The 144,179-nt window shown below is 44.8% G+C and overlaps 1 protein-coding gene across 1 annotated transcript; it reads left to right on the top strand.

The window, feature by feature from the left end:
• Positions 1 to 64,334: 64,334 nt before the first annotated feature.
• On the top strand, positions 64,335 to 130,852 carry C1QTNF3 (C1q and TNF related 3). Its single transcript, XM_075854994.1, has 6 exons — positions 64,335 to 64,419; positions 68,983 to 69,091; positions 73,034 to 73,188; positions 77,671 to 77,800; positions 113,125 to 113,224; positions 129,931 to 130,852. The coding sequence occupies exons 1-6, from the start codon at positions 64,336 to 64,338 to the stop codon at positions 130,088 to 130,090; spliced, it is 738 nt and encodes a 245-aa protein (XP_075711109.1). The 5' UTR covers position 64,335; the 3' UTR covers positions 130,091 to 130,852.
• Positions 130,853 to 144,179: the final 13,327 nt, after the last annotated feature.

Here is a 144,179-nt window from a genome sequence, read left to right as displayed (position 1 = left end):
AATATATGGAGAACTTATAGCGCCTTATATACCCTGCTGCCCCTTGTATACACTGCTTCCCCCTATATACCCTGCTGCCCCTATAAACCCTGCTGACCTCTATATACCCTGCTTCCCCTTATATACCATGCTGATTCTTTTATACCGTGCTGCCCCTTATATACCCTGCTGCCCCTATATACCCTGCTGCCCCTTATATACCCTGCTACTCCTTATAAATCCTGCTGTCCCTTATATACCCTGCTGCCCTTATATATATATGCCTCTGTGTGTGTGTTTATATGGGTCTGTGGGTATAGTTATCATCTACGACATTATCTGTACTCAGAGAGTTATCACTGTGTGTTATCAGTGCTGTTACATAGGACTGCAGGTAACATCTACTACATTATCTCTACTCAGAGAGTTATCACTGTGTTATCTGTGGTGTTACATAGGACTGCAGGTAACGTCTACTACATTATCTGTTCTCAGTTATTACTGTGTGTTATCTGTGGTGTTATATAGGACTGCATGTGAAATCTACTACATTATCTGTACTGGGTATATATGTGCCTGTGTGGGTATATATGGGTCTGTTTGTGAATGTGTTTTTGTGCTTGTATATATGTGCCTTTATGTATTTGTATAAGTTCCTGTCTGTGTGTTTATCTGCCGGTGTGTGTATGTGTCTGTACGTCTATATATTTACCTGTATGTATATATTCCAGAATGTGTGTATGTATATTTGCCTGTATGTCTAAATATCTGTCTTTATGTATGTACAGTATATATGTTCCAGTATGTGCATGTCTATATATGTGGTTAATTTTTGGTCTGTGAAGGGGGTGGCAATAGAGAGTCCCGCACAAGGCGCCATCCAACCTAAGGCCGGCCCTGAGTACTTCTAGATTAGTCTTTGCAAAAATGAAAATATTGTTATGACTGCTCCCCTTCCCTGTGCTGAGAGCCCTTCTTCTGATGCTCAAGGACCCATGCAGTTGGGTTCCACTATGTCCTCTCAGGAACAGAGACTTTTTTGAAAATGCAAGAGGCTGTTTTTTTATTGTTTGGACGCTGGTCATACTCTCAAGAACTGTTCCAAACGCCCTGAACGCCCTGAATGTCCAGCTCCAAAAAACTTCAGAGCCTAGATGGTCCCTGGAAATGCCATCTGGGCAGTCAGTTTTTTCCCACATTTCCTAAAAAAATCCTTTTGCCTGTGGATATATGTATTGATAATGTTTGTGTTTCTGGACTAGCTTTTGTACATTGTGATTCTGCAGCAAATTTATTAGATCTTCAGGTTGCTAAAAAAAAATTGTCTATCCCTCTTGTTCAATTGAGTACCCCAGTCAAAGTTTCCGCTATTGATAGGACTCCTCTCCCTCAGGGGTCAGTCAAGTTCTCTACTCCGCCTGTTACATTGAAAGTGGGTACTTTACATACTGAGCAAATTTTTTTCTTTATTTTAGAAAATGTGCCCTCCGAAATAATATTGAGTATTCCATAGTTACAGACACATAATCCAGTTATTGATTGGATAAAAGCAGATGTGGTTGTCATGAAGGGTCTGTGGACCCACTGGGCCGTAACGCCTTGGCGGTAAGGCAGCTGACCAACAGGGCGCAGGGGAAAGTCTATAGTTCGTATACGTACCGGTGGCAACTCAGACAGCAGCAGGGCAGGCTAGGCTAGGACTAGGCAGCAGGTATACGTCAGGCGAGGTGAAGCAGGTCAGATGTGGAATACAGCACGACACGACTTTGGCACAGCACAGTGCTCGACCAGGATAGTATGGAATGCAAGGAACAGGAACTGGAACAGGTACAGGAACAGGAACAGGAAACACACTAGTAGGCCATCACATAGACAAACTAGGAAACATCAACAACGCTCAGGCATAGAAGCATAGAAGCCATGGATCTGTGAGCGCTGGTCCCCATCTCCTTCCTAGGAGACGCCAGCGCTCACTTCCGCTCCGGTCCGCTGTGTCCCGTTGTGAAAATCGTCATCATCATCAACCCAAATGATTTCCTGGTCTATAAGAAGGCCCCAGCCTATCCTGCACTATAGGCAATGAATGGCCGGGTACATTCCGTGCCCGGCCATTCAGCGCCTTTTAACGACTCAAGAGGCACGATTACTTCTTTGCACCGCTTACGTAGTTAGAAGGCGCTGATTGAGAGGGCAAGTCATAGTGCCCTGCCAATCAGCTCCTTTCATAGACGCAAGCATCGCGATGACCTTATTGCGCCGCGTCTATGAAAGGCGCTGATTGGCCGCGCAGAATGATTTGCCCTGTCGATTAGTGCATTTCAAAGACGCAAGCGGCACGATGACGTGATGAAGCGATGCTGTTGCATTGTTCAACCACAGCAGACCTGCTCAGAAGATACCAGGTCTGCATTGCCACCGGACGGCACGGGAACGGGATTAAGGTGAGTACGTAGTGTTTTGTTTTTTTATCCTAATAAAAATGTGAGTGACATTATCTACAGGTGGGACTCTATCTATAGGGGGGGGCTATGTACAGGGGTGGGCTATATCTACAGGGGGGCTATATACTATGGTGGGCTATATATGGAACAATATAGGGGGAGCTATATGTGAGGCACTATATACAGGGGTGGGCTATATGTGGAGCACTATTTATAGGGAGAGGTATATGTAGGGCACTATCTACAGGGGGGGGGGGCTATATGTTGAGCATTATATACAGAGATGGGCTATATGTGGAGCGCTATCTACAGGGGCGCTATGTGTAAGGCACTATCTACATGGAGGGCTACATTTAGGGCACAATTTTCAGAGGGGGCTATATGTGGGGCACTATATACAGTGGGTCTATATGTGGGCACTATCTACAGGGAGCTCTATGGGGACACAAACTACAAGGGGCACAGTGTGTGTGGGACAGAGTGTATGGTGTTATTATAATTAGAGGTACAGTGTATGGCGCTATTATATTTAGGGGCACAGTGTCTGGCACCATGTTTATAGGTGTAGAAATGTTTGAAAAGTGAGAAGCTGAAGACATCTGAGTTGCAAATTGCAGAAATGGGTTGTGGCTGGGAGAAGTCGTCATAGAGGTCTGAACCAGATGGAGAAGAAAAGAGAAAAAGAACTAGAATCTGAGACTGTCACCTGTGAGTCACTTAATGTAAATGTTTATTCTGTCTTTGATCAGCACTGTAGTCACTGTATGAGCTGCAGCGACATGATGGTGGTATGATTTTTTTTGTGAAACAGCATCCCACAGCATATCCTAACCATTGTTTGGGCCATGCTGGGAGCTGTAGTTTTACGCCGTACAAACCGATATGGCAGTGGTTACACTAAATTGAGCTGTATTTGTGCTGGTGCTGTATATATGTACTGAGCTTGGTTCTGGTGGTGTAATTATGTACTGATCTTTGTTTTGGTGCTGCTTATATGTATGAGCTTTGTTCTGGTGTTGTATATATATACTTAGTTTTGTTCTGTTGCTGTATATATGTACTGAGCTTGGTTCTGGTGCGGTATATATGTAATGAGCTTTGTTCTGGTGTTATATATACAGTATGTACGGAGCTTTGTTCTGGGGCTGTATATATGTATTGAGCATTTTGCTGGTGTTGTATATATGTAATGAGCTTGATTCTGGTGCTGTATATATGTACTGATCTTGGTTCTGTTGCTGTATATATGTACTAAGCTTTGTTCTCGCACTGTATATATGTACTGAGCTTGGTTCTGGCACTGTATATATGTACTGAGCTTTGTTCTGATGCTGTATATATGCACTGAGCTTTGTTCTGGTGCTGAATATATGTATTGAGCTTTGTTCTGGTGCTGTATATATGTACTGATCTTGGTACTGGCACTTTATATATGTACTGAGCTTGGTTCTGGCACTGTATATATGCACTGAGCTTTGTTGTGGTGCTGCATATATGTATTGAACTTTGTTCTGGTGCTGTATATATGTACTGAGCTTGGTTCTGATGCTGTATATATGCACTGAGCTTTGTTTTGGTGCTGTAAGTATGTAATGAACTTGGTTCTGATGTTGTATATAGAACTATATTGCTTGTAAAATGTACAAATGGCTTTATGCTCGAGTTACATAAAAATATAATGTGGAAAAAAAATTACACCTCATTGATTGGTAGAGAAAACAAACATGGCGAGGGGAAAGGAGATGTCGGAAAAGTGGTTGGGGGGCGCCAATCTGAATCTTTACCCTGGGTGCTTGAGAACCTAGCTACGACTTTGCATCCATCTACTTCTCTGGTGGGAGCTTGGGATATTTTTGTTGAAAAAAAAGATGGCGGTTTAAGACCCTGTATCGACTATCGTGAATTGAATAAGATTGCTGTAAAGAATCAATATCCTCTTCCACTCATCGCAGACCTGTTTAATCAGATCTCAGGAGCCAGGTGGTTCTCTAAGTTAGATTTACGTGGGGGCTACAATTTGGTTCGTATGTGCAAAGGGGATGAGTGAAAGACAGAATTTAATTCTCCAGATGGACATTATGAGTACTTGGTCATGCCTTTTGGTTTAAGCAATGCTCCAGCAGTTTTTCAAAATCTGGTCAATGATATTTTCAGAAACTTTATTGGGCGCTTTGTGGTGTTGTATTTGGATGATATTCTTGTATTTTCTTCCGATTTGTCCTCTCATATCCAAAATTGAATGTACAACCTGACCTTTCTAGTCCTTTTATTGTTGAGGTTGATGCCTCAGATGTAGGTGTGGGCGCTGTGTTGTCTCAAGGATCTTCTGTATTGACTAATTTGCGTCCCTGTGCTTTTTTTTCTCGCAAATTTTCTTCCACTGAAAAAAACTATGATGTAGGTAATCGTGTGCTAAATGGGTGCCACTTTCTAGAGGGAGCCAGACATCAAATTACTGTACTGTCTGACCATAAAACCCTGACTTTTTTAGAATCAGCCAAAAGACTCAACCCCAGCTAGGTGGGCTTTGTTCTTTACCAGATTTGACTTCATTGTAACCTACAGACCTGGATCTGAAAGTGTCAGGGCCGATGCATTATTTCAAAGTTTTTGCTCCTCACAGGTCCCCGACTTTCATCCGGAACCTATTTTGTCTAAAGGGATAGTGGTTTCTGCAATATCATCTGATCTTACTACTGAAATTAAAGAATGTTAGCAACTTGCTTGGCAAACTATTCCTGCAGGGAATCTCTTTGTACCTCCTCAGTTCAGATTTTGTTTTCTCAATGAGTTACATAATTCTGTTTTGTGTGGCCATCCAGGGATAACAGATACTAAAACATTGGTCTTCCGACTCTATTGGTGGCCGTCATTGTCTCGTAATGTGAGTTCCTATGTTTCTGCTTGCGATGTCTGTGCTCGTGCTAAGTTTCCGCGAACTAATCTGGGTGAATTACTGCCATTGCCTGATCCACAGAAACCTTGGTCTCATCTGTCAATGGCTTTCATTACTGATTTACCTCCCTCCGAAGGGAAAACTGTCATTTGGGTGGTGGTGGATCGTTTTAGTAAAATGCGTCATTTTATTCTGTTACCTCAACTCCCTGATTCCAAAACTTTGTCTAAACTATTTGTTGATCAAGTGGTTTGCATGCATGGTATTCCGGAAAATATTGTCTAGATAGAGGTGTACAATTTGTGGCAAGCTTCTGGAGGACCTTCTGTAAGAAGATTGGGGTACAGTTGTCGTTCTCTTCTGCATTCCACCCTGAGACTAATGGTCAAACCGAATGTTTTAATCAAACCTTAGAACAATATCTTAGGTGTCATATCTTCCTTTAGCGGAGTTTGCTATAAATAATCACCACCATGTTGCTATTGATACCTCACCATTTTTCTGTAATTATGGTTTTCATCCTCGTTTTGGTTCATTTTCTACCACTTCTAGCGATGACCCTGAGGTTGAAGTTGAATCAAATGAACTGTGCACAGTTCAGGCTCAGGTTCAATTGAACCTGAAGAACTCCTAGGTTATTCAGAAGAAAAATGCTGACAAAAAAGTACTGTGGGTCCCGTATTTTGCGTGGGTCAAAAGGTGTGGCTTTCTACGAAAAATCTGCGACTAAAGATACTTTCTCGTAAGATTGCCCCTAGGTTTATTGGTCCTTATGAAATTTTTGTAATTATTAACCCTGTGTCATTTCGTCTTGCTCTCCCTTCATCCTTCAGGATTCATAATGTATTTCACAAATCTCTCCTGAATTTGTTTTTTTCCACCATCCACTAAAGAAACCTCCTCCTCCAGTTCTAGTAGAGGGAGATATGAGTTTGAGGTTCAGAGGATTGTGGATTATAGAAGGGTCAGGGGCAGTGGCAGATTAAGTAGACTATAGGCCCTGGATAGGCCCTGGACGGTTACCCAAACTTGGGCCCCCCTTCCGCACCACCACCCTGCCGCGCTGTAACTATTTTTAGCACTACCTTTTTGAGCAAACATTAACAAATGGGTGTTACGATTCCCCTTGTCACAGATCTGTGTCTCTACATACTGACAGGATCACTCTATGCAGGGACACATCCTCCTGACAAGGGGAATTGTCTATCAGTCCTGGACTGCAGAAAGACTTTTTGTGAAATACAAGGATTTCCTATAATAAACATGTCAGGAGAGGTGACAGATTCTCTATAAATCTAGTGACTCACAGGTGATGACGTCTCAGATTCTCGTAGTTTTTTCCCCTCTTTTCTTCTCCATCCGGTCCAGAGCTCATGACGTCTTCTCCCGGCCATGACCCATTTCTGCAGAATTTGCAGAATGTAAGATGTCTTCAGCTCCTCACTTTTCCAACATTTCCATACCTATAAACGAAAATAAAATTATCATGGCGCGACATACTGTACCCCTAAATATAATAGCACCAAACACTACGCACCTGAATATAATACCATACACTGTAAAACACCACATACACACAGCCCCTGTACATAGTGCCACATACAGCCCCCTGTATATATCACACATCCCCCTATAACTAGCAGCACATACATCCCCCCGTAGAGAGCGTTACACACAGCCCCCTATAGATAGCGCCATACAGCCCTCCCCCTCTTGTAAATAGTGCCACAGAGCCCCCCCTGTAAAGAGCGCAACACACATACTGCTGTGGATAGCGCCACAGAGCCCCCCTTGTATATAGTTCTACACAGCCCTCCCCCTTTGTACATAGTGTCACACAGCGCACCCCATAGTATATAGTGTCACACAGCTCTCCCTCTTTGTATATAGGGCCACACAGCGCTCCCCCTTTCATATAGGCCCACTTAGCGCTCCCGCTTGTATATAAGGCCACATAGCACTCCCCCTTGTATATAGGGCCACATAGCGCTCCCCCTTGTATATGGTGCACACTGCTCCCCCTTTGTATATAGTGCCACACAGAGCTCCAATCCCCACTTGTATATAGGGTCACACGGCACTCCCCCCTTGTATATAGGGCCATACAGCGCTTCCCCCTTGTATATAGGGCCAAATAACACTCCCCCTTGTATATAGTGCACACAGCGCTCCCCCTTTGTATATAGTGCACACAGCGCTCCAATCCCCCCTTGTATATAGAGTCACACAGCACTCCCCCCTTGTATATAGTGTACACAGCGCTCCCCGCTTTGTATATAGTGCACACAGCGCTCCACCTTTGTATATAGTGCACACAGCGCTCCCCCTTTGTATAGTGCACACAGCGCTCCCCCTTTGTATATAGTGCACACAGCGCTCCCCATTTGTATATAGTGCACAGAGCGCTCCCCCTTTGTATGTAGTGCACACAACTCTCCCCCTTGTATATAGTGTCACAGAGCAGCCCCCCATCTTTGTATATAGTGTCACACAGCGCTACCCTGCCCCTTGTATATAGGGCCACCAAGCACTCCCCCTTGTATATAGTGTAACGGAGCACTCCCCCCCGACTTAAATATATACACAGCACTACCCCTACCTAAAAAAAATATATATATTACTAACCTTGCTCCGTGGCTGCCGCTCCAGCTGAACGCATGTGAATCCTCTGGACTAGACGCATGCGCAGACCGGCGTGGTGCAGTACCTCACGCCGGCCTGCGCAGGGAGGCTTCCCAGCGCCTTATAGGCTGCAGGCCTTACGTGGCCTGCAGCCTATAATAATCACTTGTATCTGAGTCCTGAGGTCTCAGATACAAATGAATGTGGCTGTTGCTAGCACCGGGGCCCCCTCCGGTGCTAGCGATGCCACCAGGCATGAGGGGGTCCATGCGGTTTGCCGCCCGAACCACCCTAATGATGATCCGCCACTGGTCATGAGTATTCTACATTACTTAGTGCTCTGGAAGGGGTATGGGCCAGAAGAATGTACTTGCGTTCCTGCCCATTCTGTACACTCCAGTCATTTGCCAAGGCTTAAGGGCCCGGAGATCTCTCGTAGAAGGGAGGGTACTGTTAGGAAAACACCTGCTCCCTTAAGGTCGTTATGACGTCCTTCTTGGGGACCAACACAACACCGGCGGCCCAAGGACTGTGAGATGGTACAATGACCCCCATCTCCAGCATTTCTTCTACTTCTTTTCTCATCACGGTCAGCACTGAGGGAGCCACTCGGAACGCGGGCTGCCTCAGGGGTCGGGCTCCTCCAGTGTCGACCTCGTGAGCGACTAGGGAGGTACGTCCGGGGGACGCGGTGAACAGGGCCTCCTGGGCTGCTAACACCTCCCCCATCTCCCTACTCTGCAAGCGCGATAGCTGGACTTCAAGCTGCACATCTGCCAGCCCTGTCTGGCGTCGGGCCTCTGCCAGTAGATCAGGGATGCGGTCCACGTCAGGGTTGTCCATGGGCGGGCAGCATATCGCGACCGCTCCTACCTCCCTTACCACATAGGCCTTGAGCCGGTTTATGTGGTAGTTCCGTACCCACTTTTCTGCCTTGTCGTGGGCTACTAGGTAGTTTGTCGTCCCCTGTTGCCCCTCTACAGTATACGGTCCAGCCCAATTGGCCTGCAACTTGTTGCCTCGTACTGGTGCGAGGACCAGTACCTTCTCCCCCACCCCCAGCTCTCGGGTCGGGCGCTACGGTTGTACTCGTCCCGTTGACGGCTTCGAGCTACTTCCAATCGCTGATGGGCCAAATCCATCAGCCGTGCTAGGCGCTCCCGCATTTGGCTCACATAGTCTACTACCGGGATCTCCGGGCTTGCAAACTTCCCTTCCCAACCTTCCCAGACTAAGTCCAAGGGTCCCCGGACCCGCCTCGCGAACAGCAACTCGAATGGGGAGTGCCCGGTAGACTCCTGCGGCACCTCTCGATAGGCAAAGAGAAGCTGCTGCAAGGAGCGGTCCCAGTCTCTACCCTCCGAGTGGACGTATCGGCGTAGCAACTGCTTGAGGGTACCGTTGAACCTTTCACACAGTCCGTTCGTTTGGGGGTGGTAGGCGGTGGTTCTTAGAGAACTCACCCCGTGCCGATTCCAGAAGTCCTGCATGAGTTCTCCCTGGAATTGAGATCCCTGGTCTGTGAGTACCTCACGCGGGAACCCCTCCCGGCTGAAGATGTCCATGAGTCCCTGGGCGACGTGCTCAGCATCTATGGAGGACAGAGCCACTGCGTCCGGGTATCTGGTAGCGAAGTCTACCAGGGTTAGGATGTAACGCTTTCCCCCTCGGCTGGGGGGATTAATGGGGCCAACCAGATCTATGGCCACCCGCTGGAAGGGCTCTCGGATGAGGGGCAGCTGCCTGAGCGGCACCTTGCGCGGGGGCCCCTGCCACCCGTTGGCAGACAGGGCACAAAGCTCGGTACCGCCGCACGTCCTCAGTCAGCCCTGGCGAAAAGAAAGCCTTCGAGAGCCGGGCCCTGGTGGACCTGGTCCCAGTGTGACCCGCCGCGAGTATATCGTGGGCCAGGGCTAACAGTCGTGCACGGTAGGCTTGGGGAACAAGCAGCTGTTTGGAGGCGGTCCAGGGCGACTCGGGCTTGGTCGGGGCTTCGACCCGGTACAACAGCCCGTTGTCCCACTGGAACCCTGCCTGGGCCCCTCCACTGGGTGGTCGATCGGCCAGGCTACGGGCAGAGGACAGGGAAGGATCCGTATGCTGGGCCTCCCTAAAAGCGACCCTATCCACCTCCCCCAGGTCTGTCGGGGGGTTCGTCGGGTCGGTCAGTTGTGAGGCGTCAGGGCCTTGGGTTCTTACCACCGGCGGTTCGGGGAGCGGGGCTTACGGAAGAGGAGCCTCGGTGGTTAAACTGGTCGGTGGTGGAGGCCGGTAAAGGTTCTCCCGGGCTTGGCTGCGGGTCACGGCCCCCGCGAACTGACTTGTGAGACCGTTCCCAAAGTCGTTCCCCAATAAGACATCGGCGGGGAGATCCGGCATGAGACCGACTTCGACCTCCCCTTTTCCGGGGCCTCAGTCCAGGTAGACTCTGGCGCGGGGAATGGACCACTGCTGTCCGTCCGCGAGGGCAATCCGGGCTAATCGCTGGGGAAGAACCTTAGCCTGGGGAACCAGGTCCGCTCTTACCAGGGTGAGGGATGCCCCCGAGTCACGGAGTCCTTGGACGGTGCGGCGTCCCAGCACCACGGGCTGTCGGTGGCCCTGCATGTTGGCATCACGAGGCTCGCAAGCTCTACTTGGTAGACCACCTCCTCCACCTCTGGTGCATCTAGGAGGTGGTTACACTCATCGGGGTCGCCCGCCTCCGGGCAAAAGGCGACCCGGGTTGGGGTTGGTCTGGGAAAGGGCACCGTTGATTGAGCCAGGGGGCAGTCCCGTCGGATGTGCCCTGGCTGGTGGCACCCATAACACTGGTGGGAGTCCGTAGGGCCGCGGACCCTTGGAGGGATCGGGGCGGCCGTAGGCTGCGGCTGGGGTCTCATCAAAGTTGGCCGGGGTGGTTCCGCTATTTTGGTAGGGGCTCGGAGCTCTCGGCGTTGTTCCTGGCGCGGAAGGCTTCTCCACTGGGGTTGGTGGGCCAAGAACTCATCGGCCAAGGTGGCGGCATCTTCAGGGGTGCTGGGGTGGCGGTCCGCGACTCAGGCATGAACGGGGACCTCCATCCTGGAGAGGAGTTGCTCCAAAATGACGAGGTCCTCCAGGGCCTCCCGACTGAAGGCCTTCTTCCCCTCGGCCCACCTGGAGCAGCTTAAGCGGAGCTGGGCTGCCAGTTCCACATGGGTACCCTGGCCGGCGATCGTCAAATTACGGAACCGCTCTCTGTAAGTCTCTGGGGTGATCGCATACCTCTTCAGCAGGGCGTCCCGGAGGCAACCGTAGTCCCGTCCGTCCTCTGGACCTAGGCTCCGGTAGACTTCAAGGGCCCTCCCTTGAAGGCTGGGCCCCACGTAGCGAGCCCATTCGGTGGTGGGGATGTCATGCACCTATAGCTGTGTCTCCAGCATGGTTAGGTGCGCATCGATATCCGTGGACGAAGGATCCAACTTGGGGAGGTCGTGGTATCGTAGTTGGGGTCTTCGGGGCCCGGCAGGGATTGGGGTTGTTGGTTCTTGGGGTGCCACTGCACGGGCCACGGCCCAAACGATGATCAGGCGCTCGGCCTGGGAGCTTTGAGGCCCCAGAGCGGTCAGCAGATCCCCCATCCGCAGGGCCTGGGCTTCCGAGATGGCACTATGGCCGGTTCTCTGGCGACTGGCCGGTTCTTCGGGGCAGTAGTCAACGTCACCCTCGGCCATCTCTCCCATCTCGGCCGGGTTCGCCAGGTCCCAGGTTTGGAGCTTCTCAATCAGCCTATCCTTGATGTCGCGGGACGAGAAAGCAATACGCCGGAACCGGCACAGCTCTTGGAGTGTAATTCGGAGGTAGCTGCCCTAGGGGACATCCTCTGCTCCGCCGGGAGGAGTCAGGCTCCATGACTGGGGATTTAGGTGCCTGTGGTCCCCCTGTACTGCAGCACGTGTGGCAGTCCGCCCTTGAGGTCTGGTCGCAAAGCGCCGGATGGTACCAGGATACCTATCCCCTGCCGCTTCCCCTGGAACAGGCTGAATCTATCCCACCGCTGCCACCAAATGTGGCGAAACCGGGTCAGTGGGGGTCGGTTTACGCCAAGAGAATGTGTGCGATAGATTCAGGCGACACAGATTAACAGGGGACAAGCCACAGCGGCACGTTTATTAACAGGGACAGACACACATAGAAACAATGTACCGCTGCTTCTCCCCTCTGGGCTGGATGGGACAGGCTACCTCACTATGGGGTCTCTCCACTGTACCTTTCATCCTTTGGGGTGTCTCCACATCCTCCTTAGTTAGATGGGACTCCAGCACTTGTCCTCTATTACTGTCCCTAGGTCAGGTACCATCTCTGAGGTAGACAGCCCCTGCCTGCAGCTCACACTGCTATCTCATCCTCTCCTGGGCTGCAACTAAACTGAGAACTCATCCAGCACTACTATATCCCTCACTCACCCCTCCCTTTTTCTTATTTACATTAAACAAGTTCCCGCTCTCAGCCTGTGACTCATTCTCCTTCAGTATAAGATTAACCCTAGAGGGGGAGGACAGTGAAGCAGCACTGAATACAATACAATACAAATCAACTGGTTATCAAACATAACGTAATGCAGTTTGAGGGGACATATCCACATCTAGCACCGGGCGCCATCTAAGCTATGGCACCCGGATGGCGGGAGCGCGACGGTTTGCGGCAGGCTTAACCTGTATTTGGGTACAATGCCTGTAACCGTCACCCGTTCCGCCACAATCCCACCTTGCGGTCGGCTTTGGCGAACACCTCAGAGTAGCCTTAGACGCTGTCAATCAGAGTGGTTGTGGAATTTTGGTTGCGGTTTACATGCACGCTGTCTCCTGGCAGACTCCAGCGGCCTTGAGGTAATCGCTAACATTACACATATAGAGTGTAAATAATGGGACCATATAGAGCATAAATAATGGGGTCATATAGCGTGTAAATAATGGGACCATATATAGCATAAATAATAGGACCATATAAAGCTTAAATAATGGGATCATATGAAGCATAAATAATAGGACCATGTAGCATGTAAATAATAGGACCATATAGAGCATAAATAATGGGATCATATACGTGGTGGTAAATAATGGGATCTTATAGAGTGTAAATAATGGGAACATACAGTCGTCAAATAACAAGGCTATACAGTGCAGACATAACAGAGCTATACAGAGCGCAAATAGCACTGCCAAAGAGAGTGCAAGTAACATGGTCATAAAGACAACAATTATTAGTGCCAAAAGAGAGCATACTGTATGTGGCAGGGTCATACAATGCTAGGCATACGCTCGCTAACCTATCCAGACAGCCATTACTGTCACGATGCGGGGTGTGGACCCACTGGGCCGTACCGCGTAGCGGGGATGGCAGCTGGCCAAACCGGAAAGTACACAGTTCAATGGTTCAGCGAGAGTACCTGAGGCAATCATAGGCGGTAGCGAGGCGGACACGTCCAGAACCAGGCGGAGGGAAGTCGTTCGGTGAGGCGTAGCAGGGCAGCATAGACTGTAGGACAGCACGGTAGGTAGCACAGCACGGCAATAGCACTAGGTAGCACAGAAACAGGATACGGAATACAGGAGCAGGGTACACTGGGAGGCTGGAAGACACTGGGAGACCATAAGCAAGACGAACAACGGGAAAACTAACAACGCTCTGGCAAAGGGCAAGAGGGCAGAGCCCTTTTTATAGCCCAGGGCATCCTGGGCCAGATTGCAGTTTTTGCAAAAACGCGCGCACTGGCCCTTTAAGGCCGTGCACGCGCGGGCGCGCACACCCGCCGGAGACACTCGGAATCCGGAAGAGAGTGCCGGCGCCTGACTGGGGGACGACGCTGCAGGCAGGTAAGCTGTCCATGGCCACGGCCGTCGGGGTTAACGACCGATCGACGGGCCGTGGCCATAGACGTTACAATTACTAGGCACTCCCTGAGACCAGGGCCAGGCATATGATCACACACTCAGACAGCCAGGGACAAGCATGTGCTTACTTGTCCAAACACCCAAGGTTGGATCTTGCTCACTCAACCAAAACCTTACACACACACACACACACACACACACATGCACGCACGCACGCACGCGCACACGCACACGCACACGCACACGCACACGCACACGCACACGCACACGCACACACACACACACACACACACACACACACACACACACACACACACATACACTATATAGACTAAAGTATTGGGACATCCCCACATTACACCTACATGTGCTTTTATGACATCCCATTCTAAATCCGTGGACACTAATATGGAGTTGGTTCCCCCTTTGCAGTATAACAGTTTACACTCTTCTGGGAAAGTTTTCTACAGGATTTTGGAGTGTCTGTGGGAATTTTTGCCCCTTCATCCAGAAGAGCATTTGTGAGGTCAGACACTGATGTTGGGGGAGGGGGCCTGGCTCACAATCTCAGTTCTAGTTAATCTCAAAGTTGTTGAATGGGGTTGAGGTCAGACACTGATGTTGGGGGAGGGGGTCTGGCTTGCAACCTTTGTTCTAGTTCATCCCAAAGGTGTTGGATGTGGTTGAGTTTAGGGCTCAATACGGCCAGTCAAGTTCTTCCACACCAAACTCCCCCGACCATGTATTTATGGACCATGTGCACTGGGGCCCAGTCATGAGGAACATAAAAGAGCTGAACCCCAAACTGTTCCCACAAAGTTGAAAGCTACAATTGTCCAAAATGTCTTGTTATGCTGAAGCGTTAACCCTTCACTGGAACTAAGGGGCCGACCCCTGAAAACACCCCCAAAGCGTTATGCCTCCTGCACCAAACATTACAGCTGGCACAATGCAGTCAGGCAGGTAACGTTCTCCTGGCATTCACCAAACCCAGACCCGTCCATCAGACTGGCAGAGAGAGAAGCGCGATTCATCCCTCCACAGAACACGTTTCCCCTGCTGCAGAGTCCTGTGCCGTCGTACTTTACACCACTCCATCCGACGTTTGGCATTGTGCTTGGTGATGTAAGGCTGTCATGCAGCTGCTCAGCCCCCATACCATGAAGATCCCGGGCACCGCTTTTGTGTGTATGTTAATGACAGACGAGGTTTATACTCTGCAGTTATTGAGTCAGCAGAGCGTTGGTGACTGTTATGCACTATGCGCCTCAGCACTCGGCGCCCCCCGCTCTGTAACTTTACGTGGTCTCCACTTCGTGGCTGAGTTGCTGCGGTTTCTTCCACTTTACAATAATTCTACTCAGAGTTGATGGTGGAATATCTAGGAGGGAAGAAATGTAATGAACTGACTTGTTACAACGGTGAAGTCCTATTACAGGACCGCGCTGAAATTTAGTGATCTCTTTACAAAGATCCATTCTATCACATGTTTATAAAGACGACTGCACGGCGAGTGCTGGATGTTATACACCTGTGGGAATGGGACTGAATGAAACACCTGGATTCAATGATTAAGAAGGGTGTCCCAATACTTTTGTCCATATATATATATATATATATATATATATATATATATATATATATATATATATATATATATATACTGTAGGTGTCTCCTTTTATTATTATGTAGCCAGCGATATAGTTTTCAGCAAGAAACATAAATGTAGGGTTGTATTAACCATGCGGGAAATGCAAGAGGACACATGGCAGGTAGAATCTGTGCAGACATCTTTACGCTTGTGGTGTAAGCAGAATAGAAGCTGCTACATGAGGTTTGGAGAAGCTTTTTCTTGGGGATCTTGACGGCTCCCTGGAGTACTGAGACAGATGGTTTAGGAGAATTGAATATGTAGATAAGGGATTGATGTGCAGCCAGTGGCGTAACTACCGCGGTAGCAGCAGTAGCGGCTGCTACGGGGCCCGGGGCTTGAGGGGGCCCGGTGGCGCCGCTAGCAGCCGTTATGGCTACTACAGCGGTAGCGTCGCTACTGTGGGGCCCGCGACGCCGAGACTTACACAGGCCCTCTCATGCCTGTAGGTGTCGCTAGCACCGGAGGGGGCCCCAGTGCTAGCGGCAGCCAAACACATGTATTAGCACTGAATGGCCGGGCATGTTCCGTGCCTGACCATCCAGTGCCTTACAATGACACTGATTGGCTAGCGGCGCGATGACATCATCGCGCCGCTTCCATGCTTAGAAGGTGCTGATTGGCGGGGCAAGTCATTCTGCCCCGCCAATCAGCGTCATTGGAGGACGCTCGTTCAGCTCCTGCAGACATGCTCAGAAGAGAGCATGTCTGCATCGCCAGTGAACAGCGTGGGAACCGGAGAATGTGAGTATGTCAAGTTTTTGTTTTTTCCCCCTCATAAAAATGTGAATGGCATTATCTATAGTGGTGGGGGGGGGGGGGGTCATCTTTATGTGGGCTATTATATATAGGGTTCTATATGTGGGGCAGTAGCTACAGGGGGGTCTATATGTGGGGCAGTAGCTACAGGGGGGGTCTATATGTGGGGCAGTAGCTACAGGGGGGGTCTATATGTGGGGGTGTGGGCCACTATATACAGGGGGCTCTATATGTGGGCCACTATATACAGGGGGGGTCTATATGTTGGCCACTATATACAGGGGGCTCTATATGTGAGCCATTATATACAGGGGGCTCTATATGTGGGCCACTATATACAGGGGGGGGTCTATATGTGGGCCACTATATACAGGGGGGTCTATATGTGGGCCACTATATACAGGGGTGGGTTACCTGTGGGGCACTAGCAACAGGGTGGCTATATGTAGTGCACAGTCTACAGGGGTGGGCTATATGTGGGACACTATATACAGGGGGAGCTATATGTGAGACACTATGTACAGAGGTGGGCTATACGTGGAGCAAGAACTATAGGGGAAGCTATATGTAGGGCAGCACCGTGGCTCAGTGGTTAGCACTATTGCCTTGCAGCTCTGGAGTCCATATGTGGGCACTATCTATAGGGGCTTCTATGTAGGTCACTATCTACAGGGGGCATGGTGTGTGTGTGTGTGACAGTTATATTTAGATGTGTTGAGAATTTTAACTTTGTTTACAGGTGCAGAAATGTTTTAAAAGTGAGAAGCTGAAGACATCTGAACGGAAAACTGCAGAAATGGGTCATGGCCGGTAGAAATCCATCATAGATGTCTGAACCGGAGGGAGAAGAAAAGAACTAGAATCTGAGACGTCACCGGTGAGTCACTTAATGTAAATGTTTATTCTGCCTCTAATCAGTAATGTAGTCACTGTATGATCTGCAGCGAGATGATGGTGATAGGATTTTTTTTGTGAAACCGCATCTCCCAGCATATCCTTATCATTGTTCAGGCCATGCTGGGAGCTGTAGTTTTACGCCGTACAAACCTATACGCAGTGGCGTAACTACCGCTATAGCAGCCGTAGCGACTTCTACAGGGCCTGCAGCATGAGGGGGCCCGTGCCACCCGCCGGCACGGCCCCCTCCCATGGCAGCAGGCTCCGCTAGCAGCCGCTATGGCTGCTACAGCACGACGCCACTGAAGGGGTTGTTCCTACATAAGACATGTATCCCCTAATCACAGGATAGGGGATACATGTGTGATCGCTGGCAGCGATGAGGAGAACGGGGGACCGAAAGTCCCCCCTAAGTTCTCCATGACAAACCTCGGACTTCCGGGGTCTGTGTCGGCAGCTCCGTAGAAATGAATGGAGCGCCGGTCGCGCTTGTGCGCATGCGTGACTAGCGCTCCTTTCATTTTTATTGAACTGCGCAGACGCCGGAAGTCCGAGGTTAGTCATGGAGAACTTCGGGGGACTTTCGGTCCCCCATTCTCCTTATCGCTGCCAGCGATCACACATGTATCCCCTATCCTGTGGATAGGGGATGCATGTCTTTTGTAGGACAAACTATAGGCCGTTTTTTTTGGAGGGGGGGGTACATTGCGTTATCTACAGAGGGGTTCTGTATGGCATTTTCTAAAGGGGGGGCTGTATGGCATTCTCTATAGGGGGGACTGTATGGCGTTATCTACAGGGGGGCTGTATGGCGTTATCTACAGAGGGGGTCTGTATGGCGTTATCTACAGGGGGGCTGTATGGCGTTATCTGCAGGGGGCTGTGTATGGTGCTATCTATAGGGGGGCGCTGTGTGGTGGAATCTATAGGGAGGCACTATCTACAAAGGGGGGGGGTTGCGTGATACCCAGCAGAGGGGGGGCCCTAGTCAAAAGTTTGCTATGGGGCCCAGTCTTTCCTAGTTACGCCCCTGTGTGCAGCTCTTCTGACTGTCAGACACTGGGATATTTATTCATCAGTTCTTCTATTTTAAGAACTTAAAGTGGTAGGAAAAGTGGCATAAATAAGGACATCATTCTAAAAAGTGTCATTGTGCAAGAATGTAAAAGCTTAAAGACAATACAAAGGGATTGCCCAACAAAACACATTGATGGCATCGTTGGGATATGTCATTAAAGGGATATTCCCTTTCCCAAAAGTTTTTGGGCATATCCATTTGTCAGATCTGAGACCCGCACCTATGTGGAGACCGGTGTACTCCTGACCCAGCCTCAGTCGGGTGGAGAATGAATGGAGAGGTGGCTGCGCACCAGGTCAGGGAACCCCCGTTCTCAATATAGGTGCAAGCTCCAGTGCTAGGACCTGCATCTATCGGACATTTTTGGCATATCCTATAATTATGCCATAAATGTCTGAGATTGGGTTAACCCTTTAATGTCTGAATGTGGGACCCCTAAGATCCTGAAAATTAATGGTCCACAGTCCTTTTAGCCACTCTGTACCACAGTCCTGTTCCTGACCAGGTTTTGTGAATGGGATTTCAGTGAATGGGGCTGTGATGCAGATACACAACGCCAGGTTGGCAGTGGGGCTAACTAAAGGTGCTGCTGTCATTTACCTAGTGCTACAACACTTTTGTCCTACAACTTGGCGGGAGACCTTGCAGTAGTAACCCCACATTCAGATATATCCTAGAGATTACATCAATGCCTTCTGCTGGAGTGCCCCTTTATAGAAAGATGTGGCAGGGAGATAAAAAAAATAAATCCAACTGTCCCCCTCAAATACGGTGGTACTAAAAAAAACAATGAAAACAGAAATCAGCTTTGTACTGTCTATTAGATTTTAATTTAAGTGAAAATGTTTTAGTCTTTTACTCTACCCCAAAATGTTTTGTTTCCTTTTTGGTGGGACCAAGGGGCTTTAATATTATTTAAAATTGGAGCAGATATTAATTAAAGGCTATGTACACCTTAGAAAAGATTTTTTTTTTCTTGTTTTTAAAAAAATGTGCATTAGGGTGTTTGGTGCAACTTTCTAATTACATTTTATTAAACATTTTTTTTACTTTTTCAGATACAGCTGCTTTGTATCCTGTATACAGAGCAGCGGCATCTTGCGCTGAGACCTCAATCCATCAGATCAGCGGCACTGACCAGTTCAGAGACAGTGGGTCCATCTGTAATCTATCACATCTGAGTTGTGAACTTACATGTGATCTAAAGCAGCTCGAACTTGCGTGTCAGAGACACCTAAAACCCGCTGTCACTGAGCCCGTCAGTCCCGCTGACCTGATGGATTCAGGTCTCAGCGCTAGATACAGCTGCTCTGTATACAGGATACAAAGCTGCTGTATCTGAAAATGTAAAAAAGTACAGGATCGGGCTGCCAGTGTGAGTGCATGAGAGTAGAGTGCATGAAAGACAGCATGTTAAATAACGGGCTAATAGCACAGGGACCGTGCCATTAGCCCGTTAATTTACATGGGGAGGATGGAAAGGGGTTAAATTTGCATGGCCACACAGTATTCAATTTTTCCAGTTATATGCTCTAACAATGGTGTATATATATATATGCCAAACCAGACCGTTAGTATTTGTAACGTACAGAAACTAGGAGCAGAATATTTTTGAAAATCCCCAAATTTTGAGGAATATTTCAGTGTTGGAGTGTTCACCTCACTTTGAGAGTTATTGTTACAGTAACAACAACTCCTATGGGTGAACATTACCTGTTACCTGAATATTCTCTATATTAATCCATAATAAATGCATACCTGACATTTAGAAAAAAAAAAATGTAAACTCTGCATTTGCATAAATCCCCCAACAAAAGATTGAACGTCAGGTTATTTGCTGCATGGCATGATGTGTGTAATGGGACAGTGCAATCCCTGAGGTACTCCGCAAACCTTAATGTCAAGTCGAAATCACAAACAGGGTCCCTGGTGCTAACTGGGAAACGTCAGTATAATAATGGAAAGGTTAGAGCGACACGGGGGGGCTCCATCAATGTTATCAGCGCTCCATTCTAATGTGAATTTACTATATTATACGTGTCACTCACATATATTACTGCCCACACACATGGGTGTGACTGCTAAGTGTCTGTTAGCAGCTTGTCTCCCTATACCCAATTAAAGAAACATGTATGCTGAGCCAACCCAACCATATACACCCACAGACGTGCTCCTGTAGCACAAAGTGTTGAAAAATGGCTATGCTAGGAAGATGTCAGAACACGCAGAGCATCACAGCTTGCTGTATATGGGGCTGCGTAGCCACAGACCGGTCATAGTGCCCATGCTGACCCCTGTCCACCGCCGAAAGCGGCCACAATGTGCACGTGAGTATCAGAACTGGACTATAGAGCAATGGTTTGTGTGCGTCGCTTACCTGGGGAATAGTTGGTACCAGGATGCACTATGGGAAGAAGACAAGCCGGCAGAGGCAGTGTGATGCGTTCGGAAAAGTTCTGCTGGGAAACATTGGGTCCTGTCATTCATGTGGATGTGACACGTACCCCCCTACCTAAACATTCCTGCAGACCAAGTACACCCCTTCATGGTATTGGTATTCCCTATCTGTACTATATATACTGTACTGCTCTCTACCTGTACCACATGTACTGTACTGCTCTCTACCTGTACTACATGTACTCTACTGCTCTCTACCTGTACTACATGTACTGTACTGCTCTCTACCTGTACTACATGTCAGAAGAGTAGCTAGGTTCTCCAGCACACGGGGCAAAGATTCCGTTTGGCGCCCCCCCCCATGCTTTTTCCCGACATCTCCTTCCCCCTCGCCATGTTTGTTTTCTCTACCAATCAATGACGTGTCATTTCTTTTCCACATTTCTTTTTATGTAACTCGAGCATAAAAACATTTGTACATTTTACAAGCAATATAGTTCTATACACAACACCAGAACCAAGCTCAGTACATATACACAGCACCGGAACCAAGCTCAGTACATAAATACAACACCAGAATAGTTCTCAGTACATAAATACAACACCAGCACAAATACAACTCAATTTAGTGCAACCCCTGCCATATAAGTTTGCACTAATTTGTTTCCAGCTCCCAGCATGGCCCGAATAATGGTAAGGATATGCTGGGAGATGCTGTTTCACAAAAAATAAATCATATTATAATCATACCACCCATCATCTCGCTGCACATCATACAGTGACTACAATACTGATTAGAGGCAGAATAAACATTTACATTAAGTGACTCACCGGTGACGTCTCAGATTTTAGTCCTTTTTCTCCATCCGATCCAGACCTCTATGATGACTTCTCCCGGTCACAGCCCATTTCTGCAGTTTGCTGCTCAGATGTCTTCAGCTTCTCACTTTTCCAACATTTCTACACCTATAAACAAAGATAAAGCTCTCATTATACCACACACTACGCCCCTAAATATAATAGCGCCATACACTGCACCTCTAATTATAATAGCACTATACACTGTGACCCAACACACACCGTACCCCCTGTAGATAGTGCCTGCCATAGAGACCCCTGTAGATTGTGCCCCCATAGAGCCCCTTGTAGATAGTGCCCCCATATAGCCCAACCCTGTATATAGTGTCCCACAAATATCTCCCCATATAGTGCTCCACAGATAGCCCATCCCTGTATATAGCCCCCCTGTAGATATAGCCCACCCCTGTATATAGTGCTCCACACATAGCCCACCCTGTATATAGCCCCCTGTAGATATAGCCCACCCCTGTATATAGTGCTCCACATATAGTCCACCCCTGTATATAGCCCCCCTGTAGATATAGCCCACCCCTGTATATAGTGCTCCACACATAGCCCACCATGTATATAGCCCCCTGTATATAGCCCACCTCTGTATATAGTGCTCCACACATAGCCCACCATGTATATAGCCCCCTGTATATAGCCCACCCCTGTATATAGCCCCCTGTAGATATAGCCCACCCCTGTATCTAGTGCTCCACAAATAGCCCACCCCTGTATATAGCCCACCCTTGTATATAGTACTCCATAGATAGCCCACCCCTGTATATAGCCCCCTGTAGATATAGCCCACCCCTGTATATAGTGCTCCATAGATAGCCCACCCCTGTATATAGCCCCCCTATAGATATAGCCCACCCCTGTATATAGCCCCCTGTAGATATAGCCCACCCCTCTATATAGTGCTCCATAGATAGCCCACCCCTGTATATAGCCCCCCTGTAGATATAGCCCACCCCTGTATATAGTGCTACACAGATAGTCCTCCCCTAAATATAGCCCCCTGTAGATATAGCTCCCCCATAGATAACCCCCCCGTAGATAAAGCCCCCCCGTAGATAAAGCCCCCCCAGTAGATAAAGCCCCCCCTGTAGATAAAGCCCCCCCCCCCGTAGATAATGCCACACACTTTTTTATTACGATAAAATAACAAACTATTCAAACTCACCTTAATCCCGTTCCCACGCCGTCCGGCAGCAATGAAGACCAGCTCTCTTCTGCGCAGATCTCCTGGGGTTGAACGAAGCGTCTATGAAAGGCGCTGATGGCAGGGCAGAATGACTTTCCCTGTCATTCAGCACCTTTCAATGACGCAAACGGCGCAAAGTATTGCGCCGCTTCACTTGTACAGTAGAAAGGCTGAATGGCCGGGCACGGAAAGTACCCGGCTATTCATTGCTTCTAATTGTACCTGTGTCCTATATACGCAGGTACCATAATAGTGCAGGAGGGGTTGGCGCTGGCGTCCCCCTCTAAGTTGCGCCCAGGGCACATGCCCTGCCTGCCCCCCCTAGCTACACACTGTACATGTACTGTACTGCTCCCTGCCTGTACTACATGTTCTGTACTGCTCTCTACCTATACTACATGTACTGTACTGCTCTCTACCTGTACTACATGTACCGTACTGCTCTCTACCTGTACTACATGTACAGTACTGCTCCCTGCCTGTACTACATGTACTGTACTGCTCTCTACCTGTACTACATGTACCATACTGCTCTCTACCAGTACTACATGTACTGTACTGCTCTCTACCTGTACTACATGTCCTGTACTGCTCTCTACCTGTACTACATGTACTGTACTGCTCTCTACCTGTACAACATGTACTGTATTGCTCCCTACCTGTACTACATGTCCTCTACTGCTCTCTTCCTGTACTACATGTACTGTACTTCTCCCTACCTGTACTACATGTATGGTACTGCTCTCTACCTGTACTACATGTACAGTACTGCTCTATGCCTGTACTACATGTACTGTACTGCTCTCTACCTGTACTACATGTACTGTACTGCTCTCTACCTGTACTACATGTCCTGTTCTGCTCTCTACCTGTAGTACATGTACTCTACTGCTCTCTACCTGTACAACATGTACTCTACTGCTCTCTACCTGTACTACATGTACAGTACTGCTCCATGCCTGTACCACATGTACTGTACTGCTCTCTACCTGTACTACATGTACTGTACTGCTCTCTACCTGTACTACATGTCCTGTACTGCTCTCTACCTGTAGTACATGTACTGTACTGCTCTCTACCTGTAATACATGTACCATACTGCTCTCTACCAGTACTACATGTACTGTACTGCTCTCTACCTGTACTACATGTTCTTTACAGCTCTCCACCTGTACAACATGTCCTGTAATGCTCTCTACCTGTACTACATGTACAGTACTGCTCTCTACCTATACTACATGTACTGTACTGTTCTCTACTTGTACTCCATGTACAAAAAAACAGAGGATTGGAGCAGCACTGTGATTATAAGCCTAACTAGGCTGGTGCTGTGCTTCAAATAAAGGAGTGACCTCTCCTTGTATGCTGATGTATACACGTATGTACTACGTGTACTGTACTGCTCTCTACCTGTACTCCATGTACTGTACTGCTCTCTACATGTACTACATGTACTGTACTGCTCTCTACCTGTACTACATGTACTATACTACTCTCTTCCTATAGTACATGTACTGTACTGCTCTCTACCTGTACTACATGTACTGTACTGCTCTCTACCTGTACTACATGTACTATACTACTATCTTACTATAGTACATGTACTGTACTGCTCTCTACCTGTACTACATGTACTGTACTGCTCTCTACCTGTACTACAGGTACTATACTGCTCTCTTCCTATAGTACATGTACTGTACTGCTCTCTACCTGAACTTCATGTACTGTACTGTTGTCTGCCCGTAGTACAAGTGCAGTACTGCTCTCTATCTGTACTACATGTTCTTTACTCCTCTCTACCTATACTACAATTATAGCATTGCACCCTATGTGTATTACATGTACTGCACTCTGAGGTCACAATATTTCCTCTACCGGCGTTATTGATGACCGCCTGTAAAAACTCCTGAACGCCTTGGAATCAGTCTCATGCGTATTTTTACGCATGAGACTGAATTGAAGTCTGATTGGAGGACAATGCTGGTGGCTCTGTATGAGAGATAAAACAAATACATAAGAGTTAATTGGGAATGCTGTGTGAAAGCTGGTCGCCCTCATGACACTCAGAGGCAAAATTGCACCTGTGCTTGATGGTTTTGTGAGCATAACGTGCAACCCATCTCGATGGGTACACCCACATGATCGACATCTCCCATTCATGGGATATACTGCTCAAAGGATAATGTTTATGTACAGAAAGAAACAGTGTTTTATAAAGTTTAGTAAAGAGTTTTTCTTCTTCAACACAAGCCAAAGCGTGGTTGTCTGTTCCTTTTGCCCCTGTTATATTTGGCGTCGTCGGCATGATACTCAACCATGTTGCAATCTAACAGGGATGCCCAAGCAGCAGTGCTAGCGTCATCGGAGGGACAGCCACAATACCAATTATTATTCTGATTAGGGTCAATGTGCCTAAATATGATAAGAAGAACATACTCAATAAAGCGGATCCAAGCCGCATCACGATTACAACAGGTCCCTGCGGCACATCTAGTTGATTTGGCTTTAAATGCACTAGAGGAAGATGCTCGCAAAGCCTTCATAATGCTGCCTTTCGAGCAGAATTCGTACACTGAGGATGTCTTCCAAATTCTACACCCAAAACCAGCGTGGTAGAGAAAACAGCTACTTACAACAATTATCGTGGGACTACAGAACTTGTGGTAAAGGCTGGCCTACAAGGATCCAGAGAGGTGTGTTCATTTCAGATGCATATCAAGTAATAAGTGACCAGTTTGTGATGGGTTTAAAGAGCCGAAGACTGAGGCAGGCATTAAGAGACTTCATCAGGGCAGGTGAAATGAGCACCTGTGCAGAGACAATAGAAATACGAGAAGAACCTAACCGTAGCTGCCCAAGGAGCACATCCTTTGTCCCCTGAGTTGAATGGAGAGACAGCGAGCACATTGTGTAATGGATCTGCCAGGCACAGCTTCGGGGTTAACGCCCATAGATAATCAGTCTGCACCTGCTTCTATGTCTGTGAGACTGACTCCATCTTCCACCACTCAGGGTGGCAGGCTTAGGAGTGGGAGAACCTATCACAGCCTGGCCAGACGGAGCTAGCTCCCGCCCTCTGTCTATTTATACCTGCCTTTCCTGTTCCTCCTTTGCTTGTGATTCTTCTCGTTTGGTTTCCTGGCCCTGCTGCAGCTTCTTGTACCATTGTCCTTGCTTCATATTGACCACGGCATGCTGACTACTCTCCTGCTCTGCGTTTGGTACCTCGTACACTCCTGGTTTGACTCGGCTTGTTTACTACTCTTCTGCTCTGCGTTTGGCACCTCGTACTCTCCTGGTTTGACTCGGCTTGTTCACTTCTCTTGTTGCTCACAGTTTTGCCGTGGACAACTGCCCCTTTCTCCCCCTAGCTCTGTGTACCCTTGTCTGTTTGTCTGTCGTGCACTTATTGAGTGTAGGGACCGTCGCCCAGTTGTACCCCGTCGCTTGGGCGGGTCGTTGCAAGTAGGCAGGGACTGAGTGGTGGGTAGATTAGGGCTCACTTGTCTGTCTCCCCACCCCGTCATTACACATTGCAGTTATTTTCCAAGGAGATGAAACATTACTTACCGCATAGCTCAGAGACAAACTAGCACATCTTAGGGCAACCCAGCCAAGGTGGGTCTAGCAACCATCTAGTGAGAACCTTTAGTTATACAAGGTGCTGGCGCCGTGACCAACAGGACACTTGGCTCAGGAATGCACCGCATCTCGGCCGCAGTCAAACGAGGAAAGTCCGCTGCTAGGGGTCAAGCTTCAGAAAACTGTACCAGAACTCCTCAAAAACTTATGAAATAATTTTCAGGCCCTGCTTGGTGGTACAGGCAGTTCTGCAGACATTACGGTAGTGTAGTCAACAGTGGCGGATTAAGTAGACCATAGGCCCTGGGCTGTTCCACAAGCTTGGGACCCCTTCTCCACCACCGCTCTGCCACACCGTGTCTATATTAAACACCACCTTTCTGTGCGAGCGTTGACAAATTAGTATTATGATTCCCGTTGTCAAAGGGCTGTGTCCCTACATACTGACAGTCTCCAACCATCGCTGACAGTATCACGCTGTAGGGACACATCCTCTTGACCATGGGAATGGTAACACGCATTTGTCTATTAGTCCTAGGTACACAAAGACTTTTTATAGAATACAAGTATTTCCTATAACAGACATGTCAGGAGAGGGTACAGCTCTATAAATCCAGTTACTCACAAGTGATTTCTTCTCTGATAGGAGTCGGTCTCTTTTCTTCTCTTCTCCATCTGACACAGACCGTTATGGCGACTTCTCCTGATGACTGCAGACTTTCCTGATAAGAAATCTTTGCCCCTCGATTCTGCAGCCATTTTCAGCGTCTATAGCAACACAAAAATTCAGAAACGAAACACCCTAAATTGTTTTATACCCCAGAGCAAACCCCTAAGCAAATTAAGACCCCAGGTCCATACATTAACTAAGGGGTAACTAAACGTTTAAAAAACTTTTGGCGTGTCATAGTGATATGTCAGAAGTTTTGATCGATGGGGGCCCGAGCATTGAGTCCCCCACCGTTCACTAAAACAAAGCGGCAGAAGTGCTCAGGTGAGCGCTGTTCCACTTAATTTCTGATCGTATTTCCTCGGAGCGGTGTACGGACTCATAGACTTTCTATTGAGCCCATACACCACTTGCTTGGCTATCAGAGGAAAGACGATCAGAAACAAAGTGGCACAGCACTCACCTGAGCGCTGCTGCCTCTTTGTTTTAGCGATTGGTGGGGTCTCAGATCCCGGGCCCCCACCGATCAAAAATGTTGACATGTCACTATGACATATCAATTTAAAAAAAAAAAGTTTAGTTACCCTTTAAGCAGTCAGACACCCCTCCCCTTGCAGTAAAATAACTCCTGAGGGCTATATGGGGGGATTATACTGCAAGGGGGGATAAGTGAATCTGACTGACTGTTGAGTGCTCTATGGGAGGGTCTGAGTGTCTGACTCCTATCGCTCTGGGGGGAGGAGTTATCCCCCCCATAGATACCTCAGCAGACATTCACATGCTCTGAGCCCCCCCTTGCAGTATAATAACTACTGAGGGCTCTATGAGGGAGATTATACTGCAAGGGGGGGGGGGGGTTCTGAGCATCTGACTGACTGCAGAGGGCTCTATGGGTGGGAAACAATTTCACACACAAAAATTTAGAAACTAAACACAATATATACACTTCACACTAACACCACACACTATATATTCAAACCACACACACTATATACACACATTGCACACACACTTAAAGAGGCTCTGTCACCAGATTTTGCAGCCCCTATCTGCTATTGCAGCAGATAGGCGCTGCAATGTAGATAAGAGTAACGTTTTTATTTTTAAAAAATGAGCATTTTTGGCCAAGTTATGACCATTTTCGTATTTATGCAAATGAGGCTTGCAAAAGTACAACTGGGCGTGTTGAAATGTAAAAGTACAACTGGGCGTGTATTATGTGCGTACATCGGGGCGTGTTTACTACTTTTACTAGCTGGGCGTTCTGATGAGAAGTATCATCCACTTCTCTTCAGAATGCCCAGCTTCTGGCAGTGCAGATCTGTGACGTCACTCACAGGTCCTGCATCGTGTCGGCACCAGAGGCTACAGTTGATTCTGCAGCAGCATCAGCATTTGCAGGTAAGTAGCTACATCGACTTACCTTCAAATGCCGATGCTGCTGCAGAAGCATCTGTAGCCTCTGGTGCCGATGTATCCTCGCTCGTCTGACACGATGCAGGACCTGTGAGTGACGACACAGCGTGATCTCTGGAGAACACGGCTGTGTCTGCACTGCCAGAAGCTGGGCGTTGTGAAGAGAAGTGGATGATACTTCTATACACAACGCCCAGCTAGTAAAAGTAGTAAACACGCCCCGATGTACGCACATAATACACGCCCAGTTGTACTTTTACTTTTCAACATGCCCAGTTGTACTTTTGCAAGCCTCATTTGCATAAATACGAAAATGGTCATAACTTGGCCAAAAATGCCCTTTTTTAAAAAACAAAAACGTTACTGTAATCTACATTGCAGCGCCTATCTGCTGCAATAGCAGATAGGGGTTGCAAAATCTGGTGACAGAGCCTCTTTAAACTATATAGACTTACATTATACACACTTTAAACTCTATACACACAACACACACTATATAGATTTACACTATAAACACCACACACACACACACACACACACACACACACACACACACACACACACACACACACACACACACACACACACACACACACACACACACACACACACACACACACACACACTATATAGACTTAGACTATATACACTATATACACACTATATAGACTGACTATATACACTACACACACACTATATAGACTTAGACTATATATACACTATACACACACTATATAAACGTAGACTATATACACTATACAAACACACACTATATAGACTTAGACTATATACATTATACACACACACACACACTACACACTATGTAGACTTATACTATATACACTATGCACACACACTATATAGACTTAGACTATATATACTATACACACACACTATATAGACTTAGACTATATATACTATACACACACACTATATAGACTTACACTTTATAGACTTACATTATACACACAGCACACACTATTTACACACTATACAATATATACACTATACACATATATATGCAATATACACACACTTACACTATATACACTTACATTTAACACACTTTAAACCCTATACACACAGCACACACTATATAGACTTAGATTATACACACTATAAACACACTATATACACTTGCATTATACACACAGCACACACTATATAGACTTACACTATGTTCACTATACACACACACACACACACACACACACACCCTAGTTGCAGTCTTGCCGTTATCAAGCAGCTGCTGGAGATTTAGACAGACGGGACAGTGCACAGCAGCACAGAGGAGTAGACTGTCAGGGAGAGAGACTCCAGCACCTGCCCATCACAATCTCTAACAGTCTGCTCTGTACAGCTGATATGCCGTGCCACTGGCCCCCTGTTCCCTGGCCGCAATTGACTCCCCCTGAACATGCCCCACCCCCTTCATCAGCAGATGGGACTGATGACCGCGAGAATGCGGCCAGCAGCAGCCCTGGATAGTTTTTTTTAAACTTCTGTGCGGTTTGGGCGGCCATGGGCCCCCTGGAAGTCTTGGGCCCCAGGTAGCCGACCGAAACTGCCCATATGAAAATCTGCCACTGCTAGTCAAGCGGATAAGAAAGGGCTCAACACCCAGATGAACATTTGAATTTTTTGCCTTATTTTTCCCATTTTCCCCTACATGAAACTTTAAAAAAATGAAAAGATTCTGGTTTTGCTTTGGCACTACATTACAGCCCTATCTGTGCCCCAAAAAAATATATATAAAATTGCCCAAAGTATAATAAAATGTTTTTTTTAAATCCCTCTGTAATGATAGGGGTAGGGAAACGGACAAGTGAGCCCTAATCTACCCGCCACTCTGTCCCTGCCTACTTGCAACGACCCACCCTAGGCGACGGGGTACAACTGGGCGGCGGTCCCTACGCTCAGTAAGTGCACGAAACAGACAAGGGTACACAAAGCTAAGGGAAATGGGACAGTTGCCCACGGCAACACCGTGAGCAACAAGAGAGGTGAACGAGCCGAGTCAAACCAGGAGTGTACGAGGTACCAAGCGCAGAGCAGAAGAGTAGTCAGTAAGCCAGGGTCAGTATGGAGCAGGATCAAATAGTCAGGAGCTGTAGCTGGGCCAGGAAAACACACACGACATGAATCACAAGCACTGGAGGAACAGGAAAGGCAGGTATAAATAGACAGAGGGCGGGAGCTAGCTGAGTCTTGCCAGGCTGCGATAGGCTCTCCCACTCCTAAGCCTGCCAGCCTGAGTGGTGGAAGCTGGAGTCAGTCTCAGACACATAGACTCAGGTGCAGACTGATTACCTATGGGCGTTAACCCCGCTGTGCCTGGAAGATCCTTTACAGTACCCCCCCTTTTATGAGGGGCCACCAGACCCTTTCTAAGTGGACCCGGTTTATTGGGGAAACAAAGGTGGAACTTCCTGACCAATACCCCAGCGTGAACATCCCGGGCGGGTACCCAAGTCCTTTCCTCGGGCCCGTATCCTCTCCAATGGACCAGGTACTGGAGGGAGCCTTGGACCATCTTGCTGTCCACAATCTTGGCCACCTCGAATTCCACCCCCTCAGGGGTGAGAACGGGAACAGGAGGTCTCCTCGAGGGAGCCAAGGACGGGGAGCAGCGTTTAAGGAGAGAGGCATGAAACACGTCGTGTATTCGAAAAGATGGGGGCAACTCCAGCCGGAAGGAGACAGGATTGAGGACTTCAATGACCTTATACGGCCCAATAAACCGGGGAGCAAATTTCTTGGACGGGACCCTAAGGCACAAGTTCCTAGACGATAACCACACCAGATCCCCGACCATAAACAAGGGGATTAGCAGAACGTCTTCTATCAGCCTGAGTTTTTTGTACGCTCTGGGAAGCCTCTAGGTTCTTCTGAACCTGGGCCCAGACTGTGCACAGTTCCTGATGAACGACCTCTATCTCGGGATTGTTGGAACTACCAGGTGAAACGGAGGAGAACCGTGGATTAAACCCAAAATTACAGAAAAAGGGGGAGACCCCTGACGAGTTACTGAGCCGGTTATTGAGGGAAAATTCGGCGAGGGGAATGAATGAGACCCAATCATATTGACAGTCAGAGATAAAACACCTTAAATATTGTTCTAGAGATTGATTAGTACTCTCAGTTTGGCCATTAGTTTCAGAATGGAAGGCAGAGGAGAAGGACAGATCAATCTCCAACTTTTTACAGAAGGCTCTCCAAAACAATGAAACAAATTGTACCCCTCTGTCCGAAACAATATTGACAGGGACCCCATGGAGACGCAGGATGTGTTTGACAAACAAGGTAGCTAACGTCTTGGCATTGGTAGTTTCTTGAGGGGCACAAAGTGGCACATCTTACTGATGCGGTCTACTACAACCCACACCACCGACTTGCCTTGAGATGGAGGCAAATCGGTGATAAAATTCATGGAGATATGGGTCCAAGGTCTCTGGGGAATGGGCAAAGAACGTAGTAAGCCCGCTGGTCGGGACCTGGGAGTCTTGGACCTAGCACAAACCTCACAAGCGGCGACGTAGGCCTTAACGTCTTTAGGCAACCCAGGCCACCAATAGTTTCTGGCAATGAGGTGTTTGGTACCCAGGACGCCTGGATGACCAGATAGTGCGGAGTCACGGTTTTCCCTAAATACCCTTAGCCGGAATTGCAGGGGAACAAACAGCTTGTCCTCAGGAAGGTTCCCGGGAGCTGAACCTTGATCAGCCGCGATTTCTGACGCTAAATCAGAATCAATAGAAGAAATTATTATACCAGGAGGCAGAATACAAGCAGGATCTTCCTCCGAAGGGGGGTTGGCCATGAAGCTACGCGACAGTGCATCGGCCTTAATATTTTTAGACCCAGCCCTATAGGTAACCAAAAAGTTGAATCTGGTAAAAAATAGCGCCCATCGAGCTTGTCTCGGGTTTAGCCTCCGAGCAGATTCTAGGAAAACCAGATTCTTGTGGTCGGTAAGGACCGTTACCTGGTGCCTAGCCCCCTCCAGGAAGTGGCGCCACTCTTCAAATGCCCATTAAATGGCTAAGAGTTCGCGGTTGCCAATATCATAGTTACTCTCAGTGGGCGAAAACTTCCTGGAGAAGTAGGCACAGGGACGGAGATGGGTGAGGGACCTGGTACCCTGGGACAAGACAGCCCCCACTCCCACCTCGGATGCGTCAACTTCCACGATAAATGGCTCCATTTGGTTGGGCTGAACCAGCAGCGGGGCCGAGATAAAGCACTTCTTAACCCCTTCCCGCTCCTTGACGTACTATTACGTCATGGCAGCTGTATAGTTCGCGCTCCATGCCGTAATAGTACGTCACGGGAGTAACGGCCGTTTCGGCCGTCCTCCCGACACATACAGGAGCTGTGACAGCTGCTGTCTCGTACAGCAGCTGTCACAGCTCCTACAGCGGGGACCGATCGCTGTGTCTCCGCTGATTAACCCCTTAAAAGCCGCGTTCTATAGAGATCGCAGCTTTTTAGGGGTTAAGCTGCCATCGCCGGCCTGCTACGCGATAGCGGCCGGCGATGGTGACTATGGGAACCGGACACCAAACAATGGCGTCCGGCTATGCCATAGACGGAAGCCTAGTCGGTCCTGACAACGTCAGGACCCACTATGCTTGCTGTCAGTGAGTAGCTGACAGTTCTAATACACTGCACTACGCATGTAGTGCAGTGTATTAGAATAGCGATCAGGGCCTCCTGCCCTCAAGTCCCCTAGTGGGACAAAGTAATAAAGTTAAAAAAAAGTTAAAAAAAGATGTGTAAAAATAAGAAAATAAAAGATTTAAAAGTAATAAAAGTAAAAATACCCCTTTTCCCTTATCAGTCCTTTATTATTAATAAAAATATATAAACAAACAAATAAACTATACATAATTGGTATCGCCGCGTCCGTAACGGCCTGAACTACAAAATTATTTCATTATTTATCCCGCACGATGAACGCCGTAAAATAAAATAATAATAAACCGTACCACAATCACAATTCTTTGGTCACTTCACCTCCTAAAAAATGGAATAAAAAGAGATCAAATAGCCGCATGTACCGAAAAATGGTCCTGATCGAAACTGCAGTTCAATAAGCAAAAAACAAGTCCTCGCACGGCTTTATTGATTGAAAAATAAAAACGTTCTGGCTCTTAGAATAAGGTAACACAAAAAGTGAATGATTGTTTACAAAACGTATTTTATTGTGCAAACGCCATAAAAAAAAACTATAAACATATGGTATCGCCGTAATCGTATCGCCCCGCAGAATAAAGTGAATGTGTCATTTATAGCGCACGGTGAACGCTGTAAAAAAAATAGAATAAAAAAACAATAGTAGAATTGCTGTTTTTTAGTCACCACGCCACCTAAAAATAGAATAAAAACTGATCAAAAAGCCGCATGCACCCCAAGAAAACTACAATGGATTCCTCAAGGGGTCTAGTTTCCAAATTGGGGTCACTTTTGGGGGGTTCCCAATGTTTTGGCACCACAAGACCTCTTCAAACCGGACATGGTGCCTAATAAAAAAGAGGCCTCAAAATCCACTAGGTGCGCCTTTGCTTCGGAGGCCGGTGCTTCAGTCCATTACCGCCCGAGGGCCACATATGGGATATTTCTCAAAACTGCAGAATCTGGGCAATAAGTATTAAGTTGCGTTTCTCTGATAAATCCTTTTGTGTTATAAAAAAAATGGTATAAAGAGGATTTTGTGACAAAAAAAAAAATGTAAATTTCACCTCTACTTTGCTCTAAATTTTTGTGAAACACCTAAAGGGTTCATAAACTTTCTAAATGCTGTTGTGAATACTTTGAGGGGTCTAGTTTCTAAAATGGGGTATTTCATAGGGGTTTCTAATATATGGGCCCTTCAAAGCAACTTCAGAACTGAACTGGAACCTAAAAAAATAAATAAATGAGGCAATACTTCGCTTCTTACATTATACTGATAATGAGCCGTGCCCACCCCGAGATGACCCCAGTTTTGACCGTTTGTATAAACGGAGACCCCTATTAGACCGTTCCAGTGCCCGGTTTTCCCCAGCATACACCCCGAGAAGTGTATTTCTATTGATGAGTCCCTGGTACATTTTAAAGGGAGGGTTCAATTCCGCCAGTACCTGCCGGGTAAGAGGGCAAGGTATGGCGTGAAGATATATAAGCTGCGAGAGTGCATCAGGGTATACCTACAGGTTTAGAATATATGAAGGAAAGGCCACCCCCAAACCAGACTGCATCCTGGACTACAATAGGTACATGGGAGGGATGGACTTGTAAGATCAAGCCCTGAAGCCCTACAGCGCCATGCGGTGTGGTATAAGAAGCTGGCCGTGCACATCATACAGATGGCTTTGTACAATGCGTACGTGCTACGTCGATGTGCAGGCCAGACGGGAACTTTCCTGGAATTTCAAGAGGTCATTGTCAAGAACCTAATCTTTAGGGACCAAGAAGGGGGGGCACCCAGTACTTCTGGAAGCGGGGCCACACGCATCGTACCAGGGCGGCAACACTTTCCAGGGGAAGTTCCCCAAACTGGCAAGAAGGGAAAAAGTCAAAAGAGGTGCAAAGTCTGCTATAAGAGGGCGATAAGGGATGACACAATATATCAATGTGACACGTGTCCCGAATAACCAGAGCTCTGTATGAAAGAGTGTTTTAAAATTTATCATACATCCCTTGGTTTATAATTTACCCCAATTTTACTTACCCTGATGCACTCCACACAGCTTATCCCCGCTCGTCTTTCCCCTCTGAGCCCTGCTGTGTGCCCAGGCAGCTGATAACAGCCACATGTAGGGTATTGCCATACCCGGGAGAACCCACATTACAGTTTATGGGGTGTAGGTCTCTGGTCAAAATGCTCACTACACCTCTAGATGAATGCCTTAAGGGTGTAGTTTTTAAAACGGGGTGACTTCTTGCGGGTTTCAACTGTACTGGTACCTCAGGTGCATCTGCATACATGACTTCACACTAGAAAATCCCCAGTAGGCCAAATGGTGGTCCTTTCCTTCTGAGCCCTCCCATGGGCCCAAACGGCAGTTTATCACAACAAATGGGGTATTGCGGCACTCAGAACAAATTGCGCAACAGAATGGGGTATTTTGTTTCTTGTGAAAATAAGAATTTTTGAGCTAAAATGACATATTATTGGAAAAAATATATATTTATTTAATTCCCAGCCCAATTCAAATAAGTTCTATGAAGAAACTATGGGGTCTAAATGGTCACATTATCCATAAATGAATTCCTTGAGGGGTGTAGTTTCCAAAATGGGGTCATTTGTGATTGGTTTCTATTGCTTTGATAGCTCTGGGGCTCTGCAAATGCGACATGGCATCCGAAAACCAATCCAGCAAAATCTGGACTCCAAAGAACACACAGCGCTCCTTTCCTTCTGAGCCCTCCCATGGGCCCAAACGGCAGTTTATCATCACAAATGGGGTATTGCCGCACTCAGGACAAATTGGGCAACAAAATGGAGTATTTTATTTCTTGTGAAAATAAGAATTTTTGAGCTAAAATGACATATTATTGGAAAAAATATATATTTATTTAATTCCCAGCCCAATTCAAATAAGTTCTGTGAAGAAACTATGGGATCTAAATGGTCACATTAACCATAAATGAATTCCTTGAGGGGTGTAGTTTCCAAAATGGGGTCACTTCTGGTGGGTTTCCATTGCTTTGATACCTCTGGGGCTCTGCAAATGCGACATGGCAGCCGAAAACCAATCCAGCAAAATCTGGACTCCAAAGAACACACAGCGCTCCTTCCCTTCTGAGGCCTTCCATGGGCCCAAACGGCAGTTTATTGCCACAAATGGGGTATTGCTGCACTCAGGAGAAATTGGGCAACAAAATTGAGCATTTTGTTGCCTGTGAAAATAAGAAAATTTGATAAAAAATTACATCTTATTGGAAAAAATGTCATTTTTTTAATGTCACAGCCCAATTGAAATAGGTGCTGTGAAAAAAACTGTGTGCTCAAAATGCTAACAACAACCATAAATGAATTCCTTGAGGGGTGTAGTTTCCAAAATGGGGTCACTTTTGGTGGGTTTCCATTGCTTTGATACCCCTGAGGCTCTGCAAATGCGACATGGCACCCGAAAACCAATACAGCAAAATCTGGACTCCAACAAACATATAGCGCTCCTTTCCTTCTGAGCCCTCCCATGGGCCCAAACGGCAGTTTATCACCACAAATGGGGTATTGCCACACTAAGGACAAATTGGGCAACCAAATGGGGTATTTTGTTCCCTATGAAAATAAGAAATTTTGATCACAAATGACATTTTATTGGAAAAAAATGAAATTTTTTCATTTCACAGCCCAATTCAAATACGTGCTGTGAAAAAACTGTGCAGTCAAAATGGTAACAACAACCATAAATTAATTCCTTGAGGGGTGTAGTTTCCAAAATGGGGTCACTATTGGGGGATTCCTACTGTTTTGGCACCTCAACACCTCTTCAAACCTGGCATGCTGCCTAAAATATATTCTAATAAAAAAGAGGACTCAAAATGCACTAGGTGCTTCTTTGCTTCTAGGGCTTGTGTTTTAGTCCACGAGCGCAGTAGGGACACATGTGGGACATTTCTAAAAACTGCAGAATCTGGACAATACATATTTAGTAGTGTTTCTCTGGTAAAAGCTTCTGTGTTACAGAAAAAAAAATGAATAAAATTGAAATTCCGCAAGAAAAATGAAATTTGCAAAGTTCACCTCCACTTTGCTTTAATTCCTGTGAAATGCCTGAAGGGTTAAAAAAACTTTCTAAATGCTGTTTTGAATACTTTGAGGGGTCTAGTTTTTAAAATGGGGTGTTTTATCAGGGTTTATAATACATAGGCCCCTCAAAGCCACTTCAGAACTGAACAGGTACCTTAAATAAAAGGCTTTTGACATTTTCTTAAAAATATGAGAAATTGCTGTTTATGTTCTAAGCCTTGTAACATCCAAGAAAAATAAAAGAATGTTCAAAAAACGATGCCAATCTAAAGTAGACATATGGGAAATGTGAACTAGTGACTATTGTGGGTGGTATAACCGTCTGTTTTACAAGCAGATGCATTTAAGTTCTGAAAAATGAAATTTTTTCAAAATTTTCTCTAAATTTTGCAATTTTTCACCAATAAACACTGAATATATCAACCAAATTTTACCATGAACATGAAGCCCAATGTGTCACGAGAAAACAATCTCAGAATCGCTTGGGTAGGTTTAAGCATTCCCACGTTATTACCACATAAAGTGAAATATGTCAGATTTGAAAAATGGGCTCTGAGCCTTAAGGCCAAAACTAGGCTGCGTCCTTAAGGGGTTAAGGACCTCAAAAGCCTGGACAGCCTCAGGAGGCCAGTGGAGGAGATCAGCACCTTTGCGAGTGAGGTCCGTAAGAGGCTTAGCGATGACCGAGAAGTTAGCAATAAATCTCCTGTAATAATTAGCGAACCCCAAGAAACACTGTAACGCCTTCAGGGAGGCAGGTTGGACCCATTCCGCCACAGCCTGGACCTTGGCGGGGTCCATGCGGAATTCATGAGGAGTGAGGATTTGACCCAAAAATGGTATCTCCTGTACCCCAAACACACATTTTTCGGTTTTTGCAAACAGTTTGTTTTCCCGAAGGATCTGGAGCACCTTCCTAACATGCTCAATGTGGGAGGACAAGTCCTTGGAAAACACCAGTATGTCATCAAGGTACACTACAAGAAATACCCCCAGGTAATCCCTTAAAATTTCGTTTATGAAATTCTGGAAGACCGCAGGAGCATTACACAACCCAAAGGGCATGACGAGGTATTCGAAATGACCTTCGGGCGTGTTAAACGCAGTCTTCCACTCATCCCCCTCTTTGATGCGGATAAGGTTATACGCCCCCCGTAGATCAAACTTAGAGAACCATTGGGCCCCCTGAACCTGATTAAAGAGATCAGGAAGCAAAGGAAGGGGATACTGGTTCCTTACAGTGACCTTATTCAAGTTACGGTAGTCAATGCATGGCCTAAGACCACCATCCTTCTTCCCTACGAAGAAGAAGCCAGCACCTACCGGAGAAGTAGAGGGGCGAATGTAACCCTTGGCCAGGCATTCCTGGATATACTCTCTCATGGCTTCACTTTCGGGACAAGAAAGATTAAATATCCTACCCTTAGGGAGCTTAGCTCCTGGTACCAATTCAATAGCGCAATCGTATTCTCTATGAGGAGGTAACACTTCGGAGGCCTCCTTAGAGAAAACATCAGCGAAGTCCTGCACAAACTCAGGTAGCGTGTTCACCACCTCAGGGGGAGAAATAGAATTAACAGCAAAACATGACGTCAAGCATTCATTACCCCATTTGGTAAGCTCCCCAGTATTCCAGTCAAACGTGGGATTATGCAACTGCAACCAGGGAAGGCCTAAAACCAAATCGGACGATAATCCCTGCATCAACAGTACAGAGCACTGCTCCAAATGCATGGAGCCAACAAGGAGTTCAAAAACAGGGGTATGCTGTGTAAAATAACCATTAGCAAGAGGAGTGGAGTCGATACCAACTACCGGAACAGGTTTAGGCAAATCAATCAAAGGCATAGCTAGAGACATAGCAAATTCCACAGACATGATATTAGTAGAAGACCCTGAATCCACGAAGGCACTGCCGGTAGCAGACCTACCACCAAAAGAGACCTGAAAGGGAAGCAAGATTTTATTACGTTTCATATTTACGGTAAATACGATGATCACTTAGGCGCGGAAGTTTTCCGGCTGCTTATTCTTACGCCTAGGACAGGTGTTCACTTGATGCTTGTCATCCCCACAATAGAAGCAGAGACCATTCTTCCTGCGGGACTCTCTACGTTGTCGGGGGGACACGGAGGCCCCGAGTTGCATAGGTACCTCCGAGTCTTCCGTGGAAGAGCGAAGCAACGGGACCTCGGGAGGCATCATGGGGGAGTCAGAGGGGAAAACACAAAAACTTTCAAGTTGTCGTTCCCTGAGACGTCGGTCAAGTCGTACCGCTAAAGCCATAACCTGGTCTAGGGAGTCAGAAGAGGGATAGCTAACTAGCAGGTCCTTCAGGGCGTTCGACAGACCCAACCTAAACTGGCACCTTAAGGCAGGGTCATTCCACCGAGAAGCTACGCACCACTTCCTAAAGTCAGAACAATACTCCTCAACAGGTCTCTTACCCTGACGTAAGGTCACCAGCTGACTCTCGGCAAAGGCAGTCCTGTCAGTCTCGTCATAAATGAGTCCGAGAGCAGAAAAGAAACGATCAATGGAGGAAAGTTCAGGGGCGTCAGGAGCCAAGGAGAAGGCCCACTCTTGGGGCCCTTCCTGGAGTCGGGACATAATTATACCCACCCGCTGGCTCTCAGAACCTGAGCAGTGAGGCTTTAAGCGAAAGTAAAGCCTACAACTCTCCCGAAAGGAGAGAAAAGTCCTCCGGTCCCCTGAGAACCGATCAGGCAACTTGAGGTGGGGTTCAAGGGGTGAGGTGAGGGGCACTACCATGGTAGTGTCAGGCTGGTTGACCCTCTGAGCCAGGGCCTGGACCTGTAGGGAGAGACCCTGCATTTGCTGGGCCAGGGTCTCAAGGGGTCCATAGTAGACACAGGGACCAGGGTAGACTAGGTAACGGGCTTGTGATTATGTAATGATAGGGGTAGGGAAACGGACAAGTGAGCCCTAATCTACCCGCCACTCTGTCCCTGCCTACTTGCAACGACCCGCCCTAGGCGACGGGGTACAACTGGGCGGCGGTCCCTACGCTCAGTAAGTGCACGAAACAGACAAGGGTACACAAAGCTAAGGGAAATGGGACAGTTGCCCACGGCAACACCGTGAGCAACAAGAGAGGTGAACGAGCCGAGTCAAACCAGGAGTGTACGAGGTACCAAGCGCAGAGCAGAAGAGTAGTCAGTAAGCCAGGGTCAGTATGGAGCAGGATCAAATAGTAAGAAGCTGTAGCTGGGCCAGGAAACCACACGAGAAGAATCACAAGCACTGGAGGAACAGGAAAGGCAGGTATAAATAGACAGAGGGCGGGAGCTAGCTGAGTCTTGCCAGGCTGCGATAGGCTCTCCCACTCCTAAGCCTGCCAGCCTGAGTGGTGGAAGCTGGAGTCAGTCTCAGACACATAGACTCAGGTGCCGACTGATTACCTATGGGCGTTAACCCCGCTGTGCCTGGCAGATCCTTTACACCCTCTTAGAATGTTTCATTCCAAGAGGTGAAATTTTATTGTGGACATGCAGGCATCGAAAGCCCTTGGTCCTTAAAGGGTTAAAGGGAATGTATCACCTATCTTTTGTTCCTAATTCAAACCAAATAGTGAAAAAAAAGCTTCAAATATATTTTATTCTATTTTCTGTATATGAATATGGAGACAGCCATCTTGCCTGATCTGCTGGTAGCAGCATTAAGAGATATGCTTTACAGCATCCAAATGGCCTACTGCCTACAGGAAACAATAGTCTTGAGCTGACCCATTGACTATGAGAGAATTTACTAGGCATGCTGTGTAAACTTTGCAGAGGTCATTGTGCAGGGAAAGGGAGGAGGCGGGCTGTGTCCATCACCTATTGTCAATGGTGGATCCTGTGCTATATGAATAGAGGCATTACCTTTCATTGTAATCCTGCCTGTGATAATAACCAGATGGCTGGTGATAAGTGATCTCTACAGAACTCGAAGAGTCAGTCTATCATGAAAGGTGGATCCTGTGTTATGTGATCCTTTCCTTAATGATAATAAGATGACTGCTGAGAAGTGATCTCTACAGAATAGGAAGTGTCAGTGTATTATAAATGGCGGATTCTGTGTCTTGTATATATAGGGGCTACCTGTCATTGTAATCCTGCCTATGACTGCTGAGAAGTGATCTCTACAAAACAGGAAGAGTTGGTCTATTATTAATGGTGGATCCTGTGTTATCTATATATAGTTGTTACCTCTCGTTGTATTCCTGCCTGTGATGATAATGAGATGACTGCTGAGAAGTGATCTTTACAGAACAGGACGAGTCAGTCTATTATGAATGGTGGATCCTTTGTTTTCTATATATAGGTGTTACCTGTCAGTGTAATCCTGCCTGTGATGATAATGAGATGACTGCTGAAAGGTGTTCTCTACAGAAAAGTAAATGTCAGTCTATTGTGAATGGTGTATCCTGTGTTATCTATATATTGGTGATACCTGTCAGTGTAATCCTGCCAGTGATGATAATGAGATGACTGCTGAGAAGTGATCTCTGCAGAACAGGAAGGATCAGTCTATTATGAAGTGGATCCTGTGTTATCTATATATAGGTGTTACCTGTCATTGTAATCCTGCCTGTGATGATAATGAGATGACTGCTGAGAAGTGAACTCTACAGAACATGAAGAGTCAGTCTATTATAAATGGTGGATCCTGTGTTATCTACATATAGGTATTACCTGTCAGTGTAATCCTGCTAGTGCTAATAATGAGATGACTGCTGAGAAGTGATCTCTACAGAACAGGAAGTTTCAGTGTATTATGAATGGTGGATTCTGTGTCATCTATATATAGGTGTTACCTGTCATTATAATCCTGCCTGTGATCATAATGGATCCTGAGAAATGATCTCTACAGGACAGGATGGGTCAGTCTATTGTAAAGGCTTAGTGACCAGAGTGAAAGCTGCAAGATTTTAGGATTATTTTTTAATATTGATAATAACATAGAAAATGAAAAAAAAAATATAAATCACCAAAAATTCTTAAAAAATGTGTTTAACATATCTTGATTTAAACAACAGGTAGTTTTCTGATGATACATTATAGAAAAAAAAGGAGGATTTTCTGGTCACCGTGGTGAAGTAAAGATTTAGCAAAATGTATTGAGAAATTCACTGTTTTTGTATTATAAATATAAATTAATATTGGAGAAATAGGCTACATTTTAGCAAAAGTATACTTCACTCCAGCCTTGTCTTGATTTAATCTGAGCCATTGACACAACAGTTTGGTTTTGTTTAAATTCATTGAAGTTCAATACATCCCGGAACTTTGGATTTAGAACAGTAATTCCTCTTATCCTCCATGAACATGCACACCCAACGGCAATGTGACAGAAGAGGATCTTCAGCATTAAGAGACCTTGAGAAGAATGTAATCTGATGTCAGGGAACTTCATGAGCTTCAGACATAGTATCACCCCTACTCACACATGGTTATAAAGGTTGACATTGGATTGGTAGAAATGAGCAATTTGACCTGATTTTTGTGACTGGCAAGACAGAGAGACTGAATTATAGCAAACCCTCTGCTCTGAGAAATATTATATATGTACAGATTTCTAGCTGGCGAATGTAAACTTTAATGATCAGATTCACTGACATCAAGCAAAGATCTTTAAAATAGTAAAGAATTTAAATAAAAGCAACTTTTTAATTATACAGTGATTAAAGGAGATTTCCTTCACTAAGACATTGATGGCCTATCCTTGGGTCAGGATATCATTTTTTGGGATTGCCGCAACCCCTTCAATGTTTACCCAGGATGACTTGCCTGTAGGCGTGGCTGTGATTTTTACTGCAGCCCAGATGCCCAGGGGTTGGACTTACACCAATCAAACATTGACAGTCTATTCTAAAAATAAGCCATCAATATATTACTTCTGGAAATTTTGTGTAAATTTACATAAAAGTGGAAAAACCCTTTAACCCCCTTCCCGCCGCAGCCATTTATTTGATTTTAATTGTCGCTTTTTCCTCCCCACATTACAAAAGCCATAACTTTTTTTATTTGTCCCTCTGTGCGAGGGCTTGTTTTTTTTGTGGGCTAAGTTGTAGTTTTTCATGGCTCCATTTATTGTCATATATAATATACTGTAAAATTGAAAAAATATGATTTGTGGGGTACATGGGAAAAAAAATGCGTGATTCCTCCATTGTTTTTTGGGTTTCGTTTTTACGGCGTTCACCGTTCAGTTAAAATTATATGTTATCTTTATTCTGCGGGTCAATACCATTATGATGATACCAAATGTATATAGTTTGTTTTTTTTACTACATTTACAAGGAAAAAAATGTATTGCTAAAAATAAAATTTGTTTTGTGTCGCCATATTCTGAGAGACAGAAGTTTTTTTTATTTTTGTCATAAATTGAGTGATGTGAGGGCTTATTTTTTGCAGGGCACGCTGTAGTTTTTATTGGTACCATTTTGAGGTACATAAGTATTTTTATGTTCACTTTTTAGTTATTTTATGTGGCAGATGAGGTAACTGAAAAACATAGATTCTAGCGTATGCTTTTTTTTTTATATATGAACAGTGAAGTCAGAGTCTCAACCTGGGGATTCCACTCCTAGAGGGGGCCCCAAAGGCAATATCTACAGGGAGGGGTGTTTGCGGCTATCTATATGGTGGGGTGTATGTGGCAGTATCTACAGAGGGAGTATGGTGCTATCTACAGGGTGTGTGTGTGGCACTATCTACAAAGTGGTATGGCACTATTTACAGGGAGCTGCGTGGCACTATCTACAGAGGGCACTGTGACATTATATGCTGAGGGAACTAAGGCATTATCTACAGGGGTGTGTGGCACTATCTACAGAGGGTACTGTGGCACTATCTACAGAGGGTACTGTGGCACTATCTACAGAGGGTACTGTGGCACTATCTACAGAGGGGCACTGTGGCATTATCTGCTGAGGGAATTATGGCATTATCTACGGGGGGGGGGGGTGTGTGTGGCACTATCTACAGAGGGTACTGTGGCACTATCTACAGAGGGTACTATGGCATTATCTACAGAGGGCAAGGTGTCATTATCTACAGTGACCACAGTGGCATTATCTACAGGGGGTGTGTGGAAAGATCTACAGAGGGCACTGTGGCATCTTCAGAGGGCACTGTGGCATTATCTAAAGAGGACACTGTGGCACTATCTACAGAGGGCTGTGTGGCATTATCTAAAAAGTTGGACGTGGCACTATCTACGGAGGGCACTGTGGCACTATCTACAGAAGGGTGTGTAGCACTATCTACAGGGGGTATGTGGCACTATCTGCAAGTGGTATGTGGCATTACCGACGGCAAGCAGTGTGTGGCAATATGTACAGGGAGCATTGTGTGGCACTATCTACTGGGGGCTGTTTGGGGCACCATCTACAAGGGGCACTTAGTGTGGCATGATCTACGTTGGTTTTACACTACCAGTAGTGGTCAGCACATATTACCTAGCCCTACTGATAAAGTGAGACATCACCTGCCTGTAAACAACCAGATAACCAGAGACATACCGGCCACCATAGTAGTTGTCAAACTAGTGCAGCCATTTTCGTTAGTTTATTTGTAAGCAGAAATTCTGGGAAGAAAGCCACGCTCATTGACCCCACCCACCAAATAAGCCACTCCCCATAAGACACACCCACCAAAGACGACATACCCTAAGGCCCTGTTCACACGGAGTTTTTTGCAGGAGGAAAATTCCTCCTGTAAAAACTGACCCTGGAGGTTTTCATGTTTGATGTGGTTTTTGACGTGGTTTTTGACGTGGTTTTTGACGTGGTTTTTGAGGCGGTTTTCCAGGCGGTTTTTGCCGAGGTTTTCACACGCATGAGGCTGGGTTCACTCAACCATGTTACGTACATAATGTACGGAACGTATTTCGGCCGGAAGACCCGGACCGAAGACAGTGCAGGGAGCCGGGCTCCTAGCATCATAGTGATGTACGACGCTAGGAGTCCCTGCCTCTGCGTGGAACTACTGTCCCGTACTGTAATCATGATTACAGTACGGGACAGTCGTCCTGCAGCGAGGCAGGGACTCCTAGCGTCGTACATCACTATGATGCTAGGAGCCCGGCTCCCTGCACTGTCTTCGGTCCGGGTCTTCCGGCTGAAATACGTTCCGTACATTACGGACGTAACATGGTCGTGTGAACCCAGCCTGACATCCTTCTGTCAACGGATCTGTCACCATTGAAATGAATGGTGATGCAAACGGAACTTACTTCACACTTGCCTTTCCGTTGAGGGGTTCCCCTGACTGAAAGCACCGACGGAACCCCTCAGCGGAAACCACGCTGATGTGAACAGGCCCACATTAAAAAAAACATTGTTTTCTGTTTGCATCATCATTGACTTCAATGCTGATGGATCCGTTGCTAATGGGATTCCCTACACTGCGGTATTGGTTCAGTCGAAACGACAGAACCCTTTGCACAACGGGGACAAACAGAAACCATTAGCAACGGATCTGTCACCACTTCACACTTGCCTTTCCGTTGAGGGGTTCCCCTGACTGAAAGCACCGACGGAACCCCTCAGCGGAAACCACGCTGATGTGAACAGGCCCACATTAAAAAAAAAAAGTATACTTACTTCTTGAATCAATTTCCCAACATCAATGTCCATTCGGTGGTACACCTCTGCTGTCGTCATTTCTGTTCCTGAAATGTTAAAAAAAAATAAAAAAGAGATGACATACATGAACAACTGCATAACAAAATTAAAAAATTGAAAAAAAAAAAATTGAAAAAAAAAAATGTAAAAAAAAAATCTAAAAAAAAAATGTAAAAAAAAAATTCTAAAAAAAAAAATGCACAGCTCCATACATGTATAGCATGTATGGAACATAGGAGCAATTGCACTTACTTGTATTCGATTTGGATGCAGGACTTCGGTTTTCTGTATCCCTGAGTTCTGTCCACGATGTTTTTCAGGCTCCACGAGCAGACAGGAAATGACAGCCCCTTGCTGTGCTGGACTAGCAGCAGGAGACGACTCCTGCAAAACACTCGGCAATATACTCGTCAGAAAACACCTCACTAGTTCGAGGTGTTTTTTGACGTGTCCCCATTGCTTTCAATGCGGTTTTGGACGCGGAAACCGCATCAAGAAGGGTCATGTCCCTTCTTTTTGCCGCAAGGCGTTTTTTTTACTCGCGGTAAAAAAACGCCTCCGTCTCCCATTGAAATCAATGGGAGTCATTTTGGGTAGTTTTTGGCGCGTTTTCCGACGCGTTTTCCGCGTCAAAAAACGTGTCAAAAAACTCCGTGTGAACAGGGCCTTAGTGTCCTTTGAAAAAAAAAATCAAATGTTGGCAACTATAACAGGGGGCAGATGTGTGAGTACAGTATATGGGCTACCTGATTTCCAACTGCTAAATTTAGGACAGCAGGTGCTAGCCATAGACCACTTAATCTATCAAAGTAATTGTAAGACATGAATAGGAAGGATTGTAGCCCATTACATTTAATCTAATAGACAGTAAGGAGCACTATTATTTTTAAGGTAGCAGTGGGCCCCTTTGCCTGTATGGCCAATGTGAAGCTGCACAGGTTGCACATACTCTGTGACCGGCCTGGAATTTATGATACATGGTGAGCATTGTGACAGCTTATGTGAAAATGTCATTCAAAGAATATATACTGCTGTAAATGTAAATTCTGCTGATGCTATCTGAAAGGAAATGGCAGTAAATTTTATTTCCGCTTCACTGCTTTGCTCTATTATTGAAATATTTCCCAGTTGTAAAATAAAGAAATTCCAAAGACAACATGATATCCCTGATTCTTGGGCTCCAAGGTTGGCGATTGACAATTTCAATTGTCCTTGGGTACTGTTATCGAGGACATGTGTGAAAAAGACTTCATGGCGAACTGAGCTAGATGGAAAAGACCAGGAAAGCGAACGACTACAATCAGAGAATCTAGGAATTAATTTATCCACCACAGGATCGAGATACAGTTTAGAAGTACTAATTTAGCACAATGCTATATGTATAGTGTGTCACATACTATCTGACAGCGACACAGGACTGTATAGTCAGGAGGAGGAGAGATCACACAGGCTGTGAAGAGAGAGAGAGGAGCAAGAACCCATAGAAGAGTACACAGGGGGGAGGGAGGAGAGATCACACATACAGGCCGTGGCGATAGTGTCTGTGTATGCACAGTAGACAGGAGATCTGTCATGGGTTGTAGAAGAAGAAAGCAGTACAAGGATGAAGTTGTGCTAATACATGAGAGCTAGGGAAGGCAGCAGCATCCTGGACACACAGACCTCACATCCAGCACGTATTACTTGGAGGTACATGTCCACATATGAAAAGTCTGAAATGTGAGAAGGTTGCAAACGGAATATCTGGGGGTCTGAAAATGAACGCAGGAAAGACTGTTGCAGCTTCAAACTTAGTCTAACTTTTTTAACTCCAGGTAAATGCTCACATATGTAAAAATATTTTTTTTATAAACCCTACCATATATGTATCCAAAAATGTCACCTAAAAATATACGACTTACCCTGCAAAAAAACAAGGCCTCAAATAGCTACGTAGCATTAAAAATAAAAACAGTTCTTGTTAATGAAATGTGAGGAGGAAAAAAATAATAATTCTCTTGGTCCTTAAAGAGGTAGTCCCATCTTGGAAATGATGTGCCATAAATAACTGATAGATGCAGGGTTCCACCCAAGGGACCCGCAACTATTTCTAGAACTGGAGCCCTTAATCACGTTTTACCTTCTGCAGCTGTATCCGTAACTCCCATTCACTTCTTTGGGCGTTCCGGAAACAGCGTAAGACAGTAGTCAAGATATGTCATAAAAGTCAGAGATGGGAATACCCCTCAACTATGATTTTTTTTACTTTGTTAATTTGACAAGTCATAAAAGTATGATCGGAAATCCGACCATCCCCTTCACCAGCTCTGCTACATCTGTGTGTCCGGCCCTGACATGAATGCTGAACTCTAATGTAACTGAGCATATATATGTATTACAGTTTAGAAAAGGCATCATAAAAATGTTGACCTTTATACTCATTATAGATTGATTCATTGGAATATATGTATCAATATAGTAACCTTTCATTTGAGCGCAATAGTGACATTTCTTATTCTGACCTATAATAAGCATTGGTTCGGGAATAGTTGAGTGACATTAATGCACTTCTTATGCCACCAGCGTCTTTAAAGAGCTTTCTACTGATCGCGTATTTGATGATGTAAGAGTGTGGAGCAGCTTCTCCTTAGTAAAGATGTTACTGTTGCTTTAAATGCATGGTTTTAGGTTGGTTTTACTGCTTTTCTTCCTCTCGTCTGGATCCTGGAGTAGGATTATTGCTATGTTGTATGTGTATATACTTGGGACTGTTTTATTACATTGTAATGTGCTCTCTATTGCAGGCAAATGTGGTTCACTAGGACTTCGAAAGTGGTGCCGGGAGAAACGGCCCAGATGCTATCTTGGAGTACATTTTTTGTGTTTGAGGACGCAACCAGCATAGCGACGCTGCATGCCTTACACTGAGCGGTGCTTGAGTAATATCAGCCCGTTGTTCCTGTCTTTCAGGTTCAGTGCGCCAGCTCTGACCCTGTCAACTGTAGGATTCTGTAGTGCGGGCAAGCGCACGATGTAACAGAAGCCCCCGAAGCTAGAGTGGGTCCAATGATGATGGGTCAAATTGCTAGGAAGACTTTCCGCAAAGAGAGAGAGCAAATGGCCTGGAAATAAGTGTCCAGCGTTTGGGTGGATGAATGTGTGGTATGTGTCCAACGTGTGGATAATAAGTGGGTGGCATGCGTCCACAGTGTGGGTGGTTCACGTGTGGCATGTATCTGCCGTAAGGATGGTGAGTGTGTGGCATGTGTCTCTACCTTATAGCTGGTGAGTGTTCGGTATGCATCCAGAGTGTTTGGCATTTGTCCACTGCGAGGGTGGTGCGTATGTAGCACCATGTGGGTGGTGGGTGTACGACATGTGTCCAATTGATGGATGGTGAGTGTGTGGCATGCATCCAGCGTGTTTGGCATATGTAGACATTATGGGTGGTGTGTCTGTGTGTGGCATGTGTCCACCATATGGGTGGTGAGTGTGTGGCATGTGTCCACTATGTGGGTGGTGAGTGAGTGGCATCAGTGCACTGTGTGGGTGATGGGTGTATGACATGTGTCCAATTTGTGGATGTCAGCGTGCGGCATGCATCCAGCATGTTTGGCATATGTCCACCATATGGGCGGTGTGGATGTGTGTGGAATGTGTCCACCATGTGTCTGGTGAGTGTGTGGCATGTGTCTACCGTGTGTCTGGTGAGTGTGTGGCATGTGTCTACCGTGTGTCTGGTGAGTGTGTGGCATGTGTCTACCGTGTGTCTGGTGAGTGTGTGGCATGTGTCTACCGTGTGTCTGGTGAGTGTGTCGCATGTGTCTACCGTGTGTCTGGTGAGTGTCTGTCATGTGTCTACCGTGTGGATGGTGAGTGTGTGGCATGTGTCTACCGTGTGAATGGTGAATGTGCTGCATGGGTCCACCATGTAGGTGATGCGTGTGTGGCATGTGTCCATTGTGGATAGTGAGTGTGTGTGACACATGTATTGTTGTGGGTGACGCATCTTCCATTTTTTTATATTCATATATATTTTTTTATCATTATTATTTTATATATGAATAATATATTATCCCTGTTTTTTTGGCATTGAGGGGAAAGGAGTTAAAACAAATCTTTTGCACAGGGTCCCGATGGTGTCAGTGTCCACCCTTGTAAACAACAGTGTCCTCATTCATTGACAGCAATCAAATAACTTGAAAATGGTGAGGAAATCAAACATAAAGTATATTAGAAAATTACAACTTCATTATAGAGTCTAATGCCTTAATTTATATAAAACTAGAAAAGTAACTTGAGAAGATTTGACTGAAATGACAATGTGTTACATTCTGCACAATATGTTGCAAGTATAAAATATCCTATTGAGGTTTCTGGTATCCAGTTCTTGCTCAGTAACTTCACCATCTGTTGGATCTGCTTCTTTTTTGCCCACAGTGACTCAGATTTCTGCTACAGTCCAAACATATACTGGCAGCTCTGTAAATTGGCTGGCGTGGGTGTTCGACTGAGGCAGGAATTATGAATGAATATATTTTCTACAAGGCATGAAGGAAAATGATTAGACTCATCATCATAGATTACATTAATGTTATACTGAAACTGTGAACTTCAGAATTTCTTAAAGCATAGGTTGACCTGTGCAGGGGTGTAGTTGTGAAGGGTGCAGAGCTAGCAGTTGCACCCGGGCCATGGTGCCTGTGGGGGCCCAAATGACCCTTTGCCACATAAGAAGACACCAGTATTATAAATGGCACACTGTAGGTGGGGGGCTCTGTTACAGATTTTGGATTGGGGCCTAAGAGCTTCTAGTTTTGCCTCTGAACCTCAGGTCACCATTTTCTAGTTCACATTCTCTAGATATGATCTAAATATAACGTTCAGTACCTTTACTTATCTTCTACTGATCTTGAGTTACATTTCTTATAGCCCATCAATATTATTTTTTATATTCTGCTGGGTTCTGTCAACAGTCTGCTGACAGACACACCCCTTACATTAAGTTTAGATTCCAAAATACAATGCAATTTGCTGCTCTGCATTTTAGGAGAAATAGTTTTTGCTATATTACAATTTTGTATAGTTGTTGGTGTAAAACAGTGTTCCAAACCTGTGGGCTCACAGCTTTGGCAAAACTACAACTGTCATCATGCCCTGACAGCCACACAATATGCTAATCAGCAGAACTTACTCTGGACAGACATTGTACTAGCAGGAGGTGCTGAAAAACGTGAGTCAATAGATGTCTGAATTCAGGTCTTGATGAGAACGGGGTATAATACATTATGTTACTCAACAGAAGTACAACATAAGTCAATATTTGCACTATAGTCCACCATAAGTCCATCAGCACTATATTAGGACACATACTCTCCTGTAGGTACCACCCCTGAGTAAACAATGTGCCCCATGGCAAAGCTTTAACCTCTAATGTTGTCCAGAAGCTCCCATTATAGTGTGTGCTAGACGCAGATACCCCCATAAGAGTCTCTGCCACAGTTGGGTCCCATAAGTTCATGGGGCAACAGGTGCCTCTTTTAGTGCTTGCCATAAGTGTTCCATTTATTGCTGCTGTAGGTGCCTCCCTTAGTGCCTGCCATAGGTGTCCCCCTTAGTGCCTGCCATAAGTGCCCCTTTAGTGTTTTCCATAGGTGCCTCTTTTGGTGCTTGTCCTAGGTTCCCGATTAAATGCCTGCCACAAGTGTGTTTACCAAATAGCCCCAAATAAGTGATTACCATAGGTGCCAGATACGACAGATCAGCACTCAGATGGGTGTACCTCGTGATGTCACAACGCTGTCTAACTCAGGGAGGTCTTTGCTTCTGGTGTTAAGGATTGTGGCCTCCTGAACATCAGATCCGTTGGTTCGCCTCTGGGAGGGTTTCGAAGCGCATTGGTGCCTAAGGTGGAGACAGCAAAATGTCCCTCTCAATTTTACAGACAGTACAGGGATTTAAAAACAACTGGCATCCCTGGATTAAATGGTGAAGGGGTTAATAGACGTGGCCAGGACGGGAACAGGTACCTTTAATTTATTTTTATTTACTCTAAATAGGACCAAAATTCTTTATAGGGGTCAGTGTATAGTTTTTATTATACAGATCTTCAATCCTCCGCTTCCCCTCACACAGTCATAGAGTTACATGATCAAATTCTGTCTGCCCGAAGCCACCACTAAGGGGAGCTCACTGCATAATGATTTATCAAACTCTATAATAAACCCATATGAGCTCCCCCTAGTGGTGGCAGAAATAATCTTATAATTCAACTCCACTTCCCATGAATAGAGGGAGTGTCAAGGTACTAGGAAACTCCTCCAAAGTGCACCCTTGGGCTACAGTGAAAAAAAGGCAATTCTGGTGGTACAGATGTCACCTTACAACCAGAATCAGGGAACTTAGAGGGTCTATACATGTAACCTGTAAAATGGTGTTTATATTGAAGTAAAATACGAGGAAAATGTCGTGTTTGTGGTTGGAACCAGGCACCGTGGTAGGTAATAAAGAAGAAATGCTGGAAAGATATTCGGTCTGTCTTCACACAAGGCTCCCCATGGCTTTTGGGATACCTGCTAAGTAAATACAGTTAGTGTAACAGTCAGGGGCAGGTGGATTTTCTGTGGGTCATTAATGTGTTTGATAAATTTCTGTAGATTTCTAATAAAGCTGAACTGTAGTTAGTTGGAGCCGGCAGATGTCCAATTTCCAGGTCTTGATGTTCCTGCTTCATGTTCCCCAGGAGGTGAAATTGTAGTTTAGCCCACCAGGAATTGCATATATATATATATATATATATATATATATATATATATATATATATATAGTGAAAAAATATATACACTACCGTTCAAAAGTTTAGGGTCACCCAGACAATTTTGTGTTTTTCATGAAAACTCACACTTATATTTATCAAATGAGTTGCAAAATGACTAGAAAATATAGTCAAGACATTGACAAGGTTAGAAATAATGATTTTTATTTCAAATAATAATTTTCTCCTTCAAACTTTGCTTTCGTCTTGGAATGCTCCATTTGCAGCAATTACAGCATTGCAGACCTTTGGCATTCTAGCTGTTAATTTGCTGAGGTAATCGGGAGAAATTTCACCCCATGCTTCCAGAAGCCCCTCCCACAAGTTGGATTGGCTTGATGGGCACTTCTTGCGTACCATACGGTCAAGCTGCTCCCACAACAGCTCTATGGGGTTGAGATCTGGTGACTGTGCTGGCCACTCCATTACAGATAGAATACCAGCTGCCTGCTTCTTCCCTAAATAGTTCTTGCATAATTTGGAGGTGTGCTTTGGGTCATTGTCCTGTTGTAGGATGAAATTGGCTCCAATCAAGCGCTGTCCACAGGGTATGGCATGGCGTTGTAAAATGGAGTGATAGCCTTCCTTATTCAAAATCCCTTTTACCTTGTACAAATCTCCCACTTTACCAGCACCAAAGCAACCCCAGACCATCACATTACCTCCACCATGCTTGACAGATGGCGTCAGGCACTCTTCCAGCATCTTTTCAGTTGTTCTGCGTCACACAAATGTTCTTCTGTGTGATCCAAACACCTCAAACTTCGATTTGTCTGTCCATAACACTTTTTTCCAATCTTCCTCTGTTCAATGTCTGTGTGCTTTTGCCCATATTAATCTTTTCCTTTTAGTAGCCAGTCTCAGATATGGCTTTTTCTTTGCCACTCTGCCCTGAAGGCCAGCACCCCAGAGTCGCCTCTTCACTGTAGACGTTGACACTGGCGTTTTGCGGGTACTATTTAATGAAGCTGCCAGTTGAGGACCTGTGAGGCATCTATTTCTCAAACTAGAGACTCTAATGTACTTGTCTTGTTGCTCAGTTGTGCAGCGGGGCCTCCCACTTCTCTTTCTACTCTGGTTAGAGCCTGTTTGTGCTGTCCTCTGAAGGGAGTAGTACACACCGCTGTAGGAAATCTTCAGTTTCATGGCAATTTCTCGCATGGAATAGCCTTCATTTCTAAGAACAAGAATAGACTGTCGAGTTTCACATGAAAGCTCTCTTTTTCTAGCCATTTTGAGAGTTTAATCAAACCCATAAATGTAATGCTCCAGATTCTCAACTAGCTCAAAGGAAGGTCAGTTTTATAGCTCCTCTAAACAGCAAAACTGTTTACAGCGGTGCTAACATAATTGCACAAGGGTTTTCAATTGTTTTCTAATCATCCATTAGCCTTCTAACACAGTTAGCAAACACAATGTACCATTAGAACACTGGAGTGATGGTTGCTGGAAATGGGCCTCTATACACCTATGTAGATATTGCATTAAAAACCAGACGTTTGCAGCTAGAATAGTCATTTAGCACATTAACAATGTATAGAGTGTATTTCTGATTAATTTAATGGTATCTTCACTGAAAAATACTGTGCTTTTCTTTCAAAAATAAGGAAATTTCTAAGTGATCCTAAACTTTTGAACGGTAGTGTATATATCTGCAGTTAGGTCCAGAATAATTTGGACAATGACACAATCTTCATGATTTGGGCTCTGCTGCCACCGCATTGGATTTGAAATGAAACAACTGAGATACAATTGAAGTGTAGACTTTCAGGTTTAATTCCAGGGGTTGAACAAAAATACCCTGTCAAACGTTCAGGAATTGCCACCATTTTTCAACACACCCTCCTCATTTCAGGGGCTCAAAAGTGTTTGGATAAATTAACATTACCATAAATAAAATGTTTTTTTTAAAAACTTCGTAGAGAATCCTTTGCAGGCAATGACTGCCTGAAGTCTAGAGCCCATGGACATCACCACACGCTGGGTTTCCTCCTTTGTGGTGCTTTGCCCGGCCTTTACTGCAGACGTCTACAGTTGTTGCTTGTTTGTGGGTCTTTCTGCCTTAAAGGCATGGTGTTCGCAGAAAAACATGTTTTTTTTTTAAAAATTAAACATTTAGTGTGTGGGTGATTAAACATGGTTCAAATTTTTTTTATTTTTTTCACGAGTCAGGAAATAGTCAGGAAATATTATAAATTAATTCTAATTTATAATACTACCCATTTTTGGTCACTAGATGGAGCTAGTTCCCAAAATTGCAGCATTGCAACATTGGGTTAAAAGCCCTCGCTCTAGTGAGCTCTCAGCATCCCCCCCTCCTTTATCCTGGCTAGTGCCGGGATAAACGAGGGGTTTGAAAGGTTTAACCTCCTACACTGTGTGTCGCCATTTTTTGAGGTAACCCACAGTGTAGTAGGTTTACATACAGTAGTAAACACACACAAACACTAACATACATTGAAATGTCTTACCTGCTCCTGCCGCCGCGGCTCCCTCCGGCCCGTCCGCTCCCTTTGCTGCCGCTGTTCCATGTGCACAAGTCCGGAAGCCGCGACCGGAAGTAGTAATATTACAGTCCGGCCGCGACTTCCGGTCCACAGGAAAATGGCGCCGGACGGCGCCAATTTCGAATAGGACTGTGTGGGAGCGGCGCATGCGCAGTTCCCACACAGACGCCGTACACGGACGTGAATGGGACGGGAGCCGTTCACAGTCCCTATGGGACTGTGGCTGCCGTACTCCATGTCTGTGTGTGTCGTTAATCGACACACACAGAAATGGAACAAAAAATGGCAGCCCCCATAGGGAAGAAAAAGTGTAAAAATAAGAAAAAGTAAAACACAAACACACAAATGAATAAAAACGTTTTTATTAAAGCACTAACATCTTTAACATATAAAAAAAATTATTTGCCATGACACTGTTCCTTTAAGTTTAAGCAAGTGAAATGCAGCTCGATCGGGTTGAGATCTGGTGACTTGGCCATTGCAGAATATTCCACTTCTTTGCCTTATAAACTACTGGGTTGCTTTCGCAGTATGTTTTGGGTCATTGTCCATCTGTACTGTGAAGCGACGTCCAATCAACCTTGCTGCAATTGGTTGAATCTGAGCAGAAAGTAAATCCCTAAACACTTCAGAATTCATCCAGCTGCTTCTGTCTTCAGTCACATCATCAATAAACACTAGTGACCCAGTGTCTTTGGCAACCATGCATGCCCATGCCATCACACCGCCTCCACCATGCCATCACACCGCCTCCACCATGCCATCACACTGCCTCCTCCATGCCATCACACCGCCCCCACCATGCCATCACACCGCCCCCACCATGCCATCACACTGCCTCCTCCATGCCACCACACTGCCCCCACCATGCCATCACACTGCCCCCACCATGTTTTACAGAGGATGTGGTGTGCTTTGGATCATGAGCAGTTCCAAGCTTTCTCCATACTTTCTTCCTCCCATCATTCTGGTACAGGTTGATCTTAGTTTCATGCTGTTCCAAAACTGGGCAACTTCTTTACATGTTGTTTGGCAATGTCTAATCTGGCCTTTCTATTTTTGTGGCTGATTAATGGTCTGCACCTTGTGGTGAACCCTCTGTATTTTCTCTCATGAAGTCTTCTCTTTATGGTAGACTTAGATACTGATACACCTACTTCCAGGAGAGTGTTCTTCACTTGGGTAGATGTTGTGAAGGGGTTTTTCTTCACCATGGAAAGGATTCTGCGATCATCCACCACTGTTGTTCTCCGTGGACGTCCAGGCCTTTTGGAGTTTAAGAGATCACCAGTGAGCTCTTTTTTTTTTTCAAGAATGTACCAAACTGTTGATTTGGCCACTCCTAACATTTCTGCTCTCTCCCTGATGGATTTCTTAATTTTTTTCAGCCTGTGATGGTCTGTTTCACTTGCATTGAGAGCCCCTTCGACCTCATGTTGTGGGTTCACAGCAACGGCTTGCAAATGCAAATGCCGCACCTGGAATCAACTCCAGACCTTTTACCTGCTTAATGGATGATGGATTAACGAGGGAATAACCCATGCAGCCCATTAAATAGCTTTTCAGATAATTGTCCAATTACCTTTGGTCCCTTGAAAAAGAGGCAGCTACATATTAAAGAGCTGTAATTCCTAAACCCTTCCTCCAATTAGGATGTGAATACCCTCAATTAAAGCTGAGAGTCTGCACTTTAAGCATATATTGATTATATAACTGTGATTTCCATATGTTTTGGTAAACATCTAAAATGCCAAAACTTGTGTCACTGTCCAAATAATTTTAGCCTTAACTATATATAAAATAGACCCCAGAAATTTCTTGTCTTACCTAGTGTGCAGCAGTTGACGATCCATTATATTATTTCATGTACATGGAAAGTAAGCCCCTGAGTGGATCGGGTTGTGGTGGTGGGGGGGGGGGGGTAACGCAGGGAGCACATGACAAGAGGAGGATTTAGAGCGGGAAGGAAGTATGTTAAGTGGTATAGAAAGGGTTAAAGCAGACAGGACAATATGTGAGAGTAAATAAAAGCCATAAAATGTGGGCTCGGTTAGGGAGGGTCTCTTTCTAAGCGGGAGACTAAGAAGCAAGACGTTTTCTCGTCTGCCCTAAGTCTGGAGTATCGGTTTAATCAACTAGATGTCACAGCGGCAGGGGTAGGAGGTGTTTTTGAAGGCACTTGTGAATATGCAGTTAAATTTAGCAATAATAGGAGCGTAAGACCCTCCCGTTTTGTATCGGCATTTGGGGCTGGTGTGGTTACCTAAATGGATTTGTGAAATCCTCAGGAAGGGTTATAGGTCTCCCTTGGGTCAGGTGTACTACGGCTGAGGGTAAAACCAGGAGATCTATTAATGTGGCCTTTTACACCAAATTCCGGAGTCAGTACCTTCATGGTTAATTGTTGGCACATGGTATCTAGAATTTCCCTCAGTCATGGTCGATGACCCAATATTACAATTGAGATGTTTTTTTTGCCGACCCTCAGAACAGCAGCGACATTACTCCCAGCTGGAAGACATATATAGGGCAGCACAGAGGCTCTGGGGGTTATCACTATTGACTTGCAGGACTGGGATTCTGGGTTCAAATCCAACAAGTACAATATATGCATGGAGTTTGTATGTTCTTCCTGTGTCCTTGTGGGTTTTCTCCTGGTTCTTCAGTTTTAGTCTAAAAACATTCTGATAGGATAATTCGCTCGCTATGAAATTGACGACAGAAAATGGGATCAAATTGACATTAAATCATAGAAAAAGGCCATATTAGTGATACAAGGGCAGGTCACATACAGATCCCACTAGAATGCAGACAATCCACAATGTTATATGGGAGAGGTAGCACAAGTGCATGACACTGATGAACAGCCACTAACACACCTATCATCCATGGTGGGGCTGCTTAGTAATATAACTGCACACAGATAAGGCTTCTATGGGGTGCCAGTAACACGGTTACATGCAGCGCACCATGCTTGCTTACAGCCTATGACCTTGTTCACACAGTGCAAATTTTGCATGTATTTTTTAAGCCAAAAACAAGAACAGACCCCAAACAGAAAAATAATATAAAGTAAGGCCTTAAAGTGTCTCCTCTCCTGGATCCAATTCTGGTTTTGGCTTGAAAAAATACATGCAAAATCTGCATCAAATCTGCACTGAGTGAACAAAACATATTACCAAGTAACAAAATTATGCCGTAAATGCCTTAAAGATGGAAGTCCCTCCTCTGGAACTACCTCCACCACCTGTATAGAGAACTGAAGTCCCCTGACGCCATTTACCAATCCAAAATTGCATTTTCCTGCGGGTTTCTCTCTCTGTTGGTTTCTATTGGGTCAAGCAGCGATCGTCTCTTTCTGCCACTCCCAAATTATTCAATTAACCCCTTCCCGCAATTTCACGTACAGTTACGTAATGGGAGATGGTGTTTTCCCGCAACTCCACGTAACTGTACGTGAAACAGATGGAGCAGGCTTAGGAGCTGAGCCAGCGACATCACCGCCGGGTGACAGCTGTATGTTACAGCTGGCACCCTGAGGTATCGGCCAGGACCGGTGCTAGACTCCGATCCGACCGATTAACCCCTCACATGCTGCGTTCAATAGAGATCGCAGCATGTGAGGAGTTTATAGCCACCGGCACCCCAGCAACATGATCGCTGGGTTGCCGGTGGCTGCAAAGGCGATCAGAGGGCTAATACTTACCTCCCGGTCTGCCAGTAACGGAATCCTCCTATGCCCCGTCGTCGGCGGGGCCCAGGAGGCTTCCGGTACCATCGGCAAGATGGCGCCGGCTCAGCTTCCGGCTCAGGAGCTGAGCCGGCGTCATTAGCAGTGGGTGTCCGCTGTATGTTACAGCGGACACCCCGATCTATCGGCAGGAACCGGAGCTAGCACTGATTCCTGCCATTAACCCCTTCAATGCAGCGATTCAATGCAATCGCTGCATCAAAGTGGTTTCTATGAAATCGGCAGCCCTGCCATGCGATGGCAATGCTGGTGACTGTTACTATGGCAACAGGATGCCTAACAATGGCTTCCTATCTGCCATTACGGAAGCCGATTAGGCCCCGCCCATAGGCAGAGCCTGATCGGCTTGCTGTCAGTGAACAACTGATAGTTCTAATACATTGTACTACATAGGTAGTGCAATGTACTAGAACATCAAACAAACAGTTGGACCTTCAAGTCCCCTAGTGGGACTAAAGAAAAGTGTAAAAAAAAAAAGTGTAAAAAAAAAAGTAAAAATAAAAGTTGTAAAAAATACAATAAAAGTTTCAAATAATAACACAAAACACAACCGCCCTTTTACTCTTATCAAGTCATTTATTATTGAAAAAAATAATAAAGCCATACATATTTGGTATCGCTGCGACCGTAACGACCTGAACTATAAAGATATTATGTTATTTATTCCGCACAGTGAACGCCGTAAAAAAAAACAACTAAAAAATACTGACATAATTGCTATTTTATGGTCACTTTGTCTTCCAAAAATTGAAATAAAAAGTGATCAAAAAGTCGCATGTACCCAAAAATGGTACCTATAAAAACTATAACTCGTCTCGCTAAAAACAAGCCCTCACACAGCTCCGTCGACGAAAAAATTAAAACCGTTATGGCTCTCACAACTTGACAACAGAAAAAATCCATTCTCTTTACAAAAGTTATTTTATTGTGCAAAAAGTTGTAAAACGTAAAAAGTCCTATAAATTAGGTATCGCCGGAATCGTACTGACCTTCAGAATAAAGGTAACATGTAATTTATAACACATTGTGAACGCTGTATAAAAATAATTAAAAAAATATGCCAGAATTGCTGTTTTTTGGTCACCTGGCCTCCCAAAAAAAAGGATAACAAGTGATCAAAAAGTCGCATGCACCCCAAAATGGTACCAATAAAAACTACAGCTCGTCCCGCAAAAATAACAGCCGTCATACCACTACATCTATGAAAAAATAAAATTAGTTAAGGCTCCAATAAGCCAGTAAATAAAAATTTGCAGTTGTGCCAGCCCGAGGGGAACGTTTCTTCTGTTTCAAGTGGCGAATTATCAAGGCCCCTAAAATTAGGGAACCAGGAAGGGGAGGGCCCAAACATATCTGCTGGAAGGGTGCCCGTATTATACCAGGACAACACTTCCTAGCAAAATTCCTCAAACTGCAAAGATCCCGAGTGTGGACCAAAAGGGGAATAAGTAAGGACCATTTATTAGTGCGACACCGGCCTGTGCAGAAAGGATTGTGTCACAGCACAACAAATATCTATGGATTATTTTATTGTTTTTTTTACCCCATTATTATACCACCTGACTATGCCCCTTATATACTCCGCCCGGCTTACATGTACCCCCACATTATAAACGGAAACACCAGTAAGACTCCAAACAAAACTACTACAAGCAAAATCCACGCTCCAAAAGCCAAATGGCGCTACATCCCTTCTGAACCCTACAGTGTGCCCAAACAGCAGTTTACTTCAACATATATGGCATCACCATACCTGGGAGAACCCTTTTAACAATTTTTTGGGTGTGTGTCTCCAGTGGCACAAGCTGGGCGCCACATATTGGTATATCTATGGAAAAAATCCCATTTTCACTCTGCAACATCGAGTGCACACCAATTTCTGCCAATCACCTGTGGGGTTAATATGCTCACTACACCCCTAGGTGAATACCTTGAGGGGTGTAGTTTCCAAAATGGGGTCACTTCTGGGGGGATCCACTGTTTTGGTCCCACAGGGACTTTGCAAATGAGACATAGTGCCCAGAAACCAATCCAGCAAAATCTGTACTCCAAAAGCCAAATAGCGCTCCTTCCCTTCTGAGCCCTACTCTGTGCCCAAACAGCAGTTTATGACCACATATGTGGTATTGCCGTACACAGGAGAAGTTGCTTTACAAGTGTTGGGGTGCTTTTTTTCATTTATTTGTTGAGAAAATTAAACATTTTCAGCTAAAACTACGTCTTATTGAAGAAAAAGGATTTTTTTTATTTTCACTGCCCAATTCTAATAAAATCTATGAAACATCTGTGGGGTCAAAATGCTCACTACACCCCTAGATGAATTCCTCAAGGGGTGTAGTTTCGTGAATCGAGTCACTTTGGAGAGTTTCCACTGTACTGGTACCTTGCAAAAGTGACATGGTGTCAAGAAACCAATCCAGCAAAATCTGTGCTCCAAAAGCCAAATGGCGCTCCTTCTGCTCTGATCCTTGCCGTGTGCCCAAACAGCAGTTTATGACCACAAATGGGGCATTGCCGTACTCCAGAGAAGTTGCTTTACAAATGTTCGGGTTCTTTTATTAATTTATTTGTTGAGAAAATGAAAAATTTTGAGCTAAAGCTACGTCTTATTGGAAAAAAAGGAGTTTTTTTTATCTTCACTGCCCAATTCTAATAAAATCTATGAAACCCCTGTGGGTTCAAAATGCTCACTATACCCCTAGATGGATTCTTCAAGGGGTGTAGTTTCCTAAATGGAGTAACTTTTTTGGTGTTTTCACTGTTTTGGTCCCTTAGGGGCTTTGCAAATGCGACATGGTCTCCGCAAACCATTCCTGCTAAATTTGAGCTCCAAAAGCCAAATGGCGCTCTTTCCCTTCTAAGCCCTGCCGTGTGTCCAAACAGCCTTTTATGACCACATGTGGGGTATTGTTTTACTCGGGAGAAATTGCTTTACAAAAGTAGTGGTGCATTTTCTCCTTTTAGTCCTTGGGGAAATTAGAAAAAATTAGCTAAACCTACATTTTCTTTGAAAGAATGTAGATTTTCATTTTCACGGCCTACTTCCAATAATTTCTGCAAAAAACCTGCGGGGTCAAAATGCTCACTATACCCCTAGATAATTTCCTCAAGGGGTCTAGTTTCCAAAATGGGGTCACTTTTGGAGGATTTCCACTGTTTTGGCACCGCAAGAGCCTTTCAGACCCGACATGGAGCCTAAAATATTTTCTAATAAAAAGGAGGCCCCAAAATCCTCTAGGTGCTCCTTTGTTTCTGAGGCCTGTGCTTCAGTCAATAAGTGCACTAGGGCCACATGTGGGGTATTTCTAAAAACTGCAGAATCTGGGCAATAGATATTGAGTTGCGTTTCTATGGTAAAACTTTCTGTGTTACAAAAAAAATAGATAAAATATTAATTTCTGCAAAAAAAATTTGAAAAACTTCACATCTACTTTGCCTTAATTCCTGTGAAACATCTAAAGGGTTAAGAAACTTTCTAAATGCTGTTTTGAATACTTTGAGGGGTGAAGTTTTTAAAATGGGGTGACTTATCGAGGGTTTCTAATATATAAGGCCCTAAAATCCACTTCACAACTGAACTGGTCCCTGTAAAAATAGCCTTTTGAAATTTTCTTGAAAATGTGAGAAATCGCTGCTAAAGTTCTAAGCCTTGTGATGTCATAGAAAAATAAAAGGATGTTCAAAAAACAATGCCAATCTAAAGTAGACATATGGGTGATGATAATTAGCAACAATATTGTGTGGTATTACTATCTGTCTTACAAGCAGATACATATAAATTTAGAAAAATGAAAATTTTTGCAATTTTTCACTAAATATTGGTGTTTTTCACAATTAAATACTTAATGTATCGAGCAAATTTTGCCAGTAACATAAAGTCCAATGTGTCACGAGAAAACAATCCCAGAATCGCTTGGATAGGTAAAAGCATTCCGAAGTTATTACCACATAAAGTGAAACATGTCAGATTTGAAAAAATTGGCTGTGTCCTTAAGGGGTTAAAGAAACATAATAACTTAAACTTAATTAATAATATAATATCTGAGAATTTGTGTTCTTGTTTTTTTTTTTTAGGTACAAATGAGTCAGAGGGGGCTTACTTTTCTCTCAATGAGTCTGTGTGGTGGAGCTTGTAGACTTGTTCAACGTGTGTTTTCTCCAATCATGTTAAGGGTATGTGCACACACACTAATTACGTCCGTAATTGACGGACGTATTTCGGCCGCAAGTACCGGACCGAACACAGTGCAGGGAGCCGGGCTCCTAGCATCATACTTATGTACGATGCTAGGAGTCCCTGCCTGCTGCAGGACAACTGTCCCGTACTGTAATCCTGTTTTCAGTATGAGACAGTTGTCCCGCAGCGAGGCAGGGACTCCTAGCGTCGTACATAACTATGATGCTAGGAGCCCGGCTCCCTGCACTGTGTTCGGTCCGGGACTTGCGGCCGAAATACGTCCGTCAATTACGGACGTAATTAGTGTGTGTGCACATACCCTTACTGTTGCTCAGTAGTGAGGGTGAGGTTACATGACAAGTCAGTCATCTGTTAGCATGCAGTTAAAGGAGTTGCCACTTTGAACAATGTCCTCCACGATCGCCTTTAATCTGTATGGGAACCGTGTAGCAAGTGTTTAGTTCTTCTGTAGTGCCACCACAGGAGAAACAAAGAATTACACTGGTCAGATTAATGTTGGTGGGGATCCCTTTCCCACTTCTGGGACTGGACCCCACCTAACCCCCTATCTCAGTCACAAAGAGGAGAGGTGTCCTTGCATGTGTGTGGCCTCTCCATTGAAGTCCATGGGGGTTATGGAAAAAGCGGAGCTAGCAACTCCCTTAGACTTCAAATGGATAGACACACACAGGTGCCTCCACGTGTTCTCGGCTGAATAGAATCAACAAGCAACCATCAGGGAAGGTTGGTAGTGTCAGCCCCCTCGGTCTGCAAGGTGATGTAGGGTACCATGGTCCTATAAACCTCATAATTGGATGCTGGTTGCCATTGAAATCAATGACCTCACTGATTGATCATAATCCCAATCTGAACAGGAAAAAGTGGAGAATGTAACACGAAACCAGCTTAAAATTGTACAAAATAAATAACAATTTATAATCAAAATTATAATAAAAAAATTAAAAAATCAACAGTTAAACTTTATGACATTTAAAAAACATAAAACTTCACAGTGGTTTTGTACTTAGGCTATTTTGGGAAACCTTGGCTGAAATTCTTGGCCAGCATAGGACCGGCCTTGTTCCAAGCTACAGATGTTAAATCCATAGAATTTCTGTGTCTAATGAGGGGCAAAAACCCATTAGTTCCATGGTCACAATTTCCCATCATATTAGTATTTCATTTAGAACTAAATAACGAGAGACGAAAAGAACTCGGGAAGGTGTGACCCTCATAAATGTCCCGAATTATAACCGTGATAGTATGTTAAACCAGCATTGAAATCCATTTCTTCGGTCACAGTGGAAGGATGACTAATACTTTCCTTCAGGCTTGGTTTAGTTCCCTCCAGCTGCCTCCAGTATATAACTTGGTCGAGGCTCATTTTTTAGGATATTTTTGACCCAGCTTGATGCCTCTGCCTGGATTCTCTACCTGAATGGCTCCAAAGTGTCTTAGCATCTGGTGGCTTCTGGCTGTTTTTGCTTTGCCGTATTGCCTTGGTCAAGATGAACAAATGGAGGTGAGGAGAAGATCTAATAAACCATTGGCCAAAGTAGTTGGGAGTCATCATCAACGGACGGGCTTTCTATCCAGCAGGGAAGTGGTAGGAGAGCGGAATCTCCACATTGAGACATTTACCATTAATACTGCTACAGAAAAAGAGTTGGGGAACCCCGATGTAGATGTAGATCAAACCTCACACAGAGTCCAGGTACTCTGCATTCATCTTCTTCACCTATTTCTGTCTTAGCTTCTCTAGTGCAGTTAACTGGTTGATTGTCATTTGGAAATTCTTGTTTTATCTTATGTATTTGTACAGATGTAGCAGAGCTGAACTTGTCCTTAAGACTGGAATCACACATGCAGTTTCTTTAGCCAAACACAAGAATGGATATAAATGAGAGGAGATGTATATGTCTTTCCTGTATACTTTTCCTTCCATTTGGATACACTTCTGGATTTGACAAAAAAAACAACTGCATTGAAAACTGCATGTGTGATTCCAGCCTTCAACAGTTGGGGCTGCATCATTTGAACATAGTGATAACTCTTTACCTGCAGTCCTATGTAAAATCGCAGTTAACACATTGGGATTTCTAATCTGTGGAAAGAAAAGAGTTAAAACAACAGGCAAGTTAGGTCAGCAAGTCGTATAAGGCTTTCTTCATAGTTTTTTTGTGGCATTTACAAGCATTTTTTGGGGGGTGTTTTTTTTTAATAAGACAATTTTTAACGTGTGTATTTTTCAGGTGTTTTTTAAGTCCTACAGAGAAGTCTATGGGATAATGGCTAAAAAAAAGATATACCTAGAGTACGCTGAATTTTGGAAAAAAACAAAAATGCCATGGACCTAATAAAAACAACACCAAAAAATGCCACTAAAAACAATTCAATGTTTGTGGATTTAATATTTTCCCCCTGGACTTACAGCTAACATCTGACCACATTGTGTTTTGTCCCCAAAAAATTCTCAAAAATAGGAAAAATGCTGCAAAAAAAACTGCTGATTTTTTTCTGAAAGCGCTATGTGATCGGCTGGGCTCACACGTTAAGTACATGTTGTTTACCTGTAAAAACCATGCGACCAATAACCGCATCACAAAACCACTGTAAAATACATGATGTTTTGCCGTGCCACACAATATCGCAACGTGTGAACCCAGCCTAACAATTCTAACTTTCTGCAGAGTATAGAATTTTTAACTCTATCATTTCCAGAGCGCATAGCTGAGAGGAAACAGTGATTAGGATAATATCACAATTGTACCATATGACAAACTCGGCTCTGCTACATCTGTAACTCATTATATGTGGTAATTTTCTCACACTGTTATTGATACATTTCTTTATTATGACGATGATGTTTGGACAGGGTTCAATTTTTCTTACTGTATTGGGTTTAAAGATGGAAATTTCTCAGATTTGTGGTGATGATGGATTAACACCTTCTTCAGAAGAGCAGCGCTTCTGATTTTTGTTACATTTGGCTAGATAAAGTATAATGCAGCCTTCATGTATTTTTATAGCTGGTCTCAGAAGCAGACGCTTGAGTATGAGAAGCCGTTCAGCCCCATGCTGCCATACATTACCATGAAAGGATTTGGATTTCTATTGATAACTGTAGGATTGTGCATGAAGCCACTATTGAAAGATTTGCCATGGAAGTGATTGGGAAACATATTTGACAACGACGATCAAGGCAGAGGGCATAAGAGGCGGTAGCTGCCCATGGGTCTCCACCACCCAATCCTTCCCCCAGTTCTTTACCAGCCGGGGCAGACACAGACAACTTAGAGCCCCTGTGCAAGAAAAGTGTGTGTGCCCCCTTCTGCCAACATGCCCGCAACTCACATCTTATATTTAAAATAATGGCTGTGAAAAAATATTTTTTACTGTTATCTCTCAGGAAAATGACCAGATAGCCTTAATTTCTCCTGCAGCGATGGTGGACTAGGGCAGTGAAGGGGTTAATAATAACAGCATCCCTAGTGGGCTTGGGCAGTAAAAGGGTTAATATTAACAACAACATCCCTGGTTGGCTATGACAGTGATGAGGTTCATGTTGAAATATCTGCTGGTTTAAGGTAGTGAAGGGATTGATGATAACATCCCTGGTAAGCTAGGGCAGTGTAGTGAAGGGGTTAACTCCCTGTACTGAAGTCTGGAGCAATGGGTAACATCCCTGGTGGACCAGTGCAGTGGAGGGGTTAATAATAGTAACTTGACTGGTGGGCAGAAGGGGTAGATGATACCATCCCTGGTGGGCTAGGGCAGTGTAATATACTACAGGCTGCAGAACTACTTCTTGTTCCTCCATCTGTGGTTGGAGACTGCGTAGACACATATACTGCATCGTCAGCTATCAACCAATCACAGAACAGCTCAAAGAATTATAGAGGCTCTGGGATTGGCTGACTGGGATGATGTCTGAGTGATCTATAAGAGACCAGTAGAGATGGGGCAGGCCAGGCATAACACTAGTTTTAAAACCCCTTGAGGCCAATGTGGGTCATCTCTCCCCTTATAGGCCCTCGGTACAGATTTCCCATTCTGGGGTCTTACTTGCTCTATATGAGATGATGGGGGCTAAAATATGGATCTGTGTCCAAATAAAGGAGGATAATAACCTTTAAGGAGCCTCACACACGAGCAGGTCCGGTCCATGATATACAGTCCGTACGTCGGCCACATTTTCCGGACCAAACGATATTGGTACTTTGAACAAGGCTTTATGGCTGAACATTATATTCTTATCTTGTACCGATCCTGAATTACAGCCAGTATTACATGCCAGAGCTGCATTCACAATTCTGAAGGCTTCAGAGCTGAAATCGTCTACCACTGCCTGTTTGATCAGTTTCTGAACAGAGCTAATTCTGGTAATTTACATTCTAGGAAGTGTAGTCTTGACACTGTACAGTCAACAGATGTAGGAAAAACCAACTGCCTGCTGCATCATAGAAGCTCAGCTAGGCTGTTAGGGCTGTGTCTGATGACAAGCCTGCTGACAGTTTCCAAGAACAACCTGGAGAATAGTGAGTGCAGCTCTGGGGTATAATACAGTCTGCAACTCAGGATCAGTATCCAAGAGTGTGGTGGAGAAATCCCAACTCTCAAACAGGACTTTACCACCTATTTTGTGTATTTGTACATATGCCAAAAATATGGTATTTGTGCGCTGTGTTTTTGATGTGTTTTGTGTGTGTTGATTTTTACCCCCTAGATGGCGTCACATAGGAGGAATGGCCTGTTCAGTCTGTTGCATTTATGTGGCCAGTAATTGCATGTATTTATGTTGTGCTATTGTTCCAGTTATTGCACTGTACCAATATGAATGTTTATGGTGTCGGGATATACGTCTGGGACTCCATCTTTGCCATAACAGTGCAGGGATATCACATCGAGTCCTATTTTGTAAAATGGCGGTCTTCCCTCTAAGCTATGTTCATTGTTCAGGTGGATGAGAAGAAACCTGGCTTTAGAGAGTGAGAAAGAGAGCTGTTGTGAGAGAAGCTGGAGAGAAAGTTGTGGAGTTGCTGTGTGAGAAAAGCTCTGGAGTATAGTACAGAATGTAACTCAGCATCAGTACAGGATAAGTAATTTAATGCATGTACACAGTGACTCCACCAGCAGATTTGTGAGTGCAGCTCTGGAGTATAATACAGAATGTAACTCAGCATCAGTACAGGATAAGTAATGTAATGTATGTACACAGTGACTCCACCAGCAGACTAGTGACTGCAGCTCTAGAGTATGATACAGGTTGTAACTCAGCATCAGTACAGGATAAGTAATGTATGTACACAGTGACTACACCAGCAGAATAGTGAGTGCAGCTCTGGAGTATAATACAGGCTGTAACTTCGGATCAGTGCAGGATAAGTAATGTAATGTATGTACACAATGACTCCACCAGCAGAATAGTGAGTGCAGCTCTGGAGTATAATACAGGATGTAACTCAGGATCACTACAGGAGAAGTAATGTAATGTATGTACACAGAGACTACACCAGCAGAATAGTGAGTGCAGCTCTGGAGTATAATACAGGATGTAACTCAGCAATTATACAGGATAAGTAATGTAATGTATGTACACAGTGACTCCATCAGCAGATTAGTGAGTGAAGCTCTGAAGTATAATACAGGATGTAACTCAGGACCAGTACAGGATAAGTAATGTATGTACACAGTGACTACACCAGCACAATAGTGAGTGCAGCTCTGGAGTATAATACAAGATGTAACTCAGCAATTATACAGGATAAGTAATGTAATGTATGTACACAGTGACTCCATCAGCAGATTAGTGAGTGAAGCTCTGAAGTATAATGCAGGTTGTAACTCAGGATCTGTAGAAGATACTGTTTGTAATGTCACATTTGTTTACTTTTCTATTGATGAATTTCCTATGTAAACTGGTAAATATCCTTTAAAGCTGTTGCTCCAAAATAAACTAAAAAGTAGCAGTTTTTGTTGCAGTGATCTGTGGCTGGGACACTGTTTCCAATGTATAAAATACTTAATGTACTTAATACTTAATAATGTTGTAGTTTTGGTTTGTAACAATATTTATGTTCTTTAGACCCCACAGCAACCAGATTGTAGTAGCTGCTGTCGGGGAGACTTTGGATATAGATTTCAGCAACCAGCTGCGGGACCACCTGGACTAACTGGACCACCGGGTATCCCAGGTAATTGTGACGCAATACATTTGAATCTCAAAATCAATTCTGTAACAACGCTGGACTATAACACTAAATAAACTGCAGGATGAAATAGGTAAATGTTTACATGAAGCCCTATAAGGAGAGTCTCTACCGTTCTCTACAGGTAATATCACATCTTGCTGACATGAACAGCTCCATTTTCAGATGATATATCGTGCAGTGAATGTCCCCTTTAAAGGGTATTTTCACTTTTGAACATAATTCTACAGAATATTCGCTACTTGTTTCCGGGAGGCAGACATTAATAGCCTATCCTTAGGATGGGCTATTAAAGGGGTATTACATCTTGGACACCTCTGGGACCTATGCCTATCTCTAGAATGGGGCCCCTTGACTCCCATTCTACATTCTGCCACTGTCTCTGGGCTCTGGCCATAAGGTAGCCGATGTTTACGGAACTCCCATAGAAGTGAATGGAGGTAACAGAAATAGCGTAGCACAGGAAGCTCCACTGTTTATGGAAAACCCATTCACCTCGTCAGTCAGTGGCTGCAGCCCAGAGACAGCGGCAGAAGGTAGGACAGTGGTCAGGCCCCATTGTAGAGATAGTTGCGAGTTACAGATGTGGAAACCGCATCTATCGGACATTTAAGGCACATGCTGTGAATATGCCATAAATGTCTGAGATTCGAATACCCCTTTAATGCTTGATCAGTGGGGGTCCCAGTAAAATGAAGAGGCCACATGCTTTAAAATAGGACTGAGTCTCAGTACCTGAGTCGCTATTTGCATAACGGCCTTTTCTTTATGCTGAATAATTGGGGGTCCTGGGGATCAGACCCTTACCAATCAAAGATTGATGGTCTAACCCAAGGCATATATCTCTCTTACACTTATTGCCAACGCCACATATTTAACTGTCTACTTTTCTCCGATTAACACACGGTATGAATCAATGTATAATAAAATATAACATATATATTTTCAGAAAATAAGGGACAATATCCCTTTAACTGTAGAGACTCCAGATATCCATTGTCAATTAAAGTCTCAGGCACTACATATTTAAAGGGGTTATCCGGTTCTTTCAAATTGATGGGGAGGGTAGGGTCCGACTCTCAACATCCCTGCCGAAATACTGTTCTCATAAATAATACCTCTAAGTATGATATACACAGATAATTTCACCATACTGCATATGTTGTACAAATGAAAACCGCCATATATACTGTACAAACTAGCAATGCCATCATATATATGGTACACAGTACCATATTGTATATACTGTCCACATGAATAATGCTGCAATAGATACTGTGAATATAAATAATACACCCATATAATTTAAACATGAATGTATATTGTGCACAGATAATACAACCATACTGCATATTTTAAACACATGAATAACTCCATATATACTGTACACATAAAAAATACAACTAAATACTCTACACACTAACTATGCAGTCATATATATTGTACATCTAAATAATACCCCCATATACTGTATATATAACAAAACATTTCCAAATACTTCACATATGAATAATGTTACCATAAGCTTTACACATACATGATACCTCCATATATACTGTACACATAAATAATGCAACTAAATACTCTACACACTAACTATGCAGTCATATATATCGTACATATAAATAATACAACCACATACTGTACATAAATAATACCACCACATATAACAATATACCTCCAAATACTTCACGTATGAATATTGTTACCATAAACTATACACATACATAATACCTCCACATGCTGCACATATAAATAAGATGTCCATATATTGTACATACTGTATGAAAAAAACACACCATAAACTATACATATAAATAATAACTCCATATGCTGTACATATACAGTAGATATCCGCATCTAAATCTTCATCTCATCCCGAATGTGTGACCATGGCCTAATACTGACATAAATAGATCTTGAATTATATCATTATACAATGCTAAAATATCACCATACTGTAACTAAATAATAGTATGATTCCAAAAATCATGCTCAACCTTATATCCGAGCACACACTAACTCACACCTAGGACACATGCCACACGCACACCACTTACATCTATGACATTTGCCACATGCAGACCACTCAAACCTAGACATATGCTGGATGCAAGGACACATGCCATACATACAGCACTCACCCCTAGGACATATGCCATACAATCGCCACTCACACTTGGGACAAATAGCGCACACATGCCCCTCACATATAGAACACATGTTACACACACACCCCTCACACATAGGATACATTCCGCATGCACACCACTCACACCTAGGACACATGTTGCATGCATACCACTTACACACTAGACACAAACCACACAGCACTCACACACTAGACACATACCACACACATCAGTCTCACATTGGACACATGATCTACACCAATGCTCCTAATACATGAGATGCACACACATAGCTCACACAAACTGCATATTGCACTCATACAATGGACATACACTGTTAACCCTACACCAATCACTCACGCAAAAAAAAAAACAATCATACACAGCACACCACTAGCATTTCTACTGTATATTTACCTGCTTTCTTCTGCGGAGTGCTATTTCCTGGGCACTGGCAAGCAAGATGCTTACAGGCAATAGGCATTTTATATTTGAGACACCTCCACCAGTACTAAGCCTGTCCATGTGCCCGCTAATTCATACCACTTTTGATAATCAAAAACAAGGGAAGGAGTAGGATCCAGCGCTGAGTCAATGTTTAAAATGGATTTTCTGTTCCAAGTTTAATGGCATATTGTTAAAAGGAAGTCCAGTTGTGGATAGTCCTGGGTAGGTAAGAAGTGTAGGTAATGTCCTCGGGGCCTACGCGTTTCGGACGACTGCCGCGTCCTTAAACTTGGCTGTAATGCCAAGTTTACAGCCAAGTTTAAGGACGCGGCAGTCGTCCGAAACGCGTAGGCCCCGAGGACATTACCTACACTTCTTACCTACCCAGGACTATCCACAACTGGACTTCCTTTTAACAATATGCCATTAAACTTGGAACAGAAAATCCATTTTAAACATTGACTCAGCGCTGGATCCTACTCCTTCCCTTGTTTTTGCTAATCTACCGTGTGCCGACACGAGAATCCGAGCGCTATCCACAACACACCGGAGTGTGTCAGGTGAGCCGGAGGTTTCCTCCCCTGGTTCTATTGTACCACTTTTGATAATCTTTGCCTATCTTTGATTCAAATAAGCCTAAAACCCCCCAGCCTAAAACTCCTCTCCAGCTCCTGCTGTCTAGCTTGACCCCCTCTCCTCCAGGCAGCCCCCCTTCACTTATGCGGACTATTGACTATTACCAATGCGCACCACCCATTACCAATACACTGACTGATGCACCTTATTTAAGTGCATTCATTTTTAAATTCAATATTATTGGCTGATTAATTTTTTAATTTAACTTTATAGTGGTCGGAGCTTACTTTTTCTGATACAGAGCTCCAAGTCCCTAATAGTCAGCCTGCAGTCACCACTAGAGGGAGCTTAGGAGCTGGCTGCATACAGATTAATTATCAAGTTCAATGAGAGCTGTAGAAATATGTATGCAGTGTTCTCCCTCTACTGGTAACTGCAGGCAGAATTTTATTATTATACTCTATGGTTGTGTGAGGGGAGGCAGGACATTTGTAGCTGTGTCACAAGAAACTCTATAAATGATGTCAATGAAGTGTGACTTACTGAAACTTTGAAAAAACTTTCATGAAACGTAGTCACACTTCAACAGAACTGAATAGGAATCATGACAGACTTGGAACTTTTCCCATTCACTTCAGCTAAACTGTGACTCATGGAAGAAACCGGGCCATTTCAGTCCACGTGACCCATCTGCGGGCCGGATCGCATATTCTTGTTATCTAGCCTTGGCTAAAATTCTGTCTCACAATAGACTTTTGTTTACAATGTTCAGGAAATCATGGAAATAATGGAAACAATGGGGCAACCGGGCAAGAAGGAGTAAAGGGTGAGAAGGGCGATAAAGGAGACTTAGGCCCAAGAGGAGAACGAGGTAACTCAGGCCTCAAAGGTGAAAAAGGATATCCAGGTATTCCTCCAGAGCTTCAGGTAAGAGTATTTCATATGACTGAACTTTGTATATTCCATATTTTTCTGAATATAAGACGCAGTTTTTAGCAAGAATAAATCTTGCTAAAAAGTCCCTGCATCTTATAGTCGGCAGTCAAGGGATCCGGTAGTGCCAGGCCCCCTGACCGCTTCATTACTTAACCCCTTCCCGACCCATGATGTGCCGGGACATCATGGAGCGGGGAGGTGATGATTTTGGAGCTGGCTCAAGCGCTAAGCCCGCTCCATACACTGCTGGTGTCAACTGTGTTTTACAGCTGACACACTGCTCTAAAGGCCAGGAACAGAGATGGCGCTGTTCCTGGCCGTTTAACCAGTTAAATGCCGCAGTGAATGGTGACCGCGGCATTTATAGGGGTCTTCCCATAAATGTCAGATAGATGTGGATCCCACCTCTGGGACCCGCACCTATCTCCAGAACAGGGCCTCCTAAACCCCGTTCTATCTTACCCGGCTACACTGTCTTCCGGCCACTTCCTGGTTAGGTGGTCGGGAGTTATGGAAACAGCCGAGTTCTCGTTGAGCTACGCTGTTTCTGTAACTCCTATAGAAGTGAATGGGAGCTACGCTGTTTCCGTAACTCTTAAAGAAGTGAATGGGAGCTACGCTGTTTCTGTAACTCGGTAGCTACGAAAACAGCATACATGGTCGAGCTACGGAAACAGCGTAACTCGCTGAGCTACGCTATTTCTGTAACTCTCATAGAACTGAATAGTAGTTATGGAAACAGCATAGCATGCTACGCTGCTTCTGTAACTGCCATGCACTACTATGGGAGTTACGGAAACAGCATAGCTCAGCGAGTTACGCTGTTTCCGAAACTCATCCATGTATTGCAGTGTATTGTCAAGTCCCTAAGCGGAACTAGTAAAATGTGTAAAAAAACTAAAAGTTACATAAATTTTCAGGAGTGTAAAAAAATATTAAAAGTAAAAAAAAAAAACCCTTTTCCCATTTTCCCCAAGCACAATGTAAAAATAAAAAAAATTGGTATCTCTGGGTCCGTAAAAGTCTGAAACTATTACAATATAGCATTATTTGACTTTCACAGTGAACGGCGTAAAAAAAATAAATTGAACACCCCAGAATCTTTGTTTTCTGGACACCTTAGCGCTAAAAAGAATGAAATAAAAAGTGATAAAAAAATCTTATGTACCAAAAAATGGTGCTAATAAAAACTACACCTCGTCCTGCAAAAAATAAGCCCTCACACCGCTCAAACGATGAACAAATATAAACGTTATGGCTCTCAGAATGTGGTGAAATCAATATTTTAACCAATAGTTTTTTCTTTGTAATAGTAGTAAAATACGTATGACATTTTTTCCTATTTTCTGTTGTCTAAAACATGGATGCGTCTTAAAGTCTGAAAAATACGGTACTTAAAATGACTAAGCTGTAAAGTCCTACTTCCTGACACATGAAGAACAAATGTTGTACACTTACTCTTCATGTATATGGCCTTATTTCAGTCCTATACAGTTGTATGGAGCTGTAATATGGCACTTATAGACATCTATGGACCCATACTGTACATCCGCATGCCTGTTACCGTTCTATTTGTACAATACCCAGATAAAGAACCAACCAGATGGCACAATTCCTCTATAGCACCCCTCCTTCCCACGACTTCGGTTAGGGTGGAAGGTAATCGGCTGACCCCAGCACTAGGTGCTTCTAGCTAGTCCGTTGGTAAATAATTGGGAGGTTGAAGATACTGTAGTGATAACAATACAATAAAAAATTCCCGCACAAGAGAAATATTTCTAGACTAGAAAAACCTTTGATTGGCTGTTCTATCTTAAAGTGGTTATGAGGGGACCAAAAATGATTAGCAGTGTACTCAATGCAGTATGTGAGTACAATCGGTAATATACATTCCGAACCCCGTTGCGCTGATTCTGAGATTTTCCTAGATTTTTTCATAGATTCTATAAAAATCTATGAAAATTTCAGAATCAGCGTGAAGGGGGGACTGGAATGTATATTAACGAGTGTACTCACATACTGCAGGGAGTACCCTGCTAATACTTTATGGTCTTCGCATAACCCCTTTAAATTAAATCAAGATGACTCTCGGTCTTTATCTTAAAAACCGTATGTACAAAATGTAAAAACATTATCACTGGTAAGCTTAAAAAATGCAAAGTTGCAGGTTGGCGTTTGCTTTACCGAAAGGCTGATCTACATGCGGCCTGACGTTTCGAGCAGATGGCTGCTACATTCTATCTGTGTATGTGTCGCGCAGCAGAAGATTTCCGGGCAGTTTTTTCCGAGATTAAGAAAACATAACATTGGTTCATCCCGACAATTTCTTAAGGAAGTAAAAGATCGCTGTTTAAAATGACATTTGCTTGTTGTATTCCATGAAAGTCCTAAACGTTCATGTTATCTCTGTACCCGTAATTACTTTAACAACATGCACACAAGTTACTCAAAAATCTGAAGGTTCTCTAGTCCCGATAATTAAGTATGTACGGGGGAAGTGCGTTTCCATGGTGACACCTCCGGTTTTCTTTATTCAGTTTAACATATTCACGTCTTCTGTATCCAGTCGACTCGGCTTCGTCTGGTGCGAAACGCGTGTTGGGGTGTTGGACAGTGTATTGGCAGTAGATATGGCTTAAAGGGAACCTGTCACCAGCATTTCACCTATTAAACTTTACTTATCCACCACTGGCCGCTACTATCAAAAGTTCATTGCCATTATCCCCTCTCCTAAACTCCTCCTCTGACTGTAAATAACGATCTGTAAACATTTTGCACCTTTTATCATAATAACCCGGTGTCCCGTTGTACGTACATACTAGAATAGGACATCAATGCGCAAGCTCAGGATTTTGTGTGCTGGGGGAAGGCGAGGAGCTGTCAATCAAAAGTAAGGAGGCGGGGTAAACTCGGAAAGACTTGAGGAATGAAGATATGACTCTTCTCAAACGAAGATTTGACTCTTTTCTGCTCATTAGCATACGGTGTGGGAACACTAAAAAGCTGAATACTAAATCTACAGAGCCGACTAAGAAGACAATTATAGGTTATAAAGAAACGATTTTTCACCCACTACCACCGGGTATTGCTGGTTTAATAGGTGAAATGCTGGTGACAGGTTCCCTTTAAGGTGGGTGAGCTATCATGTGCTATGGGGTCCTATGGTTCTTTGATTAATATTGCTATTGACGTTGTCTTGGTGTAAACCATGGTCCTAGAATGGGAATTATTGTCGTGCATCTAGTTGGTGTATATATAGTATGGTCTTTATCAATTGAATTTTAACTTGTGCTATCACCAAACTTTGCTCTGCCCTACTATATACACTGTCCTTTTATGTACTAATTGTACATTTGTTTTTATGGGTGTGTTCTTTTAAACAGTATGTACAACTGTTCATGTGTCTTCAATAAAGATTTTTGTGTTTTTCTATGCAATGATGGATATGGTCTTATTATATCATTTAAGGGAAGTTTTTCTCGGTATCAATGAAGATAAAACCTGTAAACTGGAGAATAATGACTGCAGGGAAATCTCTAAATCATCTATAGTGCACAACATGGCTGAAAAGACACCAAATTATGAAAGGGGGGGTCTACATATACCTCGTAATGTGAGAGTTTATAGCATACCCCGCAACATATTTTAATTCCCATTAATGGGACACATAAGCGCCGACCCTGATGCACTCAGGATGCCAACAAAACTTTAGAAATGCCCATTTTGGGGAACATTTACATAAGCACCCCTTTGAGGTACATTTTGTGGGACAAAAAAAAGATGTTGGAAGGTAAAAGTGTTTTTCCTATAAAGACTAGATATTCCATAAATGGGTGAATGGATACAATAACTAGAACCACACCAAGGTGCTCAGCCCTATACCTTCTGGAGAAATGGCCACACATGCAAGGTCCCTCCCCATTAAAGGGGTTGTTCCGGATTAAAAAAAACATAACAGATTTTTTCCAAAAACAGTGCCACACCTGTCCACAGGCTGTGTGTGGTATTGCATTCACTTTAATGAAGCCGAGCTGCAATACCAGACACCACCCATGGACAAGTGTAGAACTGTTTTTAAAAAGAAGTCAAGTTTTTCTAATCCTGGACAACCCTCTTTAGGAGATACAGGAATAGTCCATAGGAATGGTAGGGACTAATGTATTATCAGAATAGTTCCCTCCCTTTTTTTTTTTTTTTTAGCTATAATGGGTGCAGAGGTAACAGTTCTACCTGGGCCCTGGTGCCCGAAGGGGCCCAAAGGTTCCTCTACCACATAAGAAGACACTAGTATTATAAATGACAAATGGTAAGTGCGGGACACCATTACAGATTTTCCAATGGGGCCCAGGAGTCTTCGTTTCGGGCCAATAGTTTCTTTATGTCTTTGTTACTTTCTTCAATAGTTATTGATTATTGTTATACTCTTTATCTATTTTATGGTGAATAACCCAAAGATTGCCTCTTCTTTCATAGGTAGCCTTCATGGCCTCCATGGCAACTCACTTCAGCAATATTAATAGTGGAATCATTTTCAGCAGTGTGGAAACAAATGTCGGAAACTTTTTTGATGTCATGACGGGAAGATTTTCAGCTCCAGTAGCAGGTATGTAGTTAGGAAAATGAAATATAACACTGTTTACTCTGTAATTAGACACAATGATAGTAATCAAGAATACGCACGTAGATGGTCCTTACACATTTATTCATTTAGCTGAGCCTCAGAATTGCAATTCATATTCTAAAATTAGCACAAGCCTATAAAAAATGAACCCAGCTTTTCTACTTTTAGTGGAAATGTTGGTGGTTTTGCATATTGCGACAAGAAAGCAGTAAAAAAAAAAATAGCTTAATATCTAATAGCTCCATCTTATAACAGGGCTGTTCTTATAAAGGGACAAGTGGGCATTTGGTTTTGGCCAACCATGACAGACGCCCACTTCAAGTTTTTCTAGAAACAAAGAAACTAAGTTATTATTCAAGAATAACTATAAAAGCATTTTCACCCAAAAAATGCTCTTGCTTTCTCTTTTTTTTTTTTTTTATGGCCCCCGGAGTATGGAAGCTGAGTGACAACTAGAAATATGCGAATTACTCAAAATTCGTTACGGGTCCGATTAGATTCGGTCCCAATAAATTTGTTACGAATAGAAAGTGCCGCGATTGCCCTGAAAAGTCATGACAAACTGAGGTCTCTTAGGATGATATCAAACCCCTTTCAAGCTCTTAAATGCCAAGTCAGCATTGGTAATGTCAAAGTGACAGCTACATATATGGCTAGTGGTAAACGGATGGTAGCCAGTGGTAACAAACAGCATGTTTAAAATCACACTGCACTGTCAGATTTTTTATGCTTTTAAAAATTAAAAAAACGATCCAAAAATGATAACTTTTTGGGGAGTAGCAACAGGTCATGTCCTTTCTGGTTGTAGAAGTTCACTTTCCCTTTTCTTCTTCATCTGGCCCAGACCGTCATGACAACTTCTCCCAACCACAACTCGTCCACGACCACGACTCGTCTAGAATTTGACACACAGACATCTTTTAGTCGATTCCTCAGCACACTCCAAACGTCTACAAAAACTCACCATCCATAGTGCCCCAGATGGTAATAGTTCCCCATACAGTAGTAATGTCACCCTTTATGCCCTCACACAATGGCAGTCCTCTTCTGTGCCCCCATATGTTAGTTAGGCTCCTTATATAGTAGTTAGGTGCCCCCCATATAGTTGTAAGGTGCCCCATATAGTAGTTAGGCCACCCCTTATACTGGTTAGACCCCCATATAGTGGTTAGACACCCATATAGTGGTTAAACCCCCGTATAGTGTTTAGCCACCCATATAGTGGTTCCTGCTGGTAGAGAGACAAAGACAGCTTCTTCATTCACAGTCTAGAATGTTCACATAGTTACTGAAGAAAAACTTGACAATTAATACAGTAGTACAATTCCAAGCTTTTTACCAGTAATAATAATATCCCCAAAATATACCCTAATATGTAACATTTTACACCACAACATAAGTCACTGGTTGAGTCTCGAGTCTAAATTCGGAGAACTCTATTCCTCTGGAATAGCTCCTTACATTAGGGTTGTGAACTAAAGATTGTTCTGTTATTTTTTAAAGAGATTAACCCCTTCCCGACATTTGACGTACATGTACGTCATGGAAAGTACTGACTTCCCGCATCTTGCCGTACATGTACGTCAAACGTTTGGCACCGGCTCAGAAGCTGAGCCGGTCCCATCATCACCGGATCTCAGCTGTATCTTACAGCTGACATCCGACTGTAACGGCGGGGACCGAAATTAGCTTCGATCCCCGCCATTAACCCCTTAAGTGCAGCGCTCAAACGCGATCGCTGCACTTAAGGTGTTTGCAGCTCATCGGAACCCCAGTAATGAAATTGCCGGGGTTCCGGTGGCTGCAATGGCAACCGGAGGCCTAATACTGGCCTCCCGGTCTGCCTAGCACCGAAGCCGGTCAAGATCCGCCCGGCGGCGGAGCCTGATCGGCTTCCGTAGCTGCCGGCAAGATGGCGCCGGGTCAGGAGCTGATCCGGCGTCATCAGCGGTGGAAGTCAGCTGTACTGTACAGCTGACATCCACCTGTAACGGCAGGAACCGGAGCTAGCTCCGATCCCTGCCATTAACCCCTTCGATGCAGCAATTGAAAGCGATTGCTGCATCGTAGCGGTTACAAGCAGATCGCCAGCCCTGACAGGCAATCGGGACTGGCGACTGCTGTTATGGCAACAGGAGACACAATGGTCTCCTGCTCTGCCATTACGGAAGCCGATTTAGGCCCCGCCGGGAGGCGAAGCCTAAACGGCTTGCTGTCAGTGAATGACTGACAGATCTAATACATTGCACTACATAGGTAGTGCAATGTATTAGAAAAAAAAAAATCTGACCGTTGGACCTTCAAGTCCCCTAGTGGGACTTGAGAAAAAGTGTAAAAAAAGTATAAAAAAGTGTAAAAAAAAGTGCAAAAAATAAAAGTTTGAAAACAATAAAAGTTTCAAGTAATCAAATAACACACAATCCCCCTTTTACTCTTATCAAGTCCTTTATTATTGAAAAATAATAATAAACCATATGTATTTGGTATCGCCACGACCGTAACGACCGGAGGTATCAAAATATGATATTATTTATTGCACGCGGTGAACAGCGTAAAAAAAACCCGTAAAAAACGTTACCAGAGTTTCTGTTTTTTAGTCACTTTGCCCTACAAATATTACAATAAAAAGTGATCAAAAAGTCGCACGTATCCAAAAATGGTACCTATAAAAACTATAGCTCATCCCGCAAAAAACAAGCCCTCATACAACTCCGTCGACAAAAAAATTAAAACGTTATGGTTCTCACAACTTGGCGACAGAAAAAATACATTCTTTTTACAAAAGTAATTTTATTGTGCAAAAAGTTGTAAAACATAAAAAAGTTCTATAAATGAGGTATCGCCGGAATCGTACTGACCCGCAGAATAAAGGTAACATGTAGTTTATAATGCGTGGTGAACTCTGTATAAAAAAAAAACAAAAAAAGCTGTGCCAGAATTGCGTTTTTTGGTTTACCTGGCATCCCAAAAAATAGGATAAAAGGTGATCAAAAAGTCACATGTACCCCAAAATGGTACCAATAATAACTACAGCTCGTCCCGCAACAAACCAGCCCTCATACCGCTACGTCTATGAAAAATAAAATTAGTTATGGCTCCAATAAGTCAGGAAATAAAAAAATATGCAGTTGTGCCCGAGGAGAACATTTCTTCTGTTTCAAGAGGCGATTTATCAAGGACCTAAAATTAGGGAACCAGGAAGGGAGGGCCCAATCATATCCGATGGAAGCGACGGTGCCCGTATTATACCAGGATAATACTTTCCCAGCAAAATTCCCCAAACTACAAAGGCGCGGAGTGTGGACCAAAAGGGGGATAAGAAATGACACCATTTATCAGTGCGACACCGGCCTGTGCAGAAAGGATTGCTTCACAGCGTAACACACATCTATGGATTATTTTTATTTTTTTATACCACCTGACTATGCCCCTTATATACTCCGCCCCGCTTACATGTACCCCCACATTATAAAACACCAGCAATACTCAAACAAATATAGTACCAAGCAAAATCCGCTCTCCAAAAGCCAAATGGTGCTCCCTCGGCCCTGAACCCTACAGCGTGCCCAAACAGCAGTTTCCTTCAACATATATGGCACCGTCATACCCGTGAGAACCCTTTTAACAATTTTTGTGGTGTGTGTCTCCAGCGTCATAAGCTGGGCATGACATATTTGCCACTGAATGGCATATCTAGGGAAAAATATAAATTTTTAATTTGCACCATCCGCAGCGCATTCATTTATGGAAAAGACCTGTGGGGTGAAAATGCTCACTACACCCCTTAATAAATGCCTTGAGGGGTGCAGTTCCATAATGGGGTCACTTATCAGGGGTTTCTTTTTATTATTTCACATCTGAGCCTCTGCAGTTGTGAACCAATACTTTGTAAATCGCCAAATTAGGCCTCCACTCCGCATGGTACTCTTCACTTCTGAGCCCTGTCATATGTCCAGACAAAAGATTAGGGCCACATGTAGGGTGTTTCTAAAACCGGGAAACACCGCATAATAATTAGAGAGCTGTCTTGTTATGGTGGCACAAGCCGGGCACCACATATTGGCATATCTATGGAAAAAAATCCCATTTTCACTCTGCAACATTGAGCGCACACTAATTTCTACAAAACACCTGCAGGGTTAAAATGCTTACTACACCCCTTGGTAAATGCATTGAGGGGTGTAGTTTACAAAATGGGGTCACTTCAGGGGGGTTTCCACTGTTTTGGGCCCACAGGTGCCCAGAAACCAATCCAGCAACATCTGCACTCCAAATGGCGGTCCTTCCCTTCTGAGCCCTGCCGTTTGCCCAAACAGCAGTTTATGACCACATATGGGGTATTGCCGTACTCGGGAGAAATAGCTTTACAAATGTTGGGTTCTTTTTTTCCTTTATTTGTTGAGAAAATGAAAAAATTTGCGCTAAAGCTACGTCTTATTGAAGAAAAAGGACTGTTTTTATTTTCACTGCCTAATTCTAATAAATTCTATGAAACATCTGTGGGGTCAAAATGCTCACTACACCCCTAGATGCATTCTTCAAGAGGTGTAGTTTCCTAAATGGAGTCCCTTTTTGGGCGTTTTCATTGTTTTGTCCCCTCAGGGGCTTTGCAAATGTGACCTGGCCTCCGCAAATCATTCCTGCTAAATGTGATCTCAAAAAGTCAAATAGTGCTCTTTCCCTTCTAAGCCCTGCCGTGTGTCCAAACAGCCGTTTATTACCACATGTGGGGTATTGTTTTACTCGGGAGAAATTGCTTTACAAATTTTGTGGTGCTTTTTCTCCTTTAGTCCTTCTGGAAATGAGAAAAAATTAGCTAAACCTACATTTTCTTTGAAAAAATGTAGATTATTATTTTCAGGGCCTACTTCCAATAATTTCTGCAAAAAAACTGTGGTGTCAAATCGCTCACTATACCCCTAGATAATTTCCTCAATGGGTGTAGTCTCCAAAATGGGGTCACTTGTGGGGGGTTTCCACTGTTTTGTCCCCTCAGGGGCTTTGTAAATGTAACATGGCCTCCGCAAACCATTCCTGCTAAATTTGAGTTCCAAAAGCCAAATGGCGCTCTTTCCCTTCTCAGCCTCGCCGTGTGTCCAAACAGCCGTTTATTACCACATGTGGGGTACTGTTTTACTCGGGAGAAATTTCTTTACAAATTTTATGGTGATTTTTCTCCTTTAGTCCTTGTGGAAATGAAAAAAAATTAGCTAAACCTACATTTTATTTGAAAAAATGTAGATTTTCATTTTCACAGCCTACTTGCAAAAATTTCTGCAAAAAACCTGTGGGGTCAAAATGCTCACTATACCCCTAGATAATTTCCTCAAGGGGTATAGTTTCCAAAATGGGGTCACTTGTTTGGGGTTTTCACTGTTTTGTCCCCTCAGGGGCTTTGTAAATGTGACATGGCCTCCGCAAACCATTCCTGCTAAATGTGAACTCCAAAAGCCAAATGGCGCTCTTTCCCTTCTCAGCCACGCCGTGTCTCCAAACAACCGTTTATTACCACATGTGAGGTATTGTTTTACTCGGGAGAAATTGCTTTACAAATTTTGCGGTGCTTTTTCTCCTTTAGTCCTTGTGGAAATGAGAAAAAAAATCGCTAAACCTACATTTTCTTTGAAGAAATGTTGATTTTAATTTTCACGGCCTACTTCCAATAATTTCTGTAAAAAACCTGTGCGGTGAAAATGCTCACTAAACCCCTAGATAATTTCCTTGAGGTGTCTAGTTTCCCAGATGGGGTCACTTTTGGGGGATTTTGACTGTTTTGGCACCGCAAGAGCCCTTCAAACCTGACATGGTGCCTAAAATATATTCTAACAAAAATAAGGCCCCAAAATCCACTAGGTGCTCCTTTGCTTCTGAGGCCGGTGTTTCAGTCCAGTAGCACGCTACGGCCACATGTGGGATATTTCCTAAAACTGCAAAAACTGGGCAACAAATATTGAGTTGCATTTCTCTGGTAAAACCTTCTGTGTTATAAAAAAAATTGTATTAAAAATGTATTTCTGCAGAAAAATATGAAATTTGTAAATTTCACCTCTACTTTGCTTTAATTCCTGTGAAATGTTTAAAGGGTTAAGACATTTTCTAAATGCTGTTTTGAATACTTTGAGGGGTGAAGTTTTTAAAATGGGGTGACTTTTTTGGGGTTTCTAATATATAAGGCCCTCAAAACCACTTCACAACTGAACTGGCCCCTGTAAAAATAGCCTTTTGAAATTTTCTTGAAAATGTGAGAAATTGCTGCTAAAGTTCTAAGCCTTGTGAGGTCATAGAAAAATAAAAGGATGTTCAAAAAACGATGCCAATCTAAAGTAGACATATGGGGGATGTTAATTAGCAACAATTTTGTGTATTATAACTGCCTGTCTTACAAGCAGATACATTTAAATTGAGAAAAATGCTAATTTTTGCAATTTTTCGCTAAATTTTGGTGTTTTTCACAATTAAATACTGAACATATCGAGCAAATTTTGCCAGTAACATAAAGTCCAATGTGTCACGAGAAAACAATCTCAGAATCGCTTGGATAGGTGAAAGCATTCCGGAGTTATTACCACATAAAGTGACACATGTCAGATTTGAAAAATGAGGCTCTGTCAGGAAGGTCAAAAGTGGCTAAAGAGGGAAGGGGTTAAAAATGTAAGATTTAATGCTATTACCATGTACGCAGAGTTGCAATAGAATTTGGGGATGAAGAGTAGCCCATTGTTGTAGGGTTATGTTATGGGAACATGCAGCAACCACGAGGAAGAGCTTCCCAGGAGGATGGGAGCAGTAGTGAAGTGCACGGTGTATGGCCTGAGGTATCTGTAGGAATCTCTACCTCTCCTCCCTCGCTCCTTCTCGGGCTGGCACAGTGACAGGGGGGCTGCACTATGGATGATGGTGGTGATAGTCTTTTCCCCCGTAGCAACTCCCGTGATGGTGGTAGTAGTATGTGTGCGCCTGGCAAGGTGGTATGTGGGGTGCCCTTGATGTTATGCAGTGCAGGGACCAGACGACACAGGGGATTTGAATAACTCACGTTTACTGAAGAACTTTATACAGTCTTCCAAAATGGAGGCACGTTATCTTCTGTCCACTTCAACAGTTGAGGGGAAGAAGGGACCAGTGGGTGACCAATGAGGGTTTCAATTGTCCAGCTATATCTAGAAATCATTCACTTTTCCAGCAGCGTGTGTAATAAATGAACTCACTTTTCTCAGTGATGAGGGTTGTAGTTGAGTGACTTGATAGACACTTCTTATATTAATTGTGGCGTGCGGCAGAACCGGTAACAGCGCCAGCAGGAGTTCTGAGGCCCAATATTATATAGACTTCTCCTCAGAAACAGACAGACAGCTTTTCAGCTAAATAATACGTGCTGTGGTGATGATAGAGATGATATGCTGGTTACAATCTCCTTACTGTTACTCCTCTTGCATTGGGCTGCAGGTTCTGAGACCTGTTGCCAGTTGAAAGGATTGTATTAATCTGCTGTGTCAGAGCAGCTAGCAGACATGTCTGTCTCCTCACAGACACGACCCGACTCCTCTGTGTAGACTGTGAGACAGAGTCAGAGTGAGGCTCTAGGGCTGTAGCCAGGCTCCACCCCCTTTTCAAACAATGCTAGATGTACAATGCACTCTCTAGTGGCTCCCCACTGATACCTTCATCCTTCTCTTCAGCTGGTGAACAGCACACTGTGTGAAAAATAATAAAGACATGTAAAACACATACAATGCATGACATACAAATAACAGGGAACCAGAAGGGTATCTTCTGGGATGCTGCATACTCCCGGACTTAAGACAAGACGTCCTCGTCGTTTTCTTGGATATGAACAGCCTAAAAGATGTAAAAAGGGTTAACATGAAATGCAAACATCTTAATAACATTGTATTCCTGTATTCTTGACTCTCGAAGGGGGAATAGGGGCGAAGATTTCTTCTGTAACAGTTGGAAGATGAGGGGCAGAAGTCTCAAGTCAAGATGAGCGGCAGTGTCCAACAGTTTATGGCACTTAGGATATGAGGGGCTCTGGTACGTCAGAGTCTATGGGGATATTCCCTCTTGAACGTAACAAGGGTTGGTAGGCTTCGGCCTAACTTGGATAGGAATAAATGAAGAAATGAAGAAGGGGCTCTAGAACATAAGAGTCTTTCTTGTTCCCTACTTGCAATTATATTCAATCCCTATAGCGAACTGGTTTCACTCCTTTAGTGGTTCTCTCTGATCTCCTGACAGGTTCAGGTACAACAACAGCAGGTACATGATGTGATCTGTCCTCTGTGTGAGTTGTAGACACTGTAGGTGTAGGATCAGGTACAAGGAATGACAAAATTGGGGTAAACCACCAACTCAGTGGGTTCTTTATGTCCAAGTGTTGCTCTTGAGTTGAGGACTCAGTAGTTGTTGCTTCAATAGCTTCAGTTACTTCTGGTAGATCAATTGCAACTGGTTCTTCAATTGATATTTCCTGTTCAATGGTAGGCAACTGTTGATCTTGTAGGCACAGTTTAAGCCTGTTACGGTGGACAATTTGCGGTTGTTTACCATCTCTTTGGATCTCATAGATATCTGTTCCTTGGTATGGGACAGCCTTGATGGTATAAGGGATTCTTTCCCACTTAGTGTCCAATTTGCTGGTTCTTTGAAAGTTTTTCAACCAGACAAGGTCTCCAACTTGAAAGGGTTTAGCATTAGCATGTTGGTCATAATCCTGTTGTTGCTTCTTTCTCGCTTCTTCCATCCTAGCTTCAACAATTTCATTTGCATCAGCCATGCGTCTTTGGTGTTCACTCACCCACTCTGTGGTTGGTAGAGGGTTCAAGTCATCTGGAACGGACACATTCAATGAAATGTCTGAAGGCAGCTTTCCTTGTCTTCCGAACAATAGGAAGTATGGGGTGTAACCTGTGGAGGCTTGCATAGTGTTGTTGTAGATGTACACCAACTCAGGCAAATGATTTGGCCAGACAGCTCTCTGATGAGGCGGTAAAGTTCTGAGCATCTCAATCAGAATCTGGTTCATCTTCTCACACAACCCATTTCCTTGGGGATGGTAAGCGGTTGTTCTTAGTTTCTTACAGTTGTACAGCTGACAAAGTTCCTGAAATAGTTGGGATTCAAATGCAGAACCTCTATCTGTCAAGATCTTCTCAGGACAGCCATAGGGTAGAAGGAAAGTTTTTAGGAAGACTGCAGCGGTGGTCTTTGCTGTCAAGTCCTTTACTGGTACTGCGACTGTGAATTTGGTGTAATGGTCGATGATGGTCATGGCATAGGTGTATCCTGTTCTACTTGGCTCCATTTTCACATGGTCGATGGCCACGATCTCCAGCGGTCGATGACTCACGATAGGATGCAGAGGGGCCTTTTGGTTTGGCTTCTCTCCTCTTGCTAAGGCACAAGCAGTACATTCTTGACACCATTTCTCGACATCATCTCTAATTCCGATCCAATAGAATCTTCTGCGAATTGTAGCTTCTGTCTTTTGAACTCCAAAGTGTCCAGACTTGTTGTGGTATGCCTCAAGGACAACTTTGGCATCTCTCCTTGGGATGACAATTTGGTGCAGCCGATTACTGGTGATGGGATCCAGCACTCTCCTCAGCAGCAGACCATTCTCTTCAAAGAGACGTTTCCTTTGTCTCCAAAGGCGAAGTAGTTCTGGGTCTGTGTTGCCTCGGCGGATTCTAATGGGTATTTTTTTGGTATCCAGGTAGTCTAGGATATCTCCAATCACTCTGCTCTCAGCTTGCAACAGGGCCCATTGTTCTTGTTCTGGTGACTGCTTCTTGGCCTGTTGGGAAGAACAATGTACCTGGGTTTTGTTGTTGATAGCATCAGGATCTGCAAAGCGGTTGTAGAATGCAGGCATCTCTACTTCCTCTTTGTGGTTGTCATCATCAGGATTCTCCGGGTCTTCTCCTGTAGGCAGGCGGGACAAGGCATCCGCATTGATGTTGGACTTGCCTGTTCTGTATTTGACCACGAAGTTGTAATTTGCTAATCGTGAAGCCCATCTCTGTTCTAAGGCTCCCAGCCTTGCGGTGTTCAGGTGTGCTAGCGGGTTGTTATCTGTGAAGACAGTGAAGGAAGAAGCGGCAAGGTAGTCCTTAAACTTCTCTGTGACGGCCCAGACCAATGCAAGGAACTCCAGCTTGAAGGAACTATAGTTCTGATCGTTTCTTTCAGCTCCTTTGAGTGCTCTACTTGCATAGGCGATCACTCTTTCTTTGTCTCCTTGTTGTTGGGCCAGCACTGCACCAAGTCCTTGGTTGCTTGCATCTGTGTAAAGATGGAAGGGCAGGCTGTAATCTGGGTAGCCCAGAATGGGTGGTTCAGTCAATAATCTTTTTAGTAACTGGAAGGCAATTTCTTGTTCTTCTTTCCAGTTAATGGGAATTCTCCTCTTCAAGTGTTCTTTAGGGTGCCCCCTCAAGAGTTCTTGTAGCGGTTCAGCGATGCGGGCAAAATGAGGAATGAATCTCCGGTAGTACCCGGCAAATCCGAGAAAGCTTCTTACTTCCTTCACAGTGGTAGGTGTAGGCCAACTGTGGACAGCAGCTATCTTCTCATGATCTGGCTTTATGCCTTCTGCGCTCACTATATGTCCCAAGTACTGGACTTGAGGTTGGAGGAGGTGACACTTGGAGGGTTTGATTTTTAAGCCATTTTTGGTTAGGACCTGGAACACTTCAGCTAGATGCTTGAGATGATCTTCATAGGACTTGGAGTAGACTATGACGTCATCCAGGTATAGGAGCACAGTCTCAAAGTTCCTGTGACCTAGGCATCTTTCCATCAGCCTTTGGAATGTTCCAGGAGCATTGCACAGTCCGAAGGGCATGCAATTGAACTCGAATAAGCCCATTGAGGTGGTGAAGGCTGTCTTCTCCCTATCAGCTGGAGACATTGGTACTTGCCAGTAACCACTTGTGAGATCCAGTGTAGAGAAGTAGGCAGCTGATCCCAGGGCTGTCAGAGATTCTTCAATCCTTGGAAGAGGATAGGCATCCTTGTGGGTAATGTTATTAATTTTTCTGTAATCCACACAGAAGCGAAGGTTGCCATCTTTCTTCCTGACAAGAACTAGTGGTGCAGCCCAGGGGCTGTGACTTTCTTGGATGACTTTGGCCTCTTTCATGTCGTGGACCATTTGTTTCACGTCTTGGTATAGGGCAGGTGGTATAGGCCTGTGTCTTTCCTTAATGGGAGGATGAGTACCAGTGGGAATAGTGTGCTCAATGTCTTTTGCTCTCCCATAGTCCAGAGGATGCTTACTGAAGGCTTCATGGCTATCCTGAGCCACTTCAAGTACTCCTTGGATCTGGTAGGCAGGTGTTGTTGCAGTTCCCACATGGATTTCTCCCCACCAGGGTGTTACTGGTGCTTCTTCTGACGTCTTTAGTTGCTGTGCAGCCTGTTTAGCGGTGACAGTTGGAATGTCCACCAGGTCTTGCACACTGAGTTGGGACAGCTGTGCTACAGGGTAGTACTTCCTCAGGGTTACTGAATGGTCTCCTAAGTTGAGAAGACGGATGGGTACTTTCCCTTCGACCACAGTCACTAAACTTTGGGCAGCCATAACCATTGGATGTTCATCTAGTGGTATTGGTTCCACTAGGGCTTGGTAGTCAAGTCCTTGTAGGCCTGAACGGGCCCGACACCATAGCAGTGTTTCCGTGCCAGGTTTTAGGGTTACTGGATGGTGGTCCTTGATGCGAGCTCTGCAGATCTCTCCTCTGGCGTTGGTGAATCGCTGTTGGGCAGCCAGTACACGGATGGTCTTGTGTATTACCTTCTGGGCAGCCTGGGAAGCCGTGGGGACGGATTGTCGTAGGGCCTCTAGCATTTCTCCATAGCAGTGCTTTAGGATGTTCATTCCCAGAATTACTGTGGGTTGTCCTTGATCTTTAACTTTGATCACGAGGACTCCTTGCTGAGGTAAGTGCACTCCTCCCACTTGGACAGTAGGCTCCCAGTACCCGTGCAGAGGTAGGGACTGGCCGTTGGTAGCGATGACGTCTAACCAGGCTTCTGGAGGTTGCATCAGGATCTCGCTACTCCAGTGTTGTTCAAAGGCGGCCTGCTGGATGGTTGTCACTTGGGATCCCGTATCCAGGAGGGCAGCAAATGGTACTCCATTGATGCGGATGGTAACTTCTGGACGAGGTCCGACAAACCGTGGCAGCCATTTTGGATCTTTGGGACCTATTATTTCTCCTCCCGAGGAATGGTCCTCTGCCTCGGGAGACGTCCGTTTAACGCCCAGCATTGACGTTCTTGGTGACCTATCTTATGGCAGTGTCTGCAGGCAGGTCTCCCATGTTCATCAAAGCGATCTGTCGACGTTTTGTTGGGACTATTGCGGTAGCCCTTGCTAGGACTATTTGGATAGCAAATTGGAGAGCTGGCTTCTAGATTCTCCAGTCGTTGGCAGACTTGCTCCAGGCTTTTGGCAATGAGTTTCAGTTGATCTTGGTACTGATCTCCTCCAGCTGTGATTTGAGCCTGTGTAGCCTGGTAGGTGATGGGCTTGCAAGGTGTTGGATGTGGTGCTACTGGGGCAGGTTCCTCTTCTGCCTCTTTAAGAGGGGTGGTAGCCCTGACTGTTCTTCTTCTGGGCCTTCTTTCTAGTACCTCTATGGCCAGTTCTTTAAACTCATGGAAGGTGCTGTCAGGGTTCTGGACGGACATCATTTGTAGTTGATGACTCATGGAATCTGAGGCGACTCCTTCAATGAACTGCTCCCTCAGGATTCTGTCTGCTTTTTCAGCCTCATGGGGGTCGGCTTGTATCATGGCCCTCATGGTCTCCTGTAAGGAAAGAGCAAAATTTCGGAGTGTCTCACCTGGTTGCTGAACTCTGTCCATGAACCTCATCCTGAGCTCAGAGATGGATTTGGGCTCAAAGGTGGTACGTAGCTGGACCAGGATCTGATCCACAGCCTTCTTTTGGATACGTGGCCAGGACTCCACTTCTTTTAGGGCCACATCTTGTAGTTGTCCCATTAAGATCTCTACCTTCTGTTCTTCTGGAATGGGGTAGAGGCGGAACATGGCAAGCATCTTTTTTCTAAAGTCTTTTAAGGTGTGTGGTTCACCTTTGTAGTGGGGCAGCCATGGGGCCCCTGCATAGTAGGGCATGGACAGCGGCATGATGCAGGGTGCTGCAGCAGGTGTTGTTCTTTCTGTCATGGCCGGTGTAGTGACCGTGCTGAGACCGGGCTCTTCCGTGTCACTTGAGTCCGACATTGTTACTGTCCCTTTAAATTTTTCCAATGTCTATTATTGGCGCTCCCGGACTTTTAACTGAGTCGGGGGTCTTGTTAAAGGTGCTCCCGGACTTTTTATTGGGTCCGGAGTGATGTCCAGGATGCTCCCGGGCTTTTTATTGGGCACCGGTGGTGGTACAGCAGGGGTTAACTTGATGGCCAATTGAATCGGGACTCACCGATGGTATGCTGTTGCTTCCCTCTGGGCTGTACTTTGTTACCGGGCTGTTCCGTTGCTCTCCTGTGATGTTTTTGGGAGAGTTGCTGGTTGCAGGGGATCCGCGGTGGAGGTGCCGTGCAGAGGCTTCACTCATCCAAGATGGCGGCGCCTAGCAGTTTTCGGCCGTTCCCTCTTGCCTGTGCTGGATATTGTGAGTTCCTATAATCATCCAGATGGTGGCGCTAGACTGGCGCCGCAGGTTAACCTGTCTGGAGCGGGTAAATGGAACTGTGACGCAGCAGTTTGTGAGGTAAAATGGCGGATTAACCCCTTTTGGGCTGGAACTGCCGGGAAACAGTGATTTTAACCCCTTTTGGGGCTGAAATAGTCTCTTGCAGCTGCGATTGCAGCTTTGTACGGTGGGGACCAGGGCTTTGGGACAAAGTCTCTCTGGTTTGGGGCCCACATGAGATTTAAACGTATCCTGTTCGTGACGCCAAAGTTTATATGCAGCAACCACGAGGAAGAGCTTCCCAGGAGGATGGGAGCAGTAGTGAAGTGCACGGTGTATGGCCTGAGGTATCTGTAGGAATCTCTACCTCTCCTCCCTCGCTCCTTCTCGGGCTGGCACAGTGACAGGGGGGCTGCACTATGGATGATGGTGGTGATAGTCTTTTCCCCCGTAGCAACTCCCGTGATGATGGTGGTAGTAGTGTGATCGCAATGAGGTCACGTTACGCCTTGATCTCCATGCAGGTTCAAATCAGGTGGGGGGGGTGCGAGCTCGGAGAAGCAACAGATACACTGAGACGTTTCTCAAAGTAAAAATCCTTCTGCCTTTATTTGACCGCAGTGCTCGTATTTATAGCATCAGAACAAAGAACATTCCATAACATATGAGTCATCTGTATATTCAATCCTTACATCCTTCTTTCCCATAAAGCCCATTTGTGGAGCACCAGGTATTCCCTTAGGTTTCCTTTTATGCTTAGGGGGGTTGGTCAAGTGATTGACCACCATCTGTTCGCAATTTCAAGGGACGGCAGAGCAGCTGCAAACTATTTCCTCTCTTAACCTTTCTAAAATATTCATTCTATTTTTAACACATGTTCTCATGTATAATCTTTTACTCCTTGGGGCCCCAGATACATTATACATATATTTATACCATAACAATCCCTCCTTTTGTGATTTTACCAACACCTAAATTCCAATGCTACTTCTATCTCCTGATAGCAAGGCTTCGATCCATTTCTTCACTTGATTCACACAGGTATGTAGGTGGGGTAATCTCACAACATTCTTTCATCATAATGTATAGGCCTCTGATTGAATGCTTCCCTTATTTTGCAAAATGTATAACAATTAAAACATGTAAGCAATATAAACAATATTATGAAACATATCAAGGGTTGGAATAACACATGCAGTATCTTAGTGGCAGTGGGGGAAAATCCTGTAAATATGTCATACCAGTGATGGGCACTAGCATCTTTTATTGCTGACGATAAATTTATTACTTCCTTAGCTGCTATTGTAGCCAATACTTTCACTTTACTTAGAGTTACATTATGGGCTGCTATCAATTTCTTTACGTCTTTAGACTTTTGTAACACTTGTTTTAACTCTTCCAGTGGCAAACTAAAATTTCCATAGGGCAAAGGTTCAGGTACCCATACAGTGGACATTATTTCTTCTAAAGTAGGCAGGAACACTATAGTTTGGTTCCCCCAAGTCAAATGCGTCACATTGTATAGACATCCTGAAAATGGTCCTATGAGATTAAACTGGCTAAGGGTCTGCTTGTCGTTAGTTATTAAACATACATGCTGTGGACCTACTTCAATATAAACCTGTAGGTTAGCTTCTGGGATTATAGTGAGTGCGCATACATTATCCTGGTGCTGCATTAGACAGGGTTCATATATCCCTGACTGTTGATTACATACATATCCTTGCTCTGTTAACTGGCACAAATCTATATTCCTTGTCTTATTTTGAGAATCTATGTGTGTTCCTTTTATTTCTGGCATCCAATATTGTCCTAATAATGTCACCGGATCAATCATTACCATTGGCATAACAATAAATTTGCATAATAGAGTAGGATTTTTCACATTAAATGCTATTAGTCTTCCTGCGCACCATTTAGGTGTACACTCAGTATACTCAGGCTGGAACAATAACCACGTATCATTTCTCTTTCCTATGGGCAGAATGTCTGTCCATTGCCTAACATGACTACTAAACAATTTATTCTTAAAATTATTCATCTGTTCTTGTTGCCACATCGTTTTAAGCGTACATACTGTCCAATTTACAAAAGTTAATACATTCTGTAATGTTCTATATTCGGTTAGCATACTTTCATTAAAAACATTTAGGAACAGTTGATCTATAGCTAACCCTTTCTGTTGTATGGCAAAGGTAGTAGGTAACCATGAGGCACCTCTCCTTAATGCAGTAGATGTGTCATCTCACACTGAGTTTCATTTGTTCATAACTGTTTCTAACTGTATCCCATTCAATACTCCTAATCCCGTTCCTACCCCTCCTAATAGCGTGTCATACCATTCTCTTTTTTGTCTATGACAGCTGGGGGATTCAGGGAAGGAAATATTGAAGTGTACATTCTTTTTCTGCTGTTGGGTTACAGCGCTCTTACAAGTGTGTGGGATTCTTTCCAGACTTTGTACTGTTATATGTGGCTTAAAACTATCTCTTAAAATTGTTATCAAGAATACAAAATATATTCTATTTCTTATTTGGCTATTATTCATACATAATATCATCCCATCAGTTTCTTTTATTACAATCGTAGAGTTGAGCCTCTCCTTGTTGCATCTTTCATAAGTCTTATTTATCATTTCATTTCTATTTTTACTGGTTGTATATTTCTATAGATACTGTAAATCTGGTTCATAACAACAAAACAACAGCCGTCTCTTCTTGTATGCTAATGTTGGCTGTTTTGTCTATGTGAAGGTACACAGTCCCTCCATGTGGTCCTTTTCTCCAAGTCCCTTCGGTTGTAGTCACATTTGTAGTATAACACGGGGCATTGGCCTTACAGGTGTAGTTACCCTGCTTTCTATCCACTGTGGCATTCGCCCACCCTGTCCTGAACTGTTCCAGTGATTCTGTACTGATTACGTGTACAGGAGTAGCAGTTCTGCCTTTTTGTATAAGAGCACACGCAACAACCGCCGCAACAACCGCAAAGATCTTCATTCTTCTGGCTGAAGAACCTTTTTACAATGACTGGCGTGAATCCAGCTTGCCTTTCCTTCGAGCTTCACTGAGGTGCTTGTAACGAGTAGGACTTGAAAAGGTCCGTCAAATCTTGGGTCTAGACTTTTCCTCACGTGTCTTTTGACAACGACCCAATCTCCTGGTTCTAGCTTATGCGTCCCTTCAACTGAATCAGGATCTGGAATGGAAGCAAAGACATGTGCATGCACCTTAGTCACTTGTTTGTTCAGCGTTGATACATAATCTGTTAGTCTACCATACTGCATTTGGAGCACCTGTGGAAAATAACATCCTAATCTGGGAGCCGACCCAAATAAGATCTCATATGGGCTGAGACCTGTTCTTTTTGTGGGCGTGTATCTTACTGAGAACAAGGCTAATGGTAGACACTCGGTCCATGGTTTCCCGGTTTCTACCATTGCTTTTTGGATTTTCAATTTGAGAGTCCCATTTAGTCTCTCAACCTTCCCACTGCTTTGTGGATGGTATGGTGTATGTAGGGCTTAACTTATGCCTAGAGCTGACAACACATAGTTCATGATTTCACCCGTAAAATGAGTTCCTCTGTCGCTCTTGATCACCTCTGGAACTCCATATCTGCACACCACCTCGTTGATCAGTTTCTTTGCTGTGGCTACGGCTGTAGCTTTGGTTACTGGAAAAGCTTCTGGCCATCCTGAAAAGAGATCAATACAAACAAGCACATACTCATAGGTACCAACTTTTGGTAATTGAATATAGTCTATCTGTAGTCTCTGGAACGGATATATAGGTCTGGGTGTGTGCTTCTGTGGTACTTTTACAGTTCTTCCAATATTATGTGTTGCACAGATCATGCATCCTTGTGTAAAACTGCTGGCCATCACACTAAACCCTGGGGCATACCACACCTTGTTTACCAAGTCCATCATTGCCGTTTTTGATTGGTGAGTCGCTCCATGTGTTATTTGGGCCATCATTGGGAACATTGTCTTAGGCAGGCACAGTTTATTCTGGCATTGCCAGAGGCCATCTTTTCGTAGCGTTGCTCCTTGGGCCGTCCACTTGTCTTTTTCTTCTTCTGTTGCTTGTCCTTGAAGTTTTTGCAGTAGTTCCGGGCTTACAGCTGGTCTTGTTTCCTCTGGATCTTTTATCTGACATACGGCTGCTAACACGGGTAGCTTCTGTGCTGCTTGCTTTGCTGCTTCGTCTGCCAGGGCATTTCCCCTTTTGTCTCTGGTGAACTCACCTTAGTGTGAGCTTTAATTTTTACTACTGCTACTTCTGTGGGTAACATCAGGGTCTCCATCAAGTATTTTACAAAGTCTGCATTCTTTACAGGTGTACCTGCAGAGGTCAAAAACTGTCTAGCCTTCCATATGGGGCCATAATCGTGTGCAATCCCAAGAGCATATCGAGAGTCAGTGTATATATTTGCTGTCTTTCCTTCTGCATGTTGGCATGCTACTGCCAGGGCCTTAAGCTCCGCTTCTTGTGCTGAGCGGGACGCTGGTAAGGAGGCTGCTTCTAGGACTACATCTTCGGTGGTTACTGCATATCCTGTAAGAAAAGATCCTTCTACACAATACCTTGAACCATCCACAAAGAGCATTAGGTCTGGGTTTTGGAGTGGGGTATCTTTTACATGTGCAAAGCCCACTGTTTCCTGGGCCATAAGGGCCATACAATCATGTTCATCAGTTTCAGGCAAAAATTGTGACCATACTTTACCTACGTCTTCTCCCCCTTGCTCCAAAGGCAGTAAGGTAGCTGCGTTCAATGTAGTACAGCGGTGTAAAGTAACCTGCTCAGGAAGAAGAAGAGCACAGGTTAATCTCAAATGTCTTGCTGTGGACAAATGCTTAGGTTGTACTTGAGTAAGAATAGCAGTAATATCATGTGGTGCAAAAACTTGGACTGGAAATGCCAGGACCAAATCTGAGGCCTTGTTTAACATTGAATTTACAGCAATGATAGCTCTCACACATGATGGGGAACCTCGGGCCACAGGGTCTAGTCTAGCTGAATAATATGCTACCGGGCGCTGCTGTGGTCCATGACTTTGTGTGAGAACTGCAGTGGCATGTCCATTTTGTTCAGTACAGTACAAAGTATATGCTTGCGTAGAGGTACTCCATGGATTGGTGTCACAAGCCGCTACCAAACACAACTCCTCCTCATTCAGCTGATAATCCACAATACTTTGAGAATCTCACTTTTATCAGGTTCTGCAAATACTTGATTAATACAAAAACAAATAAAAATAAAACATTCCCAAAAACTTTACATCAAATCAACAATGTCCAGACAAGTTTTGTTTTGCCTTCTCCCTCATCTAAATCCATAAAGACTCGTGTGAGTGACGTCACATCGCCTCCTGTGTAACTTTGCTGGAGGGGGATGGTCTCTTACACATAAACCAAAATTGTACCTGATCAGTTCCTTCACCCTTCCCCCCTTTGTGGACTCTGCGAGAGTGATGTAGCAGAGTTCAAAACTACATCTCAACATAACACTAATTTAACCCCCTGTAATGTACAACAGCCTGAAACAAAAATGACTTTTTCCTGACAAACATTTGATCTTTACAATGACATAACTCATGTGTGAAATCAAAAATAAAACAATTGTAGTTAGTTATTCAATAAAAACAGAAAATATTATCTCTGATAACATTAATTACTGCAAACCAATAAACAGTATAACGGTGGGGGCACATACATTTTCAAAACCCCCGTGTCTCACAGTATCTGTAGTTTAATACATCTGAATTATCAAAACACATGAAATCTGATCACATCATAACACATAAATATCGTAACTTTTATAACCAACAGCGCTTGCGCAAAAGAGAAGAAATTTATTTCGGTTTGTAGACATTACTGATATATATATATATATATATATATATCTCAGCAGTGCATATTGAGATCCCTTTGTCTCATCAGCCCTGCAGACTGCACCCAGTCAGCCCCCCTCCTCCTCCTCCCAAACACAGCACACTTTAGGGGGGAGGGAGGGGGGTCACACACTCTCAGCTTCTCACAACTTGCCTGCAAAACAACATACGTATCTGCAATCATTCATCACACCATTGTATAGGAATTATCTACGTTAATGTTTAACCGTACAATCTGTCGGCCACCATCTCTATATTATGATTATGTGTTGTTTCATCAGTGAACTAGACTGGAACTTCTGTAAATAGAAAAAAAACACTACAAATGACAAAATTAACAAGGTGATTATTTCATACTGATTTGGTTGGGCCGGGCGTGGCCACATCAGGGGCAGGGGGGGCAGCCTCTCCCATTGGAAACAGTGCACAGGGGGTTTCCCACCAACAATGAGGACACACTCAACATGCATTTAATGTTGTGTCCATTCATTTCAAGAACAAGATTACATTTCTTATCTCACTAGCAGCTGTTCTCCACCTCCCCCTTCTCTTGTCACACTAGTTGATTCTAAATTATACCATATGGGAATTTACTATAAGGTCATTTGCAACATTAAAACAACTACTACTTCTATAACTTCCTTTGCTTTAAACTTTACTTTATAAAATATGAATTTCCTCTGACAATTTCCTGCACTTTTACTTCAGTGTATTAACATTACATACATTTGTAGGCTCTTTGTTGCTTTCTAAAAGATGCTACAATCCATCTACTCCAATCTGCTTTGTCATTTGACTCTGTGATTCTGGATTTACAATCCCCTAGTAAACTTACACCATTTTCAACAGGTGCTTGCTCACCCATATGCCATACCTCAAAATTCATCTTCTCCTGTGGGGTCAGAGAAGCCTGAATCTGGTGATCGGCCAGACTCTCGTTTGCCGTGACTGTTTCCCATAGCCCTGCTATGATGGAGGGGACTCTTACCCTTCTCTCTCAGTTTTTATCTTCACTAACAAACACTATGGCTATTGGCTGTTAGGGAAAGTCCCACACTACCTACGTACACTCTGTATACACTATCCAACTGAGCCAAATTACAACCAACTAAACAATAATCCCACAAATGATCTGCTCATTATATCATCTATATTTTTCCAGATCTAATCTTCCCGCTTTTCCCATTCCACATGCCTTCATTAATTATTATTTTTTTTTTTATTTTATTTTATTTTATTTTTTATTTTTTTTTGTTTGTTCCCTGCGTTGCCTTTTTACCTTCTCTTTCTGCTACTACCTGTTTGGCGGTTTGTCCTTTGGGGTGCTCATCTCGTACTCTTGTTACAGATTCTAGCTACTGACAGATGAATTCCATTCTCATCTGTTTTAGACAGTTTCTAGTTTCCGTACTTACTCCTGTTACGGATTTTAGCTACTGATAGATGAATTCCATTCTCATCTATTTTAGACAGTTTCTAGCTTCCGTACTTACTCTTGTTACAGATTTTAGCTACTGACAGATGAATTCCATTCTCATCTGTTTTAGACAGTTTCTAATTTCCGTACTTAATAGGGACACCAGTTCCCCATTGTCTAGTTATAAGTGGTCGCCTATAGGCAGACCCTAAGTTATGTAGGGGGTAATTTTCCTGATAGGTGAATTCCTTCCTCACCTATTTTAGACAGTTACTTATCCCCTCAAAACTCTTTTTAAACCTTCTTCTACTCTGGCCAGAGAATTAAATTCCTTTTATAACTAGCTTACTTTCTTCTAACAGTAGTATGTGTGCGCCTGGCAAGGTGGTATGTGGGGTGCCCTTGATGTTATGCAGTGCAGGGACCAGACGACACAGGGGATTTGAATAACTCACGTTTACTGAAGAACTTTATACAGTCTTCCAAAATGGAGGCACGTTATCTTCTGTCCACTTCAACAGTTGAGGGGAAGAAGGGACCAGTGGGTGACCAATGAGGGTTTCAATTGTCCAGCTATATCTAGAAATCATTCACTTTTCCAGCAGCGTGTGTAATAAATGAACTCACTTTTCTCAGTGATGAGGGTTGTAGTTGAGTGACTTGATAGACACTTCTTATATTAATTGTGGCGTGCGGCAGAACCGGTAACAGCGCCAGCAGGAGTTCTGAGGCCCAATATTATATAGACTTCTCCTCAGAAACAGACAGACAGCTTTTCAGCTAAATAATACTTGCTGTGGTGATGATAGAGATGATATGCTGGTTACAATCTCCTTACTGTTCCTCCTCTTGCATTGGGCTGCAGGTGCTGAGACCTGTTGCCAGTTGAAAGGATTGTATTAATCTGCTGTGTCAGAGCAGCTAGCAGACATGTCTGTCTCCTCACAGACACGACCCGACTCCTCTGTGTAGACTGTGAGACAGAGTCAGAGTGAGGCTCTAGGGCTGTAGCCAGGCTCCACCCCCTTTTCAAACAATGCTAGATGTACAATGCACTCTCTAGTGGCTCCCCACTGATACCTTCATCCTTCTCTTCAGCTGGTGAACAGCACACTGTGTGAAAAATAATAAAGACATGTAAAACACATACAATGCATGACATACAAATAACAGGGAACCAGAAGGGTATCTTCTGGGATGCTGCAAACACACACATAAAGCATATCTAACTTTTCAGAATAAGCTGTCATATGAGTGTACAGGAGGAATAACACTATTTCTAGCAATTATATGACTTGTATTTTGCATTAGCAGTTTTCCCCTCTGCAGGCTCTTTCGCTAATTCTCAGTTTTCTCTGAGCTAGTGGGCGGACCCTATCCGCTATCATGTCTTCTATGTACTGCACACAGAGAAAAGGAGAATCCTGCTCTCCTATCTTTATCTGTCATATATAGATTATATATCACATGGAGGCGATTATACACCAGTAATGAGTAGTGTAGCTGAGAATCCAGCACTGTGGTGACATAGAAATCTTACTAGCAGCCTATGTCTTTCTCGCTCTGCTCCTACGCCCTCCTCATGCTCCCCCCACTATAGACCAGTATGTGCAGCATGTCTCTTGCTGACTCCCCCTCTCCATAGACATGTAGAGGCAGGCAGTGAAGAGACATACCACCACCTTCTGCAGTAATCAATTCTGCTCTGTAATCAGGGATGGACGTTGCTTGACAACAGGTGGTGGAAAGCAGATTACAGGAAGGGGGACACCTAGTGGCAGTAACTTTACACAAACTTTGCATGGATAAAACAAAAGGCCCTTTAACACCGGCCGACACTCGGCCGGTGCAGCGAGCGCCGCTCAACGAGACATCGTTGATCGGCGCTCGCTTGCTCCTGTTTCATGGAGCTATGGATGGGGACGAGAGGTCGTTACTCCGATCGCTCGTCCCCATACATTATTATCATGTCGGCAGCACGTCTTCCTGTTTACACAGGGAGATGTGCTGCCGATAACGATAATATTTACTTTTTAAAACGATACGACCAGCAGATGATTGAGCGTTTGCTCGTTCATCTGATGATCGCGTCTGCCCGATAATCGTCCTGTGTAAAACCCAATTAAGTAAATTACAAAGTTGATTTATATCAGGTATACTATTAGATTAGCATAAATTGTTTGAAAAGTTAGTGTCCATTTCATATTAAGAAATTATACAATTACTTGTAGTTATCTCCAATCTTGGTCGGCTTTGAGAGAGTGACTGTACACGATTCCACAACCACGTACATGTTTGTGGCAATGCAGGAAGGGGCTAAAGGGGTTGTCTGGTTTAGAAAACCCATTTTCAAATACCTTGAAAGATAATAAAGGGGTTTGTTTGGGACCCTCATCTATTATACAGATCATAGAGCAGCTACAAAGAGCGTGGAGTGAGCGTGATATTTTATTATGCACATTTTATAAACCCTACTATATAAATCCTACAGAAAGTTCTATATTAAAAAAATTATTGTTTCTAAAAGCCAGAGGCGTTACCTTAAGATCCTGGATCCTAGTGAAAAATCTGTAACAGGACCCTCTAATACCATTTATCGTACTGGTGTCTTCTTATGTGGCACAGGGGCCTTTGGGCCCATTTAGGTACCAGGGTCTGAGTGCAACTGTTATCTCTGCACCCTCTAAAGCTAGATTTAAAAGAACTGATAGCCACCGGGATGCGATTGGCAGATAATATGTTAAATTGTGTTTTCCCGGTAGGCAGTGATTTCAGAATTGAAACTTTATAATTACCGTTATCGAGTATAATATATTCTGATATGAACATATACTGTAATTATTTATTTTTAGTTTAGGTTTTGAGCACTAATTTAGCGCTTCAGGCATTTTCAGTTTCTTTAGCTCTATGCTAATTGGTTGACCCAATTCTGCTCTCACAACAGCAGAAACATCTGGTGCTGTAACCTCCTCTCCCATCCTGCCCTGACATCTCATGTCTCACTGTCAACGATTAAAAATTTTTTTTTTAATGAAATAGTTTATCAGTTTGTTTGGTGCAACTTTAAATGACTTTTTATTAAAAATTATTTTTACTTTTTGAGAAACAGCTCAACGTCAAATCCCTTGGAGACACAGTGGTTTCACACCATCCTCTGCAGGTCCTGTGATAAAGGTGAATGTCTATTAATAAATTTAAAGGCTATGTACACCTTTGAAATGTTTGTTTTTTTTAAAGTTTTTTTTTATACAAAACGGTGTGTTTGGTGCAATTTTCTAATTACATTTTATTTAAAAAATCTTTTTACTTTTTGAGATATAGCGGCTTTGTATTCTGTATGTAGAGCAGCTGTATCTAGCGCTGAAAGCTGTATCTGATACGCAGGATCGAGCTGTTATCGATTACATTTAGGCCGGATTTACACGAGCGTGTGCGTTTTGCGCGCGCAAAAAACGCTGCGTTTTGAGCGCGCAAAAGGTACTTAACAGCTCCGTGTGTCAGCAGCGTATGATGCGTGGCTGCGTGATTTTCGTGCAGCCGCCATTATTATGACACTCTGTTTGTATGTTTGTAAACAGAAAAGCACGTGGTGCTTTTCTGTTTTCATTCATACTTTTTACTGCAGTTGCACAAATCACGCGCGTCACACGGAAGTGCTTCCATGTGGTGCGCGTGATTTTCACGCACCCATTGACTTCAATGGGTGCGTGATGCGCGAAAAACACGCAAATATAGGACATGTCGTGAGTTTGCACGGCCCCATAGACTAACATAGGTCCGTGCGAGGCTCGTTGCACGGACGTATATCACGTTCGTCTAAATAAGCCCTTAAGTTCATAAATTAGATGTGATTGATTACAGGTGCATCCTGCATGTCAGAGACACTCAGAACCCACTGACACTGAACCCGTCAGTGCTGCTGACCTGACGGATTCAGGTCTCAGCGCACAATACAGCTGCTCTGTATACAAGATCAAATGCAGTTGTATCTTAAAAAGTAAAAATAATTTTTAATAAAAAGTAATTATAAAGTTGCACCAAACACACGGATACACATTTTTCTTAAAAAAACAACTCATTTCAAAGATGTACATAGCCTTTAAATTTATTAATAGACATTCACCTTTATCACAGGACCTGCAGAGGATGGTGTGAACCCACTGTGTCACCAACGGATTCTTCTTGGGAACTCCAGGTCGCTTCCCTCTGAGTAGTCTCTTTTGGCGACAGCAGACGTAAACAAGTGTAGTACAAAAACAGCAGCCAATATGCAATATGAGGTTTTACAAAAGTCAGGGCAGGCGGCAGACAGGCACTCACAGTTGGTAGAGCAAATGGTCAGGGCAGGCATCAGGCTAGGTTAGTCAAAAGTACAAGCTGAGGTCAATCACAGGAAATCTACAAAGTATAACGCAGGGTATCACTGCATAGTTCCCAACCATCCCGCTGTCCCGCCATCCTGGGCGGTCTTAAAAATGTCCCGCTGGGCACTGCAGTGACCCGGGCGCAACTCGGAAATAGAGAAGAGGGGGGGGCGCAGAGCAGCTGACTCTGATCGCTGCTGACAGGCGCCCTGAATGCTGGACGAGCAATCAGCGTCAGGAGGCAGGGGGTCTTGCAGCGGATTTCTGACTAGGGTCGATTTAGGCCCGAGAGTGGACCAGTCCAGTCACCTGACCTTCATCTGACCTCACCGGTCAGTTGACAGGTCAGGTGAATGGACTTGTCTACTCCCGGGCCAGCATTGACCCCAGTCAGAACGCCGCTGCAAGACCTCCTGCCTTCTCCTAATGGTGAGTGACGTCAGTAAGAGTGGAGAGTGGTAGCAGTAGGCTACCTCTACCGCTCCCCCAGGGGCGTAGCTAAAGGCTCATGGGCCCCGATGCAAAAGTTCTTATTGGGCCCCCCCCGCCCCCCGCAAACTTCTCATGGCCGACGGTCCGCAGCTTTCAGCTGCATCGCTGGGTCTCCTAAGTGACCCAACAATGCAGCACTAGCAGCCAGGGGCGTCACTAAGGGCTTAAAATGTCTGGGGAAATGTATCTGAAAAAAAATGTGTGTGTAGGAGACAGCATAGCATATCTACAGCACTACGACCCTATAAGCTATAGATAGGATTAGGGTATGTTCACACGGCCAAATTTCAGACGTATACGAGGCGTATTATGCCTCGTTTTACGTCTGAAAATACGGCTCCAATACGTCGGCAAACATCTGCCCATTCATTTGAATGGGTTTGCCGACGTACTGTGCAGACGACCTGTTATTTACGCGTCGTCGTTTGACAGCTGTCAAACGACGACGCGTAAAAATACAGCCTCGTCAAAAGAAGTGCAGGACACTTCTTTGGACGTTTTTGGAGCTGTTTTCTCATAGACTCCAATGAAAACAGCTCCAAAAACAGACGTAAAAAACGCTGCGAAAACGGCGTGAAAACGCCGCGAAAAATGCGAGTTGGTCAAAAAACGTCTGAAAAGCAGTGTCTGTTTTCCCTTGAAAACAGCTCTGGATTTTCAGACGTTTTTGTTGACTACGTGTGAACATACCCTAAGATACATTGGCTCAGCAGACAGTATCACACATGATAGGATTAGATACAGTGGCTGAGCAGACAGTATCGCACATCATAGGATTAGATACAGTGGCTGAGCAGACAGTATCACACATGATAGGATTAGATACAGTGGCTCAGCAGACAGTATCACACATGATAGGATTAGATACAGTGGCTCAGCAGACAGTATCACACATGATAGGATTAGATACAGTTGCTCAGCAGACAGTATCACACATGATAGGATTAGATACAGTGGCTCAGAAGGCAGTATCACACATGATAGGATTAGATACAGTGGCTCAGCAGACAGTATCACACATGATCGGATTAGATACAGGACTCAGCTCGCTGACATTGCGGCTCCAGCGCTGGACCCAGGAAAGGTAAGAATAATAATTTTGCTTCTTTATGTGTTACTGATTATTTTTGTGTGTTTGTGTTATTTTACAGGTTCGGTTGTTGGACTTCGGATTCGAGGACGACTTCAATGAAGGCGTTTTTTTATTCTCAATAAAATGGTTAATGAGGGTTGTGTTTTTTTATTTCAATAAAATATTTTTTCTATGTGCTTGTATCTTTTTAAACTTTATTATCACCGTCTTAGTAATGGCCGCTGGCTGATTGACAACCTCCATTACTAAGGCGGGGCTTAATGTTAGCCGATGCAGAGGCTAACACTAACCCCCTTTATTACCCCGGTACCCACCACCACCAGGGGTACTGGGAAGAGCCGGGTACGAACCAGTACCCGACCATCTGTAGTGACGGGCAGGCATCGGGGCGGCCGCAGGCTGGTAGTACTAGGCTGGGGAAGGCCAAAAACAGTGGCACCTACCACCCTGGTAATGCTGCATGCTGCTGCTGTGTTGTATCTGGCTGGTTATGAAAATTGGGGGGGGGACCCGACATCGTTCTTTCCAATTATTTTTTATTTAATTTTTTTAAAACGACGTGGGGTCCCCCCATTTTTCATAACCAGCCAGATACAATAAAGCAGCAGCAGCCTAGCATTACTAGGGTGGGAAGGGCCACTGTTTTTGGCCTTTCCCCTCCTGGTAATACCAGCCTGCGGCCACCCTAGTGGCCGACTATCACTACAGATGGTCAAGTACTGGATGGTACCCGGCTCTTCCCAGCACCCCTGGTGGCGGTGGGTACCGGGGTAATAAAGGGGGTTAGTGTTAGCCTCTGCACCGGCTAACACTAAGCCCCGCCTTAGCAATGGATGCTGTCAATCAGCCGGCGACCATTACTAAGGCAGTAGTAATATAGTTAAAAAAAAACAACAAAGACATAGAAAAAATATTTTATTGAAATAAAAAAAAAACACACAACCCTCATTAACCATTTTATTGCTAAAAAAAAAAAGCCGTCATCGAAGTAGTCCTGGAATCCGACGTAGTCCAATGACCGAACCTGTAAAAAAACACACAAAAAAAAACGATTAGTAACACGTGTTAGGCTTAGATACAGGGCCCATGTGTAATACTGTCTGTGGGACCCTGTATCTAAGCCTACCACAAGGTAGGCTTAGATACAGGGTCCAGCAGACAGTAATCTTATACAGTATAATATTACTGTGTGCTGGGGCCCTGTATCTAAACCTACAGTGTGGTAGGCTTATATACAGGGCCCATCAGACAGGATCACACATGGGCCATGTATCTAATCCTACCATGTGATTGGCTTAGATACAGGGCCCAACAGATAGGATCACACAATCTGTGATCCTGTCTAATGGGCCCTCTAAGCCTGCTACATCGTAGGCTTGAAGGGGTTGTCTAGTCCCTAAACATTGATGGCCTATCCTTAGGCCATCAATAGCTGATGTGTCGGGGTCCGTCTCCCGGGACCCGCCAATCAGCTGTTTTGAAGGGGCCGCAGCAGCACTCGTACGAGAGCTGCTTCCCCTTCATTTCACTACTCGCTCACACTGTGAATCGCCGACACCGATTCACAGTGTGACCGGAATGAAGGGGAAGCAGCTCTCGTATGAGTGCTGCGGCCCCTTCAAAACAGCTGATTGGCGGGTCCCGGGAGTCGGACTCCGCCAGTCAGGGCTACAAATCTTACCTTCCTCTTCAGCCGTGGCGGAAGTTCTGTCCTCTCGATGTTGTGCGCGGCGCATAGCGCTGAGACGTCATGCGCTGCGCACAGCGCTTGACATCAGGACCTCCGCTGCGATCCGGAACCAGGAAGGTAAGCACAGTCTGTTACTATATATGTAGAAGAATGATCGAGGCACTCACCGAAGCTGGCAAAAAATTCGTTCTTTATTACAAAAGAGGATCTAGGTCAGGATGTGGAAATGCCTACGGCCATTTCACGTGCTGGTACACGCTTTCTCAAGGCCCTGTGCGGTTTTGGTAGTGCCAGCCTCTTTCCTTCTTCCCATTGATTGTATACAGTCTGTTACTATAGTAACAGGGGCCTGCGGCCCGAGTTACTATAGTAACTTTTTATTGATGTGGTGCTGGGGGCTGTGGGTCCCCCCTGGCTTCGGGGCCCGGTCACAATTGCGACCGCTGCGACCCCTATAGCTACGCCAGTGCGCTCCCTGCTCTGGCAGCAGATTGGCACAAAGTACAAGGGGGAGGCCTCAGGGGGGTTGTGTGGCACTATGTACAAGGGGGAGGGGGGTTATGGGGCACTATGTACAAGGGGGAAGGGGGGTTATGTGGCACTATGTACAAGGGGGAGGGGGGTTGTATTACACTATGTACAAGGGGGAGGGGGATTGTGTGGCACTATGTACAAGGGGGAGAGGTGTTGTGTGGCACTATGTACAAGGTGGTGAGTGGGTTGTGTGGCACCATTTACAAGGGGGGCTGTGTGTGACGCTATCTACAGGTGGTGTGTGGCCCTATTTACAAGGGGGCTGTGTGTGGCGCTATTTACAAGTGGGGCTGTGTGGTGCTATTTACAAGTGGGGCTGTGTGGCGCTATTTACAAGGGGGGCTGTGTGTCGTCATTTACAAGGGGGCCTGTGTGTTGCTATTTACAAGGGGGGCTGTGTGGTGCTATTTACAAGAGGTGCTGTGTGGCGCTATTTACAAGGAGGCTGTGTGTGGTGTTATTTACATAGGGGGTTGTGTGGCGCTATTTACAAGTGGGGCTGTGTGTGGAGCTATCTACAGGGGGGCTGTGTGTGGCGCTATTTACAAGGGGGGCTGTGTGTGGAGCAATCTACAGGGGGCTGTGTCTGGCGCTATCTACAGGGGGGGCTCTGTGTGGCGCGATCTACAAGGGGGGCTGTGTGTGGAGCTATCTACAGGGGGGCTGTGTGTGGAGCGATCTACAGGGGGGCTGTGTCTGGCTCTATCTACACACAGCCCCCCCCTTGTAAATATTACTAACTTCATTTTTTTGTTTTGCAGGTTCCGCTGGATTGTTTGGACTATGTCGTAGGTTCGTTGGACTACTTCGATGATCTACGTTTTAAAAAAAAAAAAAAAAATGGTTAGCGAGGATAGTGTGGGGGAGTTCTTATTTCAATGAAAAAATATTTTCTTATGTGTCTGTGTTTTTTTAATACTTTATTAGAGCCTGGATAATGGCATTTGTCTGATTGACAGCGTCCATTACTAAGGCCGGGCTTGGTGTTAGCCAGTAAAAAGGCTGCAACTAACCCCCATTATTACCCCGGTACCCACCGCCACCAGGGGTGCTGGGAAGAGCCAGGTTTGATCCAGTACCTGACCATCTGCAGTGATGGGTGGGCACTGGAGCGGCAGCTTGTATTATGAGGCTGGAAAGGGCTAAAAACCGTGGCCCCTACCACCCTGGTATAGCTAGGCTGCTGCTATGTTGCATCGGGCTGGTTATGAAAAATGGGGGCGACCTCACGTTGTTTTTTTGTTTTTAAATGAAGAAAATTACATTGCGTCCCCTCATTTTCATAACCAGCTAGATACAACACAGCAGCAGCCTAGCATTACCAGGGTAGGAAGGGCCACTATTTTTGGACTTTCCCAGCCTAATAATACCAGCCTGCAGCCGCCCCAGTGACTGTCCATCACTACAGATGGTCGAGAACTGGATCGTACCCAGTTCTTCCCAGCACCCCTTGTGGCGCTGGGTACATGGGTAACAATGGGGGGTTAGTTGCAGCCTTTTTACCGGCTCACACTAAGCTCCACCTTAGTAATGGACGCTGTCAATCAGACAAATGCCATTACCAAGGCGCTAATAAAGTATTAAAAAAAACACAGACATAAGAAAATATTTTTTATTGAAATAAAAACTCCCCCACACAATCCTCGCTAACCATTTTATTTAAATAAAAACCATAGATCATGGCAGTAGTCCAATGAATCTACAACGTATAACACCAAAAATAAGAACCCACGGAGTCTATAACAATCCAGCGGAACTTGCAAAACAACAAAAAAATAAAGTTAGTAAAGTGAAGAATAAAAAAACTTCTCCTCATCTCCAGCGACTTGTGTCGAAAAATTATTCGCCTTCATGTAACTCTGCTACCTGTCAGCTGAAAAGTCATCCACCACAGGGAAAAATGTTTCCCCCTCATGTCTGATTCCCAGGTGTTTCTCTGTGGTTCTCCGCCATAGGGTAACATTTTTCACTCTGGCGGATGATTTTTCCCATGACCGGTAGCAGAGTTACACAACTGGAAAAAAAAATCCCCATCATGTAACTCTGCTACCTGTCAATTGAAAAGTCATCAATCACAGGGTCTCCCTCTTGACTTTCATTGTTCTCAGCCTTTTGGATGAACCTAATTGCTCACGCAATAGTGGACAGGGGAAGGTTCCTTTTACAGCCCAGGAAAGCTGGGTAGTAGGATTGCTGTGGCCCGTTAAGACCAGGGGAGTGCGCACATGTGAACTAGGACGTGCACTAGAAACAAGACAGTAGCGGCGAAAGGTTGTCGTGAACAGCAGAGAAAGGGCACATACGCAGTGTGGAATAAAGGCCAGAGTTTGCCGTAAAGAGGTAAGTATACGGCCGCGGTGAGCAGCGAGAGCGTCGGCGGCCGTTACAACCTTCGTCGTGCATTATAATTTTGTTAAATGGTTTTCAAACTGTTTTTGTCTGAGTGTAAAAATATGCATCTACATATACTGTATGTATCATGTAGTAACGCTGCAAATATAAAAATGTAGAATTTTGAGGTGCTCAAAGAATTGAGGGGGTTTGTTTGGTTTTCAACGCATCTTGAAATGCCCTATTAGTGAATAATTTGGAGATAATGAGGGGGTAAATATTCAGTACCACTATCAATTAACTAGAGCAGAAAGGGCTACAAATAGTCTCTCTCCTAGAGGACCAAGTATGTCCATTCTCCACAAAGACAGACAATTGATATTAATAGCCAACATGTAATACTTCATTTTCCCTGTGGTGGCGCTGCGGGGGAATTGGACACTTGCTGCAGGATTTCCCTGCAGATTATTACTGATTACTGGGGGTCACAGCAGTGGGACAAGTGGAGATCAGCTTATTTTTAGGAGATCTTTCTAACAAAACAGGTTTGTAAAAAAGTGGAAACCCCTTTAAGCTTTATACTGTAAATGTTAAATAACGATATAGATGCTAGATGTTTCTCAGTGGTTCTTGTTTAAATACGCCAACATGTTTAAAAGGATTGACTTTACTCCCCCAATAATTCCTCTTGGGTCACATGGATTCAATAGTTTTCATATCAACCTGTTCAATCCTGCTGTTTGTCGTGATGAGGTATCAGAGGTGTCTGACAACTGCTAACGGAGTCTCAGCTTTATGTTCTGGTTATTACGTTTGGCAAATATGGATGTTCGTGTCCTTCCAACCAGAGCAGATTCTTTAGGAGCCAAATAATTTTTTTGGGGTCGCTAAATTAAAAATCAACATTATTACATGTAAAAAAATCAAAGTGTTTGCACTATACTGTGGACTGACCGATTCAATCATTTACACTAGACTATGGACTGACCGATTCAAGCATTTACACTAGACTATGGACTGACCGATTCAAGCATTTACACAGGACTATGGACTGACCGGAGACAGCGTTTACACTGGACTGTGGACTGACCAATTCAGGCGTTAACAATAGACTGTGGACTAAACGGCGGCAGCGTTTACACTGGACTGTGGAATGATCTGCGGCCGAGTTTACTCTAGACTGTAGACTGACCTGCGGCAGCATTTACACTAGACTGTGTTCGGCAGCGTTTACACTAGACTGTAGACTGACTAACATTAGCATTTACACGAGACTATGAACTGACTGATGGCAGCGTTTACACTAGAGTGTGAATTGACCGGTGACAGCATTTATACTCGACTGTGGACTGACTGGTGGTGGAGTTTACACTAGATTGTGGACTGACCTACAGCAGTATTTACAATAGACTGTGCACTGACCAGTGGCAGCATTTACACTAGACTGTGGACTGACCGGCGGCAGCGTTTACACTAGAGTGCGGACTGACCGGCAACAGCATTTACACTCGACTTTGGACTGACTGGTGGCAGCATTTACACTAGACTGTGGAATGACCGGCGGCAGCATTTACACTAGAGTGCGGACTGACCGGCAACGGCATTTACACTCGACTTTGGACTTACTGATGGCGGAGTTTATACTAGATTGTGGATTAACCAGCAGCAGCATTTACACTAGACTGTGGACTGACTGGCGGCAGTGTTTACACTAGAGTGCGGACTGACCGGCAACGGCATTTACACTCGACTTTGGACTTACTGATGGAGGAGTTTATACTAGATTGTGGATTAACCGGCAGCAGCATTTACACTAGACTGTGGACTGACCGGTGGCAGCGATTACACTGGAGTGTGGACTGACCGGCAACAGCATTTACACTCGACTTTGGACTTACTGATGGCAGAGTTTATACTAGATTGTGGATTAACCGGCAGCAGCATTTACGCTAGACTGTGGACTGACTGGTGGCAGCGATTACACTGGAGTGTGGACTGACCGGCAACAGCATTTACACTCAACTTTGGACTTACTGGTGGCGGAGTTTGCACTAGATTGTGGATTAACTTGCGGCAGCATTTACACTAGACTGTGGACTGACTGGTGGCAGCGATTTCGGTTGAATCAGCCATCTGATTTGATTCGGTCCAAACAAATTCGCAGCGAATCAAAAGAGTTTAGATTACCCTGAAAACTCGAGCCTGGCTCTCTGAGGTCTCTTAGGACTCTATCCAACCCCTTTTAATCTCTTTAATGCCAAGCCGCATTATTAATGTTATCCACATATACACCTCATTATTGGCTGTGCTAGAGGAAGGTATAACCATAGTGCTTCTTGGGAAGGCTGCCTACAAGGCATTATGGGGCATGGCAAAGGTCATGTGATCCTTTTTACAATCTTCAAAACGGTGGCCGTCAATTTTCCCCAAATCCAAATTTTGGGGAAAATTTGAATCAAATTCGATTAGTGTAGAATCGATTCGCTCATCTCTAACATTAAAGTCAATAATAACACAGTTTGCAGTAAGTTTCTAAGCTCCCTTTACGGCAATTTTAGTCGTTACCTGGAGCCATGAAAGAAGTTAAAGTACAATCTGTTGCCTTTGCTTGGCTGAAGGAAGACGAATGGGAGGATAGTTGCCTCTATAACAACCAGACTTATCGTTTTTGGTGAGGTGGGGCTATTGGGAACGACCTGTTATTCTAGCTATGGCTTGGCTGGTGCCTAAAGCGCTTAACAATCCATATGCCCCTGAAAGGGTGAAAATAATTAAGGAGAACGAGATAGCTGAGAGTCTAAAGGGGAAAATCAAACGGCCCTAGTTATGCCAATAAATAATAAAAAAGGGATAGGTCCAGACAAGCATAGTGGTTTTTTTTTTACAAGTTGGGTAGGATAAATGTTTATTTTATTGTTGCACCACCTGTTTTAGTATAAGTGGCGGGCAACTGTCCTGAATAAAAAGTTACCAGGGCCTAAGTAACAATAATAATCCAAAACATTCACTTATCATTGCTGCTAGTAGCATGAATGGTGGGTGGCAGTACCATCAGTGCTGGGTGAAGTGGGGTTGGGGGCACAAGTCAGCAGAGCTGGAAGACAGACAGTCTTGGAGGAGCTGTAAGGCCCCCGACACATGACCGTGCCCATAATCAGGGTCCGTGATTACATGCACAGCTGGCCTCTGACAGGCACCCGCATTTGCGGACCGTGCTCCTATATAAAGTATGGGAAAAAGGCCCGTAAAAATAAAAAAATAGGACATGTATTATCTTTTGCGGAGCCTTTCTACGGCACGGACTCCTTCCTGTAAATATACAGCAAGGTGTCCGTGGGCAATAGAAATGGGTCCGTAATTGCGGTCCGTAATTATGGATAAATTCTACAGTCGTGTGCATGGGGCCTTAGTCAGTCATTGTTTTTAACAGACTAATGCACAATATCAGTCATGAGAGGTGAAGTCACTGTGAGTGTTGTTTGCCCCAGAGATACTGTAGAAACGCCGACCCATGCCTCTACAGAAACCTGTGGTAAAATTAAAAGTTGGCCATTAGAGTCTCAGGATTGTCATTTTCCATGCTCCTTCTGAAAATAAAAACGGTGATGAATTATATTGCATGTTCTACAATTCCATATACTATGAAGGATTTCCACCTAAAATGTATTTTGGCCATATACTAGTACATAGACATGATTGTGAACTTGACACACAGGAAATTTTGTGTTGCAGTCTAGCCTAAAATATGCCTAAAGATCCTGTGAAGCGATTTACTCTGTTATTCTTATAATAATAATCCCAATCCCGATCCTTTTTTTCAGGTGTATACTTTTTTACTTTTAGTATGCTGAAGCATGAAGAAGTGGAAGATGTATACGTGTACCTCATGCATAATGGCAATACCATAGTCAGCATGTACAGGTAAGTGGCCCTGATATTGATGGATGGGTCCAACTCTGTTATCATTGAAACACAATGTATAATATTTGGTCAAAAGTATGTGGACACCCCTCCTAATTATTGAGTTCAGGTGTTTCAGCCATTGTAAACAGGTGCATAAAATCAAGCACACAGCCATGTAATTTCCATAGCTAAACATTAAACAGTGTCAGTCTTTGTAAGGACACCCTTCCCACAACTGAGGGTTTATTTATTCATAAATTGTTTCATACATTTCTAGGAGTAATAACAGAGGAACGGCACAACATAGACTTCTAAGACAAGATGCTCTACAATTGTTATTTAATGAGGAATGCAATTATATACTAAAACAGACATGTCAGGAGAGGTGACAAGGCATACTGTTGGAGAGGGATGGGGGACCCCGTTCTTGCAATTAGTGGCAGTCCCAGTGGTTGTCTCTTATTTTTGGAGACTGCCAGAAGGATAAACCTTCCTGGTCCTGATCTTCCCTAATCAAAATAGATTAAAGTGGAGGAGGGGGAGTTAGTGGAATGACCCCCATCCTTGTGTTTCCATAGTGAGTGTTTGTCTCATCATTGTCACTGTCCTGACGGATAGTATGAAACATCTCTATAGAATCTTATCAGCAGTGCACAGAGAAGTGCGCGGCCTCTTATCTTAATGCTACAAATATAGTTATAGACAGATGTCAATTACAGACACTCACAGTCGCCAATCAATTTATCTCAAGAAGCCCAGTAACTGTCTAATCCCACACACCGCCAGCCGCCTGCAATACAAATCGATTTCCCGTGGGCTTCCTGAAGGTTTAGACAGTAGCAGTAAATTAAATACTAGAGACCATAAAGATTATATCATTTGGAGATAAATATTTGTCAGTTCAAAGCCCCACATCCCCATGTTCTCCACCAGAATTATGTATGGTGGATGTATAATAGGTCAATGGCTGTTTACTCACTTGGTAATAAACCAAGATAAAGAGGTTTTCCAGGACTTTAATATTGATAACTTATGCCTAGGCTATAAATATCTGATTAGCAGGGGTCCAACTCCCAACATACCCGCCGATCAGCTACATGGACGGTTTGCAGAACTCCAGGAAGCACCACCCTCTTTCCTTCACTGTTTATTTAGAAAGAGCGTCGTATATTTGCCTGTGGCTATACCTGGTACTGCAGCACAATTCCACTCAATTGAATGGGATTGACCTGCTTGGGCTGCAGTACCAGGCACGGACATAACTAAATTTATAGCGCTGTGTCTGGGTTAACAATGAAGGGAGCACTTACTGAAGACAAATTAATTAATAATTTCATTGGGAGCTGTATACCCTTTTCAGGTAATGGCAGGTACACTTGAATTAATTTAAATGATCAGTGGTCGATTAATATAATCTTGGGCTCTGGGCTATACCCAGGCTATGGGGTCCTACCCCACACATGAGTCTCATCTACATGTCAAGGTACATCATGTGGCATGCTACGAACTATATAAGGAGCAAATATTATCATATTACATCATACTGTTACTAAACAAAACCCAGTATACCAAGACCAACATTATGAACAATACCACTGTATAAGGGCCAAATAATACCGCCATACCATGACCACATATTACCACTGCATAGTGACTGACTAATACCACCATATTGTTACTGAATTATACCTCCACATTATGACCGCATATTAGCACTTCACAGTGACTGAACAATACCCCCATACTGTTACTGAATAATACCACCACACCATGAGCACATATTACCATGGCAGAATGACTGAATAACACCACCATATTGTTACTGAATTATACCTCCACATAATGACCTCATAGTGACTGAATAATACCACCATATTTTTTGTCACGGTTACAGGGTATGTGTACTCACTAGGCCGCTCTGCCGTAGCGGAGAGGCAGCTGACCAGGTCTCAGTCTATACAAAAGTCTATAGCAGTTCATAACACTCGGGTACCTGAACTAGTCCAGACAGTGTCTGTGGCTTCAGCACGGATGGAGGTCGGTGCAGCAGGTTGCACCAGACGTGGCAGACAGTACAAGATGTGGCAGAAGACACTGGACGTGGCAGAAGACACTGGACGTGGCAGAAGACACTGGACGTGGCAGAAGACACTGAACGTGGCCGAAGACACTGGACATGGCAAACAACAGCAGATGCAGTAGGACACGACTCCAACACTAGTAGGCACAGGAACAAGAACACATCACGGGATACAGGAACAGGTAACGGCACGGGTAACAACTGGAACGGGAAACACTAAGGGACCATTTGCAAGACAGACTTGTGATATACTAACAATGCTCAGGCAAGGATCAGAAGGGCTGGGGCCTTCTTATAGTCCAGGAAATCATGCGAGTTCATGATGATGATTGTTTACATGTGCGCACGCTGGCCCATTAAGAGCACGCACGAGCATGCGCGCGCACCCTACGGGACACAGTGGACCGGAGCGGAAGTGAGCACTGGTGTCTCCTAGGAAGGAGACTGGGACCGGCACTCACAGATCCATGGCTGCGGGCGTCGGGAGGTGAGTAAACCTGACGGCCCGCGGCCATGGACGCTACAATATCTCCCCTCTTACGCCCCCTCTTCTTGGTCCCAGAACAAGAGAGGAATTTCTTAATGAGAGCAGGAGCACTGTGGTTCTCTTCCGGCTCCCAGGATCTCTCCTCAGGAGAAAACTCTCTCTAGTCCACCAAATAGAAAGTCCTTCCCCTTACCCTTTTGAAGTCCAGGATCTCCCTCACCTCGAACAGATCAAAAATAGAAGTCTTGCTGTAGTGGTTCAGGACCACTGGTTTCAGGAGGGACACGTGAAAGGAGTTGGGGAGTAGGAGGCAGCCGCAGCTTATAGGAGACAGGGTTTATCTGTTGCAGGTTCTCAAAAGACCAAGGAACCTGGGAGAAAACTTGTATGAAGGCACCTTCAAACAAATGTTCCGTGAGGACAGCCAGACTTTGGTACCCGGAAGATCCTGAGGCAGCTCCCTTCTTTTTGTATCCGCTTTTCGCTTCATGCAATTGACTGCCAGCAAAATAGAGGACCGGATCTGTTGCCATATTTGCAGAAAGTCCCCAAATGCAGAGTCAGCAGCGTGTACCTGAGATGTAGTTGACACAGGAAGGGGACCCTAGGATGTTGACTGTACACAATGTAAAACGGAGTGGAAGTGGTGGACTCACTTGTGTGGTTGTTGTATGAGAACTCGGCCCATGGAAGAAGCTGTACCCAGTTATCGTGCTGTAAAGAGATGAAGAGGCGGAGATAATTCTCCATGATCTGGTTAATCCTCTCGACTTGCCCATTGGGCTGGGGGTGATAAGCTGAGGAAAAGTCCAATCTCACATCCAGGAGTTTACAGAGCGCTCTCCAGAACTTTGAGGTAAATCGAACCCCCTCAAAAATGTGCCGAATGAAGAGAGTCGCCAGTCGGGGAGCAGAAGGTAGGCCGGTCAGCGGGATAAAATGTGCCATCTTCGAGAACCGGTCCGCCCCCACACAGACAGTTCTGCATCCTGCTGAGGGAGGAAGGTCAGTGACAAAGTTCATCGCAATGTGCTGCCAGGGGGCATTGGGTACAGGCAGAGGTTGAAGCAGGCCAGCAGGCTTGGAGTGAGTAACTTTGTTAGAAGCACACACCGTGCAGGAAGAGACAAAGTCCAGAACATCTTTAGGTAGCGTGGGCCACCAGAAGTGACGAGCAATCAGGTCTCAGGTTTTACGAACACCAGCGTGCCCAGCTAGTTTAGAACTGTGTCCCCAGTGGAGAATTCTTCTCCTGTCTGCCAACCAAACAAAAGTCCTCCCCGGAGGGATGTCTCTAACCTGCAAAGGATTAGCAGTGACAATGCAGGACGGGTCTATGATAGTTTGGAGGGACTCCACCGTGTCATCCATCTCAAATGACCTGGACAGGGCATCGGCCCTCACATTCTTGTCAGCGGGACGGTAGTGGAGCTCAAATTGGAAACGGGTGAAGATCTGCGACCAGCTGGCTTGACAGGGATTTAGTCGTTGAGCGAACTGAAGATAGGTAAGGCTCTTGTGGTCGGTGTAGACCAAGATGGGGTGAGCGTGCCCTCTAGAAGATGTCTCCACTCCTCCAGAGCCAATTTGATGGCCAGTAGCTCTCGATCCCCATTAGAGTAATTGCGCTCTGCAGAAGAAAAAAGTCTCGCGTAATAGCCACATACTACTGCCTTTCCTCTGGAACAGAAGTGCACCTGCACCAACAGAGGAAGCGTCCACCTCCAATGAGAACTGCCGAAATACGTCAGGATGATGGAGGATCGACGCTGAAGTGAAGGCTTTCTTGAGGCTAATAAATGCGGACTCTGCCTCTGGAGTCCACACCTTAGTGTTCACACCCTTCTTGGTAAGGGTAGAGATGGGAGCCGTCAGAGATGAGAAGTTTGGAATAAACTGCCGATAGAAATTGGCGAATCCCAGGAACCGCTGTATGGCCCTCAGGCCTTGAGGACGTGGCCATTCCAGGACAGACTTTAGTTTCTAAGGATCCATCTTAAGACCTTGATCCGAGATGATGTAGCCCAGAAAGGGCAAAGCATATAAGCGATTCTCCCTTAGTCGCAGAAGAACCTGACGGACATGCCTCCGATGGGTCATCAGATCTGGGGAGAAAATCAAAATATCATCGAGATAAACGACAATACACATATAGAGGAGATCTCATAAGATATGATTGACAAATTCCTGAAAGACTGCGGGAGTGTTACACAGTCGGAAGGGCATCACTAGGTATTCAGAGTGCCCGTCACGGGTGTTAAATGCCATCTTATATTCATCACCCCGGCGAATCCAGATTAGGTTATAAGCACCCCGCAGGTCTAGCTTAGAAAATGTTTTGGCTCCTCGTATGCGATCAAACAGCTCGGATATAAGTGGCAACGGGTATTTGTTCTTGACCGTGATCTGGTTGAGACCACAGTAGTCAATGCAGTGTTGAAGAGATTTGTCTCTCTTCCTAACGAAGAAGAAGCCGGCCCCAGCCGGGGAGGAAGATTTTCGTATAAAACCCCTCTCCAAATTCTGCTTGATATAGGCTGACATGGATAAAGTCTCTGGCAAGGAGAAAGGATATACCCGTCCACGGGGAAGAGAAGCATTTGGAACCAGTTCAATGGGACAGTCATAATTCCGATGTGGAGGCAACGTCTCAGCCTCTCGCTTGCAGAAGACATCCGCAAAACTGGCATACTGAGATGGTAGATCGGAGAGTGACTGAGGCAGAGGGAGCATAACAGGATGAACTTGTGACAGGCAATGGCTATGGCATCTGGAACCCCATTGAAGAATCTCTCTAAAACGCCAGTCAAGAACTGGGCGTGTAGTCGAAGCCATCAGACCCAGCAGGATAGGATTGATAGCCTTAGGTAGTACAAGGAAGCCGATCTGCTCCGTGTGAAGAGGTCCGACCCGTAGTGTCAACGGCTCCGTGATGAACACAATCGGATTGGGCAATGGTAGACCATTCACAGAGGCAATAGCCAGGGGTCTCTCCAGAAGAATTGTGGGTAGATGTAAACGATCCACAAGATCCTTCTGGATGAAATTAGCAGCTGCTGCGGAGTCAAGATAGGCAGAGGAGGGATGTGACGTCTCTCCGGAGATGATGGCCACAGGAATCGATATTTGGAAGAGGTTTTAAAGTTTGGAGATGTCCCACCTAGAGTTGCCTCTCCAACCAACGCTAGGTACTGGAGTTTCCCGGTTTCTGTGGGCATTGGCGCACAAAATGACCCTAAAGGCCACAATACATACATAGTCCACTCTAGCGTCTGCGCTACTTCTCTTGTTCAGACACCCGGACTCGGTCTACCTGCATGCGTTCTTCAGGTAGCGCACTAGGGGAAGGCAATAGTGGTCCCTGGACTGAGGGTGCTGGTCTGTGGCCCCGGCTCTTGTGTTGAACCTCTTGAGTGTGCTCCCGGATTCTCATGTCAACCCGAGTGGCTAACAGGATGAGGGCATCCAAGGTAGAAAGAAGGTCGCGGGCCGCGAGTTCGTCCTTCATGTGAGAGGACAGTCCCTGCCAGAAGGTCGCCACCAGTGCCTCATTGTTCCTTGCCAGCTCTGCTGCCAGGGTATGGAAGGAGATAGCATACTCCCCTACTGTGGAACCCTCTTGCTTGAGGGTCAACAGAGTGGCTGCGGCAGAGGATGTTCGACGCGGCTCCTCGAACACGGCACGAAAGGACTGCAGGAACAAGGCTAGGTCCGAGGATACAGGTCCTTGTTGCTCCAAGATTGGGTTTGCGCATGCGAGGGCCTTGCCAGCAAGAAGGGAGATGATAAATGCAACTTTGGCCTCCTCGGAGGGGAAGAGATGAGTCCGTAGCCTAAAATGAACCGTGCATTGGTTAATAAATCCTCTACATGCTCTGGGATCACCGTCATAGTGAGGAGGAAACAGCAGAGGAACTGTGGATCCAGAACAAACAGGCGGAGCAACGGGCAGTGGTACATCAACAACCTATGGAGGAAGAACCGGAGTGAGTTGATCCAGACGGACCATGATAGAATTTACAGCCTCAAGGAGTTGATCCTGACGTGTGCGTAGGTCATGCATCTCCGTCTGTATCTTCTGGACTGCGGTCTTGGGCTGGCCAGCGGGTTCCATGGCCTGAGCGTACTGTCACGGTCACAGGGTTTGTGGACCCACTAGGCCGCTCCGCCGTAGCGGAGGCAGCAGACCAGGTCTCAGTCTATACAAAAGTCTATATCAGTTCGTAACACTCGGGTACCTGAACTAGTCCAGACAGCACGGATGGAGGTCGGTGCAGCAGATTGTGCCAGACGTGGCGGACAGTACAAGATGTGGCAGAAGACACTGGACGTGGCAAACAATAGCAGGTGCAGTAGGACACGACTCCAACACTAGTAGGCACAGGAACAAGAACACAGCACGGGATACAGGAACAGGAAACACTGGAACAGGAAACACTAAGGGACCATTTGCAAGACAGACTTGGGATATACTAACAACGCTCAGGCAAAGATCAGAAGGCCTGGGGCCTTCTTATAGTCCAGGAAATCATGTGAGTTGATTATGATGATTACTTACATGTGTGCGCTGGCCCTTTAAGAGCGGGCACGTGCATGCATGCTCACCCTACGGGACACAGCGGACCAGTGTGGAAGTGAGCACTGGCATCTCCTAGGAAGGAGACGGGGACCAGCGCTCACAGATCCATGACTGCGGGCGTCGGGAGGTGAGTAAACCCGATGGCCCGCGGCCATGGACACTACACAGTTACTAAATAATACCGCCACACCATAACCCCATAGTGACTGAATATTAGCCCCATACTTTTACTGAATAATACTGCCACACTATAACCACATATTACCACTACATAGTGACTGAATAATACCACCATACTGCTACTGACTAATACTGCCACACCATGACCACATATTACCACTGCAAAATGACTGAATAATACCACCATATTATTACTGAATTATACCTCCACATAATGACCACATAGTGACTGAATAATTCACCCATACTGTTACTGAATAATATTGCCACACCATAACCACATAGTGACTGAATAATGCCACCATACTCATACTAAATAATATGGCCACACCATGACCACATAGTACCACTGCATAATGACTGCATAATCCCACCATACATTTACTGAATAATATCACCACACCATAACCACATATTCCCACCACTTTTTGACTGATTAATACCAAACCTATTGATACTGAATAATACTACCGCACTACAACCACATATTACCACCACAAAGTTACTGAGTAATATCACCATACTGTTATTGAATAATACCACCACACCATGACCACATAGTGACTGAATAATTCACCCATTCTGTTACTGAATAATACTGCCACACCATAACCACATAGTGACTGAATAATGCCACCATACTCATACTAAATAATATGGCCACACCATGACCACATAGTACCACTGCATAATGACTGCATAATGCCACCATACTTTTACTGAATAATATCACCACACCATAACCACATATTTCCACCACTTTTTGACTCATTAATACCAAACCTATTGATACTGAATAATACTACCACACTACAACCACATATTACCACCACAAAGTTACTGAGTAATATCACCATACTGTTATTGAATAATACCACCACACCATGACCACATAGTGACTGAATAATTCACCCATTCTGTTACTGAATAATACTGCCACACCATAACCACATAGTGACTGACTAATGCCACCACACTCATACTAAATAATATGGCCACACCATGACCACATAGTACCACTGCATAATGACTGCATAATGCCACCATACATTTACTGAATAATATCACCACACCATAACCACATATTCTCACCACTTTTTGACTGATTAATACCAAACCTATTGATACTGAATAATACTACCACACTACAACCACATATTACCACCACAAAGTTACTGAATAATATCACCATACTGTTATTGAATAATACCACCACACCATGAATACATAGTGACTGAATAATTCCCCCATGCTGTTACTGAATAATACCGCCACACCATAACCACATAGTGACTGAATAATACCCCATACTGTTACTGAACAATACCTCCACACCATAACCACATAGTGACTGAATAATACCACCAGACTGTTACTGAATAATACCTCCACACCATGACCACATATTAACTACATAGTTACTGAATAATACCCCCATACTGTTATTGAATAATACCTCCACACCATAACCACAGAGTGACTGAATAATACCCCCATACTGTTACTGAATAATACCCCCATACTGTTACTAAATAATACCTCCACACCATGACCACATATTAACCACATAGTTACTGAATACCCCCATACTGTTACTAAATAATACCTCCACAGCATGACCACGTATTAACCACATAGTTACTGAATAATACCACCATACTATTACTGAATAATACCTTTACATCATGACCTTATATTACCACCATATAGTGACTGAATAATACCACCATACAGTTACTGAATTAAACACATTATACAAAGACCAATATTACCACCATACAGTGACTAAATAGAGGTAGATACTCTGCAGACCATGTAAGTGAATAGAGTACAGTTATATCCAGCGACTCACAGGTGATGTCTTTGATTGGAGTCATTCACTTTACCTTTTCTTCTTTATCCGGCCTAGACCGCCATGATGTCTTCTCCTGGTCATGATTAGTCTTTGCAGAATTTAACATACAGACATCTTTGACTCCTTGCTATTACCAAATCTTCATAACCTCTCTATTCATAGTGCGCCAGATGGTAATAATGCCATCCTTGGTGCCCCCACACAATAATAGTACCACCATTTTTGTGCCCCCCTGGGCTACACACAGAATCCTGACACTTCTGAATCTTTTTTGTGAGATTCCGGAAAGTGAAACGAAATCTCGCAAGATTACGGAGCTAAACGAGATTTCGTTTCACTTGCCGGAATCTCACAAAAAAGATTCAGAAGTGTCAGGATTCTGAGTACACATGACGTCCAGGCTGGATTTCATGTGTATTCATTATCAGGACACTGTAGTAATGTTAGGGTTTGTGTATGTAGCTGCACATAGCGATATATCTATATCGCTAGTGCAGTGTAAATGAATGGAGAGGAGTGCATGATGCCGATTGGTCAGCGTCATGCACTCCTCTGTACAACGCCCACTTGGTCGAAAGTAAAAGTACGCCCACTTGGGCATTAAGAAAGCTCATTAGCATAAACCAAAATCGCTCCTAACGTTGTGAAAATAGATCGTTTTTTTTAAATAAAAAGCATTACTGTCACCTACATTACAGCGCCCATCTCCTTATGTAGGAGACAGGGCACTTATAATGTGGTGACAGAGCCTCTTTAAATCTGTAGAGACAATATACAATATAATTCATACCTCTGAATTCACATATACATAAGGATCGATTGCATATAAAAAAAAACAACAATTTAATACATGCATTACACATCTGACCTTTTAAAAATGCAGCTTTACACTTGATATGCATATTTCTGATATTTGATATGTTAGAGCGTTTTTTTTTTTTAAATGGCACTATGGTAAAAGAGACTGAAATTCAATTAATATGCACATAGATTCCCTGTAATGTGCACCTGTCATGAGAGACACATTTGAAACAGGGGCATTTGCTAGATTAACCCGTTGGACCCTAAAAGTACTCTCAATACAGCCTGAAAACCACGGGTTCATGAAGATCCTGGGGGATACTTAGGGGGTTGCCAGTTTCTAGGAACCCCCTCCCCCCGTCAGCCATTCAGTACAAGCCAAATAGTTAAAGAGAATCAATCAATTCTCCTAACATGAAAATGTTTTAGTAAATACTTCAAATCCCAATGAAATAACATTTCTGGAGCATCTTTTCCTAGGGTCCTGGATTGTGCCATTGCTCTATTATTCCTCCTGGAAATGTATGAATAAATTGACATCTGGGTGTTACCATTTTCCTTGTCAAAGGGGTGTGTCTCAACAGATTCTGATACTGTTTTTTTTTTTAAACTTGTTTTTTTTGAAAAGTGAGTTTGTTTTATCACATTATGTATACAAAAAAAAAAAAAAATGTATAGGACAACAGCGTCCCAATCAATACATCTAAGCACTCGCAGGTGCTGTACAAATCTCAACAATATTGGCATCCTGTTTACTTCACTACCCAAAAAGAGGCATAATAAAAATTCACAGATATTACATCCATTCACTTACATTTTCACAACTGTATAATGTTCGTACAATATGTTTATATGTGAGAGGTCCGGGAGATCCACTACTTTATCCGTCTCATCCCTACCTGTCTATCGTCTCCTCCCTCCCCTCCTCGCATCCACTGCCATCTCTAGTTCCCTCGGGGTGTACGTTGTCTCAGTGCTGTTGCACCATATGTCCCATATTTTATGGAAGTTGTCCGGCCGATCTCTATGTTTAAAAATGATACGTTCATATGCTATAGTGGAATTAACCATCTGCTTCCATGCTGCAACCTTAGGAGGTCGGCGATCCATCCATCTCATAGAGATGCCTTTGCGGGCCAAGAAAAGGGTCTCCTGCAGAAATATTTTGGTATGACGGGACCATATGTCTTCCTCCAGTATTCCAAATAGACACAATTCTGGAGTCCCTTCAACAGGAAAAGGTAGCATTAAGTTGAGGAAACCAATAATCTCTGACCAGTAAGAGCGGAGGTGTGGGCACATCCATACCATATGCCAGAAGTCAGCTGGGGCATGTGAACATTTCGGGCAAGCCGGTTCTGGTATGTATTTCATTTGAAATAGGCGCTGAGGCGTCAGATACGCCTGATGGATATAGTACAGCTGGATGAGCTTATTATTAGCAGCAGGTGACACATGTAAGTGTGATTGTAGTAGGTCTTCAATGGAGTCCTCCGTCAAAGAAGGGATTAGTTGAGACCACCTGGAAATAATCGGCAGTGGAGTCGCATTAGCCTTCTGTTCAATTAAGTGAGCGTAAATAGTAGAGATCAGACCTCTGGGGCCCTGTGACCGGACCACCCCGATGAGTGGGTAGGAGGAGATGGGTTGACGCTGTCTCGGGAACTGCTCAGCAAGGAGGTGACGCATCTGCAGATATTTGAAGAAATGTTGTCGAGGAACCCGAAATTTTTCTTGCATTTGTTCGAAAGACAGAAGGATATTATTTTCATACACGTCTCCGAGCACTGTGACACCTGCATCAATCCAGTATGCGGCATCTGGGAACTTTACCAAGGATTCCAACACCGTGTTATTCCACAGAGGAGTTTCCGCGGGGATGTCTGAAGAACTCGAGATAGTCATAGCCACTTTCCAGACTTCCCTTGCCACTCGACAGACGGGCAGTAAAGAGGATCTTGGCACGTCCTGATGAAACAACACCGGCCACAATGACTTATGTGCAGAATAGTCCAGTAACATACCCTCAAGGCCCGGGGGGCGTTTGGCTTGCGTCCAGGTGCCTAGGTATTTGAGTTGGCCGGCCAGATAGTATAGATAAATTTCTGGGAGAGCAATACCAGCCATCTCCTTCGGTCTTTGTAGCTTCTGTAAGGCCAGTTTTGACCTAGACCTTCCCCAAATAAAGGAAATGATGAGGGACTCCAGTTGCCGAAAGAAGGACTTTGGTATAGGAGTGAATATATGTTGTAGAATATAAAGACTCTTAGGAAGTATCACCATTTTAATCAGATTAATTCGTCCCATGACCGACAATGGGAGGGCCGCCCATATCTTAAACTTTTCTCTGGCAATGGATAATAGAGGATACACATTGAGTTGTAGGGAGAGTGCCGCCTTTCTGGTAATAAGTATACCCAGGTATTTAAATTGGTCAACTACAGCAAGTCCTTCTCTCGTGGAGCCCGCCGACTGTGTTTCCCCTGGCTGTAAAAACAAGATGGTCGATTTGGACCAGTTAATGCGAAGTCCAGAGTAATCTCCAAAGGTGTTGATAAGATGCATCATTCTCGGGAGGGAAGACTGTATCTGTGAAACAAATAACATAATATCATCTGCGTACAGTGCAATACGGTCCTCACCCGTCTTGTTTGGGACCCCTTTTACTTCCGGGTCTGATCTGATGAGTATTGCCAATGGTTCCATTGCCAGTGCAAAGAGCAGGGGTGACAGGGGGCAGCCCTGCCTAGTTCCCCTACCTAGGTCAAAGGAGGTAGATGTGAGGCCATTCAACGCTATATTAGCCCTGGGATGCTTGTAAATTATCTGTATCCATGACACAAATGCAGGGCCAAATCCAAAACTAGACAGAACACTGGCTAAGTAGGTCCATTCCACAGAGTCGAAAGCCTTAGCCGCATCCAAGGAGGCCAGGGCCCAGTCATTTTTGTTACGTTCGCCTATCTGCGCCACCGTCTGGACTCTCCTCAGGTTATCAGACATACTCCTCCCAGGAATGAACCCAGATTGATCCGGGTGAATAATATCAGAGATGACGGAGTTTAGTCTAAGTGCCAGTACTTTAGTCAGCAGTTTGTAATCTGTGTTGAGCAGAGAGATGGGCCTGTAAGATCCGCAATCCATTGGTGTTTTATCCGGCTTCAGAAGTACAATTATAGTCGCATCATACATTGAGGCTGGCAGAGTCCCTTTTCCAAAGGAGGCATTCAGTATTTCTAGTAATTGTGGTAGGAGTTGCTCCTGATATTTGGTGTATACCTCCAGGGGAAGTCCATCAGGGCCCGAGGCCTTGCTCTTTGCCATGGTGGTCAAAGCTTCCGATAGTTCAGGTAGCGTAATAGGGGCTTCCATATACTCCCTCTGTGACTCCGTTAGTTGTGGAATATCCATGTCCAACAGGTAATCCCTGATGTTCTGTGGAGACACCTGTATTTTAGATTCGTAGAGTTCTTTGTAGAATTCAGCGAAACGAGACATAATCCGCTCATTGTCGTGTACCACTTCCCCTGTCGCGGAGTGAATACGCAATATTGTTGGCGAGGTCGAATTACTATGAATCATGTGTGCCAGCAGACTGCTGGATTGATTACCCAGTTCAAAGTATTTCTGGTTGGAGAAGAATATGCGACGCTTCGTTTTTTCCTGAAGGAGATGAACATATTCCCTGCCTCTCTGTAGCCACGTCTGTTGGTTTAACGGAGTGGGGTCCTCTATGAATGCGGCTTCCAAAGTTGTACATTTCAGCTGCCAGTCGCTGTTCCACCCCAGAGGCCTGCCTTTTGTGGTAGGAGATCGAGGACTGCAAACACCCAAGCAGGTATGCTTTCAGTGCGTCCCATAAGGCTGAGTGGTTGTCAAAGGGAAGATTTTCTGCAAAGAACACTGTCAGTTGATCCGGGATGCGGTCCTGATCCCCAAATACTTTAAGCCAGAATGGATGAACCTTCCTAGGCCCTCTATATAGGTGATGGGGTCGTAGATTGAGCTTTACTATTATAGGCGAGTGATCTGACATTGCTCTGGGTAAATGAGAGATAAGTTCTAGCATGCCGTAAGTTTTGGCGTTACTGCACACATAATCAATCCTGGATAGCGATTTTCTCCCAGGTGTGAAGCATGTGTATTCGCGGTCATTGGGATGGCGCTGTCTCCACATATCTATCCAACCCATCTCCCCCAAGAATCCAGCCAGCGGAGTAGACCCGGGTAGATGCCCAGGGACCGGTCCAGGATAAAACTTGTCTGTGGAAGGATCTAGAAGAAGGTTGAAGTCTCCCATACATATCACCCCAGCTGCCGGAAACTGGGATGCAAATTTAGCCGCCTCATATAACACATTCATGGAGGCCGGAGGAGGAAGATAAAGCCCAATCAGTACGAACTGCTGACCTTCAATCCATGCATGCACGAAAATTGACCTGCCCTCCTTGTCCGTCTGCACCACACCCGGTTCCCATCTGAGCGATCTATGTATCAAAATGGAAACCCCTCTAGAATATGTACTGTGCGTAGAATGGGCCGACCACTGAATCCATGTTCTATTTAAGCAGCTGGCGGTAGATTGTATAAGATGTGTTTCTTGAAGGCATATTATCTGCGGACCTTGCTGCCGGATAAATGAAAAAGTCAGGTTCCTCTTATGGGAGTCTCCCAGACCCCTCACATTCACAGAAAGAATAGATAATGTCATAATACTTCAATTGCTAAGAATATACCAGTAAGAGAACAATGATAAATGCTTTCAGTTGAGATATGCAGTAAAACAGTCAGGTTATCAACAATAACAAATATAGAACAACCAATGCTACGCACTGATTGTTACGCTTTTTTATTATCACAAAAGTGATAATTAAGGCAAAAACGGGGGATCACCTATATATCAGATGACTAATACAGGTGAGCAAGAACAAAGGAAAAAGAAGGAAGCACAATTGAGGTAAAAGGAACCGGCGTTGTGATTCCCAATTTCGCGGGTAATTGTCCGCTAACTACAAACATTGCATACTGTTTTTCTAGAGAAGATAAGCCAGCTTCCACCCGCCCATTATGCAAATTATCCACTTAACTTGAGAGGTCATGTATACAGAGAATAATACCCTTTATAGTCATCTGCTTTACGGCGCCCATTACATCAATATAATAATAAACAACGGTATTACTACATGTTCCGCAATTCTTCTCTCAGAACTTTGCATATAAGAAATTACAAGAATGTTATAAGGCAGAACTTGCATGAGAACACCATTTCAGGATAAGATAGACTAATACTCATCTGGATATCCAAAACGAGATCCCGTGCAGGAAGACCGGTGTAACAGAGTGTTCACGGTGAACAGTTCCATATGTTGTTGCAGTCTCCAGTTCTATCTTTGAGGAGAGCGTCCCAGGGAAGACAGCCATTCATCCGCTTCCAACGGTGTGTTGAAGAAAACCGTCTTGTCTTGGTGTATAACTCGCAATCGCGCTGGAAACGCCATTGAATAAAGAATTTGATGATCTCGCAACCGTTTCTTGACTTGTATAAATGAAGCCCTCGTTTTCTGTAATGCCGCAGAAAAATCCGGAAAGAGCAGGATAGTGGTATTCTGGAATCGGATTTCTCCATGCGTACGGGCAGCTTGCAGGATTGCGTCCCGGTCCCGACTGCTGAGAAAGCGTGCTAGCAGGGGTCTCGGTGGGGCGCCAGGCGGCGGTAGTCTGCCAGGTACACGGTGCGCCCTTTCAATGGTATAAGACGGCGATAATACAGCATTCGGTAGAATTTCTTTAAACCAGGTTTCAATAAAGGAACTGGGGTCTCTGCCTTCACAGCGCTCTGGGAGCCCAAGGATCCGTATATTATTGCGTCTCAGGCGATTTTCCAGGTCGTCTGCTCGCTGTAGCCATTGAGTAGCCACTCTGTCTAGCTGTGCCAGCTTTCCTGTCTGTGGCGCCACTTTATCTTCTAGCCCAGAAATGCGGTCCTCCGTCTCCCTCACCCGGTCCCTTAAGTTCTGCAGGTCCTGTCTGAGGAGACCCACATCCGACTTTACTTCAGCGATCTTTCCTGTCAGGGAAGAGGTGGAGAGCTGTATAACGTCCAGGAGCCTGGTTGATACCTGTGCCAGCGTTAGTTCAGGCTCAGGGACAGGCTGAGCCTCTGGTTGTGCGCTCTCTGGTGGGGGAGGCGGCAAGGAGGAAGAGGCGTCGGCGCCATCTTGAGGAGCAGCGCGGGCAAACTCCTTCAACTTCTCTGCAGCCATGGAATGCCGTGTACGGTTCATGTTACCCTCTCTATGTCGGCGAGGTCGTCTTCTGGCTCTGTGAGGAATTGTAGCGGTATGTCAGCAGGATAAATGTAGGGAAATCGGGGCCGAAAGCGGAGCTCCTAAATCATGCGGCCGGTCCTGTCGGCAGTTGGCCACGCCCCCCAGATTCTGATACTGTTAGTGCAGATTGGACAGTATCAGACTGTGTAGGGACATCCCCCATTGGGAATTGTAACGCCCAATTTATTTACGCTAAATTTATTTATACATTGCCAGGAGAGATAACAGAGGAATGGCACAATCCAGAGTTCTTTTGACTGCCACCAGAGGGAGCTCACTGAATATAGTTTTTTTATTGAGCTCAATAGGAGCTAGATAAATCCCTATACAATAAGCTCCCAAGTTATGAGATAATTATGTTCAGATTTTTTTCACAGATATGTGTGGTATTAATGAACATGTTTTTATTCCAGTTATGAGTCCAAGGGGAAACAAGACACATCAGGCAACAACGCGGTGTTAAAACTGTCAAAGGAAGATGAAGTGTGGCTTCGAATGGGAACCGGCGCCCTCCATGGGGATCATCAACGTTACTGCACCTTCTGCGGGTTCCTCCTTTTTGAGACTAAATGAGAACATTAGATTGCGATGGTTCTTCTTTTATCTTTGTCTGAACGAATTAGAATAAGAAATTAAAGGATTTCGTACAACGAAAGAGTAAAAAAGGAAACAATATATACCCAAACTATCTATAAATCATGCATAAACCCATACACAGGGGCATGAGGAGACCTGCGAGGGTTTCATAGCAAAAATAAGGCCCCTTTCTGGTGTTAACTCTACCCCACCCTAACCACCTGGAATAGGTATATTTCCACGTCCTTGTCCCCACCTCCCATTAAAATAATAATGCAGCCAACCCAGTCTAGGCCCTCTCTTTTCAGGGGTTCCACAGCAGCCACAAGGTCTGCCTCTTTAAGATTGTGCTATTTGTAATTTTTTTGATTTACCTTTTAGTTTTTGCTCAAAAAGCTTTTGAGTTTTTCCAAGTCAAAAACTCAAAAGCTAGAGGTTGTCACAGCCCCGCCCCTATTTTCTTTCTTGAACTGCCCGTCATCCGAACAAGATCATTTTATTTTGACTGGAGGTGATCCGCATGAAGGAAAATGATGGCATTGAACAGAGTTTTTCATGTTTACATTGTTTTTACATTGTAGTGGAATCGTCAGTTCTCTCCTCACGCTACCCTAAAAATTGTGACACGGAGGCGGAAACACAGATTGCTGATTTCTCTATCATTCAAGAATAAACCCTGTTACTATTTGTAGGCATGAGATGTTCTTTTCTTGAAGCTCTGATTATGTTTTTGGTTTTTTGGGGGGTGGTGTAGTATACGAGGGTTGTAGGAGTGCAGTACCTTAAGGGAATGTATAACCCTATTTTTTGTTAACTAATTAAAAATATTACCCATTCACACTGCAGCCATTTTTCAGATTTTCATTTTCGTTTTTTCTCTCCCAACTTCCAAAAGCCGTACGTTTTTTTTGGGCTTGATTTATGCATGACGAGTTGTACATTTTCACGGCACCATTTATTGTACTAGGAAACGGGAAAAAAAATTATTTGGGGAGTGGAATGGGGAAAAAACAGCAATTCCGCCATTGTTTTTTTCGTTTTTACGGTATACACCTTGCAAAAAATATAACATGTTGACTTTATTCTACAGGTCAAATTTACATAGTTTTTTAAAAATGTTTTACTACTTTTACAGGGAAAAACTAATTATTAAAAATCAAATTTGTTTTGCGTTGCCATATTCTGAGAACCATAACTTTTTTATTTTTCTGTCGATTGAGCAATGTGAGGGTTTATTTTTTTGTGGGACAAGCTATAATTTTTAATGTCGTTTTTGGGGTACATGCGAGTTTTTGATCACTTTTATTAAAAAATTTTGGGAGATGGGGTGACCAAAAAACAGTGATTCTGATGTTTTAAATTTTTTCTTCTGGTAATAATGTTAAATTGTTGTAGTTCAGAATTTTACGAACACGGCTATATGTATTTTTTTTTTAACAATGCTTTAGGGGAAGAATGGGAAAAGGTGTTTTTAAAAAAAAAAAAAATATATATATATTCTTAGTTTTTTTGTACATAAAAAATTCTTTTATTTTTCTCTTTTAAACTTTTTTTTGTTAGTCCCCCTAGGGGACTTGAACCAGCGGTCGTTGGATCACTTGCAAATGTATTGCAGTATACTGTGATGGGAGTACAAAGACAGCCAATCTGTGGGCCTTCATTAGGCCCCCAGGCTACCATGATAACCATTGGTTCCCCACGTCACAGCGGGGGCGATCGGCTGTCAGAGTGGACCACCCCCCTTTTTCTAACGTCTTAGATGACGTGGTCGCTGTTGACTGCGGCATCCCGCTCCTTACAGTGAAGTGTTGGCTATTTTATACAGCCGATACCCACATTGTATGAAGTGGGCTTAGCCCGTAAGCCCGCTCCATACTCTCCCTAACCCGGCTATGGTGTAAGTATGTCGGGAAGGGGTTAGATGTTTTTTTTTTTTAATCTGTGCATCTTTATTTTCTGATTGTGCCTTTTTTTATTCTATTTTCTGAACATGATTATGGGGACAGCCATTTTGCCAAAGCTTCTGCTCTGAGCTGTGAGCAGCAGTTCAGAGATTTGCATTACAGCAGCCACATTAAGGGTATGTTCACACACAGTAGCAAAATACGTCTGAAATTACGGAGCTGTTTTAGCCGGAAAACAGCTCCTGATTTTCAGACGTTTTCGTAACTACTCGCGTTTTTCGCAGCTTATTTAACGGACATTATTGGAGCTGTTTTTCAATGGTGTCAATGAAAAATGGCTCCAAAAACGTCCCAAGAAGTGACATGCACTTCTTTGACTCGGGCGTCTATTTACGCGCCGTCTTTTGACAGCGATGCATAAAATTACACCTCGTGGGAACAGAACATCGCAAAACCCATTGCAACCAATGGGCAGATGTTTGTAGGCGTATTAGGGGCGTTTTTCAGGCGTAATTTGAGGCGTAAAATGCCCGAATTACGTCTGAAATCACTGCGTGTGAACATACCCTCAATCAGAAAACGACTCATTGACTTTCATTGGAGAGTGTTATGTGCAGACGTCTCTGTGTAGGGATGAGAGGAGGAGAGATGTCTCCATAATCTATTGGCAATGGTGGATCCTGTGATATTTATATAGAAGTGTTAACTGAAAGTGATCTCTACGAAATAAAAAGTACCTATTATGACTCTCACCAGTCAAGTGGATCCTTTTATCGCAATTGTTTTGGTGCTGGCTAAACGGAGTCTAAGGGATCTCCCTGTACTGCACCCTAGAACCATTGTTAGGAGGTATGGTCCTGTGGATAGGTCATCAGTGTGAAAACCTTCCCGTCCCCGGAAAACCCCAATGTGGCCGGTGACTGTGAGCAGGGTGTCGGCATCCGCTAGTGGCCCTTGATGAGGCAGAGGCAACTGACAGTGCAGCCTATTGTGAGTGGTCAGTGGTCAACGTGAAAACTGTAATATTTCAGGAAATTTTTTTCAATCTAGTTTGTGATGTGAAAACTTACGGAAAAAAAATATTAAACAAATACGACTATGTCTAATAGATAGGTTTAACGCCTTAAGAACGGAGTCTACTTTGGTTTAAGGACCACAGAATTTTATTTTCGTGTCGTCGTATTTTGAGAGTCTTAACTTTTTTTTCCCCCTTTGATGTAGCTATATGAGGGCTTGATTTTTGCGGGTAGAGTTATATTTTTTAAAAGTACCATTTTGAAATACATAGGACTTGTTGATTAACACTTATTAAAAAAAAAAAAGTGCCTCAGTGTGATTGGTGTAACTTTCTAATTAGTTTTTATTAAAAATTATTTTTATTTTTTGAGATACAGCTGCTTTGTATCCTGTAGACAGAGCAGCTGTATCTTGTGCTGAGAGCTAAACCCGTCACGTCAGCAGGCCTGACGGGTTCAGTATCAGCGGCTCCTGCATGTCTCTGACCCGCCTGTTATCCCTCACATCTAAGTTATGAACTCAGATGACACTGAATCCGACAATGAAATAGGGACAAACGCAGCCATTTTTTAGATTTTCACTTTCATTTTTTTCCTCCCCACCTTCCAAAAGCCATAACTTGTGTATTTTTTCAGCAATATTGCCGTATGAGGGCTTGTTTTTTGCGGGACGAGTTTTATATTTTCTGGGCATTATTTATTGTACCGTATAATGTAGTAGAAAACTGGGAAAAAATATTTGTGAGGTGAAATAGGAAAAAAACAGTGATTCCGCAATCTTTTGGGGTTTTTGTTTTTACGACGTTCACTATGTGGTAAAAACAGCATATTAACTTTATTCTGCGGGTCAAATTTATATAGTTTTTTTATGTTTTACTACTTTTACAAGGAAAAAAAATGATTTTTAAAAATAAAAGTTGTGTCGCCATATACTGAGAGCCATTACCTTTTTATTTTTCCGTCGACTGAGCGGTATGAGGACTTATTTTTTGCTGGGCGAGCTGTAGTTTTTATTGGTACCATTTTGGGGTACATGAGACTTTTTATTGAATTTTTTTGTGGGAGATGAAGTGACCAAACAACAGTGATTCGGGTGTTTTTAACTTTAAATTTTTTACGGCGTTCACCGTGCGGACTAAATAATTATATATTGTAATAGTTCAACATTTTACGGACACGTTGATACCACGTATGTTAATTTTTTATTTTTTTTTACTTTGTGCTTGAGGGAAGGGGTTTTTTGAACTTGTAATTATATTTTTTTTATTTATTAAAAAAACTTTATTTAACTTTTTTTACTTGTCCCCCAAGGGGAATTGAGCCAGCGATTGTTGGATCGCTTGCACGATATACTGCCATACTAATGTATGGCAGTATATCGTTATACTGACAATCTCCTATCAAGCCCTTCATTAGGCCCCCAGGCTGCCATTCGCCCTGTTTCTAGTAATTTAAATGCTGCGGTTGATATTAACCATGGCATTTAATGGGTTAAACGAGCGGGACCGCGCTCGAACGGTATTCCGTTCGTTACACTGACGTGTTGGCTGTAGCACACAGCCGACAGGCTCGTTCTATGGAGCGGGCTTAGCTCGTGAGCCGCTCCATGCTCGCCCACCCGACTTGCACCGTATATATACGGTGAATGTCAGGAAGGGGTTTAGGATAGTTCACACTTCGCATCAGAATCAGCGCCAAGAAATGCCACAAATAGCCCCGCATTGATTTCAACAGAAGGCAGAGACTTTTTTTCCTGGGCGGCTTTTGGAAGGAAGCCGCATGCTTTTTCTTCGAGTGGTTCTGCCTCTGACCACCTATTGAAATCGATGGGAGACAGAAAAAACCTGCGGCACTCTTTTTACATTTGTGTTTTTTTACTGCGGTTTTTGAATTAGATTAAACGACTAAAAAAGTGGGCACAAAACACCGCAGAAAAACGCAGAAACGAAAGCGTAACAAACGCTGGCAGCTCAATTCCTAGAGGAATTTTGAGACAGATTCTTTTCTGCCTGACAAAAACGCAGTGTGAACTCCCCCTTAAAGAAAATAAAAGTATCATGAAACAAAGCGGTGGACGATTTACATGGTGCAGATTTTAAGGGTGTAGGAATTATCGCTATGCAGATAGAGGGCTTTAATACCTTTAATTTCTCATCTAAGTACAGTGAAACCTCCTCAGAGAGACAAGCCCCCATCCAGAACAAATTTTTCTGTCATCGATTTCCCCCACCATGTTTATGGGAGCTGCCCCTCTATAAGCAAACCACCCACTAATCTGATCAAAGACCATTTCTTTATTTTGCTAATTTTTCAGTGGAACCCCTTAGAAAATTGGGCTTACATGCACTGTAAATCCTCTGAACTCAGGTCAATGCCGCACCGCATCACCGGACCGTAGAGAGCAAGAGAAGTAGACTTGCTTGGCACATTAGGGGAGAGAAGCTGCCAGCATGACGCCGCTTCATTGTTTCAAAAGAGCATGAGGAGGAGCATTTTGGAGCGTCATAGGAAAGAAGGGAATTAGAGGGAGGCTGTTAGGGAAATGGAAGCTGCAGCAATAGCTGCACTGAACAGCCCACGGGATTGCTGAACTATTTGAAAATGAGAGGGGAAGCTATGTTGGGGCTAGGAATGAGAGGGGAGCCCCAATTGTGACTAGGAATGAAAGGGGAGCCATGCTGGGTATCAAGGTTTAGAGGGATGCCATGCTGGGGACCCAGAATTACAGGAGTGCCATGCTGGGGACTAGGCATAAAAGGGAGATCATACTGGAGAGAGGGGGCTATGGTGGGGGCTAGGAATGAGAGGGGGCCATTCTGGTGACCATAAATATGATGAGAGACATGGTGGGGACTAAATATGAGAGGGGAAGCCATGCTGGTGACTGTGTGTGCGGCCGCAGCGTATGTTGGAAAGTGACTGCCAAGACCCCCCCCTTGCTTTGACTCCTCTTCAAGCAGTCGGCTAACAAGCTACAACCTAATTGGTCTCCAGACAGAATTTCCTCTCCAATCTCCAGAGTCCATTGAGAGTGCCTGTGAGTCCCTCACTGTTATTCCAGGCACAGACAGTCAGTGAGCACCTATTAAAGAGAACCTTTCACCTGGACATACATGTGCAGCTGAGGGCATCATGTAATGGGCAGGGCTGCAAAATCCCTGGGGCACGTTACTTTTTTTTTCTACCCTCCACCGTTATTTAGATATCGGTGCCGTTATATTTGGCGTCCGATATTTAAATAACCCCCTGAACTGTCAATGGGGCATGTAATGGCAAGGGGCGTGTTACTATGGCTGTGACACTGTCCAATCAGCTACGGACAGTGTTGGAGCAAGAGCGAGGAGAGAGAGCGTGTGCGCGCGCACGCTCTCGCTCTTTAGCTGCTGGCAGACAAGGACAAGACTGATCTCTCGCGAGAGATCACACAGTCTTGTACATGTCTGCCGAACTGGCAAGAGGGCGTGTCACTGCTGCGGAAAATGCAAGAGCTGGAGAGTGGAGAGCGTGTGCGCACACGCTCCCACTCTTCAGCTCGCGGCAGACAAGGACAAGACTGTGATCTCTTGCGAGAGATCACAGTCTTGTACTTGTCTGCCGAACTGGCAAGGCGGCGTGTCACTGCTACGGACAGTGTAAAAGCTGGAGAGAGGAGAGCGCGTATGCACATGCTCTACTCGCTCTTGCTGTAACACTGTCCGTAGATGATTGGACAGTGTCACAGCCATAGTAACATGCCCCCTTGCCATTACACTCCCCATTGACAGTTCAGGGGGTTATTTAAATATCGGCCACCAAATATAATGGCACCGATATCTAAATAACGCCGGAGGGTAGAAAAACATGTAAAGTGCCCCAGGGTTTGTTCAGCCCTGCCCATGACTTGGATAAGTAGAGTCGAGTGATCCGTAATTATTCCTTACCCCTTAAGAATAATACACACGACACCAAGGATGGATTTTAATGGCCACAGCAGCCGTTTATTATAAATTTCATAAACGTAGAAATTTTATAACCAAAACTTTAAATAACCTAGAATTCCAAAACATTGGAAATTCTACCAGAATACACATACCAAAACCCTTAACAGGGTCAATATAAATAACACTTTATAAATTGACATGGGGAAGCCCTTGAGGTTACCACAACTTATAAAAACGTAGCCATCTGCCACCACCACTAGTTTTTACCTCCAGCCGTAACCCGGCTCGAAGGCACCTTCTTTCAGATGGCTTTTCCATAAAGCACTTCAAAGGGGTAACACCCTAAGAAGCCTTCCACATATTTTTTGGGAACGCATACCCCTGATGCGACCCCCCCACCAGTTTTACTGACCAACCTCAAAGACTCCCCCCGCCAGTGCGACATGGACCTTGACAACCTCAAGGCCGTGAGCTCCTCCACACCAACACACCTCTTTCAATCCCGTCTGCCAGGGCCAAACTCCACAAATCCATCCCCACCTCATTCAAATGTACCCCATCCTGTCTCCAATAACAACCTACCCCCGCTTCCAGATCCCTATGCCTGACCACCACACCTCCATTTCATGTCACAAATGCCGACACAGCCCTATTTACTTTTATCCTGGCCTTATTAAGCCTCTCCACGGATCGGGCCAAGCGCCACGTCTTTCTGGGTACAATGTCTGACCATACTATAATCAGGCTCGGGTGTAATGCCCATAAACACAACAAGTCGTGCTTAATATCCCTCACTAAATCTCAAAAGGGCGCACACTCAAGTCATTCCCCCCAACATGCAAAACTAAAATCTCGGGAACCCGGTCTAGCTGCGTATACACCTGAAATTCCGGTAACACCCTTGACCAAACCATTCCCCGAAAACCCAGCCAATGCAGGATAGCATCCTCCCGTGGAATCCTCAGTTGACGACCATCCGGGCGAATCTCCGCCCGTAATACGCCCCAGTACACAAAGGAGTGCCCCAGGATCCACACCAGCAAAGGACTCGAACCTGTGAAAGAAATAAGCACACACATCTTACAAATCCAATTCGCACTCCATCTTCCACCAGACAACAAACCTCCCAGCAGCTTTCTAACCGTCTGACAGCAAGTGAGGCCTGAACATAAGTGCGGAACCGGTTAGACTCCCATCTCCCGATACACCTGACCCCAGCCTCATCCAACCCCCATCGCACTGCCTCAGTTGCTGCGCCAATACGAAACAAATGGGAAGAATACTCAGCTGACTGCAACCCAATTGCCAGCAAACAGCGTTTAAACACTGCACCAAATTGGAACCTGGATAAAAAGGACCCATCTTCATGCCGCAATAACGGAACCCCCGTTCCCCCCACCTGTACCCCAAAAGCGGACATACACTGTACCGGACACACTGCCCCTGATCGCAAATAACACAATTCGCATCCCCTTACCTGCCGTGTCCGTTTTTGACCTCCGCAGCAATATCTCCACTCTATCGGCAAACAACTCCACATCCTCTTGACTCAGTCCCCCCACTCGCAACCCACTTGGCGACACCAATTCACCCACTCTAAAAGCCCCAAAAAAGGCTAATGAAAAAGCCAAGCGTAACAATCGGACTTCGAAGGCCGAACTGCAAACCACCTCCACTGCCGTCCCTAACAGGCAAAGAATTCAGTAAGAAACTGGCCGCCGCCGATCTACTGACCCTCTCCCCCTGCGAAAACCTTTTAACGCTTGCCTCGCCAAAAATTCCATGGTAACGTCTTTTTCGCCATGCAATTTCAAGCCAAATGCCACCGCGGACACAAACTTATTCACTTTAGCTACAGACACACCAGACTCATACGCATCCCCCAACCAATACAAAAAGGCCACCAGCCTGTCCCGGTCTGACCGGACGTCACCCAAACCTCTCAACCAAAGCTCCCATTGAGCCTAGCCAGCCCTATATGCTGCCCACGTAGAACTTGCCAAGGATCGCTCAATCAATGCTCCTGCCGCAGAGAGACCAACTCCCAAAGATGATCCGGGCACACCATGCCGATCCGATCCGCTCCCGGCGCCAGCTGACGAAAACGATCCCACTGTGAGAGAGAAAGGGCATCAGCAACACAATTTTCAACCCCCGGCACATGCACCGCCACCACCCAAGCATTTAATGACAAACAAATCAGCACCAAATGCCGCAACAGTTGAACCACCGGAGGAGAAGACGCCGATATGTTACTGATAGCCAACACCACCCCTAGGTTATCACAGTGAAAACGAATCTTCTTGTCCCTGAGCCTATCCCCCCAAATGGTCACCGCGACCACGATGGGAAACAGCTCGAGCAGGGCCAGGTTCTTTGTCAAACCGTTTTCCACCCAGTTAACCGGCCACCCCCCAGCACACCACTGGCCACCACAATACGCACCAAAACCGCCTCCTCCAGCCGCATCCATAAATAAGTCCAGATCCACGGAATCGAAAGCCCCCGCCATACACAAGGACCTGCCGTTGTACTGTCCCAAAAACCGATGCCACACTTCCAAGTCGTCCCGATGCTCCCCTCTCAATCTGACAAAGTGATGCGGAGCCACCACACCAGCAGTCGCTGCGGCCAAACGCCTACTGAACACCCTGCCCATAGGCATGATCCGACATGCAAAGTTTAACTTCCCCAATAACGACTGCAGACTACGTAATGTGACCTTATTAAGCCGAAACAACGCCTGAACCTCCAAACGAAGGGCCCCCAACTTATCCTCCGGAAGCCTGCATTCCATTAAAACCGAGTCGATTTAGATGTCCAAAAAAACGAATAACCATAACAGGCCCCTCCGTTTTGTCAAGAGCCAGCGGGACTCCGAACTCCTTCATGACTCCTTGCAATGCAAACAAAATATTAGCGCACACCGCTGATCTGCCTGGGCCAACACACAAAAAATCATCCAGGTATAACTGAATTCACACCTGCGACGTCCCTAATTACCAATTCCAAAAATTAACTAAAAGCCTCAAAGTAGGCGCAAGACAGGGAACAACCCATTGGCAAACAGCGATCCACAAAAAATGTTCCCTCCCAAAAACAATCCAACAACCGTTGACTCTTGGGATGAACCGGCAGCAACCGAAAAGCCGCCTCAATATCGGTTTTTGCCAACAAAACACCTGCACCCGCTTCCTGAACCAGCGCCACCGCCTTATCAAACGAGGCGTACACCACCGAACACAACACCGGATCAATACCATCATTAACCGATGCACCCCGGGGAAAAGAAAGATGATGTATCAACCGAAACTTGTTTGGCTCACGCTTCGGCACCACACCCAACGGGGAAACAACAAGATCCGACACCGGTGGTTCCACAAAAGGCCCAGCCATGCGACCCAAACCCACTTCTTTACGAAGTTTTTCAGTCACCACCCCGGCAAGCTGGTAAGCGGACCGGAGATTCCGACGAGTCACTGGAATATCATAAGGAGGAGAAGGAATTACAAAGCCCATGCTAAACCCATCCGCAAACAATTGCGCCCCCTCCCTATCCGGATATCTACTTAGAAAGGGGGCCATCCTTTCCAGCTTCACCGGCGTCACCCCCTTGACCAGCTGAACCCCCTGTTCCGCCTCCCTTCCTACCTTTTCGCAAACACTTTGACGCGCCATGAGATGACCCGCTGCAATGGGAACACACATGCTTGAACTTGCACGTTGCCCCAAATTTACACTGGCCGTCGTTAAACTGCCAGCAGAAACCGAGTTTTGAACCGGAACCTTGACCGGACTGACCGACCTGCCCTGCAGACCCTCCGCTCCCTGGAAAGGACTGACCCGGCTTAACTGGAGCCGTCACCCTCAACCACAATGCGATATCCTTCTGATCCCATCTGATGCCGGGCCGCACCGCCTTCCGCTGCCGAAATTGTTCATCATAACGCAGCCACGCCATACCGCCATAGGCCCGATGCGCCTCACCGATAGCATCCATATAGAAAAAAACGCGGAACAATTTTCTGGCACCTTTTCCCCCACCACACTAGCCAAGATCGCAAAGGCCTGCAGCCAATTCACAAACGTTTGAGGGATGAGACGATAACGCCAACGTTCCTCCTCTTCCTTCTTACTCTCATCCCTCTTCCCTTTATCCAGATTAAATTTTACCAACGGCAGAAGGGAAAATATCTCCACATATTCGTCTTTACAAATCCGCTCCCGAACTTCCTGTTTTAAATGCGCCCCCAACGGGCCCTCAAAACAGACATACACCTCCCCTCTTGCTCTATCATCCAACCGCACCCTGTCACCCTCTTGAGCCCCGTCTGTCTGCACCGACACAGCCACCGCCCCCGCCGAGCCCCCCACTTGCACCCTATCTTGAGGCTGCACTACCAACTGCGGCGCTGACCAAACCGCAACCGGGGACACCCCCGCCGATACCGGGGCCTGACCTATCCAATCTGCTGACCAGCTCGCGCAAGGATCCCACTAAGTCATCGAGACCGCTACCACCTCCCCCGGAAGACCCGATGACTGCCCCCGCACCCGCTGTATCCCCCGCGCCACCCAACATGCGCGGAGTAAAAGAAGAGAAAGAAGAAGAGCACCCACCTGGCTGCTCAGGCGCTGTGATCCCGCCAGCCGGACGAACTTGCACACGCCGATCCTCAACCACGTCTCCTTCGTCCGTGTCACCCGTTGTCTGCGACCGCTGCCCGCACCTACAATGCGAACACGGAGATCCCCGACCAGACTGACCCGAAGGGCCGGCCTCCATAGTAGCCCTGACGCTGATAGGGCCAGCCGCCTGCTGCCCGTTATGCGGTATCCAAAGTTCTGACTGTACTCCACATGCCACCGGACTCGCCATCCTTCCGGACTCAGATCTCGCAGCAGCCAGCCCCCTGATTGGCACTTCACCAGGCGGGGCTGCCGACATCACCACATCCTGCACCACATCAGATGGGGGGGGGTATTGGGGAAGCCAGGAGCCAACCCCCCCTGACCGCCAAGCACCGCTGCGGCTGGGGATTTCTGCCAGGCCGGGACCTCCTAGGGGATGCCGCTCTCCCTGGAGACTGGCCTGCAGCGACCCTGGAGGGGCTTCCCCTGCGGCGCCGACCCGCGGGATCTCTTCTGGGCTAAGTCTCGCTGGGGGTCGTGCACGCCGTGACCTGGGAGCAGGCACCACCCCCGGCGTAACGACCTCGGGCCTGCTCACTCCACTATCCGGAGGGCTGAGCAGCAGAGGGCTGCCTAAATCTAGGCTCATAACAGCAGGGGATGATAAGGAAGAAGCCGCCCCTCCCCCCTCCCTGGACACCGCGCCATGAGAGCACCGGGGCCCAGCAGCCTGGGGGCACAGTCAGCCCCACAAGTCTCGTCACTTGCTCCTCAAACCAGCCGGAATCCTGCTGATCACCTGCCGCCCGGAGCCGCTCCACCAGCTCACCGAAGGACGCCATCTCCACGAGCAGGTAAGAACACACACACACGCCGCTGCTGCTGCTGCTCCTGTGATGTCTCACCTCCCGCTGTCTCCCTCGCACTGAGGAAAACAGCGGGAAGCCCGAGACCTGCTCCCCTTCACTCCCTGTACGTAACCTTAACCCCTTCCTCACCTGTTCCCTCCTATCCTGTCATGGCGGCCTCCCCTCATTCCCTGCGGTCGGCAGTACGGCCGCTTCTTTACATGCTGCACTCAGCTGCACATGTATGGGCAGGTGAAAGGTTCTCTTTAATTAATCCAAAAATTTTGCATAAGTTTAGGCACTGATATAGGGGCCCCAGTAGTAGCCCATATAGACAGGGCCCAGGGACCCCACTAGGCTCTGATGTATAATATAAACTTTATATTATATCTATATGGTAGTAAATGACTCTTTGTATATAAAGTCATTTTCTACCATATAGACAGGGGCTGATATAACCAAGGCAGGGCTGATGTCATATCAGCCCAAGTCATAAAGGCCCCTGTATGTATGTTAGTAAATTACATTTATCATATCTCAGACCCTGGCCTGGGCCCTGTCTGTATAGTAATTTTATATACACAGTCTCTACATTAGTCATATCAGGTCCTCTACACTATACAATGCAGGATAGCTGACAGGTCCTCTATACTACACCACACAGGAGACCTGACAGGTCCTCTATACTACGCCACACAGGAGAGCTGACAGATCCTCTATACTACACCACACAGGAGAGCTGACAGGTCCTCTATACTATACCACACAGGAGAGCTGACAGATCCTCTATACTACACCACACAGGAGAACTGACATTTCCGCTTTACCTCTCAACACAGGAGAGCTGACAGATCCTCTATACTACACCACACAGGAGTACTGACAGATCCTCCAAACTACACCACACAGGAGAACTGAGAGATCCTCTATACTATATCGCACTGGATAGCTGACAGATCCTCTATACTACACCACACAGAAGAACTGGCAGCTCCTCTATAATATACCATAAAGGAGAGCTGACAGATCCTCTATACTACACCACACAGGAGAGCTGACAGCTCCTCTATACTACATCACACAGGAAAGCTGACATCTCCTCTATACTACACCACACAGGAGAGCTGACTGATCCTCTGTATTACACCACACCGGAGAGCTGACAGATCCTCTATACTACACCACACAGGAGAGCTGACAGCTCCTCTATACTACATCACACAGGAAAGCTGACATCTCCTCTATACTACACCACACAGGAGAGCTGACTGATCCTCTGTATTACACCACACCGGAGAGCTGACAGATCCTCTATACTACACCACACAGTAGAGCTGACAGATAATCTATACTACACCACACAGGAGAGCTGACAGCTCCTCTATACTACACCACACTGGAGAGCTGACATCTCCTTTATACTACACCACACAGGTGAGCTGACAGATCCTCTATACTACACCACACAGGAGAACTGACATCTCCTTTATACTACACCACACAAGAGAGCTGACAAATCCTCTTTACTACACCACACAGGTGAGCTGACATCTCCTTTATACTACACCACACAAGAGAGCTGACAGATCCTCTATATTACACCACACAGGAGAGCTGACGAATCATGTATACTACACCACATAGAAGTGCTGACAGATCCTGTATACTACACCACACAGGAGAGCTGACAGATCCTCTATACTACACCACACAGGAGAGCTGAAAGATCCTCTATACTATACGACACAGGAGAGCTGACAGCTCCT

The sequence above is a fragment of the Rhinoderma darwinii genome, chromosome 1 (genome assembly GCF_050947455.1).
Source record: "Rhinoderma darwinii isolate aRhiDar2 chromosome 1, aRhiDar2.hap1, whole genome shotgun sequence".
Taxonomy (NCBI): domain Eukaryota; kingdom Metazoa; phylum Chordata; class Amphibia; order Anura; family Rhinodermatidae; genus Rhinoderma; species Rhinoderma darwinii.
Note: the sequence above shows the minus strand (reverse complement) of the source record. Positions and strands in the feature narration are given on the sequence as shown.

Bases quoted from the DNA above. Each gene is read 5' to 3' on its own strand.
- C1QTNF3 (XM_075854994.1), top strand. From the start codon at position 64,336: ATGGCTCCAAAGTGTCTTAGCATCTGGTGGCTTCTGGCTGTTTTTGCT. The intron at 69,092-73,033 runs GTAATTGTGACG...TACAATGTTCAG, and splicing joins TGGACCACCGGGTATCCCAG to GAAATCATGGAAATAATGGA. The intron at 77,801-113,124 runs GTATGTAGTTAG...CCTTTTTTTCAG, and splicing joins ATTTTCAGCTCCAGTAGCAG to GTGTATACTTTTTTACTTTT.